Source organism: Dermacentor albipictus, chromosome 1, assembly GCF_038994185.2.
Source record: "Dermacentor albipictus isolate Rhodes 1998 colony chromosome 1, USDA_Dalb.pri_finalv2, whole genome shotgun sequence".
Taxonomy (NCBI): domain Eukaryota; kingdom Metazoa; phylum Arthropoda; class Arachnida; order Ixodida; family Ixodidae; genus Dermacentor; species Dermacentor albipictus.
In genome coordinates, this window is record NC_091821.1 from 100,644,327 (window position 1) to 100,788,505 (window position 144,179).

At 44.2% G+C, this 144,179-nt stretch overlaps 3 protein-coding genes and 1 long non-coding RNA gene across 6 annotated transcripts in view; 1 reads left to right on the forward strand and 3 right to left on the reverse strand.

Annotated features, from left to right (window-relative positions):
* Window positions 1-4,159: 4,159 nt before the first annotated feature.
* On the reverse strand, window positions 4,160-43,843 carry LOC135906169 (transcription factor A, mitochondrial-like). The gene is made up of 6 exons (XM_065437424.2): window positions 43,560-43,843; window positions 33,612-33,682; window positions 33,381-33,530; window positions 29,780-29,869; window positions 29,544-29,600; window positions 4,160-4,543 (listed from the first exon to the last, which is right to left on the reverse strand). The coding sequence occupies exons 1-6, from the start codon at window positions 43,696-43,698 to the stop codon at window positions 4,352-4,354; spliced, it is 699 nt and encodes a 232-aa protein (XP_065293496.1). The 5' UTR covers window positions 43,699-43,843; the 3' UTR covers window positions 4,160-4,351.
* A 283-nt stretch (window positions 43,844-44,126) lies between these two features.
* On the forward strand, window positions 44,127-70,533 carry LOC135906168 (proteasome inhibitor PI31 subunit-like). Its single transcript, XM_065437423.2, has 7 exons — window positions 44,127-44,466; window positions 49,948-50,106; window positions 60,265-60,344; window positions 61,358-61,519; window positions 66,898-67,047; window positions 69,878-69,958; window positions 70,201-70,533. Exons 1-7 carry the CDS (start codon window positions 44,293-44,295, stop codon window positions 70,253-70,255), a joined length of 861 nt encoding a protein of 286 aa, XP_065293495.1. The 5' UTR covers window positions 44,127-44,292; the 3' UTR covers window positions 70,256-70,533.
* On the reverse strand, window positions 60,477-77,246 carry LOC135906170 (uncharacterized). Its single transcript, XR_010565660.1, has 2 exons — window positions 77,195-77,246; window positions 60,477-60,873 (listed from the first exon to the last, which is right to left on the reverse strand). It is a non-coding gene; the product is annotated as an uncharacterized lncRNA (long non-coding RNA).
* A 16,907-nt stretch (window positions 77,247-94,153) lies between these two features.
* LOC135906167 (transcription factor A, mitochondrial-like) overlaps window positions 94,154-144,179 on the reverse strand; it is a 58,296-nt gene continuing 8,270 nt past the window's right edge. For 2 of the 3 annotated variants that reach the window (XM_065437420.1, XM_065437419.1), the window contains exons 5-8: window positions 139,732-139,827; window positions 109,692-109,766; window positions 98,903-98,959; window positions 94,154-95,205 (exon numbers count right to left, since the gene is read on the reverse strand). In XM_065437420.1, the coding sequence (XP_065293492.1) occupies window positions 95,035-95,205; window positions 98,903-98,959; window positions 109,692-109,766; window positions 139,732-139,827 (399 nt within the window). In that variant the 3' untranslated portion in view covers window positions 94,154-95,034. The remainder of the gene's footprint in view (window positions 95,206-98,902; window positions 98,960-109,691; window positions 109,767-139,731; window positions 139,828-144,179) is intronic. The other variant, XM_065437421.1, reaches the window with a different exon arrangement.

Here is a 144,179-nt window from a genome sequence, read left to right on the forward strand (position 1 = left end):
TTAAGGAAAACAGTTTTAACCACCTGTCGGGGCAGCTGCCATGGATCTTAGAAGGTTGACGAGGTTAGACTTGTTGTTGGTGTGTGACGATTTGGGAGTTGAGGCGGACGAACGGATGAAAACGCCAGCTATCATAAAGGCGATTAACGATAGTGGCAATGATGACAAAAGCATAGAGCTTGCTTGGGAGGTGATACAGGAGCCACGGCAGCGTGAGCGTCGTGTACGTGTGCGAGAGCGTCGTGAACTTAAGAGTAAGAGTAAGCGTGAAGAACGCGAGAATGAACGGAAGCAGGAGCTTCAAGAACTTGCTCTTAGGTATGAGCGTCACGAACGTGAGAAGGAACGCGAACGTGAGTATCAGGAACGTAAGCATGAGCGGGAGCAAAAGTATGAGAGAGAGAAGGCAGCACTGATCAAAGAGATACAGTATTGTGATCAGTTATTGGCACAGAGACAACGGCTGTCTGAGAATTCTGTAGGAAGTACAGAGCGAAAGAATGAGGAAGCATCTAGCAGATTTTCGCCAAAAGCCGACGAGGAGAGTAGTGCCTGTGAGATTAGCTGCCGATTCATAAGTGAAGGGAAAAGGCTAGCTGCTAACGATGCCTTAGTGGCAACAGAGGCCGTTAAAGGCCGTAGTGAGAGCGACGAGGTGCTGTGCCAACAGATGACTGTGGAGACAGCTAGGCCAGCTGCGAACAAATTGGCACAGTTACCGAGCGTGTGCGTCGCTGGTAATGTTAGCGAGGTGGCTAGCGAAGAAAAGGGTACTGTTGACGCGACAGACGCGAGCACCCATGTAGAGCCAGATCTGCGTGCAGAAGTGAAGTGCGAGCTGGACGATGCAGTTGAGAATAGCTCTCGGGGTGGCGAGCTCCGTAGCTCACGAGCAGTGTGGATCGGTGACCTATTGCGTTAGAATATATAGTCGCCTTCCAGAAACGGGCTGTCAAGAATGTATGGAATCAGTATGTCGTCTATGACTGCCCTGCAGCGATGAACTTACCTTCGAGACGTATCAGTGGGCTTCGCACAACGCTTAGTAAAGAATACCGGCTCATTTCACGCAGTAAAGATGAGATCGGCGCCCTGCAACTGCCAGCAGAACGCTTCCCGACAATGCGGCCAGCGCGCGCCGCCGTAGCAGACGACGCCGTTCAAGATCCCGCCCCTCGAGCACCTGCGCGAGCTGCTGCCGCCGCGGCATTCGCGTGAATGCCGCGGGGCGGCGCTGTTGCCAGGGGCGCCGTCAGCACGCGCGGCCGTCCGCTGCGTGTTTAGAGGGAATGCTGTAGTGGAAACGCATTTGACTGAGTTTTAGAAATTTTAGCTAATACTGCAGTCCCTTAGACATCGCAAAGATGGTATTGCGCTACGGTTATCATGCGGTTTTCGAATACGGGGTAACACAACCGAGTTTTCTGCTGGCAGAAAGCGAGCACGCATTTTAGAAATCCCATATTAAAGCCACTAAATCAGCGGGGAGCTTATCTATCGTAGAATGCTCTTTGCACGATTTATATGCAATCGTATTCTTTCTTCTCCGAGGTCAACGCGATAACTGCTAGAATCACCCGGAATGTTCATTCTCGCCACCCGTTTTTTTTTTAGTTGTGAGCGTTATTACGTACGAAAGCGTTTAAGTTCGTTTACACCTGCCAAATCAGCATTAAACCATGACATACGTTGTAGTGCAACGTCCTGGAGTCATTTCATTCTCACTGCAATTCAAAAACCAGATAAACAAAAGCAACATGTTTCTGGACGAGCAAACTTTATTGCATACAGCAGAATGCACTTCCAATTCTGCTGCTTGTTTCACATCACACAAGGCTTCGTTCTTTTGCGTTTTTTCTCATCCATTTCCTGGTTGAGGCTCTTCAAATGAAAGTGGATTCTGGTAAGGCAGCAAAACCTGACCACCGATTCTGTAAGTGCCAGGCAATGCTCCCCACAACCAATTTGTGGCACATTTGTACTCGCTTTCTTGAGTATGCTGAAGGCAGCTTTAGAATGCAGACGCGTTCTGCTAAATTCATGTGTTAGCCTGCTTTCAAGAGCTTGAATCAGACGATACAATGACTCCGACGGGTAGAGAAGCCCACCCAAGTCCCACTCTTTGGAGGCATCAGCTGGGAGTTCTTTTGGGACACAGTCCCTCGGCACAAGGCAGGCATCCCTGCATGCTGCACAGCTAGTTGAGAGCACACGCTTCCTGGCCACGTAGCCTGCAATGTAGTATACCAAGCGAGCATCGCTTCGTTTTTCAACATAGTCCACATGGTCCACGGCCACTTCAACAGCCTCCATGGGTAATACATCATCTTGTTTCTCATTTTCCAGGAGTGCCTCTTCCGCAGAAAGAAGGGAGATCCAGATGGCGACACGCTTCCACCTCTAGGGCTCTTTGCAAGACTGTAAAAGCTCAAACACCTGCAAATGTTGAAATTACAGGAAGCAGTTCAGCAAAATTATTTTTACAGCCAAAGATATACAAGTACCTGATGATAAGGATGAACTGAGCCGGGGTGGGGTGATCATTTGCACCGCTTGCCTACGAGCGCTCAAGGCAGTCTTGGCTCAGGTGCGACGTCATCAGGTATCTGAAGCCGACCTTTTCGGTTAAGTACTTCAGGAGGGCCTTTGTGGAATGTACTGAAACACGTAGCGGTTTGTCGGCCCTTGGAATGGCACGCGCCCACTTCAAAAACAGTTCTTGGCAAGTCGGCGCACGGAAAAGGGACACTTTTTCCGAACAAGATTTATAACCGGAATCGCACCCTGGCACGAAGCACCACCTCTGAGTTTTTTTCTTTGAAGTTGAAGGCATCTTCGTCAGCTCACAGCAGTTATAAATAAGCAGCACACGCATCAATCTGCAGCAAAACACACCGTGAACATCCGGCGCTGTATAGCCGGACTCGCTGCCTTCTCTGCGCAGTCTCCGCGGAAATGCACACGGCGACCCGGGCCGCAGCGCTCTGTATTGCCCTAGCGGCAGTCACGCGCAAGGGGATCACCCCTCCCTATGGGAAGGGCGCCGCGGTCATCACACCTCCCCTATCTAGACACCCTACCGAGTTTTCCCCCAAATGTGAAACGGACTGTACATCGCCCTTCGAATGAAATGTCCACGCGCACACACGTAGGCACACACCGCGCGCGGCACGAAACGTACCCAAACGCTACCAAACACGCGCAGTGCAGGAGGCAATCAAGGCGGTGCGAACGAGAAATGGGAGAGGGATACCACCCGCTAATAGAACTTTGCTTCACATGCGGCGCTCTCAACGCCGGCGCAGCAGCGCCGCCCTCGGTGCCGTTCTTGTCCATGTTCCCCATAGCGACGTTCCACTGCGCGCGACCGCGTGACCCTATCAGATACGGGGGCGGAGTGGACGCGAAAGCATGGCTGCCTTCGCTTTGTACCACCGATATGAAGATGTCGACACGGCATGAAACCGTATCTTTCATCACTGACTCTGAAATTCAACAAAATTTCTTTTCCCATTCGAGGTTACTTTTTCCGATTGCCCGATAATTCGGAAAATAATTTAGATAACTTGTGGCCCCTTCCGTGGAAGAAAAATTTACAGGCAACTGCAATTTTTGCATAAAAGATTGAATTTAAATATAACAAAATTTCGATATAACGACGCAAACTGCCGATTTTACCAACTTCATTATATCGAGGTTTAACTATATTTGCACATTGTTTTGAAGACAATAGATGCAAAAGCTAACTGCAGGAGATTAGTCCTGTGCTGTATTTCTCTTTTCAGTGAGCATCCTTTCAGGCTTCCCATAAAAAAAAGTTGATTCATTGAGCTGATACATAGGATCAACATTTACAAAAAATATATCCAGAATACTATGCTCATTTACGGTGACAACAGCAAGCTCTAATAGTGGGCACAGCCGTCTTCTAAAAAAAAAAAAAAACTACTTTTTTGCAATGCACAGTCTGCAACAATGAGCCTGCTGTGGCCCCAGCAATACATGCACATACCACCACTTGAAGCCTGCATGATGAACAAAACCTTGCACATATTGCACAGCACAAAACTTGATAGTTCACTGGTTAGCAAGTCCAGCTCCCAAATGTACATTATTGCATGGAGATGAGTTTGATCCCCAATGACAGTGGTGGGCAAAGTTTTGCTCTTATTTGTTTATTGTAGGACTGATGCTGAGAATGAAGTGGTGGTATGGTCAACATGATGGTGACATAACAGAAAGGTCCAGTTTCAATATTTAAAAAAAAATATCACCACATGCCAATGAAGCAACTATTTTTTGCATTACCAGTTTTTGTAACATTTTCAGCAGGTGTTCCTGGCAGCACTTCTCATCCTCCTAAGCTTTCTTCACACTGTGTTAGCCTCTTAGCCAGGTGCTTTTTTACATTATCAGCACTACTCGTTTCTTGAAAATATTCTTGAAGAATTTGTGAATTTCCAGTCTGCTGCATGCACATTTCCCAGTCAATCATGTCGTCATGGTAGCGCCTCTTGTCCTCTTCCGCTCTCTGCTGGTAGACCTAAAAACAAGCACAGTATTCACATTTGTTTTACAAGGCATTCCAAGCTACATGGGAACTTTTCACATTGGTCATGTCGTAATGTCATTAATTATTTAATGGCTGCTATGACCCAAATCACAGTTGAGCTATGAGTGACAATGTAGTAGGAGTCTCCTGGTTAATTTTGACCACTGAGTTTTTTAGTGCACCTTCCACTCCACCCTGTCGAACCTTCAACTTCAATATCTGCTATTTGCAATGTCCGACCACGGTCAGTGAGCAGTTGGTGTGGAGCGCCATGCTGCAGAATCACGTCGTGTAAAAGAAAATCGGCGACAGCTGTGGCGCAGCTCGTTGGAAGAGCTCTGGTGATTACGTGCATGATCTGGTGAGCTCTGAACACTATACTTGGTAACTTGTCTTCAGGAAAGAATGATGTTGTGCTTCTTGGTGACATTAACATCCATCTTTTGTATGACTGCAGCGCTGCTACTACTGCCTACGCTAACTGCTATCACGGATTTGGCTTCGCATCATTGATTTCCCTTCCGTAAACTGGGATACATAGCGCAAGAATGACACAAGGACAAAGCAACTAGATTTAGTTTAGGGGCTTCCCCCACTTTAATAGGCCACATATTTTCCAACCTTATGTGTCCTCCAGTTTGCAGTGTACTTGAAATTAACATCACTGACCACTTTCCTGTCTTTTTTAAACTTCGTTATCAATTATATAAACCTTGTCAGGAAGTCTAGAAAGCTGCGATTAATAAAGACTTCATCGTTCGCGTTGGTGAGCTAAATTAATGTTCTTTGTATTCAGAGTCAAACGCTGAATCTGCATTTAATGACTTTTAGAAGAGAATAAAAAAATGTATCACTAATTCTACAAGCTTTGTAAAATGCAGAAGACATGTCCCAGCATTACAGAATCCTTGGTTAACCAATGGTCTACTAACTAGCCTACGCAAAAAAAGATAACCTGTACCGAAAAGTTAAACGGCCTTTTAACATTCGACTCAAAACTCACTATAATATCTATTGTAACATGCTAAACAGGCTGCTCAGGGTTAGAAAAGAAATTATTACGAATTCAGAATAGCTGAAGCTGGCACAGATTCAAAACGACAGTAGAAAATAATAAATTCCTTCTTGAATCGACCCCATCGGGCTAAACCAATAAGTAAGTTTCATTCATCATACGCCACGTATAAACAACCAGAAAAAATTGCGAATGCATTTAATGAGTTTTTCTGTGACCATGCCTCTTATCACACCACTGATACTCAACTATCATTTCAGTGATGCTTACAATCATTGTACCTATTTCCAACTGGCCCAGATGAAATCATCAATGTCATACATGATTTAAAGGTTACAAAAGCAGGTCTGGACAAAATCAGTGCCATTAATATGAAACTAGTAGTTCATCTTATCGCTCGGCCGTTGTTTTATATTACCAATTTGATCTTTAAGACTAGAGTATTTCCAAGTCAACTAAAAAAAAGCAAAAATTATTCCAGTATTTAAAAAGGCTGACCCCTCCTACATTTCTAATTATCTCCCTATTGCTATTCTTCCTTCCTGTAGCAAGGTTATCGAAAGATGTATAGAAAAGCACTTAACCAAATACTTCTCAAAATTTAACGTTCTTTTGCCAAATCAATTTGGCTTCAGGGCAGGATCCTCAACTGACTGTGCTATTCTTCCTTTCATGGATAAAAAGCGCTACAGATGCCGGTTTCTATGCAGGAGCAGTTTTTATAGGTCTATCCAAAGCATTTGAATCCATAAACCTCGTCATCTTACTTGCTAAACTACGGGCAGTAGGCGTCGATGGCCCAGCATTAACACTTATAAAATGTTGCCCAACAAATAGACAAGCTATTTTAGTCCCTCACTTTCTAATTTCAGAATAACCAATAAAGGGATCCCACAGGGTTCTATACTTGGTCCACTACTATTCCTGCTGTATATAAATGATTTACCCAGTTGTTTATCAGAGACTGAGGCCTTCCTTTACGCTGATGGCGCCACATTACTTGCAACCGATCATTCACTAACTTGTCTGGCTACTAGCTAAACACTGACCTTAAAAATATTTTAACGTGGTGCCACCTTAACTTGATAAAAATAAATCCTACCAAAACATCTTTTATGCTTTTTGATTCGAATCATCGGATACCAGAATTCATACCCACCGTCAACCTAAACTCTCTTGACATCAGTGCAGTAAATGAATGCTCATTTTTTAGCATAATCATTGACTCAAACTTAAAATTTACGAAGCATATCACCTATATCAAGCGCAAAATTTATCCCAGCATTAGAATTTTACTTAAAGCTAGGTATTATTTTGGAAACCAACATTGCTAACCTTGTATTATTCTTTAATCCACAGCCATCTCAATTATTGCATTACAGCATGGGGTAACACATATCCAACTCATATAGCACCACTAACGCATTTGCAGAATCAAGCCGTCTGGATATTGTCATTCAGCTCATTCTACTGCAGTGCTTCTGATATGCTTCTCGACCATAGAATGCTTTCAATATTTAATCTTGTTAAATATAAATTAGCTGCAATGTTATTTAGGGTAACACGTAATCCTCCCCCAGTAAATATATTTTTTGAGGCTACTTTGGTTAACTTAAACCGCACAAGATTTGCAGCTAACAACAATTTCTTATTGCCACTAATACATACTAATTATGGAAAACAATCTGCATATTTCGCAGCATTATCCACTTGGAAAAGCCTCCTACTATAGTCAGATACAACTGTAGAAAAAAGGGGGCATTTACTCCTCCGAGGCGGATGCACACGAACATCCATCAATGGGCGCGCACTCTGAACTGAGGTCATGAGCCGGACGGTCGGTGACCCCACCGTCGGAGAAGATGGCCGCCCGGGCTTTGAACTGGGCCAAGTCGCGTCAGCTGTGCGCGTAAACGCCTCGTCACAGTGAATTCCCAAACTGTTTGTGATTGTCTATCATGCCGGAAATATTACTGCGAGCTTACGATGTGGCATTTGTGCCGCGTGCATTTATTCTAAGCCGTGATCCGGCGAAGAAACATTGCAGCAAGCATCGCTGACGCTGCGCTACGCTTTGCCTGAAAACAGGATCCCACGGCGGCCGCTGCAAACACCTATCCTGCCGGTTTGGTCCATGTCTTTTTTATTTAGCTCCCGAGTGAAGTTACGACGAGAAAAGTTTGCCAAAGTCTGGTGCCTACTGTCAGCGGTGGGTGTTTGTGCACTGTGTCGCTGCGTTTCTCGTCGAACGGGGTGAAGTGATGGAGCAAAACCATTCTCAGCAGAAATGAGAAAAGCGTGCGTGCATGAAACAAACCTACGAGCGTCTCAACAGAAAATATTCGTAAAAGAAGCCTCCAACGCAAAGATTTGTCGCCATCAACTAAGCGCGAACGATCGTTGTCAGCAATGAGATAGCCGTAACGGCGGTGTTCGAGCATTGTGTAGCACCATTGATTGACTGCTTTCCACCAGTGCTCACCGCACACGTAAGCTTTAGAATGCGTGCTGCGGCACAGTCACGCATAAGTTGTGTTGCCAGCACTTGATATGGTTTCCCACAACATAGCTTTGAGCTGCTTTTCGATTCTCGATCGTGATATGTTGCAATTAAAAATTCCCAAGAGAGTGTTAAGAGAATGATTAAAAAAATAATAATAACACACAAGAAGGTAGACACAGCAGCTTGTGAACCCGGTCCTATAATACCTCTACCCGTGTCTGTTTGTAAATGTGTGTATGTTTTCTTGCGTTTGTCAATTTTTTCTTTATTTCCCACATTTCTTTATATTTTAGTTTTTTTTTAGCTTTTGCGTTTGTATGTGAATACGTGCCTGCTTCCATGCGTGTTTGCGCTTATATTATTGTCCATTCATTTTATATTATCATTTGTTTTTGCTAGTTTTCTTTCAGCAAAGTCTTTACACATTTTCATTAACCAATCTCATTCAAAGCACTAACCCCTGTACACTGCAGGGCTGGCCTCTTCCTTCTCATTAAAACCTTTCTCACTGGTCTAGCTCGCCTTCTCAATCTGCCTACTTGCTGTGTTTTCTGTCCTTGCTTCTTGTGTTGTTGCTGCAATGTGATTAACCAACTTGCTCAAAACAAATTTTGATCGCCTATGAAAACAGAAAGGTTTCATCATCATCATCATCATCAGCCTGGTTACGCCCACTGCAGGGCAAAGGCCTCTCCCATATTTCTCCAACAACCCCGGTCATGTACTAATTGTGGCCATGCCGTCCCTGTAAATTTCTTAATCTCATCCGCCCACCTAACTTTCTGCCGCCCCCTGCTACGCTTCCCTTCCCTTGGGATCCAGTCCGTAACCCTTAATGACCATCGGTTATCTTCCCTCCTCATTACATGTCCTGCCCATGCCCATTCCTTTTTCTTGATTTCAACTAAGATGTCATTAACTCGCGTTTGTTCCCTCACCCAATCTGCTCTTTTCTTATCCCTTAACGTTACACCTATCATTCTTCTTTCCATAGCTCGTTGCGTCGTCCTCAATTTGAGTAGAACCCTTTTCGTAAGCCTCCAGGTTTCTGCCCCGTAGGTGAGTACTGGTAAGACACAGCTATTATACACTTTTCTTTTGAGGGATAATGGCAACCTGCTGTTCATGATCTGAGAATGCCTGCCAAACGCACCCCAGCCCATTCTTATTCTTCTGATTATTTCTGTCTCATGATCCGGATCCGCAGTCACTACCTGCCCTAAGTAGATGTATTCCCTTACGACTTCCAGTGCCTCGCTGCCTATTGTAAACTGCTGTTCTCTTCCGAGACTGTTAAACATTACTTTAGTTTTCTGCAGATTAATTTTTAGACCCACTCTTCTGCTTTGCCTCTCCAGCCCAGTGAGCATGCATTGCAGTTGGTCCCCTGAGTTACTAAGCAAGGCAATATCATCAGCGAATCGCAAGTTACTAAGGTATTCTCCATTAACTTTTATCCCCATTTCATCCCAATCCAGGTCTCTGAATACCTCCTGTAAACATGCTGTGAATAGCACTGGAGAGATCGTATCTCCCTGCCTGACGCCTTTCTTTATTGGGATTTTGTTGCTTTCTTTATAGAGGACTACGGTGGCTGTGGAGCCGCTATAGATATTTTTCAGTATTTTTACATATGGCTCGTCTACACCCTGATTGCGTAATGCCTCCATGACTGCTGAGGTTTCGACAGAATCAAATGCTTTCTCGTAATCAATGAAAGCTATATATAACGGTTGGTTGTATTCCGCACATTTCTCTTTCACCTGATTGATAGTGTGAATATGATCTATTGTTGAGTAGCCTTTACGGAATCCTGCCTGGTCCTTTGCTTGACAGAAGTCTAAGGTGTTCCTGATTCGATTTGTGATTACCTTAGTAAATAGTTTGTAGGCAACGGACAGTAAGCTGATCGGTCTATAATTTTTCAAGTCTTTGGCGTCCCCTTTCTTATGGATTAGGATTATGTTAGCGTTTTTCCAAGATTCCGGTACGCTCGACGTTATGAGGCATTGCGTATACAGGGTGGCCAGTTTCTCTAGAACAATCTGCCCACCATCCTTCAGTAAATCTGCTGTTACCTGATCCTCCACAGCTGCCTTCCCCCTTTGCATATCTCCCAAGGCTTTCTTTACTTCTTCCGGCGTTACCTGTGGGATTTCGAATTCCTCTAGACTATTTTCTCTTTCATTATTGTCGTGGGTGGCACTGGTACTGTATAAATCTCTACAGAACTCCTCAGCCACTTGCACTATCTCATCCATATTAGTAATGATATTGCCGGCTTTGTCTCTTAACGCATACATCAGATTCTTGCCAATTCCTAGTTTCTTCTTCACTGTTTTTAGGCTTCCTCCGTTCCTGAGAGCATGTTCAATTCTATCCATATTATACTTTCTTATGTCAGCTGTCTTACGCTTGTTGATTAACTTCGAAAGTTCTGCCAGTTCTATTCTAGCTGTAGGGTTAGAGGCTTTCATACATTGGCGTTTCTTGATGAGATCTTTCGTCTCCTGCAATAGTTTACTGGTATCCTGCCTAACGGAGTTACCACCGACTTCCATTGCACACTCCTTAATGATGTCCACAAGATTGTCGTTCATTGCTTCAACACTACAGTCCTCTTCCTGAGTTAAAGCCGAATACCTGTTCTGAAGCTTGATCTGGAATTCCTCTATTTTCCCTCTTACCGCTAACTCATTGATCGGCTTCTTATGTACCAGTTTCTTCCGTTCCCTTCTCAGGTCTAGGCTAATTCGAGTTCTTACCATCCTGTGGTCACTGCAGCGCACCTTGCCGAGCACGTCCACATCTTGTATGATGCCAGGGTTAGCGCAGAGTATGAAGTCTATTTCATTTCTAGTCTCGCCGTTCGGGCTCCGCCACGTCCACTTTCAGCTATCCCGCTTGCGGATGAAGGTATTCATTATCCTCATATTATTCTGTTCCGCAAACTCTACTAATAACTCCCCCCTGATATTCCTAGTGCCTATGCCATATTCCCCCACTGCCTTGTCTCCAGCCTGCTTTTTGCCTACCTTCACAGTAAAGTCACCCATTAGTATAGTGTATTTAGTTTTCACTCTACACATCGCCGATTCCAGGTCTTCATAGAAGCTTTCGACTTCCTGGTCATCATGACTGGATGTAGGGGCGTAGACCTGTACAATCTTCATTTTGTACCTCTTATTAAGTTTCACAACAAGACCTGCCACCCTCTCGTTAATGCTATAGAATTCCTGTATGTTGCCAGCTATACTCTTATTAATCAGGAATCCGACGCCTAGTTCCCTTCTCTCTGCTAAGCCCCGGTAGCACAGGACGTGCCCGCTTTTTAGCACTGTATATGCTTCTTTTGGCCTCCTAACTTCACTGAGCCCTATTATATCCCATTTACTGCCCTCTAATTCCTCCAATAGCACTGCTAGACTCGCCTCACTAGATAACGTTCTAGCGTTAAACGTTGCCAGGTTCATATTCCAATGGCGGCCTGTCCGGAGCCAGTGATTCTTAGCACCCTCTGCAGCGTCGCAGGTCTGACCGCCGCCGTGGTCAGTTGCTTCGCAGCTGCTGGGGACTGAGGGCCGGGGTTTGATTGTGTTGTTCATATAGGAGGTTGTGGCCAAGTACTGCACCAGGGTGGCCAATCCTGCTCTGGTGAGGGAGTGCGTTACCGGTTCTGGTCACCGGGATCAGGCCACACTCCAGGCCTGTTTATGCAATTTTATCAACACGCGGATTTTTTTTTTTTTAATCCAGTGGAAAATTGCCGGCACCGGGATTCGAACCACGGACCTCTTGCACGCGAGGCGGGTGTTCTACCTCTAGGCCACCGCTGCATTCTCATCTTCTCAATCTGCCTACTTGCTGTGTTTTCTGTCCTTGCTTCTTGTGTTGTTGCTGCAATGTGATTAACCAACTTGCTCAAAACAAATTTTGATCGCCTATGAAAACAGAAAGGTTTAGAGATACATTTTCTTAAAAGCGTCATGTGGGTTGCACAGTAAATTTGCGTCTTACCTCTGTTCATGTTTATGCATCAGTGCACGTGGCAGCTTGCGATAAGTGCACATGAAAGGCTGCATATTGCCAAACAACACCTTGCTATGCTGTTGCATTTTTCATGCATTCAGTCTTAGTAAACAGACGGTTCCGCTGCCCATCACATACGATGGTAAGCATTTTCAACACGAATAACATTGTGCAATGGGGTGTCATTTCTTGTCTGACGCTTTCGTCATTGCAAAGACATTTTTCAGTGAATGGAGCCCAGCAAAGCAGTGCACCAAGAGCTTTTGCAACTTTCACCATTTATTACTTCACAACTGTCATTGTCTGAACCTGGCCGTCAATTGCTATGCTGATGGCTTGTGAATTAAATAATTGCCTCAATAAAACACATTCAACTTCACTCAGCATTTTTTAGTACAAACAATGCTAGCTGAGCTATTCAGGGTGAATAATTGTGCTTACATTGGTGTTACTTGCCCGGTCAGATAAACAAATACAACAATGGCTGTGGCATGACTGTGATTTGATGTGCAGACTACAAACGGTGCCTTTCAAGCGTGCCCTCGACTACTGCTATTAATAGCTACCCAAATGAGTTTTCTGAGCCTCACTGAGCTAATGATGTTTGATAATTGTTCTCTTATTCGCGTTACTTGTCAGAGCCAGATAACCAAAATAAACAATGCCACCACATGAATGTGGTTTTGCACGCAAGCTGCCAACAGTGGCTGTCATTTTCGTGATGATCGCTGCCGTTTCACCAACAGTGGCGACGGCTTGACTGCGCTTTGACGTGCAGACTGCTAATGGTGCCTTGGAAGCATGCCCTCGACTACTGCTATTAATAGTTACCCAAATGAGTATTTTGGGCCTCACTAAGCTAATGATGTTTCATAATTGTTCTCTTATTCGCATTACTTGCCTGGGCAAGGTAACCAAAATAAACAATGCCACCACATGAATGTGTGTTTGCATGCAAGCTGCAAACAGTGGCTGTCATTTTCACGTTGATCGCTGCCGTTTCACCAACAGTGGTGACGGCTTGACTGCGCTTTGACGTGCAGACTGCTAATGGTGCCTTGGAAGCATGCCCTCGGCTACTGCTATTAATAGTTACCTAAATGAGTATTTTGAGCCTGACTAAGCTAATGATGTTTGATAATTGTTCTCTTATTCACATTACTTGCCTGGGCCAGGTAACCAAAATAAACAATGCCACCATATGAATGTGTTTTTGCATGCAAGCTGCCAACAGTGTCTGTCATTTTCACGCTGATTGCTGCCATTTAACCTGGCAATGGCTTGACTGTGCTTTGACATGCAGACTGCTAATGGTGCCTTTCAAGCGTGCCCTTGACTGCCCGAAAGAGCATTTTGGGCCCCACATAGTTATTCAGGGTAAATAACTGTATTTGCATTCAGATTTTCCAGCATTTAAGCATGTTTCCATGCAAACATATTGAGCATGATCTGTGCAGGATATTGCTTTTTCAGAAGTGGGCTTCCATTAAAAGGAATATGTCACCAAATGAACTGCTTATTTATTTGAGAGGTCACAGGAGAATGCTTGGCTACTGCGAACCCACTGACAAGATTTTGGTAGCCTTAATAAGCGTTGTTCTTTCGTTAATAAGAAGCTGTTATGCTTCATCGAGTGACTCAATGCCGGACAGTTCGCAGTAGGAGTCGCTTTCTTCACTGTCATCTTCTCCCAGTTGGATGATGATGGGTTCGATGCGGTCACTTCCAGACGTATCAAGCCTAAACTTTGCCTCCAGGTCCATCACGTGGTGAACGTTCTTCCTCCAATCTTCCGCCGTTACTTAAGTGTTTGATTTTTTCCTTCAAGACGTCTTTGACCGTGGACAGCTTGAAGTCTCTGTTGTCCGCAGCGATGTCATTTTTCACCCTTGCCCACACGAGCTCGACAGGATTAAATTCACAGTGGTACGGTGGGAGCCTGAGTACAATGCAACCGGCCTTTTCAGCTGCATTGTCTATGATGTAGCTCAGAAAGCGTGGCTTTAAGATGCTACAAACTCAAGCAGCTGCTTTTTAACCATCTTTTCGCTGTAGGTGATGTTTTTGCTTTTGAGCCACTCCTGTATTTTTTCCTTCTTCCAAGAAGTCGTCGGTAATTTCTCTTCTCGCCGGGAATGGTAAGGTGCATTGTCCAAAACAATGACGCTACCAGCAGGCAACTTCTGCAGAACGTCATTAAACCATCTCTCGAAGCAATTGCCGTCCATTTCTTCGTGGTAGTTGCCTGTTTTTTGGCCTCGGAATATATCTAAGAAGCCGTTGACGAAGCCATCCTCGCTGCTGATGTGCAACACAATCAGGCGCTGGCCTTTTTCAGAAGGCTGTTTCAGACCCGTCGACAGGCCATTTGCTTGAGCGTATAGGCGCCCACGCTTCTGCACCACGATGCCTGTCCACACAATCGACCCAGTGTGTCCCGCCGTCACCCATGTCTCGTCTAGGAAAAAGATCTTTCGGCCTTCTGCCCATAGCACTCCACGTCACAAAGGTAGGGATTCTGCCATTCAGCTGTCAACCCGGTCGATAAGCAGCGAATTGCGGCTCCTCTTCTCGTGCTTGGATCAGATCTCGACAAGCAGGCGACGCACAGTACAGCGCTTCAGTGATGGGAGGTCCACTGTTGCGTGTGCTGAGGTATGTGTGGCCGGCAGGAGGTCTGGACCCCACTTCACGCAGAGTCAGAGATGAGGAGAGCTTTCTCAGCAAAGAATTTCTTATAGAATGTTTACATGTCATCGTTATCAGGAGAGAGACCAACAGAGCGGCTGCAAGCTGCTTAAATAACACCCCTCAGTCCTCAGATTCCTCAGGCAGTCCCTAAGGACGAAACAAGGTCGAGAGAGACAGAGAGAGGGTCCGAGCAGCCTCTGTAGTCCTAACGCCACTCTCGGTGGCTGGCACTTCCTCGAACCGCGCTGCGGCGTCGGGCCAATCTGGCGGTCATTCAGAATGGTATGGTATGGTATGAAGAACATTATTTAGGTCCTGAGAGATCAGTCTGGGACTGATGCGGGCCGCTCCCACGTCGGTACAGAGAGGCCGAGCCCCTCTGCCATCACACGGGCCCTCTGGACAGCCCTGAGTTGGTCCGCCAGCACTTCACTGAGCAGCATCCGCTGCCACCACTGTTCACCTCGAGAACCATCACCGGCCAACGCCAAGCAGCGCCACAGCATGTGTTGTAAATAGAGCAAATCCCCACACTTACTACAATAGACTGAAACCCCGCAGTCCGGATTAATTTTATTCATGATGACCGGGTTAGGGTACGTTCGTGTCTGCAGAAGCCTTAATGTAACCGCCTGCGGCCTATTTAATTTAGGATGTGGCAGCGAAATGCCCTGCACCCTAAGTAATAGTGCTTGGTGATTTCGTTGTAGGTAAACAGTTGGTCCCTGTACTCAGGAGCGGGAGATCCAGCCCCTTCAGGGAGTACACGGCACACTAATCCTCGTGCCTCCCTGTGCGCCACCTCATTGAGGTTACGCGGGGCTCCCTCCACTGTCCCCATGCGTGTCGGGAACCAAGTAACTGTATGCGAACTGATATCCCTACCCTGTAGCAGTCTGTTAGCCGGTTTCGCAACAAGTCCTCTCAAGAAGGCTGTAATCGCAGATCGCGAGTCGCTAAACACCAAAACTCTTCTTGAATCAATTAGTGCTTGAGCAATAGCCACCTGTTCAGCAACCCCCGGATCTTTGCTATAAATGGAAGCAGCATTTCTAACTCTCCCTTTGCCATCTACTACCACCACTGAATAAGCATTTTTACCATTAATCCATGCGGCGTCAACAAACGCAGACTCCTCCTCCTGATCCTTTGCCTCTCGCAACAAAGCCATAGCTCTCATGACCCGCCTCCCTACATTGTGCACGGGGTGCACATTCCGCGTAAATGGACGAACCATGATATTTGCCCTAAGGTTCACGTTCAACTCGTGTAGGGGCGCCCTATCGTGCGACACAGCCACCGATTCTTCAATTGGCTCTAATATATATCTACCCGCTGGTGTACCTAGCAATCGCTCCCTCTGTGTGGTACGTTGAGCCTCAGCAATTTCATCTAAAGTATTATGCAAACCCAGTCGTAACAACATATCGTTTGACGTAGTCATAGGCAGACCAAGCACAGCCTTGATGGCTTTTCTGATTAATGCTTCCAATTTATTTTTCTCCCCCGTATTCCAATTTAGCATAGCTGCCACATACGAGAAATGACACATAATAAATGCGTGAACTAAGCGCATCGCACCTTCTTCTCCTAAACCTCTATGCCTATTAGAGATCCTTCTTATAAGTCTTATGGCCTCCTCTGTTTTCTTGGTAATACGCTGAATGGTTCCAATGTTCGATCCGTTTGCTTCAAGGTCAGAATGGTGCGCCAGGGAAGTTTTATGACCCGCATAAGACGAAGGGAACCAACTGCAAGGCACGGGTTCGAAACACAGCCCTCCTTTGGAAACCATCGCAAACACAGTGGGAGTCGTTCGTGGTGCGGGCGCCGCCGGACAAAGGAGGGGGGGTTGCATTGCTGCCGGCACGGGGAGGGGCCGAATAGCCGTCCGTGATCTGGTGGCCGCTTTCGTCGTGGACGCCGTGAGGAAACCCGAGCCGTGCAGGTAGTCACGTGCCGAAGCAGGCACCATGCGAGGATGAATGCTGCCTCCGCTGTCGACACACCATAGCACTGGCCTTCAGTCAGGAAAATTCCAGGGCATAAACATAACACCATATACGCTTCGAGAACTCGTTAGTGATCTTCTCGACTGCCGGTATCTCGTTGCGGCGAAAGAAATTGTGCACACGACCTTGGCGCGCACAACGTGTCATACTTCGTGCTGCGTCTTCTTTTCTCCACATTTCGTGGGCGCGTTCGCGAGGGTGTCAACAGTTTGCCACCCGAAATATGCAAAGCTTTGACCTCTCTCCTCAGCTTGAACACTGTGCTTTCGCTGACACCGAGCATTTTGAGTTTGTAATGGTTGCGACAAATGCATTGTTTTATATAAGTACTTGTTCAATAGCAACTGATTTATTTGAAGCTGGGAACAGGAGTAGTAAATGTGCCATGTACATGTAAACAAGTGCAAAAGCCATGCAGAGCTGCTCTTTCTACTTTTGTTACTTGCAGTGAAGCTAAAGAGCAGACAACGGGCAGCATTGTGGAAGGCACGGGGTTATTTTTCTGTTGCGATCCGGCATGTGCTGTAGCACATGAGGGCTCTACTAAACTAGTCATCAAAATACAAAAGTCTTTATTTATACTGAGAATTGCGCATTTCAAGAGCACGATTTCTTGAGCGGGATTATTTTAGTCACCGAGGCAATCAGACGCTGCGCTTCGGTCATCTGGGGGGGCCTCCCCTTTTTTCTTAAGTTGTATCCGACTACAGATGTCATGCGCTCTTCGTCTTTACGTTTCTTCAAGAAAACATTCATTTTTCTACTAGATAGCCAAAGTATTCCACATATCTAAGCTATTCACTTCACTACTGCCCATTTCTTTTTCGTTTTTTTTTGTTTGTAGCCTTTATAAATATTTTTGTTTTGTTCTGTTGCGAATGCCTTAACTACTATTTTATTTCTACGACTAGTTATTGACTTTATATTACTTTGCAGCTTGTACTACATTTACTTTGCATAATCTTCCACTTAGTGACTACTATATTGCTGTTTTAGGCTGTATATTTGCTCTAACATATAATTTTTCTGACAGGAGGTCCCCTTTCAGCCACATGCTCTGGGACCTCCTTCTGTATACTTATGTAAGCATGTATATCCACTTATTAAAGAAATAAGCTGAAATTGAAACAGATATTCAGATACAGGGAAATCAAATGCTGTGGGCCTGTGTAAATATGGAATGTATTCCAGCAGGTGCATGCAGAAACAAGGTGTGCACCTAGCTCATGCTAGAAGAAACTGGTGGTGCATGTACGGTAATCTCTGCTTCAGCAGCCAAGGAAATAATTTTTGTTGTGTAGAGAAATTTGTCATAGGAGTTTTCCAAACAGTCATTTGACCAATGGGATGCAACAAGCTACAACATTGCCGTTCAAAATGACATGTGGTGAAATGGCCCGCACCAAGAAGTGTGCAAGAGTTTGTTTCATATTTATCTCTTTTGCAGCATTTGTTAGGATATTCTATACAGGTGATTGTGACTGAGCGATCTGTGCACTAGAAAGAGGTTGTTTGTGATACCGAAAACTTGTGAGGGGCTCTAGTGTGCACTGAAATCCAGCACGCAAGCGTTTCGGCCAAGAATCGAACCTGCGACCTTGTACTAGGCAGAAGTATGCAATAACTGCTGAGCTACCATGGTGGGCATGCAATGAATATGCACAGTAACTGTAGCAATTCAGGCATTTGCAGAGCATTTGCCATTCTGGAAATTTCCAACTCTCTCTTGTCTCCAACCTGGGCAAAGAGGCAGTTGGCCTGTCACTCGGTTGCCAGTCTGCCCACAATGGGTCAGCGAGCTGCCCTATTGACCAACCTTTTGTGGGATTTGGGCCCCTGCTTGAGGCACCGGGCTTGGAGCATGGGGCTTGAGGACATCAGGCCAGCAAAAAGTGTACATGATAGCCCATTTTGGCTGGCAGCAGTTCCCTGTTTGCCGTCGGCCAGCAGTGTAACTTTAGGTTGTTGGGACTTTCAGTCTAGACAGGCGCATGCACGCACCCTTCCATTTTCTCTGATATCGGGATGCAGCACCTTGCCACTGTTCTCCATCTGTTTCTATGTCACATCTAAGTTCACTTCCACTGATATGGGATGCAAAGCGGCAAGAGTGCTAGCCAAATGATAAGTGGCCCCTTCAGAATGGATCCCATCCTTAGCCACCACTGACTAATTGACTCTGTTGTAACCGTATTATTTCAATTCTGTTATGAACCATTCTGTTGCTTTCAAACTCTATTATGTTTCTAACAGGTATTTATTTATTTATGTTCCGGTATGTATTTATTTACAGTGGGGTACACAACCACACGCATGGCAGATTCATAACCGGAGGTCCCGGAAAAATGTGCGAAGTCTCCACAATCAGGGTTGCTAGATGATGCACTAGTTCACATTAACACTGACGCTACAAGACAGATACTCATAAAATATCTTTACAGGTGGTAATTATAAAAAACTAACGAACAATAAATATTACACAATGTCAATTATTGAAATGTCCATGTTCTATGCTGTTTGAATTTTGATTGATTGGGCAGCAGCCACCTATGTCAGCAAAAAACGAAACACGATAATATGAGACAGCCACACATGTCCCATGAATAAAACAGAGAAGAAAAAACTGTGCTGTACTGCTGCAGGCTGTACTAGCATGCTTGCATCAGCAGAGAGGGCTCGTAATTGCATGACACCACATGGAAGGCAGTGCCATGTCTTCATCTTTAGTCTCTGGCTACCAGAACCATTCTATTCAGTTGGAGGGTGGGAAAGACTGTTCCAATTTTCAAGAAACATGACCATTCATGTGCTAATAACTATAATCCTATACCCATTACCAGTGTGTACACCAAAATCATTAATATATTATATTCCGAAGTTGCCAGGTTTCTATCATCTGTTAGCTTTTCCCCATAACCAACACAGTTTTAGAAAAGGTTACTCCTGCAAAACTGTATGGTGTATAGTTGCGCTGCAGAGGTGGCACACACAAGGAAACTCACACGAAACACAAGAAATGAGCATGGACCTTGTGCTTGCAAAACACAGCTTGCCCTGTTTGTGCATGATTTTCATTCTCATTAGGATCTAACCATTCCCATTCACTCCATTTTGATTTCAAAAACGCATTTAATGCAGTACTTCACTCCTTCCTGTTCTTAAGATTTCACAACTCAACCTACACTTCTCTACATGCAACTGAATCTCTGCCTTCTTAATCAATCGCGAACAGTGTGTCACTGTTAATTCTTTTTCATCATCCTTGTGCCGTGCGATTCCAGGTATCCCTCAGGGTGCCGTATTAAGACCACTGCTTTTTCTGACATATATTAATGAACTGCTCCTTAACATTTTTTTCTAATATATAAACCTCTTTGCTAACGAATGCGTATTATACCACCCAATAACGAAAGCATCTGCATTCTACAGCATGATCTCTTTTTAGCATAAGCCTGGTGCAATTAATGGCTTATGTCACTTAATGTTCAAAAGATGGCAATTAATTTCTTTCCACTGCCACCATAATAACACAACCCCAACCTATTGCTTTTATGACTGCCACATAACTCTAACAAGGTTCAGAACAACATTGTGCTTGTCCAACACAGGCGCTTGTCCTGTGTCATTCTCTCTCTTGTGATCGTCTTGGTTGGTGCTGTTCCTTCTTAGTTCAACTCTAACAAACTGTCAACTATCTGATAATTCATCTTCTGAATTAACATGGACCTTACATATAAACGAAATTACAAATTCTGTTAACAAAGTAATTACATGTGCCAAAACCTTACCCTAGCACACCATTCTGTTAAACTGCTTGCCTACAGGACTTTGATACGTATCAAACTAGAGTACTCTAGTACTACCTTGATTCACATCAAGCAAACCTAACCAGTACACTTAAATCAGTTCAATATCGTAAAACTATATTCATCCTCTGCAATTGCACCTATAATATCAGCGTAACTGCACTGGAAATTAAATTAGGTTTTTCAACCTTAACTTCTTGCCGTAAGATAGCACATCTTTGCCCCTTATCATACATTCACACCCTCTCAGCAAGTAACCACTTCATCCGGCCAGATCGTCACATCTCCTGCCACAGCCATCCTAATGCTGTTTACCCTCAACATGTGCACACAAGAATGTTTCAGCAATCTTTTTCCTATGCACATCCTAAGACTGCAACAATCTATACCCAGCTACATCGCCTTGATAACTAACCACTCCCACTTTAAAACTTCCATCGAAGCGTAACTGTGTATCACCACATCGTCACCTATCCCTTATGTAATGACCCACTGGGGCCCTTGAGGTGTCATAAATATCTGAAAGGAGGCAAATGTGGTGTCTAAGGGACAAGCTATTACACACCCTTCTTTTGTGGTTATTTCAAAGAGTATCGTAATCTTTCGCAAACATAATACTGTCACAAAGCCTCTGAGACTATATTATTGCTTTCTGACTGTGCTTATGCAATTACAAAGTTTAACAACTCACTCTGTTCTGAAGAAATGTATTGTCTTAGGAAACCTTCCGAGATTAAGTAGGTTTATAAGAGAGTGAATTCTGCTTGCACATAATTTATGAAGTTCTTTTGCTTGCATCTAATGTGTGCTCATGTATATGTATGTGTAGTGCCACTGTTAATGTGATGGTTATGAGGATAAAGATTGCTCGTCACGCGAGAGAGAACACACTCGGTGCCCAGCTCGACAGTTGCCATCGTACCTATTCCTCAGCTGTTGTCAACATGCGTGTCTTCATGGCTAGGCTGACTTCCAAAATAAATGTGGTGCCTCGTCATCACTCAGCCGCCACATAATTGGAGACCCACATGTATTGTCTAACATTTATGTAACCAATTATGTAACAGTTATAGAAATAGAGCTAGTAGATTAGAGAAGCAAACATAACAGAAATGCAGTGATAAGAGAAAGAAGTGCACTCGCTAGCCTCTCATATTGTTGAATACTTCTATAATGCCAGAAACAACACTGTGTCCAATATCCTATTTCTGGCATAAAACTCAACCAATCGATAGGTTCTCACAAGGTCAGCACTGCACAAAGTTTCCAAGCTCACTTATTAAACACATTAGTTTTGGACACAGGTAGTAGTACAGTGGTTGTTAAGAACAGCTTGATGTTGAATCAAGAGAAATTACCCACAAATCAAATGCAGGTTTGGTGGTTGGAAATGCCCATGCTATGCATAGCATAGTCTGTTGCATGCCTGAAACATCTAAGAGGACAAATGGTTCCCTTACAGAAATGGTCCCCTTACTATTTGCTTACCGGGCCTGAAGAAATCAATCAATTTGATAGATGACTTTTTGATACGTTGTTGAACAATGCCGTTGGAATTCTTCCACAAGGCATGCCCCATGCAGTTAATAAAATGACAACTTAACTTTCACTACTGGTCAGATTTGACAATTTTCGGCTCATTCGAGATACTGGAAGAATAAAGCTTCGACGGGAGGTATCGTCGGAACTACCTTCCATTGCTCATAGCACTTCCCAATCAAACAACACAATATTTGTATTTTGGTCAACTCGGTAACATAAATCATCAGTGAAGACACAGAAGCTTCCATGAGGTTGCCTAATTTGCCGATTCAATGTCTATGTAGTTTTAACATCTCAAACATCGGTACATGCTCAGGAGTACTATTGGTTTGATGATCCTGTTGGACTAATATCAAGTACAACTTAATTTTTTCACACCAAGAGTTTTTTTTTTATCCATCAGTGTTTGAACAGTGTATGTATAATTTACTGCAAACAATCCTTCCCCATACGTGGAGCTTTCACTCACACAACAGCACGCAATCGATTTCAGACTGACCTTTGGCAGAAGCTCGACTAGCGATCTAATCACTTGCTTTTTGAACACTGCCTGTGCAAATGCCCTCATTCATTACTGTACAGTACTGTACAAGTGCTGTGCAAAGCATGTGAAGGCTCCAGCACCAGTTCAAGGTGCTAAATAGACTATCTTGCTTGCACAGAAAAGCTGACTGAACACGATAATGAAGTATGATGAGGCTTCCGCATGCTCCCAAACATGACAACTGTTTCTTCAAGCACCTAAGAAATGCAGTGAAAAAAGGAACCAGGGGCTTTCTGCCACGAGTAAAAACAAATGCTCCTTGCACCAAAAGTGCTAACACATTTTTCACATTTCCAAAGCAATGGCTTTCTCCCATACCATGGGCGTCACTATGCCTAATATGCATGCCACCAAATCTGCATATTAATTGTCTTGCAAGGTCTAGCTTACAGAAGTTGAGAAATAGAAGCAAAGCTCATATTTTATTATTTCAGATTTTTTTTTTTACTCTCTGTACTTATACTAAAAATAACAAATTATTACTTTTGAATCAAGCTTCTTGAGGTGCTTCTTTGAAGTATCACATAAGAAATCTCATAAACCCCCTGAGCAATTATTTACGCTTTACTTCCATCCAAAACACCAATGACGGGAATACAATTTAATGTATTATGGTACATGTTGCAACTAATGTGTCTTGAAATGTTAAAGGGGCCCTGAACCACTTATTATCGAAATGGAGAAATGCATTTCAAGTTAAAATAGACTTCAGAATTATTTTGCCGTAAAAGGTACTTCAATGTGTTCAGCGGAAGCGTAGTTAATGGCAATCAAATGTCGCGCAAGATCCTTCTTGTGGTGCTCCTGCTTCTTCTTCAATACCTTGCACTGTGAAGGCTACGGCGGAGTGGAGTGTGCCCACAATGCCCTGCCTACTGAACATCACTGTGGTGCGCAGTTTAAATTTGATCTTGGATGTTCACGTAGAAGCCACTACTACTAATTTTGGTGCCCATGCGGTTGTCTTCAGTTAGCTGCAGTACACTCAGCAAGTGGACTCGCCGCGGCACCCCATCAGCCGTAATATCTACGCTACGTAGCGGACCGCAGCTACATGCAACTATAGTGCGTCTGTTTTGTACATGACAAGGCTTGAGAATGCGCTTGCGTTCATATGCTCCAGTCTGGTCATGCTACGTGGTGTGGACCAGCTTTGTCCTGCACCAGCTTGACTGACAAATAGTAGCCACATCTAACTCGTGCATTTTGAAGCGCTATCAATAGATCAATGGGAAGCAAATTCTGCTTAAGGTGTCTAACCAGAAGCGGCGAGGAGTCAGCGTGCGTGTGGTCTGCTCTTAACTTTCTCGTGGTTCAAGGCTAGATGAGTGTTCAAAACTAGTCATAATTAGCGAGACCAAATGGCTACAACACCGATAAGCACAGGGGACACAGTTGAATTCCTACACAGGCAGGCGCAGCCAAGCATGAGAAGACGATGGTCAGCTTCTTTCGGAAGTACGTAATTTTGATAGTCAAGTGTTCGACGAAAACTCGTTTGGTGAGGAAACATATTGGTGCCAAAAAAGCATGCACTCACCAAGAATAAAAGAAAAATAAAGAACATGATGTTTCGGGCCCCATATGGGTCTTTTAAACAGGACGCAGGGTAATCTTCCCGAGAAATACACCCGGACGCTGCGTCACCTCACCCACAAATAGTTGTGCGCCCATGCTTATATCATAAACAGGACACGGGGTAATCTTTCCGAGACATACACCTGCATGCTGCGCCACCTCACCCACAAATAGTTGCACACCCATGCTTATATCATAAAGATGCAGGGTAATCTTCCCGAGACAAACAGTCACCGACCGTTTATTTGGACCTCACGGGGATTGCGGAAATGTCCGAATAAACAGGTGTCCGAAAAAGCAGATTAAGATAAAAGAAAAGAAATTCTTTATTTCCACGCACTTATTCATGCTTGGCAGTAGGCTTGGAAGAAATTGTGAATGCACCGTTGCACGCTGTTCTGTTTACGCATAGTCACATAAGCCTGAATCTCAAAGACGGTTGTTTGGTCACTATAGGCGGCTGAAAGCACAGTCACTGCTTGTACACGCTCCGCATGCGACGGCAGTGTAGCCCATGGTGCGTCACCTTTCGACTCGGAGTCATTGTTCGGCGGTGCAGCAGAAACCTGACGAATGATCTCGCCTTCACCGAGTTCTGCGTATGTCAGTACAGCAGTGTCAGCACCTGTGAAACTGTCAAATGAGATGGTGCCCGGAATCGCAATGCAACCACAGCGCAGGTCTCGGCAGAACATTTTCGGCGTCAGTAGGGAGCACATTGGAAGGCGACAAATCCTAGGCCTCCCAGCACCCGCTTGCCAGCATTCTACAGCGCAGTCTGCACGGGCACAGTCAGCACCATTAGACACTTGACGTGATGTTTCCGTATGCCGCGTTGGATCACCGCAACCTCGACACAGCACACAAAGCAAACATCACTGCGCTGTCACGCCGACACCAGTCGCACAAACGAAAAACGTCGCCTCTAGCAGTGTCGTGCATGAAGAAAGAAACAAATCAGCTGCGGGATTGTCTAGACATGGCTTACTAAGCTGAGACCGGAATTGCTGTAGGCACGAACCAGGTAGAAACGATAATGATGAGCGGCGATTTGCAGTAGCGCCACTTCGTGGGGCAGCAAGGAGGCTCCGTTCAAAACAAAAATGGCGTTCAACCAAGTGGAACCATGCACCGGTCAGAGTCGGTGCATGGTGCTCTCGATTGAGTAGGCCCAAGGAGTGTCCGAAAAATCTGACGAGAGGTTGCAAGGTGTCCGAACTTTCGGCAGTTGTTATAGACCAGAACACGCTAGCCTCGCACACAGACTAACCGAACGCATACTCTCGCACCTGGATTGCCCAATCGACCAGCGCCATTTTGTACTGGGCTGCCAAAGTGTGTTCGCCGGCGACCAGTAGACATGGCAAGCGCCAGCTCTAGGACTCCAAAGTGCGGAAATGTGCCCGTTCACGCGGATCCAAAGTACAAGAAGTCATCTGGGCATCATTGCGTCGTGTTTGAATGCCAAAACAACCAGCGCAAAAGGAGCAGGTTGCTTAGCGCTGTTTGCGAAGAGCACAACACACGTAGGAAATTGTGCCGGTGCGGTGTTTTCAGCCTGCACCGATTTCCATCCGCAATGAAGAATGACAAACTGCGCCACCGGTGGATAGCTGCAGTGAATAATAAGAACTACCAACCCAGTGAAAATGCAGGAGTGAGTATTCGATCTGTGTATATTTTGGTGCCACGTTCAACTTTGCGCCCTACGAACGTAATATGTGTAACATGCAGGTTTGCTCCGAGCACTTTCTGGACAAGAAGCCTACAGAGCAGAATCCCGCGCTGGTGCTTTGCCTTGGCTATAACAAAAAGGCAAGCCTTTTCGTGTTTTCATTCAGGCAGAGCTCCCGACGGTTAAGCGGAACAGTTCAGTTTGTGGTTAGCGATACTTGCAGCTGGTGCACGGCATGACCATTAAGCGTGAACGACAAGTTGTAGACAATAATATGTTGCCCTGCTGGTGAGCGTTATTGCTGATGAAAGTAAACCGAAGTCAGCTCGTCACGTAGCATGCGTGCACAAAAACGTAAACGACGATTGCTCGTCGCCGAAGGTGTTGTTGCAGCGCGCCTGTCTTTAGGAGCTGGTGTTGCAGGTGTCATTCGTAACGAATTCATTTGAGCCTCCTGAACTCTAAACTGCGTGCGGGCTGTTATGCGGGGCAAAGCGCAAAATTTTTCCGGTAATATGGCGAGGAAGATAAGGTGCTTAATTATTGTTGTATTTTGTAAAAATTTTTGCTCGTTCTCACCAGTTCTTTTTTTAGTTTTCTTTTCCAAGGGAGCGCCAACAATCCGATATGGCCTCGCACACGCGAAACAGGTCTGATACCAGGTAGCTGGAGTTGGTGGGGCTAATTTCTTGGAATGCAGGTGCGGTTGTTGTCTTGTACCAAAGGGGTCCCTGATGATGCAGCTTTAAGTAGGGATATTAATTTTATGTGCCCCGTCATGGTTTGTGCAACTGTACAACACCTGCATCTGTCATGCTCGCCCTGTTATACGGGCTTTGACTGCACATGTAGTTGAACATTATAACTACTGTAGTTCCTCGTTTTCCAATGAGTGCAGGTTTAGCATCATATGCTGCTTGTTCGAGTGCTGTAGGCTTGTGTTCTGAATGTTGTACTCTTAAGTGGTTGCACGATACAATTGGCCTGGTGTATTTTCTATTTCATCTTGAGAGGACTTTATATCTTCGCCACAGTGATGACATGGGGAAGAACTACAGCCCTTCTTACTATAACGTCTATTTTGTTTTCAATGTGCAGGTGGTGAAGGGCAGGCGTCTGCTAATCAGGCAGGCTGTAAGCCCAGTCAAACGACCTCGCCAGTTGGTTGCCAAACGCGGCCAACCCAGTAGTGACCATGACAAACAAGACCAAACTGAAAGTGCAGAGGACAATGTACTGCGTGCTTTAATAATATATGGCACCAACACAGTGCTGTAAATTCCTTCACAGGTTATGTTCTGAAAAATTCACCCGTGTTCTAGAATATAGCGCACAGTTTGTACAAACGTAATAGCGTACTTACCCGATGTATCGCTTCTGCAGTCTGCACAGCGCTCAGTGTGGCCATTGCAGATTTGCGTGAGCTCTTGAAGTTTGATTGAATCGAGACAGTGAAAATGACAGGTTAGAAAAAACGCGAAACACACTTTCCACCCAGCTAAAAAGCCCAAGTTTCGCTTTCGCTCCGGGTCGCATCTCCCAGTGTGGCAGCCCAGGTCTGCTACTTCGTGGCGCTTGGGATAGATGGCGCGACCGGTGCTCATCAATATGGTGGCACGCTTTGAATTCACGGTGTTCTGGTGAATACATTATGGTCTGTGGGGACAATGGTGGTACCGCGAAGCAGACCGAATAATCGAGCATGTCCGAATTTTTGGAGTCCGAAAAATTAGTTGGCAACTGTACATCCGCACGCTGCGCCACCTCACCCACAAATAGTTGCACAACCATGCTTATATCATGAACAGGACGTGGGGTAATCTTCCCGAGACATACACCCACACGCTGCGCCACCTCACCCATAAATAGTTGCGCACCCATGCTTATATCATAAACAAGATGCGGGTAATCTTCCCAAGAAATACACCCGCACGCTGCGCCACCTCACCCACAAATAGTTGTGCACCCATGCTTATATCATAAACAGGATGCGGGGTAATCTTCCCAAGAAATACACCCGCACGCTGCGCCACCTCACCCATAAATAGTTGCACACTCATGCTTATATCATAAACAGGACGTGGGGTAATCTTCCCGAGACATACACCCGCACGCTTCGCCACCTCACCCACAAATATTTGCGCACCCATGCTTATATCATAAACAGGACACGGGGTAATCTTCCCGAGACATACACCCGCACACTGCACCACCTCACCCATAAATAGTTGTGCGCCCATGCTTATATCTTCATCGTGATCAAGGGACCCGTATGGAGGCCGAAACATCATATTCTTTATTTTTCTTTTATTCTTGGTGAGTGCATGTCTTTTTAGCACAAGTACATAATTCTTATAGAATTTGAGAAGAATTAATACAAAAATTGTTTGACAAGAATTCATTCAGAATCAAAGCATATTTTCGCTTGCTTCATCCTGTCAAACTGCATCAATAAATATAGACATTAACAGCAGGAAGAAGCACACTGATCCAAACACCCTTCTTGATTTATGTCGGTTATTGACCAACAGCAGTTGCATATCGAAACCTGCCATATCACGAAATAAAGTGTCCCAAAAGAGAGTGAGGCGAGGCTTGTGTTGAAAAGAGAGCGTTTGAGAAAACGGTGACTTCGCGCTCCGCTTGCGAGCTTCACGTGCCATGCACAACTGCAAAATTTGGTTGACATGCTCATGGCAGCATATGCTATTTACAGACTGTTTTTTACGAAGACTAAGGGCTGGTTCGGGACCCTTTTAAAACACAAAAGCAATGAAAATGAGCCTATTTCTTATGGTAAGGAAAGAGTTACGTGCAGTGCCATAACAGAGTAACAAATTATTTTCATTTATAGACCACGATGAAAAATGACTGACATGTGATGGAAAGCCAAAAAACAGCATTAGCTTTGTGCATTCTCCCGCATGGCTTGGAAGTCTCCTGCACCTTTATTAGAGATTAGGAACCGAACTATTGAAAATCCCCTACTGCACTTGTTGCTCCATATTATAGAAAATGCTGTTCCTTCAGTGCAGAATACAAGCCTTACTGTTACCAAAGCCACATGGAAGCTCAGCCAGACATCTAACTCCAACTGCCAGATGAGCTAGATGACAGGGTTAGCAAACTTGTCAAAACATGTAGCCAGATGCCCCAAAAAACATTAGTTTGCCTGAACACTTTCACCCTTTGGACGAATTTGAAGTACATGACAACATGACAGTTAAATCAGCAATGCAGCAATGCTTGCACTATCACGTCACAGTCGTCATGGTCATGAATGGTGCATGACCACAAAGTTAATGACACAATATACCATGAGCATGACTTCAAATGTGAACAAGGCAAACTCAACCAGAATACAATTTTGTACTTCCAGGTTCACTTGTGTTTATAACAAACATGATTAAGCCTTTCACAAGCATATAGCAGACACCACTACATGGGGAAACTGGCTGCATATTGACAGTTTGACACATTCAAGTAATGTTTTTGAGTCATTTTTTTTAGTTGCCATTTTAATTTATGCTGCAGGTGCAAGTTACCAGTATTGTAAGGTCACCAGCGTGAAGTTTAGTGCCTGTGGCATTCCTTACCTGCTTTTCAGAGTCTGACAGGTTTTTCCATTTTTCAGCCAGAAGTTTTGAACTTTCCTAAAACAGGAGTAGAGAAGGCACAATGAAGTTGTTGGTAACTTAAGTCAGCTGTAATGAATATCTATACTGACTTATTTTATTTATGTATATTTTCAAATGCCCTGGTAAGGGGGTATTACATGAGGTGTCAGCAAAATCACTTGATGAATCACTGATGAATCACTTGATCTACTTACAGTAAATTTTAGGTTAGGATGTCTGGCTTCAATGCAGAACAAAGTATACGCTGACCGAGGAGGCCCTGGCTTCTTTAGTTGTCGTACCTTCTAAGAGGTCAAAGGAGAAAGAAGAAAGAAGAAAGGCACATAAGAGGACTGCATTTAAAGTTATGCAAAAGTGGGCATAATATCTATTTAATGGCACAGCTTATCCCCGCTGTTCTCGTAGTAACCCTTCTATACAGATAGCTCATGGTCTTCTGTTGTCACTCGTAGCAATTAGTGCATTCTCAGCAGCAGCGGCATTGAGTTATAAAATTTGTGTGGACACTTTGCATACATATCTCTGGTTCATGCTTGGTTTGGGCCATTTACTGAAAGCAATCACAGCGAAAGTGCCATTACAGCCTAATTTAGAGCCCAGTGCTGCCAAATATGGGTAAAATTCCCAGCTCTAGGGATTTTTTAGTATGTTTGGTGAAATAGGTAAATTTGTTCAAACCTTGAGAAATTTAGCACTAAAACATTCAAACAGTGAAACTGCTGACGTGACGGTGAGTTTTGATTTCAGTCCCTAAAGACTACCCTTGCATTAGCCTGTGAAGTATGACTTTTGACCATACTGCAGTGCAGTGAACGCACCTCGCCAAGTAAACGACAGGGTGCAGATGCTCAGGGCTCTCTATGGGAATACTGCTAAAGTGATTTTGCCATTTGTACCTCTAGCTGTGCCACTGATGCCTGTGCACTCTGAATAAAATATTCATCTGTAAATAGATATTCATCTGTAAACCACAGTGGTGGTGAAATGGTAGGGCATCGGCCTCGTATGTGGGAGGCACTGGGTTCGAATCGTGGTGCCGCCGAAAACCCACCATTTTGTTTTAACAGGTAGAGGCACATCACGATCTGACAATTGTTTGTTTACGTGGGTTCTCATCTCGAAAGGGGACCGTATAGAGAGTTGCGATGGTCTCTTGGCACCCCTTGTCCCCACCACAGCTTTGGTGAAATAGTCGAGCATCCGTCGCTGCTGTGGGAGGCAGACAAGTGCTGTGGCCAGGTATCTACTGATAAAATGGTACAAACGTGCTCCTGACCTGGTGCTTGGCAACTATGGGAGTTCCAGACACTTGGAAGGACACCCACCTATTGCGAAGTTGGAAGCATGGAACCGCTAGATTCCTTTTTGAAAGTTGTTGGGTGTTTAGTTTGTCTTGGGTCTTGCGCAGCAAGAATAGCAGTCTTACGAACCTCTTCCAATTAAGCAATGTGCCCCTGGAAAGCTGGACATCTGGCCGGGGGCTGCTTGTACCTGTCTTATAAATCAGTGGCTATACGGTGGTACAGATCAAACCGCGCACCTCTCGTTGCCGAGCCAGGCATTCTTTCCACTGGGCCATAACTGTGGTGGCCTGTTTCCAAGCCTGAAAGAACCCTGCCAAAGCCCGCCAAAAGTGCTGCGCAATTACTAGTCACGTGGCACTTTTCATTATCTTTCTTTCAGGCTTGGAAAAAAATATTTTATGAAGCACATATTGAGCAACAGAAAGCTGGATCGGGAATTTTTCAGTATAGTCTACAATTCTCTAATTGACACTTTTGCTCTAAATATAATATTTAATCGAGTTATTAATAATAACTAATTCTGCAATTAAGCAGAATACTAAATATAGTCTGACTTAACCCAAGCGACAACAAACAACATTACCTTGGTTCTGCCCAGCTACGTGGCACTTGCATTGCCCTCTTGCACTTGCAAGAGGGCATTTGCAAGTCAGCGAGGACATACCGCCAGGAGTAGGGGGCCCTCGGACAGTTGGGGCCCAAGCGTCGCCCCCCCCCCCCCCGTTCGCCTTTGAAGAGCGCATTGCAAGCCAGCGAGGCAAGACCAATTCTGCCTGCCTTGGTCCGCCGTCGCCCACCTGGCCTTTGTGACGGCGCGTAAGTCGGCAAGGCAAGACCGCAGGGAGCCGCCGGGTATGACATCACCGCACGGGCGCCTACCATTGGCCGAAAATGGCATCATCTGAGCGGGCTCTCCCATTGGCCGAACATGACGCGTCTTCCAGTCACCGAAGGGCTTAAAAGACGCAGAACGCGGAGCATTCCAGAGATACCAGAGCATTCCCTGATTCACCTCTCTCGAACTTCTTGCCGTGGGCCGCAGCGTCCGAGTTGCTGCCGGCCCGTAATGACTGTACGACTGTTACTTGACTCTCACCTCACTGTAAATAATGTAAAATAAACCTTCCCAAGTTTGTTTTCATCGCAAAGTCCGTCCTCAGCTCCTACACTGTATAGGACACGAGAACGGAAGCTACCGACCCAGACTGCCGGCAGGAAGCTACACCAAGGGAGTTACATAACTCCAGCGGTACGGTTATGAGTGCTACCCTGCTGTTTCAGCTCGCAGCATGTGGCAGGGCACCTCCAATGGGAAAGGAAGTGACGTCCCAGGCACCTAGTTAGAGGAGGTGATGGCTTGATTCACACACAATATCCGCTGTGGTAGCCCAGTGGCTTTGGCGTTGCGTTGCTGAGCTCGAGATTGTGGGCTCCTGGCCTAAAGCGGCCACATTTCGACGGGGGGCAAAATACAAAAACACTTGTGTACTTGGATTTAAGTACACATTAATGAACCTTGGGTGGTCAAAATTAATTTGGAGCCCCCACTACAGCATGTCTTAATCATATTGTGGTTTTGGCGCGTAAAACTCCAGTATTTAATTCACGATCAAAAATAAGTGAATATTTCAAGATGGTCATCGTCCATGTGAAACCCCTCCAAAAAATAATTCCTGGATATGACCCTGGCTCATAATAGTTCTTGAAAGAGGAAGTATTAAATTTATCTCAGATGCACCCGGGGCTGCAAAATATCTCCAGAAACGACAGGACTTGCAAGAGGAATGGGCAAAGACGCGAAAATTTAATAGTGTCATAGATGCAGTGTTAGTGCTAGCTGATTGTCATTGTCAACGAAATTCTCACGGCTTGTTCAAGGTATTATAAAGTCTCAGCTGCTTCGAAGTGCAAGGTAACTTTAAGTTACCATTAGGCCACATAACTCACTCTTTTCAGCAGCTTGGGATGAATTGTAAGAACTTCGGCCTTGGTATTTTGTCAAATGACAATCATGTAAGGCTGATACTGAAGGCAAGAGAGTGCAGGAAAAATGAAGTTACATTTGTCTAATTAAAGTGTCTGGTAATCTTAAGAGGAAGTATATTTCTGTTAATACTATTAGTAATGGGAAAAGAGAAGTGGACGAAAAGACAACTTGCCCAAGCTGGAGTCGAACCCAGAGCATACATGTGACACATGTAATGCTCAACCAACAGATTTCGTAAGTTTCATTAAACCACTGCTGCTGTAATGGATACCATTAGTAGACCTTATTGGATTAAAGGGTTGGTATGATTCAAAGAATATAGTTACTATAATAGACTGACTTGATTTTTGAGGTAAAGGCGCAAGGCAGTAAGGATAAAAAGATTGCAGAGTAGGAGCCCTGTTTAGAAGATAACCCCCCTCCCCCCACCGTGTGCACACACACACACAAACACACACTAACACACAAATTTAACAAACAACAAAAAATGCAAAAGCATCTCACTGCTTCCAAATGATTGCTCTTGCTCCTCAGGTGCAGATCCTTGGCCTTTCGACCAGCAGCCATAATCTCTTCAATTTTCAAAGTGGACAAATATTCATTGTACTGCTTCTCACGCTGCACCGAAATATCCTTTGCTTTGTTGGCATACAGCTGAAATGTGATCAAAACAAGTTCAGTAACACGAGCATAAATCAACAATTAAATCGCGCATGAAGTAGATGCTGTTCTTGCCTGTTTTGTATGCTCATCCACTGCTCTCCACTTTTTGGCAGCTATAGAGACCACTTGCTTGAAATCTTTTCCTGCATGTTGCAAACAGTTTACAGCTACTTAATATCGGTAAAAGATCTCACGGACATGATAAACGTCACGCAAAGTCAAGTAAGTTGGCTAACAATAATAATTATTATTAACCCTTTCAGTATCACCGACATACTGGTACGATTTTACGTTTCTGTCCCGTTACATCACTGACATACTCGTACCTCCTCCACTCTCTCCAGCTGAATCTGTGCAGCAACATGAAGTTGTCACACTCTGAGCTAGTTCCGCCATCTGCTGTGTATTTCTAGAAGCATATTTTCTCATCTCTCCAGGTTTGCTCAGTCTGGATTCTTGTTATGGTGCTGTGGAATGCGCCCCTTCGTGAACAAGGTTGCACCATATGGAGTACACAACCGGAAATGGGAGGGATGATTCCCAGACTTTGTGCACCACTACCGCGGTGATTCTCTGTTCAAATATTTGTGCCGTAGCACAAGGCCACCACTCTTGCATGTTTCTGATATTTGTTGTACATTTATAGCGTTTTTTTTTCCCTTACACAGCAGCGCAATTGTAGAAGCATTCTCGTTGGAATGAAACTAGGTAGGAGATACGAAACGAAGGCACAAGTGCGAATATTATACTAAGAATGCATTTGCCATTATCCGTGTCATTTTTTTTTCCTTTCCGCATAACTTAAGATAAACCATTGTGTTCGTTCTATATTACCCAACAAAATGACCCCACATTGAAGGGTTAAACGGCGTTTATTGTTGTGCATAAATGGTGCTGCAGGCTTCACTGAAACCAGTGTGCAAGATGAAATCCCGCCAGCTGTCGTGGTATGTTGGCAATGCTGTTGAAATGCGTATCCTTCTTTACAATCACTTTTTACAATCACAATCACATTTACAATCACAAGGAAAAAAAGGTGCCAGCATGGTGACTCACTTTACTTTACAATCGCCTTCACATTTGCAATCGCTTTACAATCACAATCACATTTACAATCACAAGGAAAAAAAAGGTGCCAGCATGGTGACTCAAACGCAGGACGCAACAAATGGGCCATAATAGGGTTTCAAACATCAATGTACACTATTTTGCAGCCATGACGACAAAGTTCTGTAGAAGGCGTGACCGACTCAACAAGATAGTTTACAGGGAACTTTGTCAGAGAACACGGTAGAGTCCATGATATTTTGTGACAAGCTTAGTGGAGAGGCATGGCGAGATACCAGGGACCCAGACCGAGAAAAAGGCTGGACAATGTACACTTACCAACACACTGCAACTTCTGCTAGTATTGGTCATCAGTGGAAAAAAAAGTGGCTTTTAAGTCACTCTTTGGCACGTCAAGCAGGCACAGCTAATGGTGTACACTCAGAATTATAGGGTCGTTATTCAAGAATGGTGTTGAATGTAGTGGAAGGTTCACGGCAAGCAAGGCGAGAAGTTAGTAGTTGCTTGTGAGGCAATATTGTAAGCATATGTCACAAACTGGAGCACAAAGTCCCAACTACATTGGTCAAAGACAACGTACACAAACAGCATGTCATTGAGAGTGTGGTTTAAGTGCTCTGCAAGACCAGGGCCATACCCAGGAATTTTTTTAGGGGGGGGGGAGGGGGTCACCAACTTGACCGGGCATGGAAGGTAGGGGGAAGGGGGGAGGGCACATGCCCCGTGTGCCACCCCCTGGCTACGCCTCTGCGCGGGACCAGGTTGAATGCCATCATTATATGGTCAACAGCATTCAGTCAGGAGTGTGGTACAGACTTCCAAAAGGAAAGCACGGCATCTGTCCCTCATGGCAAAGAATTAAATGTAGCAAGATAAAAAAAATGCAATGTTGTATGCTGTAGTGGCTGACAAGAAGCAGTTTCCACATAGTGCATCAGGTGGCTGATGGCCCCAATGATCCAGTGCACGGAAATGGTCTGTACAGGTTGATACCCTCTACTGAAGAGATGAGTAGCACACAAAACTGGCTGCATGACCCAGACTATGGATGCACAGGAGACTTGCGGAAGTGGCACTCGAGGCAGAAGTGACTGTAGCTATACAAGAACCGGTACATGCCGTGCCAGTAAAACCTGAAGCAAAGCCTGGCGTAGGTTTTGAACAAACCAGCATGTGCACACTACAGGTCAGTGTGGAAATCAGCACGTATGTCTTTGCAGACGTGACAAGCAACAAGAAACAACTGGAGATCGTCAGAAAGGTAGTTCTGCCAATACACAAGTGGATCACGAATCACAAAGTGGGAAGCTTGGGGGCACAAAACTTGAGAGCATGGAAGTTGGGAGCTCTGAGAAACATATTTTAGAAGCGCGCCAATACATGGATCTAGCTGTTATTCGGAAGCCATATCACTGGCTGTAGGAGACACAAATACAGAGGCAAGCACTTTCAGCTGCTTGTAGGCAAAAGAGAGAGTCGATGTCTGTGTAATTGCAACTACAGTGATAGATTATACGGATGTCACACTCCTGGAGCTTGAGAACCCAGTGGGCTAGCCTGGCCAGATGGGTCTTTCAGCTTCAATAGCCAACACAGCACATAACGATCTGTGACATAAAAAGGGTGCTCATAGAGATATAGGTGAAATTTTTGAAGTGATAAGGTGATGGCCAGACATTCTTTTTCATTGACTGAATAATTTGACTTGGCTTTCAAGAACATACATCTCATGCATGTGACAACGTATACAGTGAAGCCGGGTTTCCGCTGAGCTGGTACAGTGCCAATGCCAACACCACTCGCATCCATGTGGACTTCCCTAGATGCAGAAGGATCTAAATGGCATAGTATGGGCCATGATGTAAGCAGGCAGTGTAAGCACTTGAATGCAGCTTGCATGCAGCTTGCATGCCGGTGACCACGATGAAAGAGCAGGAGACTAGTCAAACGTGTGATCAAGATGCAATTTTTCTTATAAAGCATCAGAAATATAAGAAAATCAGTTCTGCTGAAGCCTGCAGGATGAAGGAAAATTCATGAAAGGGAGAAATTGGCATCCACTTATCAGGAATGTGAGCAAAGGCCCATGAAGCAACATTGATTTGAGAAATTAGGCAACTGCACAAAGTTGTCAGCATCTGGAATAATGTCTTCTTTAGAAACAATGCAGTCGAAAATTGCAAGTTCTTGCATACCAAAGCATCATTTCTTTAAATTCTGCTGAAAACCTGCAGAAAGGATGCACTGGAGAACTTGCTCAAGATGCAACAGATTAGTCAGGAAGTAAGATGAAAAGAAAATGATGCATTGAGTTAACAGAGGCAAGTATGCCATTTAAAGCTGCACAGTATGCCATCTATCATCCTTTCAAAAGTTTCTGGTCTGTTGAAGAGCTGAAACGGCATAACATTAAATTTATATAAGCCAGCTGCGGTTCCAAATGCCATATTAGGTCGCCATTGCTGCCTGCCAATAGCCATAGCATAAATCAAGTGAAAAGAATTCCACAGCAAAGGATAAACACCTATGTGCATGATCCTGTTAAGACAATGATAGCAAATGCAGAACTGCATGGACCAATTCTTCTTTATAAGAACAACTGGCAATGACTAGGGACTGTTGGCAGGCTGCACAATGCTGCGTTTCAGTATGTCACTCACTTAATTGTCAATAACATGATGCTTCAACCAACACATGGTAGGGGTGTTGGCACAGCGGTGCATGGATGCCCATGACAATGTGGTAGCAAATGGTGGACCCAAAAAGGTGGTCTGACAATCGAAGAATCAGCCAAAGTGTTGTTGGAATGTGACAACTGACTGGTGTGCTGAGCACACTACTCAGGTGTCGCATGCCATCAATGGAGCAGTGCAGAACGTCCAGTAGTTGGGTAGGAGGTGGCAGAGCTCAAGAGTCAGGATCACCATGCTGTTAATGAAGGAGAGACAGTAAACAAGGCGGACGGGGCCAAGGTATTAATTTTGCAGGATAGTTACAGCCAACTGCTGCAAAATGGAAATGAACAGCCCATTGGAAACCCTTGCAAACTGTGAGCAGAGTAAACGGCAGAGGGCAGAATTGGCAACAGTGGAAGATGTTGGAAGGCTCAAAAAGAACAACTGTGTCAAAACAGCAGTCATGCTATACAGGCGCAAGGTGCCAACACTCCACTGGGATGGTGGTGTGTTCTGTGATCGGAACTTTAACAGAAGTTTCAGTGTCGTTAGCCTGAGCATGGCACAATGTTAAAAATTGCACTTCGGCCCATGAACAATAAATAATAGCACTTTGAGAAAGAAAATACCTTCTCAGAACTATATTGTATCAACAGGACAACCAGAAGCTTAACTATGTATCATCATTGTCACCACCAGCCTATATTTTGTGTTCACTGCAGAACGAAGGACGAAAAAAATGGAGCTGGGCAGGCCATGTAATGCATAACTATGTATAATAGTCCTCAAATCACCAAACGTTCAGTACACAAAGCCAAAGGCTTGACGCTCTTCGCAGCCTGAAACGACATATCCGACAAGGGCATCACTACGTTTTTATGTGAGCAGAAGAGTTTTTTCAGAAATGACAAAGACAGTGGCACCAGTATCAACTAGGGCAAGGGCAGTGATGTCATGCACAAACCATCAGGTTTTTAGGAAAGAAACAAGGCCTGGAGTGGTTCAAGAGGTGCCTTACCTTGGGAACTGGGACTATTATTTTTCCTGCTCTTAAATAGCAAAATGTAAACGCATTGGGAAAATCAAGCGGCCTCATAGAGAAGGCAAGCAGTGGTGCTCGACAGGTATGCAATCCAAGATGAAATAGGTCAGTGGTGAGTTTGGTGGTGCAGTGAAGTGCTGCGACATGTAAGGAGGAGCTCTGCTGTCATCGCAATTAGGCAGCATCTGACATCTGACATTAACACAAGCATTCCACATGACCAGGACTACATTGAAACAGTCTGTAGTGGGCCACTGGGCCGGGTCAGCTACTGAACAGAGCAAAAGAGGGCAGTAGGACGTGATGAACAGGCACAGTGGTTTAGGCAGTGAGAATAGCAGCGGTAAAGGTACTTGGACAACTGTGGCATAAGTCAGTGGTGTGGCGACTGTTGGCAGTGCCTGAGCATTCAGAAGGACCTCCAAAATTGCCGCTCATTATGCTGACAAAGGATGGAAGGCAAAGACGTCATTGGCTCCTGTATGCATTACATCAGGGATAGTTAGCGTGCAACCTCCTCGCGCACTTTGAAGAAGAGAGGCTTAGTCAGTGGAAAAAGTCAGGAATGCAAGTGGCTTTTCAGAAGGACGCCAAGTGAGAATTCGCCATAACATAGGTCGATGACCTTGACAAGAGCAAAGGACTTTTTGAGAGCAACATCTGTAATGAATCTTCGGCAATACCTTTTATAATGTGTTTGATCTTATCAGTTTTACTCATCGATGCACTGGCACAAATGCATATGTCAACAACACCCTCAATGCAGCTTGTGAAGGTTTAAGCAAGTTGTTGGGAGTAAGTGTACAAGCATTGTGCAGCATGACGCTTTCTAACTGTTGGGTGGCCAAGGACTCACATAAAGCAATTGCAATAAGATTTCACTTTGGCTAAATTGGTAATAAATTAATAGTACATACTACTGAAGAAATCTCGGCAAAACTGCAGTACTGGTAATCGCCTTATTTTTTTATTAGCAGCCTTTAAATATATGCAGACGACACATACACATGGTGGTTAGCAGATTTGATGCAAGTGCCAGCAGGTCGCCTCTGGGTCATGCTAAGCAGCTGTGTGTTTTGAGTCAAGCGTTACTTCTGGGGAGTAATAACGGTGCTGTTCTTTTTTTTGAGTTTCAGTATCAAAAACACACATTTTATGCAAGCCTTTCCCTATGCATCCATTTGCGTTTCAAATGTAAAATTTTGCTGGAGGCTGGTCAATCTCTACACTATCTGAAATTAGGCCTCTTACACGGCCTAGAATATTATTGCAGTCAGCCTTTAAAGGCCAACTTGAAGTGAAGGTCCGCTTTGTGGTTTTGGTACAATAGGTTAGCTAGTCACGTCTGTGAGGTAGATCATATTAAGTTTCATAGTGTCATCGCATTTACTGTGTGCACTTATCTGTTTGTAGTTGGACGACCGGTTGTTGACAATGTTGTCACCTGTGCTGTGGTAGATGGTCGCATCCTTTGACATAGTGTACCAGCAACAGCTAGGGTGGTTGAAACTGGCAAAGTAAGTCTAGAGCCATTGGGCATGATGGAGGGTAGCTTTAAGACTGCGTCGTCGTAGGGTGGACGAAGGACCAGCACCTCCAATTAAATATGATGCTGTTTACTGCAGTGTGTTTTACTGCCTAACCAGTCTCCAAGATGGAGTCCCACTAGCTGTTTCGAGGTGGTGTTGATGCTGCTGAAATGCATGTCTTCTTTAACATCATTATTATTATTTATTTGCACTCTAAGAGTCAGATGTCCATACCGTGGTGTGCGAGACTAGACAAAAAGGCAAAGAACCTTGCACTGACGCGCCTGCTAGTTGCTTTGTGCCAAAGCTGGGTCATTTAGGAAGCCAGAAAGCACATTGACACAAACTGCAGTGTAACTGCTTTCAATATATTCAGGCATATAAAATGCAGCCCACTCAGCAACTTTACAGAAACACGTATGGCCATATATCTTTTAAATGCGTAAGCATTTTTTTTATGCCAATTCAATGAGGAAACCAGTCAGTCACATAAAAAGAATTGCTATAAAAAAAAAGAAAATGTATGAAAGAACAGGATAAATTCGAGAGGAAAAGTTGGCAGTGGCGAGTTCCAAACCTACAACCCCACGGCCAGGAGCCGAGTGTCTTCCCACTAGGCTAAACATCTATGCTTACAGAAGGTGAATATATCTGAACCATATGAATGTGTTGTACCGGAGATAAAAAACAAATGTCAAAGGAGAACAGTTTCTATGAAGGCTTTCTTGATATATTGGGTGATGGTAGAATAAAAGCCATCTCTAGGACCACATGTAGACCCAAGTAGGAGCAGTGTAGACATTAGGAAAATGCTGATTGTGGGAAAATATAATGCCAGACACGCCACATCCCAGATGCGTTTTGATGGTTGCATGATGTGCCTTCCGTTGGGGCATTCCTTCACTGTCTGAAACGCCACCGATCTCTGAGGGCTTATGCTCTTCACGTTGTGCAACACAGACACATAACCAGTCAATGAGTTCATAAAGATGATAAGAGTGATGAGGGGTTGTATAGGTTTCATCACAGTTGAGCATGGTCCGAGATGTGGATAGATAAGGCACGAATAAACGATAAGGGCTTATAATCATCCCATTATGTCCAATAAGGATGGTTCAGGGTTAAGGGCCAGATCGATTGCGATAAGGATGATAATGACCAATAAGGGTTGATAAGGGCCAGATGTAGCCCGATAAGGTTGATAACTGATAAGGGTCGATAAGTGTTTATACTGGTTGCATCTCGTTTGACAAGAGTGATAACGACACCGGCTGTGTGGAGATGAACAAGCGGAACAATGCTTACGCAGACTTGAACAACTCCAGTGGAGTTTATACATGAATTTTTTTGGTTATTTGTGTGCAGCAGAGCAATATCTGCACACATTTAAGCACCCCAACATGCACATTAAACACCAGAAGACACATCACCCCAACTGGAGGTGTTCAGAGCCTGTCTAGCATGAGAAGCAGATTAGCACCAGCCTTGCAATAACCCCGAATTTCCTGTGAAAAGAAACTCTGTGACTTTGGCCAGACCATGGTGGCACTAGGCTGCAAAGTTCTTGCATGCAGCACTTCTGGTTGACCAGTCCATTTATTGGCGTCCACCGAGTCTGAAAGACGGGTATCTATCTGCCACTGAATGCTGCAACACTTGACAGAGTAGACCAGTGCAAGCAATTTTATCGTTGCTCAAAGGACTACTAGCCAGCAGTTTTCAAACATACACCACAGCCTATCTTGCTGAAGCCAGTCATATGTGTGCAGACAGACAGACAGAAAAACTAATGCTTTCAGTTGGATGCTTTAGAGATGAACCGCAAGTTAATTTTGGCTGAGTGAGTCAAACTTTATTACACAGGATGGCTCTCTGGCCTAGGAAGAGGGAAGGGGAATAAGGGTAGGATAGGTAAATAATTATATTATATACATATATATATATACATATATAGTAGTGGCCTTGCAGTCTGACTTCGCTTGCCAGCCACAATGACAATAATGTGCGCCTTCCATCAACCTGGGCGGCCTGCCTAATCCAGTGATCCTGGCTATTAATAGCGGGCCCTCAGTGCATTTTTCTGGTCTCTTCGAGGCTGGGGCATTCCCACAGGAAGTGGTGTAGACTGGAGCGCACTCTCATGTTGCATGTCTTACAAGTGACAGCAAGCGCGCTGGAGGAAGTTGCTTTATCCCATTGAAGTGCGTTCTCCTTAGTAGCATTTCTGGCATTCCAAGTTCCCCTCAACATGGTCCTTCACCATGCCACCACATCCTCCGTGAGGCCCATTTCCATCCTGGCTTTGTGGATCAGCACCTGAGCGCCGCGAGGAAGACACCTGGGGAAAGTGTTGCCGTTGTGTGGACCTCAGTGTCGCGAAGAAGTCGCTAGGCTGGGTGTTGCTTTTCTGCCTCTAATTTGCCCCGCTCTCTTGGACCTTCCTGTCCCAAGCGCTTCACTGCAATAGGGACTTTGCCCATTGGAGCAGACGAGCAGGAGTTCCATAGCAGCTCACTCACTGCGTCATGGGCCATGCCGTTACCGACACGGCCCGCGTGCCCCGGGACCCAGTCCACACTCACCTCAGCCCCGTGAGACTGAAGATGCGATGCAGCTTCTTTCATAAAGTACTCTCAAGTACCAACTCGTGGGGGTCTTGAAGGTGATTTCAAGGCCTCCAGCAAGTTTGTAAAGGTGTTTATTCTGGCTGTTATGCATGCCGTCATTGTCATCTCCATAAGTGTGTGCAAGGTGAACAGAATGACGTGGAGCTCTATTACCTTAATTGGTAGCTCTTCTTGGTGTAAAAAAACCGTAGCCTCACTGAGTTGCCACTCGGGAACGCCACTGTCTAAAGTCTGGACACTGTGCCCCACGCGGCGCCGATGAATATAGTGTCATTTGTGTAGTCCGCTCTTCTGGCAATGACCGCACTGTATGATGAGTGGTTGCCCTTGCACTGGCGGCGTGTCAACTGTCTGGCGACTCGCAACAGCATTCTTCCCATGGTGCAAATCTTAGTGGTAATTCATGCGTGTCATCTGTTTTGACCGTCTGTTCCCCTCCGAGTTAGAGAAGGAGCCACAGGTGAAACAACAACGCCGCTCGAGTACGGGTGGGAGGTCCGGATAGCGGTGGAGCTCCTTGATTGTGGTGTGGCGAGGAAGACCTGTCACTGACCATAATTTGCAGCAGTACATCAGCGTTGGTCATACAAGAGCGGTATAGAGTCCTAAATGCTGCAGGCCCGCACGGTTTCGAAACCAGGCAAACAAAAACACAAAGTACGACAAGCTCTGGCGATGGCATCAGCGATATGAACTGTGTAGCTGCGAGGGTGGACGAGACACCAAGAATGCACGACAGTCAAACGCAGGTAAGTCTACGCCAGCCAGATGGCACGCGGAAACCGACATCGAGAGTGTTGAATGCGTTGCTCAAGTCGCAGTGGAGATCAGTTACCGAGCGATTGTCAAGGCGGCCAAGGACGTGAGTTAGCGTGGCTAACTGGGATTGCGGCGAAAGTGGCAGTTCGCAACACATCCAAACGTTAACGTTATTATTGACGTTATAGAGAGATGTCAATAGTTCCTCACGTCGCCTGTACCTTTTCCATTCCCTCTCACGAACAGCGTGCTTAACGAAAAACAAAGTCGCGCACACAAGACCTCATAAAGCGGAATATGGAATCATTTGAAAATGTTACCTGGGTTTAGTTGTCTCAACGAAGGCCAGATCGTCTTCAAAAACAAGTTATAACCTGACAGACGCTTTGGACGGCTGCGGAAACTAAGATAACTAGCTTTTGTCGAAAGGTAACGAAAAGATAACCACGTTCTGAACATCTGTAGTTACTATACTTAGTTCAAAATTATGATGTTTAAACCACGTTATAACGGTTACGTTTTTGTAGTTACGTTGGTTACGTTACACCAGTGGGCACAGTGGACATCGTGACACCACGACCACCACAGATGGATGTGGCTCACGCTTTGGCTTGGATGCAACCGAAACTCGACGCAGCCCGACGTCTATCACGTCTTTTCGGCTCCCGCAAGCGCTTCCACCGCATTCAACGTGCAAAAGCATAGACTTTCAGATTCACACACATATAGAGTAATATGAAACTTTATATATCAACATTTTGAATTTGGAGGGCGTTACTTTATGGTGCACGAATTGGGACAGTACATGGGACACCACTAGACACATAGCCATAGAGTTACTATACTGACTCTACTAACTCTATGCACATAGCAATGCACACAGACACCACCTATTGACATAGCCATAACCACGGGCCATAACCGATCGCCGGCTTCTCAGAGCAAGCTTGCTTTCGATTCCAGTGGAGGCGCGGTACTTCGTCAGCTATCTTTTCGAACGTTTTAATGTCAGCACAGGTTGTAGTTGTTCTGTAATGTGAGCCTGTTGGCATAATGAGCTCTGCAGGAGAAGTTTCCGGCCTTTCGGCATTCGAAAATTACTTTGCTTTGGAACTGCTTTTTAAATCATGTAATGAGAGTTTGCAGTCGAAAGAGGATGCGCTTGTAGTTCTCGCTCACTACCTCCTGGTGAGAAATGGCAAACGCTGCGCAGGAATCGGCGAAACAGTAAGTGTCTTCCTACATTTGTGATCGGGAAGCATAACCGGCCCATTATATTTTCTCCCTACGCGGTTGCTTAGTGGCTATGGTGTTCGACTGCTAAGCATGATGTCGCGCGATCGAATCCCGGCCACGGTGGCCGCACTTCTATGGGGGCGAAAACACCCGTGCACTTAGATATCGGTGCACGTTAAAGAACCCCAGGTAGTCCAATTTGCGGCGCCCCCATTACGGCGTGCCTCATAATCAGGAAGTGGTTTTGGCACGTAGAACCCGTTCTTTTTTTTTTTTTGATGACCACAGTGTTGGGACTCTGTTTTGGGTGTCTTTTGTCAGCAAAAAGGACCTCAATAGGCTGCAGGCAATGTTAGTAGTATTGACAGTAAACACACTCAGTTTCTACTTTCTTAACAAAAAGTCGTTTTATGCATTCAAGCACAAAAGTAACTGGAACGCCAATGCATTTCTCCGCAAAATTGGGGAATTCATATCTCGAAACTGGGGTCATCCTGAAAATTCGTTCCAAGTGGATCCGCCTTGCGAACTCCACGGCTAGAATTTGTAAATTGGAATATTGGCCACAAGGTAATTAGTTAACAAGTTAATTAGCGATTTTTTTAATTAATCGATTATGCATTTCATTTTTTTTTTTCAAGTAGCGTCAGCCGCATCAAGTAGACCACCTCATGAACAAAAATTGTGCTATCTGCCACAGGCAAATTTTAAGAACTTTTGTAAGTGTTCGCTGAAACACCCTGTATAATATGGCAACTGTTATACTTCAGTTGTTTGGTTATTAGGTATTTAAAGTGTACGTTTTCAGATACGATACTGCAGGATAACAGCTTTGTGGCAAGCCGAAGCCCCAATTTATAACTGTTGAATCCTGTAGCTGTGGCATTCATATTCAGTTGCTTAATGATTACAGCACACTGAAGGTGTGAGCACAAAGAAGCAGCATATATTTTTTTTTGCACTGTAGCCACGAATACAAACAACTTGTATAGCTATATACCAGGTGTGCGAAGTAGTTGAGGACATAATGGCGACTTCATTAATAGAAACAATATTTAAAACAAGAACCAATATAATAATTCAAAAATATTTTGCATTGTTTCTTTTACCTCTGCTTTTTAAGGACGTTTCATAAACTTTTTTGAGGCTCAATTATTCCCTGAATTCTGCTTTCATAACAGCTGCATTTTCAAATCGGATTGTATGCGTTGATGTTGGGTAGTACTTCCATAATAGCAGGCTTTAGCAAGTTATTTAGGATAATGTGGCTAGTTTGTTATTCTCCCTCTCAATAGTGCCCTGCGTATATATTGGCCTAGCAGGTTTATATTCAGAGTAAGAATGGCACGTTTAGGGCGACATGGCCACGGAAGTTCACTGCCACCCACTCTTGAATGGTGTAGGTCATGTGGGAGCTATCAAATCAGTCACTTAGGAGTGGCACCTGGTGACATCGTGCACAGGAAGCTTTGCTGTTGACTGTACCACTTTAAGCTGCTCCACAATGACCTTATTTGACTTTTCAGAGTTCTTACTCATCATGGCTTCCACCTACTGAAGAAACAGCCGCCTGAATGGCGTCTGACCACTGGCAGCACTTATTTCTTTTTGTCTTAGATGATAATTGGCCATAAGCTGTTTTTACCCCAAAAAGAAAGGGTTTGGAGGCATTCACAGAGGTCGCAATCTCGGAAGTCATTGTGGTTGGCATGCAAGGCGACTGGGACGCGTACAGATTCATCTCGTGTGTCCAACTGGAAGCTAATACCCAGTAATAAATGTGCTAGATTGGTGATAGAGGGATTGTGGAATACAAAGTCAAGCATCTAGGCAGGTAAAATTAGAATGCTAATAGTCTATGGCAATTCAAAGCCGTGTGCTCAAATACCTCACGCACCCAGTATACAGCTACACTTTATACTTCCCATTTGCTTTGGAACATTTACTCATATGTGTAAATGTTTAGTAGAGCATATTATGAAAGGAATGTTTTGCATTGTTCCTTAAATTTTGTGCTGCTGACCTCGAGGTTGCAGGTTGATCACGGCTGCAACTGCTGCTTTTCGATTGGAGGAAAATTCAGAAATGCTTGTGTACTTTGATTTGGGTGCACATTAAAGAGCCCGAGGTGGTCAAAATTAATCTGGAGTCCTCCAGTGCGGTGTGACTAATAATAATATTATGGTTCCGGAATGTAAAACCCCAAAATTTAATTGTTTTTTTCCTTATGCCTACATCTGCATCAGGCCACAACTGAGCCATTTTGGAATCCAAAAAAGAAAGTGATGTGTATTGTGGTGAGGCCACTCTTACTGAATCCAAACACATCGGAGGCACCTCACAGAATGTATTCATGGATGCATGTAGGGACATTTATGGTATTCAGTTTTGTGCAGTAGAGCAACAACATATGTATTTGTTGTACTGGCTACTTCACAGGCACTGCTGCATGCATGGAGCAAGTTCACACTCTCCTGTACATAAATTATTTTCATAACACCTGCGTCTTGTGTCACATACCATGTCAGATCATGTCATTTCCAGTTAGGCTACATTATTTGTTTCATTGTTCTTGCTTTGCTTCTTCTCACTTCACCTCCCTCAAGTGTACGCCAAAAATTACCTCGCATGGGAATGATGGATTTGTTTAATATTTGTTCTTAGCCTTGAGACATTCTTGTGACTTTATGTGCTTTACGACCTTTATTGGCCTAAATTTTCAAGCAACTTTATTTAAATGTGTGAAGGTAAAAAGACTGTATATGCGCAATAATTGTGAATTATTGCACTTATAAAGGAATCTTTTGTGGAATAATATCAATTTGCAAAGTAACAGTCATTTGAAGCCAGAAAACGAAGTTTAGGCAAATCCATACATTAATCACTACCATGCTGGCTAAAACCACGATCCTTGCAGCTCCCGTGGACACCAGTGGCAGACCTCCCACTAGTAATTTTTGTAGGAAATTGTATGTGCTTATTAACCTGGCCATTTGTGGCTGCACCATCGGACTCTGACAAGAGGTGCTTAGGTGCCTTTTGTCATTCATTGGCAGGTTCATGGAAGAGCGCCTATTGGCTATAGTAAAAAATTCTTGGCAGGAATTTTCATGGCTGCCCTGAGAATAGACACTTTCCAAAAAAAAGAAAACAAAAAAAGGAAGACATGGCATGAGGTAGACATTGTCATAGTTAAATACATATGCACACACATTTGCTCGATTTATCAGAGCAGAAGGGCGTGTATAGGCCTTGTGCACTGATGCCGCAAGCCATCTGCCAGGTGAGTTGTGCACATTGCGTATGTTTGCCCATACTGTTATGGCAGTGTGAGAGCATGTTTAGTAGAATAGAAATCATCAGTAGGATTCTTTAGCATAGTATAATATTACTATCACCATCTCAACTTTGTGCATGCTTGTTTATGCGCACAACACATATTGAAGTGTGCTGCACGGATTAGCTAGCAGCTGCAGGCTGGCAATGGCCAGTTTGGTGATGTTAGTATTGTTTTGCTTTATGTAAACAGCCTAGTGAATGCTTGACACAGAATACGCTTGCCTGGGGTAGTCAACTGTATGCTGATGATGAAGTTTCCAACTCCAGAAAATAGGTAAACAGTCCACTGTGTCTTTCCCACATGTAGTTAGAAAATGCACAGCAAAGATCACTACTAAGGCTGGGCGGTAAGTATTTGGTGTTGTCTGTTCAAGATGGCTATATATTTGAAAATGTTAGCTGAAGTCACCTAAGGCAAATAAGACAAGCACATCTTTGTATAATCATGTCTGCTGCTCTTGTCTGCATTTCATCACGCAAGTGCTTCACATGCAATAAACATTTTTGTTTTCTAACAGCATAATCACATTTATGCGTATGAAAACAGCGTGCAGGAAGTGCTGGCAACACACAGGCACAAGCAGGTGGCATCTTTTTATTTTTGTAAGAACCACATTCTCTGCAGTGCCTATTTTCTGCAGTGCAGTCCAGTATAAGCGACAAGCCCCATTCATAAATATTCAAGTATGTAGGTGCTGTCCATGCTGACTGAAAGGTTAGAAAAAGAAGCACCCAGAATGTTTTGATGGAATATTGATTTGGCTATTGTAAAAGGGGAAGAAAGTTCTGCAGATGTATATTTCATGTGCTTTATGTGTGTATGTATTTCTGTTCTCGTCTTAACTTGCACTTATTATTAAAAATGTGCGTTCCAGACATCTTAGATCCAGCGCTACAGACCGTGTTATATTGCCACGATAACCGAGCACCTTTGTTAGTTTTATGTACTTGTGACATCTGTAGCCGCAATAGCACTGAGAAGTGCCCTTTCTTTGCTGCGTTCTTTGCATCTCACCAGCAGGTGCTATGATAAAACCTGTGTGCCTGTGTTATTGCACATCTGGAACATGTATATGTTTTTTTTTTTTTTTTTCACTGCCACTTGCTGTAGGTGGTGCCTCAGTGGCATAGCCAGAGGGGCAGGGGGTAGACCGGGCATGTGCCCCCCTCGAAATTTTTGTGTTGGTGTGTGATCTGCCTAGCCACTCCCCTCGCCCTCCCAATTCCCAGTCACGGGGGACCCCCCTCCTGAACTAATTTCTGGCCACACCACTGGAGCCTCGTATCTAACTAAAAACAGCAGCACACAGGTGTAGTGCATGCGGGAATGTTGGAAGTCACCGAATGTTGAGGAGTGTGCACAAAAAGGTGTGTAGAGTGTTAGAGTAAGGGGCTCCATCCTTCTCGTTCTTTGCCTGTGTCCTCGTTCCCTTTGTGCATTGTTTGTAATGAATCCATTCTGACTTGCCTAATGCGCAGTCGTCCTACAGGACTGTTGGAGTGATATTTGGGACCACATTATGTGGCATTATGAGAAAAACTGAAGTTCACTTTAACGTGTGCATGTATTACTGTCTTGGTTATATAAGACTGCGCTAAGTAAATAACTTAAAATATATGCAAGTTGAACAAACCTAGCCAAGCCAATTGGTCATTCATGACTAGGTACCAAGAAAGAGTAAATGGTTGTTATCGACACATCTATGTTATAATCTACCTGAGTTGCTCGGCAAAAGTAGATGGGACAGTTCTTGTCTGGAGTGAAACAGCAGGCTTGATGAGAAGTGTGGGAATGTTGGTGTGATGGTGTTGAGGCTTTTAGTATAGTGCAACACCTAAGTCACTGCCTTATGGTACAGATGACATAGGCATCGTGCACTTCATGTCTTGCATCTTTTGTAGGCGTTTTACATCTGTTTTTCAAACTGTCATCTGATTTGCTTTATAGACTATGATTTGTCAAATTGATAAAGGATGCTGCTTCACAAAAACACTTTAATAAATGCTATTCCACTTTATTAATGTTAAATCTGACAGATATGAAAATGTGGACATGCGCCCACTGTGCTAGTTTATTACTCATCCCATTGTCATTGTGGGTAATGTTTCTTACAAGTAAAATGTCTATTCCAGTGGGATGGTAATGCCGAGCACTGTACCACAGAACTGCTGCCTCCTGGTTGGAATGAAAACCAAGGCTCGTACACCATCCGTTACATATCTGCTCAAAATAATGAGCGATATTTGCTGAAGGCAGTCCGAGCAGACAACTCTCTTCTGATTTGTGTCTTGGTAAGTACTTGGTGATACTTAAGCATTTTTTAAATGTGCACTTGAGCTTTGCTTGTTCTCCAATTTCAATGAAGCACTGATTAGGTTTCCTGTCTGTTCTTCTTTCCTTTCTGTGCCACACCTTTCTGCCAAGCTACCATGGATAACACTAATGCGGCAATGCGCAATTTTGTTATCTTGACTAAACACTCAGCAAGCATGAACTTGAACAGCTGTTGTATTGGTTTGGACTAAAGTTGTTGCATGTAAAGTGTGTTTGAGACTATAGTGGAAAGTATAAAGACTTTTGTTTAAGCCCCAAAAATTTATAGAGACGTAGTAAAAACTTGAAAAAATTCAAGGGGCACTTAGTTGTCCCTGCGTGGATGAATGCAAAAGAATTGCGACCACTGCGCTATGCCTATGCTCTTTGTCATTGAGTAACTAGTTCTTGGCACACCTAGTTCTTGGTTCGACTCCAACAAAGGTTGTGGCTCCTAGTGGGTTAATTAACTGCATCTTAATTACCTATGTTGTAATTAACTTCACCCTAATTAACCCCAAATGTCAAGGTCTCATACCCTTTTTGGACTATCAGGTGGTTACACCAATGCCAACAACTACACTGGATTTCCCCTTCGTGAGCCACATAATGCTTTTGCCTTAAAAATTTGAGAAGTCCTCTACCAGGCTTTGTTGTATGATGTTGAATCCCAATGGTAGATCCAGATCAAGTTTTTCGGCTCTGTGCAGAGCAATCCTATTCCAATGGCAGAATGCGAGCGTGAGTTTTGTGTTCCAATGACAGATCGGGATCAGCCACAGATTCCGGATCGCTCTGCGGAGCAATAATATTTGCTCCGCCAAAATCGGCAGATTTGACCGGAAGTCCATGTGGCGTATTTCCTTCACCCACCTCTGCTTCCTGTCATGGCTGCTTGTTTCTGGTTGCGGGTAGCTATGGACAACATGGATGCTACGTCACGCCGTGTGTTTTTGTTCCTGCTCCTGGATAGTGACAACGTCAACTCGGACACTAAAGTTCCCAGGTCCAGTGATGATTCTTCCGATACGGAAGAAAAAAGAAATGCACGGAATGCGGGGTGATCCAAAGGATGTGATAAGGCCTACCACATCCACCTCTTGTCTAGCACCCTCTCACTTGATTTCCCGGTGTTAAGTGCTAAATCAGGTCTAGGCATGCTGCAGGCTCCAACAAATGTGTCTGGTTGGCTGGAGAGTGGGTGAAGATGGTACATTATGTTAAGTACTGTAACAATCATATATTGTTTTGATAATGTTTCTTAGCTTTGCGGTCAGCCGTCTTTTTCTGCACTGAAATGCTGCCCTATGAGCTGCGAACTTCAGCAGCGTGCCTGTCTATTGCACATGAAATAAAGATGGTTCAGCAAACATATAGCCAGGACCTTATCTTTTTAAATGTTTATGACCTGAAGGCAGTCGTGAATGAGTATAGGTGGCGCATGATAAATGAGGGCTCTAGGAGAGACAAATATTTTTGTAGCAATGACCTTCAGCCATGGTGTTGAGCCAAACCAAAAACTGTATCCGAACTAAAATTTTGTTTGGTGCTGAACCTGAACAGTAATTATTGGAACATACTAAAACTGAACTGAACCTGAACTGAAAAAATGCTAACAGCTACCGGTTTCCGACAAACTGATTCAAGCACATAGGATGGCACGGGCAGTCAAGAAAACCGTTATGCCCCAAAATAACTATTTCTTTAGTCACAAATTTTAATGATTTGCTTAATATATTTCAGGCAAGAATGGGGATAGATGCTGAGTACATGGCCGTAACTATGGCCACTTTGGCAGAGGTGGTTGCATGGAATTAGGTGTGTGCTGTGAGGAGTATGTTGGGGCAAAAACTGGGAATTTATAGGTGCGTTGGTGGTGCTACAGTGAAACCTCGTTATAACGAACAGTTAAAAAGTCGGAAATTAGTTCGCTATATCCATAATTCGTAATATAAAATTTCGTAAAAAATACATGCAAGAGGAGCAAAATTCAATCAGAGAAGGCACATCAACTCGAACGATGCTTACTTGGGTCACGTTCATTTATTTTCGCACAAAGAACTGCGTTATTGCGGCCTGCTTCTTGGTGTTGATCGCATTCCGTATCACGCCCTATTCCACAGTTTGCAAACACTCAACTAGGGCAAACCCACTGCCCTCAATAGCACTGCTGTGGCGGCGCAGTAAATCCAACGCAGCAAGTGCTTCTTGTGAAGTCGGAATGTTCTCTCATCAGCTTGGTTTTTAACGTCAGTGCCACTCTTTTTTTCACATTCATCGCCATCACAGCACTACGCACACCCGCGCACCGCACTCGCCACGACCACCGAAAGAGCCTCCACACAACGCTACTACGGCCACGCCACTGCTAACACTAAAACGCAAAAGCAACATTCGATCACGCCGCTGCCGCCGCTGCTGAAGCGGCGCTGTCAGCGGTTGTGAGATGTGGACGATTTCTTTGGCTGTCAACTCTCGATGACGACGTGGCATCTGTGGCGCTGTCAGCGCCTGCGAGGTAGTCCTGAACGTTTGCTGCGCCGCACAACACACTTGCAGTGCAACGAAGCCTGCCGCCTGCTATTAATGTGAGGTAGGGCTTGGCGTCGCGAAGTTCGTTATATCCGTTTTATGCCAAACCGCGTTCGCTATAGGAAGTTAAAAATACATATGTTTCACAAAAATATTTCGGAAGAGTTCGATATATTCAATAATTCGTTATATGCGTGTTCGTTATATCGAGGTTTGACTGTATATAAAATTTACAAATTGCTGTTGAAGCCTTTTAAATGCTTCTTAAATTTAATTTTTGGATTATTACTCTAATAAAACATGTAATGTTTCTGCTCCACACTTCGCACTTGTATGCAGTAGATATTCTATATTCAGAGCAAGTCATTGAAAGTATTGTAGTTCTGAAGTTTGTGAGGGTTAATTATTAAGTGCTTGCACCGTCAGTGGTGCTGGCACAAGAACTATGGCTTGGTGCAGCTGGTGCAGGCAGTAGAAAAGGTGCACAGGTACAAATGAATTGCTTCATAGTAAGCAGAAACATCTGTACCTGCAGGTTTACTAAAGCTGTAACAATGTGATGAATGAGAAGGGGAACCGAGGGATCCGATTTCTGTTAGTCACAACCATATGAAGCCAACAGTTACTGAAGCCAAGGAACGCATAGGGGAAATAATTTAATTTAATTGAAATATATAAATGATAAAGGGAAATGAAAGTGGATGAAAAAACTACTTGCTGTCGGTGGGAGCTGAACCCACATCCTCCACACTATGCATGCAAGGCCCTTACCAGTTGAGCCGTGGTGATTAGCTGGTCCCAGATCTGCATTCTTGGGTATTCATGTTGGTGCCGCCGTACATGATAGCCACATTCAGGATGCTAAACATCTTTAAATATTTATAAAACATTTTCTATAATGTGACTTCAAAAACTATCTTCTAAATTTAAAGGGCCCCTAAGGAACCTCAAAAATGTTTTACACATTTCAAACAAATGCGTGCATTGTGTAGAGAATGTTGTGACCATACCATAAAATTGTTTTTCATACTAAATGTTTTTCATACCATAAAATTTTCTTGCATACTAACCTGCATGAGGACCTTAAACGATTTCTCAAATACACATATAAGCTGTAGGACTTGTTTATGCAGAAATTTTCAGTAAAGGATAGTGTTGTCTCAATGGGCATAGGGAGGTATGTAATGAGATCAAAATTTTAAGGAGCCAGTAGAAAGATCAATGAATGGTACTGTTATTGTCAAGAATAATGTTGGATCATAGAATGGATGTCTCCTTACAAAGAGATGTCTTATTGCGAGAGTTCTGCATCTTCTATTAATCTGATAAAATCTGAAAACTTGCTGGTAAAAAAAATTACGATTAGTATCTGCTCAAAAGAACTTATAGTTACAAGGACCTCACTTGTGATCACATATTGTGCTGTGATTAAATTTGCAAAAAAAAATGTGTGAGAAGTAGAAACGCATTTGTTGGGGCAACAAACCCCTCATACAACCTGCTCGTCAAACTGAGGTTCCTAAAAAAAATTCAAATGAACTGCTCTTAATAATTCAGGAACTAGAAGCTGAGTCTTCTCCTTTGCATGATATGTACTGCCTCCTTGTGCTCTTGCAGAAGGGAGTAAATCTGTGGAATGACACATCTGTGACAACCTTTGCATGGATGTCGACTGCATGCTTGACATTGTAGACAAGAAGTGCTGTGAAGTCATTAACAGCTCCCAAGAGTTCTGCACTGCTGTTGCAGAAAAGTGGAACCATGTCGGCAGCGAAACATTCCTCACGAATTGCACTACACCGGCGGCTCACTCTGGTACTGCACTCGAATCGTCAACACAAACACGAAAGTGGAACTGCCAGTAGCATTGTATATCTATAAGCAGTTGTCTGCCATTTTTCCACCGAAGCATGACACTCTCTTGCTGGCAAGGTAGTGTCATCAGGCATATGCTGTTGATGAAATAATTCAGTCCCTAGTTCTCTGGAGGATGCATACCCGAGACTGGCCCGTCCCTTCACTTACTGGTGGTCTCGGTGCCGAAGGTCGTAGCGTCGCTTTTGAGAAGCTTGCGAGACCGTAAGGCGATGATGGGCGACCTCTCGGCATTGTGAGCGACCTCGGACTCTCGGCAATAGCATTGTGAGCGTAACCAGTGCTGAGTGATTGTACTGTGGAAAGTATCAATGTGTCGAAGGGCAAGGTGGGGTTGCGGCCATATAGAAGGTAAAATGGTGAAAATCCGGCAGTGTCGTGACATGACGAGTTATATGCGAAAGTGATGTATGGTAAAGCGACGTCCCATTAGCGATGATCGTCAGAAACGTACATGGCCAGCATTTCAATGAGTGTGCGGTTGAGTCGCTTGGTGAGGTCATTCATTTGAGGGTGGTACGTGGTAGCAAGCTGGTGTTCTGTAGAACAGGAGTGGAGCAGATCATCGACGACCTTCGATAGAAAGTAGCGGCCGCGATCCGTGACTAACTGGCGAGGGGTGCCGCGCTGCGGGATGACGTCGTATAGTAAGAAGTCCAACATCTGTAGCACAGCTGGTTGGCATACCTTGTGGTGTAATCTGTTGCTACAGCAATCCATTTGTTTCCTTTAATGGAAATTGGAAAGGGGTCAAGGAGGTCAAGGCCCACATGGAAGAAGGGCTCGGTAGGGATATCAATTGGTTGAAGCAAACCAGCAGGAGGCATAGCAGGCGTCTTCCGGCGCTGACACAGGTCGCAAGAAGCGACATAACGGCGTACAGAGCGATAAATGCCGGGCCAGAAGAAGCTGCGCCGCAGGCAGTCATAAGTATGAGTGATGCCCAGATGTCCAGCAGTAGGAGCATCATGAAGTTGCTGGAGCATGGCCTGTCGAAGGTGCTTGGGAACAACTAGGAGGAGTTTGGACCATCGGGACGAACGCTACGACGGTATAAAGTTCCATCGCACAAGGTGAACATCCAGAGGGACGGGTCATTAGGTGAGCAGCTTAAACGTTCCATAAGTGTTCGAAGAACAGGATCTTGGCGTTGCTCATCGCCAATATGGAGGAAGCCGGAGAGGGACAGAATACTGATGTCCGAGTTTGCATCGGTGTTGTCCGGTTGATCCACGGGATTGCGGGACAGGCAGTCAGCGTCTTTATGCAGGTGCCCTGACTTATAGGTAATAGAAAATATATATTCTTGTAGACACAATGCCCAACGTGCAAGTCGTCCAGTTGTGTCCTTCAAAGAGGAGAGCCAGCAGTGGGCGTGATGATCAGTTACGACGCAGAAGCTCCGACTGAAACGGTACGGCCGAAATTTCGCAACCGCCCATACGAGCGTGAGACATTCCCTCTCAGTAATGGAGTAATTTCGCTCGGGTATGGAAAGAAGGTGGCTGGCGTAAGCGATGACACGGTCTTGGCCCTGTTGACGCTGAGCGAGGACAGCACCGATGCCATGTCCACTCGCGTCAGTTCGTACTTCAGTGGGCGCAGAAGGGTCAAAGTGTGACAGAATCGGGGGAGTTGTAAGCTGCTCAATCAGGGTAGAGAAGGCTTTCTCTTGCAGTGGTCGCCAAGAGAAAGAGACATCTTTCTTAAGAAGGTCAGTGAGAGGGTGAGCGATGTTGGCAATTTTTTTTTATTATTATTTACAAATCGCCGGAAATAAGAGCATAAGCCCAGAAAACTATGGACATTGTTTGTTGAGCAAGGTACAGGAAAATTTTGCACGGCATGAATTTTCTGTGGATCAGGTAGGATTCCGGCAGCGTTTACGAGATGGCCAAGCATGTGAATTTCACGGCGACTGAAATGGCACGTGGATGAGTTTAGCTGAAGGCCAGCCCTGCAAAACACGGAGAGTAGGGTCGTGAGACGTCTCAGGTGGCTCTCAAAGTTCGGTGAAAACACAATCACATTGTCGAGGTAACAGAGGCGTGTAGACCACTTCAAGCTGCACAAGAGAGAGTCCATCATGCGCTCGAATGTAGCTGGCACATTGCATAATCCAAAGGACATGACTTTAAATTGGTACAGACCGTCTGGTGTGACGAAGGCAGTTTTATCGCGGTCCATCTCATCGACACTAATCTGCCAATAGCCGGAGCGGAGGTCAAATGATGAAAAGTATTGGGATCCGTGAAGGCAGTCAAGAGCGTCATCAATGCGAGGCAGGGGATAAACATCCTTCTTTGTTATCTTGTTGAGGTGACCGTAGTCAATGCAGAAGCGCCACGAGTTGTCTTTTTTCTTTATTAAGACAACCGGTGATGCCCACGGGCTGCTGGAAGGTTCAATGATGTTCTTGTCCATCATCCTGTCTACCTCTTTCTGTATGACGGCCCTTTCTGTTGCAGAGACACGATATGGCCTGCTATGAAGGGGACTGGCATCACCGGTGTTGATGCGATGCGTGACAACAGGTGTCTGGCCCAGTGGACGGTCCTCCAAATCAAAGATATCCCGATAAGATGACAGGAGATGACGAAGAGCTGTTGTTTGCTTGGAAGGAAGGTCAGGGGCAATAATCTTACAAACATCGTCCGTAGGCGTCGAGCATGAAGGAGTGGGTGACAGAGGTCCGTTGGTACTGAGGAAGGATTCAGAGGTCAAAGAAAAAATCTCAAATTCTTCCAGAGGAGCGATATGTGCTATGGCGATACCGTGTGGCAGCACATGTGACAAAAATCCAAAGTTGATGATGAGCACGCGAGCACAGTTTTCGCGGATTCGGATTAAGGTGCTTGGTGGGGCAATATTGCACGACAAAACCATGTCAGTAAGCGGCGACACGACGTACGCACCATCAGGTACGGGAGGACAGGGCGTCGGGAGGACATTTGTAGCCACCTGTGGATACAGCCTTGCAAACTCAGCAGAACATAAGCGGTGTGAAGCAGAAGTTGTTGCGTCGGCAGGAAGCTGCAGATCCAACTGTACAACACCTGTGGAGCAGTCAATTTGGGCAGTGTGTTTTGAAAGGAAATCGAGGCCGAGAATTAGGTCGTGCGGACAGTGCTCAAGGACAATAAATAAAACAACAAGATAATGGCCCCCAATGGTCACATGTGCTGTGCACAGTGCATGGTACAGTGGGCGTCAGAACCTTCTTGAGCCTTCGGCAGAGAGCAGCGCTCATAGCTGAAAGCTGCGCTCCTGTGTCAACGAGTGATGTAACAGGCACGCCATCAACTTCAGTGTCCAGTAGGTTTCCACGTGTAGACAGGGTCAACAGAGGATTTGTGGATCGGGTCGGAATTGCAGCTTCACCTCCGGGAGCTGCACCGCCTAGTTTCCCGAAGTGAAGCGACCAGTTGCAGACGGGGACGAAGAGTGGTGAACGAGAGGCGAATGGGACCTACGACCATGCAAAGATGGGGAGTGGCTGGATCTTGGTGGAGTACTGTCGGCGCTGTTGTTCCTAGTCGGCGTATAGGGCGAGAAAGTACGATTGTCTGGCACTTGGCGGTAGTGACTCGGAGACGACCACCGAGGAGGCGACGACCAGTGGTTGCGGCAATGACGGGTGATGCGTCCAATACCGGAACAATTAAAACAGATGGTTCTATCGTCCGCTGTGCGCCAGTCAGCTGGGTTGCGACAGAGTGGCGAAAAGCTTAGCGTCTGGGAGCGAGCTGCCGGAGAAATTTGGTAGGTGTTTGTATGGCGAACCAAGCAGAGAGATTGAATGTTCAAACTTGCTATTTCCTCCCGAACGACCGCTTGAATAAGGGAGATAGTGGGCACGCTTACCCGACAGTCGGAATGAACTAAAGCCGGAGTCATGGCATCAAGCTCACGGTGAACAATGCGCATTATATTTTCCGGTCCTGTTGGCTGATCGAACCCCGGTGGGCCTTCGCAAGAAGATGTCGCGGCGTTATTGGGCAATCTGTCGAAAGTTTGAGCGACGCGGTGGCCCTTCGCTTGTCGAAGCGCCGGCACTCCTTTATAATTGCATCCACAGTGCCACAATCCTCACACATCAGGAGATTGAAGGCATCATCTGCAATACCTTTTAGTATGTAACCAATCTTGTCTGCCTCAGTCATGTTGTTATCAGCTTTGCGACAGAGGGCCAGTACATACTATATGTACACGACATAGGATTCTGTGGGCGTCTGAACGCGGCTTGCAAGTTCTTTTTTTGCTGCCAGCTGCCAAACAGGTCTCGCATTTTGTTTTTGCACACATCCCAGCTCATTAGGTCAGCTTCATGTGTATCATACCATTGTTTCGCAGTTCCTCTCAGATAAAATATCAGGTTTGCTAGCATCATTGTTGGATCCCACCTTTTGTCGTCGCACACTCGCTCGTACGTCGTAAGCCAGTCCTTGACGTCAGGGTTGCCCATGCCACAAAATGTCCTTGGATCCCGCAGATGAGTGAGCATAACTGTTTGCACGGGCTGCTGAGGCATTGTTGCTTGTGTCGGTTGATTTGCCAGGGTGGCGACAGGTAGATGACGTCCGCTGCGAAGTTCCGTGATTGTACCGCGCACCTTCCAACAAAATGTTGCAGGAAGAAAGCAGGCCCACGAGTGTAAAATAATGTATATTTACAACTGGTGTATGTGGCATTCAGGCAATGGTAAGTCTTCGTCTTCCTCTAGTTCATGTCACCTTCTTCTTTGCCTTCACCGTAACAATATATATACTTTGAAGGCTAATAATACAATGCAGTTATATGTGTGCATTCCTTAGCGCATTATATCCTCTTCTGCTAACTGTTTCATCCATGACTGTCTCTAAGGGCTAAAGGAGTGCTGACACGAAAATTTTGGATCGTGCTTTTCTTTTCTTTTTTAGGTAGCTGTCAACTAGATAATTACTCCTACAACAAGAAGATTAAATTCCTCAAGACTGTCAGAAATAATTATCTACACTATCTTTTATGTGACCAGTTCAAAATGTGTGCCAAGTGCAGCAAGACTTTGGACATGATGCAAGAGGCTGTTCAAGTGACCAAAATTGAAGGTTATGGTTACATGGCATCAAAAAAAAAAAAAACCTGAAGCACAAGCTCGGTGCAATAATTGAAGGCCATATTATCTCTTCTAGTTGTGTGCTTCTCTGGAAACGCAGGGGGATCCTCTCTTCTTTTATCTCATTGAGTATTGAATGGGCTCCGCTTGTAGCAGCATTTTCATTGTGTGTTTGCGTCAGGAGTGTCTAGTACCTAGAGACTTGTGCATCAGGTTCCAGTGATGTGAATACCCTCCTGTTCACATTTGAAGCCATATTGCACTTCACTTATGTTAATTAAACGATCATATAATTCACTGTTTATTGTGCTCTCAAGGAATTGTTTCATTGCATAGTTAGTGGGTTGACAGCTATCCAGAAGATACAAATTAAGGCAAGCTTTCTGTTAATACTCCTTTAAGAACAGTCGATTCGAGATAAAATGATTACTTTTTTTTTGCTAGCCTAAATTCAGTCAGCACAAGGCTTGAGTTGAATGGCTTCTTTACAGTGCATAAAATGAAGTTTACACACACTGATGTCATTACAAGTATGTGGCATAGTAATGTTCGCTTTTGCTGCTGCTGTAGAATATCTTAAGTGGACAACCCATATGAAAATTGTCACATTTTCTTTTTTTTCTTTTTCGTTCAGAACATTAAAGAGGATAAAACAGCGTCAACTAGTCTGAATGTTGGCAAGTATGTGTCTGAGGAATACAAGGACTGCTCTCGGTAAGCATTCAGTTGTTGAAAGATGTGCAGTATGTATATTTGTTTTCATTTGTCAGTGTTGCAACATATTCATTATAAGTGATGCACGAAAAGTACGAGGATCTAAGCAAGGGAATGACAAGGATGCAGTGCTCTCATTACTGAAGAAAATTTATTTTGGTGCAGGCACCAGTGTTTAAATAGAAAATAATACAGCACATGACAAAATTTTAAAAATTACCAAGCCTTCCCCTACTGGAAAATGGGAATTAGCAAAGCTTGTCCTGCATGCACCTGACCTTCGTCACGGTTGAGTAACCCACGGGTAGCTGTTCTGGATTGCTCGGCCTCCCGGTACTTCAGCTCGGGATCTTCTCGTTGCTGTCAGATTGCCTGTGCTGACAGGCAATCGGGCGGCTCTAATGGGTGGAACGGTGCGCTGACGGCAGGCCCTTTCACAGGTAAGTTGTCGCCGCTGCTCGTTGAAGGCTGCCGCTTCCTTTGGGGAATGCACAACGCATGGCCGTCCCATCCATTTTCCGAGAATGAACTGAATGAAAATGAAGCCGGCGGCAGCATGCGTGAAACCCTTTCCTGCCTTTTCCCTCACCGGCAGAAGCAAAATGGCTCTGATTGGTTGCACATGTGGCGTGAGCGCGTGCCTATGCAGCTGGAATCCTTGCTAATGACTTGCGCTCCAGCGCCGGCACAGCTGGCAACTCATCAAACCGCCCTTTCCCACAGCTGCTCTGCTCTGCTCCGGGAGCAAGTGCGTCTTTTTGCGTCACCACATCACCACCACTTGTCAGCCGATACAAGCTTCACTTGAAAAGCAGCAAAATAAAATATACTTCCATGGCTGTAGACATGTATAGTCATCAGCACAACACAGAGCTGTAAAGAAACAACTGAATACCCATACAGTTGTTCTCTCATACCTTTATGCATCAGCTATACTGAACCCGTTCTGACTTACCCAACTTGCAGTTGTTCCAACATATGCAGTGTGTAGATTGTTTGCACTTATCATGCAGGGCATTCAAGGACTTGAATGCTGTGGTCGAAAAGGTGAACCGAGAGGTGATTAATGTCCTTGAGCACAATGAAAGTGAGATTTCTGGTGTTCGTGGTGCTTCATCAGCCACTTCCCATGAAAGAGTTCTGCGCATGCTCACAGGGCAGCCTAGCATGGAGTGGTGAGTACATTGCTTTTGCTTGTAAGACTGTTAGGGACTTGGACAAAGTGTTTCTCATTGGGTGCAGGAACTATTGTTTGTTTGGGGCTTTTTGTGCCTTGAACTGAAAGAACTGAACATCAGCTTGTGCCTTGCTCTGAAACCTAAGTTGTATTATTTAATCTCTTTATTGGAATAAGAATGTTTGACGGCCCACTTATTCAAGATAAGGGAGGGAGAGAGAATCACGTGTGGCAGTCGATGCTAGTGCTTTGTGCGGAAGTCCATAGTGAGCAGTGTCTCAAGGTAAAATCGGGCATTTAATATCGGGAGTGAGGAAAGGTTATGAAATTGCTGCAAAACAATGCACTCCTACTGTAAATAGTGATATTTTGAGCTTGCATCAGCATTACAGGTCAAAGCTGTCGGTGGAAACGTCTGACTCTGAATAATGAGCGCTGTTTTTGATGGGCAGGTCTTGGCAGCATGCAGTGGGACAAGCTATACCAACCGTCACCAATTACCCATTTGCTCAGAACTAATAATGCATTGTAGTGGGCCAGTTGATTCTGTGACATGATGGAACACTGCACTGTGGAACAATACTTTCATCACAGACGAAAAAACTAAGACATTAGACTGTCCACTGTTGTTGTCCACTGTGTCCACTGTTGTAGTTCTTTACGTCCGTGTCGAAAGTATTGCTTCACAGTGCAGTGTTCCATCATGTTCAGGACTCCAGGGCAACTGGATGTGCTCTTTTCTGGCTAATTCTCATGGGAAAGCAATATTGCATGTAAAACAGCACACATGAGTGGGACAAGGAAGGAAAATAGAGACAGCATCATGTCTGTGTCCCTTTCCTCATTTGTTTGCAGTGTTCATTCTAGTTGATCATGATTGTCATGGATTAATTAATTTATTTATTCCGAATACCTTACAGGCCTGAACGATGAGTATTGGGTGAGGGGAGCTTCAAAAATTTGCTGTATTTGCACGATTCTAGTGCACACCTTTTTAAAATAAAAGGTGCATTTAAATTTGCATGCACGTTACAATTGTAATAATTCTACTAAGTATTAAAAACGAAACTGATTCTTACTAAAAAAAAAATAGAGGACGCTTAAGGTTTGCTTTTAAGAGTGGAACGCAATAGCATTTAAAGATCCCTGACTGCTTCTCGCGTTTCCCAGCTACTGCAGAGTATGCAATCCTAATATTTACCAGGAAACGCTGGCGGCAAACGTTATGCACGAAGCAGGCTTCTGCTTTCTGTGGGCTTTCTGGTAGAAATGCAGCCTCTTGTGTGGGCCACAATGCAGTGGAGGCAAGTGCCATCTGGAGGTGTTGCAAGGAACCGGGTGCGCCACACCGTGGCCTCCAAGATATTCACGTTCCGGCGCGCACAAATGGTGGACGCCATGGCTGGTCTATATATAAATGGTAGAAACGCTGGAAAGGGGGTTTGAGTTTTCGTGTAACAGAATTGTTTTCTCGTATATTCAAATTACAATCCAGCGCTATCATGTCTGTAGGTTGTGTGCAAGTCGTACTTTACGAATTTTCTACATATTTTAGCTTGAGAAATTCAATTAGTTAAGTAACTTCCTTGTGTCGCATGGCCTGGGTATGCGTGGTTCGAAATTCCTTTTGCCGAAATGACATCCGACACTGGACGCTGATGTGGGATGCCAGACGCTGGATTTTCTGCGACACAGGGCCCTTAACACTGTCGCGTTAAGAAGCTCAATGCAAGGTAGCTAGGCACACTGCCATCGAACAGGTCGTCTGAAGAAAGCGATGCTCAAAGACATCCCTAGGTGGTCCATGGTGCATGGAATGCACCTCTGCAAACGATGGTTGCATGAGCCTCTGGAAGTGTGACATTTCTAATGCTTTAAATAGAACTGAAGACTATTTTCTGTGGTCGGTAGGCAGCGAAAAGGACATGTCTTCGAACTCCAATAGCGACTAGCTGCTAAGATTCAGCCGAGTACTCTCTGTGCCTTTCTGTTTCATAATATAAATTCAACATGGTAGGTGTCGAGTCAGGTTTGGTTACTTGATGTGCACACCAAGTTATTATTTTTTTTATATTTGGGCAGTAATATAATTGCGCATTACAATCGGTGGCGCAGTAGAATCGTACAAATACGGTACACAGTATGAACAACATACAGCTATACAACTCATAAGAGCACTTTGTTAATTATTATACAATTATAGGATTGTACCCAATTATGACGCCCATCATGGTAGCTTTGTGATTATGGTTTTGTGCTGCTGAGCTTGGGGAGGCCGCGGCTTCATTCGTGGGTTCGGTCGTGGATGCAGCGGCCACATTCTAATGGGGGCACATTGCAGAAACACTGTGCCATTGGGTGCATGGTAAAGAACCCAAGGTGGTGGTCAAAATAATCTGGAGTTTCGCACTACAGCATGCCTCATAATCATGGCATGCCTCGTAATAAGATCGTGGTTTTGGCATGTAAAAACTCAGAATTAAGTTTTTTTTAACCCAGTGATAAGTGATGGCAAGAATGTTGGTAGAGACTGGCTAGCAAGAGACATTGCAGATTATTTAAGGCTGTACTGACTCATTTGTAGAAAGTTGTCGTACTGTGATAAGTAAGTATTCTCAGGATAAACTTTTATTTTCCCATAGACCATGCCTCTGTCTCTGCCGAGCCACTTTGGCAGTGAAGTCCACCAATGTATTAGCACACTACTAGCTCGGGCACCACACCGTTTCCAGGCATGCACCGGCAGTTTTGCAACAGTTTAAAGGGTCCTTCATGAGGACCCATTGGAAATTTTGGTTATACATGATGATGATGATTTATTGATATCCCCTTTGAAATAGGGCGGTCACAAATAGTCACCTAGCCTGCTTGAGTTAATCAATTATGCTATGCATGCTTTTCATTCTAGCATTTTTGTGTACCCTTCCTTTATATTTTTCTCTTCCTCAAAACTTCTCTATCTGCCTTTTACTGCTATGTATGCTTTAACAGATCCTGTCATATCGATTCCCTCCCTTTTTTCCACCAATACTGTAAACGACACTTGCCTATCTCGACTACTGACCAGTCGATGCTTCCGTCCACTTTAAATCCAACTGCTTCTGGAAGGTGTGCGTTAGTTACTAGTCTCACTGGGTGAATCCATTCGCATTCCATTCGGATACGCTGTGGACGTTGTGAGGCACCATCTAGGAAGCGTTTTACTGCACAAATTTTTCAAATTGATTCATTATTAGAGGAGATAGGTCAGATTGAAATGTTGCATTACCACGCTGCCAGAAGGCAAGCTTCGCTGCCAACATATACATTCTTGACTAGCATCTGCGACATTCCTTCCCTGCCTTCTCCGATACCATGTCACATTTGCCTCTTGAGCCCTGCGTCTTTTTCTTCCTCTTTTTCTTCACTTTCTTTGGTGTCCCATGCACTTCCAATGGCGATATTGCATGTTCTGTATTGGATCATTTGCCAAAGTCGCATGTCATAATTGGTGATGTTGCAGGCAGTGTGTCTTATGTAGAGGCATTTATGTGTGTAGCCTTGACTCTCTGGCTGGAAGCGGGGCTCCCTTGATAGGAAGGGTGCACAGGCTTTTGATTGAAATATCGGCTGTTTTCGCTTCGTGCGGCCATTGGATACTTGGCAGACACTATTGCCACTGTGTAATCTGTGCATCATGCTTGCTTGTTTGCAGTGCCCAAAACTGGTGAGGGTCCCTTTATGAAGTGAAGCACTGACATGAACTCATACATTATAACTTTGACTGCTAAATTTTTCTTTTCTTCTTTTTTTGTGACTTTCTTTTTGTGAGCTCTAAATGAAGGTCCCAGACCTCTAAACCTCAGAAAATTTACTGGCAAGACTCAGAGCTCCCTAAATAATTTATTTAGTATGTTTTCAACAGCAAGTTTTGGTTCAGTTTCCCAGGAGGCTAGAGAGTTGCAAGAGAGTAAGAAAAATATTTATTGGATTCTGGCCCCCTGTTTGGGGCTACTGGGTGGTGGGGTGAGAGATGACTGGAGACGAAGGTCGGGATACGACGCTGATGGCTTTGCCTCTTGATTGGGGTTGGTTCACTTTCTTCGATATGGTGAGCCCGAAAGTCCATGGCAAGCCTCGTTAACATGGCCTCAGCAGCAGTGGGGGGTCAGTCTGCCACTCCTCAAGTGTGTGGGGTTTTATCTTATTAAGGATAAATTGAAGTGCATGTTGATTGCCTGGGCAATCCTAGAGTGTGTGGGGTGCATTGGGGTATCCCTTGTGTCATCACATGCCGCGGTGGCTTAGCAGCTGTGGTGTTGTGCTGCTAAGCACGAGGTTGCGGGATCAGATCCCAGCCGCAGCGGCCACATTTTGCTGGGGGCAAAATGAAAAAAATGCCCGTGTCCCATGCATTGGGGGCACGTTAGAGGTCCCTTGGTGGTCAAAATTAACCCGGAGTCCCCCACTACAGCCTGCCTAATAATCAAATCGTGGTTTTTGGCACATAAAACCCCAGAATTTGTTCGTTCATTCTCGTGTCATGTGCATTTGGGGGAACCATCTTTTCTGGCTTTGTAATGAAAAATGTTATGTGTGGGTAGACAGTGTGTTTGGGCTTGATGCATATGGCAGCAACCTGTAGAGCTGGGACTGTGATTTCTTGTTCATGCCTGTCCTGTAGTTTCAGGCATCGCATGTTTAGGCTATTTTTGTTCTGTGTGATTGAGTGGGCCTTTTCACTGGGAAAAAGGTCTCTGAATGTATGTGTGGCATACATTTTCATTTCCTTTGATGTGTAATGGTTAGGTGCCCATTGCAAATTTATATCTTGTGGATTATTTGTTGTATATTCATTTAGTGTATCCTGAACAGAGTTGGGCAGGTGTCCCAGGAAGAAAGCTCACAAAGTTGGAGGCGTCAGGCTGAGTAACTGCTGTCACTATAAGCAAGTTTGAAGCTGAGGAATGGCTGAAGTGTGCTTATACTCTTTTAAGACAATGTCTCTGTTAGTGACCTACCCCCAATTTTTCATATCGGATATGTGTGTTTTTAGCCTCTTTCGTGTGGGCCGATCCCGAAGATAGGGCAGTCTAAAGCCGTTCCTTTGGGTATCTGCAGTCTAAATTTTATTGCATTATCTTTGAGATCAGCCATCATTTTTTAAACAGCTTCTAAAACAAAAGCTTCTAAAAATAAGAGCTTCTCCTACTCCCCTCCTGTGAGGGTTGACATGATAGTGCCATGCACAGCGACTACCGTACATCCCATTTTCAGCCCCAACTCACTCAGAAAAACATTGTCTTTGATTGACAAAGTTGCCTTCCAACTTTTTTTTCTTGTTCGCTTGGAGGATCATTTAGTTTGTTTTGGACTGTTAATTTGTGCTATTTGCAGTCCTCGGGCTCGAGAGCCAGCTCAACTGGGCCAGCGAGATCTGGATCCATTCTTTGGGGGCCGCTCTGGTGGGGGGATGATCATGGATCCAAGGGAGCTAACACGGCCTCTACACCCCAACCCTGGAGCAACCATTCCCGGCCTTCCAAGGTGTCTGCCCTTGTTTAATTCTGAGCAGTGGCAAACCAGTTTGTACATCTGTTTGCGCACTGTGTCATGGTGCGCAAGGGTGAACTTACTTGGTAAAACAGTACTTGGTAAAAAAATTAGCAATGCACAGTATCGGCTGCATCGTCTGTAGTGCCCTTGCAAAGTACACTTAGGAAAGCATGGCATGCTCACCATGGTAATTCTGTTGGGTAAAGCAGTAACGGCCATGTTCTTCATGCTCCTGTTGCGTGATCTGCTAAATGGCTGGGCAGTGAAAGCCTAGCAGGCGTGTTTGCTTGCTAGTTGTCAGCAGCATTAATTCTAGCATATTGTGAGGAAATAAAAATGAAACTAAGCAGTCACTGTGTATTCCCATACTGCCTACAGGACCTTTACTCCTTAGTGAAGTGAGGGTGGTGCAACAAACTTTGTCCTTGTTTGTCGCACTACACTCATTTCGCCATGGATCTGTACAGACTCGCCCAAGTGTAAGCTTTGCTTTACTGCTTGGTTATGAGCTGTATGCGCAACTGAAAAGCAGCTTATTGTTTAGTCCACCCAAGAAGTTTTAAGCTCCCAAACTACATTTATATGCCCTCGTACTCTTGTCAAGTTTGCCGTTACACTTCATGCCGTTTACAACCATTTGATGCAGTAAAATGAGTTAGCAAGTACATGAAATAAAGTATATATGAATACTAAAGAAGGGTGGTATCCTAATCAAGTGTCTATAAATTAAGAATTGAAGTAAATGTTTTTATTTAAGTGCAGGTATGTATGAGTACTGGATCTCACTTCGTTGTACGGGTGAACTGAGGCAAATGATTGCTTATATCCTTATAAACGTTTGCCAAGGCACCATAAGCCTTTGTGTTGAACCATTGGCAGTGAGTTTTGGTATGCAAGTCCATTCCAGCTGCATGGGTTCCACAGCGAAAAATTGTGTTTGATTAAGTTAGTCTAATTTCTTACCATCCATGCTCAATATGTTCACCCTGCTTTACATGTAGGTCCTGAAAAATGAAATCAACTGGTGGGAAAGAAAATCATTGCTGTCATTTTCACATGCACTGGCATACCCATACTGTACTCCTCTAGAGTCGAATTTCATTATAATGGAACAAGTTACGGTATGACAAACTAAGGAGTCTAATGAAGCAGTCATAATTCCCCTTCAAATTTTCGTAAAAACTGATGCATATGTTATGTCAACTTAGCACAAAAAATTTTCTATAGACAGCTATAACAAAGCTTTTGTTTTGGTTCATAATTAAGATTTACTTATCCTTTCACACTGATTAGGCCAGAATCTGGTGTTGCATGATGTTGCTAGTAGCTCATCTGATGCAGCAGTTCAGAACCCTTGCACTCTCCTGCAAAACTCCCATTCAGTGCCCACACTCTACCAACAGTGTTGCCTCCCGCCTTCTCCTTATTACTGAGTACACTCTGACATTCGGTTCTGGCTCTTGTGCTCTGTAAACTGAATACCCTGTGCAATGGCTGAAATGTGAACAATGGAGCATGTGGCTCACGGTATGTGGAGAAAAAAACACTTCTATGCATGCTGTTCTATCTAACCATGGTTGAAATAAATTGTTGCATATGTGCTATCAAGGAGTTTTTCATGTCCCACTACTGTATACTATAACAATCCGTTTTGTTTTCCATTCTTCTGGCCTTTCATCATTGGGTCACACGAAGCCGCATTTCCATTATCACCGGAATTGGCCACTCTGCGTGACAAAAAATAATTGTGATTACAGTAGTTATAATGAACAAATTTTTTACTCCTACTTTAACTTCATTATAACATGGCTTTGCTGTAACTTCCACTCCAACCACGTACCCCATCAGACAGTATAGAAGGGCACACTTAATTGCTTGTAAGAGCACACAGCAGGTAGACATACCATGTCCCCCATAAAAGTGTTCAGCGAGACTAAATGTTCAATGGGAAAGCTACTTCTTGCATATTAATATGTGAGATTTGAATGCACAGATCTCGAGTAACCATGCCTTAAAAATGAATTCGGTGTACCCACTCCTATTCAGCCCTTTACATGCAGTCTCTGTCATTAAAACGTTATCCCTCCTACATGCTGCACTAGTTCCAGTTAAGTGCACATTTTGGTGTACCACATTTTTGTACTTCTAAAGTACATATGGTACTTACATGTAAGGGTTGACAACATTCCTTTAAATAAATGCCTAATACCCTCATCCAGTTCAGAAAGACATCAATAAAAAATAGTGACACCACTTGGCCAGACGGCTGTTTTCTTTGCCCCAATAAATTCACTACTCTTTTTTTGTAGTAGTGGTATATAAAGTTAGTGAAAATTTGCAATAACTTGCAAAAAACTGTTCATGTTCTGTCATAACACGGAATATCGGGGAAAACGGGCAATCAATATTTTGGTGCACGTGAGCAAAATATTCTCAGCTTTAATTATTGCATTTATTTATCAAACAGTTAACATGTTGGGAGTACACAGAGGGCCATGTTTTGTAGCCAAGTCTTTTTGAGTCAGAGCAATGATGTTCTAAATGTAAATCAGGTTCGCCATAGCTGTCAAAGGGTATGGTTTTCTTGCATGTGCAATTTATATGAGCTGTTCTGCAGTGAGAGATGGACCACTGTTCCAGTATCCAGTATTTCCAAGCGTGCTTCCGAAAGCAGACACGAAGCAGCCTACAGTGGCATCTCTACGGGCAGTACACAGTCTGCTCTTTGTATTAGAATATTCTATTGCTTATCTGCTGTTTGCTCTCATCAGCTGCCAGAAATTTCAGAGCCTTTGTTTTAAAAAATGCTGTTCTATTGCAGAGCAACAGTTCCTCCTGGGGCCCGGTTTGACCCATTTGGACCTTCATCTACTAATGATCCTGCAGGATTGAGATTTGCTGGGTAATATAGTAAACTCTCCTTTTTTAATTATTGTGCTGCTTAATTGGTTGCTTTGTTTAATGTAGAGCTATGCATTGTGAGAGCCACTTAAAACTTGAGTTTTCTTGATTTTTTTTGCTATATTTACCTGTTTGTTAACAAAGATAATCTGTTTGTGTAGATAATTATAGTAAAAGATGTTCTTTGACAATACTAGTGTTCCGTGCTTAATTTTTTTCCTATAATATGTGAATTCCTTACAGGCCTAACCCGGACCATGCTATGAGGCCCCCAGACTATGATGACATGTTTAGCTGAACTGGACAAGTCTCCGTTTTGCCATGGTCTTTGGCAGTGTGTGTGTGTGTGCAAATACAGAGTGAAAAAAAAAAAAAGGAAGATCAAGTGTGCTTCCTTTGTTACAAGTGCATGTGCAGCATTGCAGATAGCCAGAAAAAACTACAAGCTTGTCTTGTGTATGCCTCTCAGATGTTGTAAAGTTTTTCTGAGCAAGAAAAAAGAACATATTTTGATACATTTTATCTTGGAGTGTTTTGTTTCATTATTTGCGTTGAATAAAAGTTTTGTCCCAGAAATGATATGCTGTGGTGCATTCTTTAGGCTAATAAGCTTGTATTTTGCTTGACACTGAATAAGTGCAAAACAATAAAAATAAAGTTATGCAGACCCAACGCACATTTTGGAATCTATGTGAAGAGAAGCTTTCGTGAAGCTGGTAATGAAATGCTATAAACTTTCCCATTTCAGTTCAGCATCTTTGGCGTAAAGGGAACTGGCACTTGCACATGTGCTATGCAATGTGACAATTCTTATATTGCCTTGTACTTCTTCATCTCTTCTTATTTAGTTTAAATGTGCTGCCCATTTCTTGGCCAATCACCCATTGTGGGTATGTGCCATAATATGGAAATCATCATCATTAACATCTCCACAGTCATCTTGTTTCTCAGGAAGAGTTTACCATACTCTGCTGTAGCTTTTAATCGTGACAGTGAGGGGTGATTTATACAATGTGATTTTGCGTTGCATAATTTACTGTGGTGCCTAGTCAATGTATGTCGAGCGAGCCAAGGAAGCTGCCAAGGGCCAAGAACCCTTGGCCGAAACCTAGGCAGAGTCCCAGGCACACCCCACCAAATCGAGTAAAGTTATTTAAATGAATGAATAGCTAGCTTACTAGATTGTGACTGTAATGTTGTATTCATGGGCAATTTTAATAATTATGTATGCAATCCTATTGACCGTACTAGGCCGAACCATAGTGATAGGAGTGCTGTATCTTGTAGTTGAGAGTTGAGAAGGTTGGGCTTATTGACACAGGGCCATCGAGTAGCCTCCCCTCTTATACACATGCCCAAGGTAGTACCCACACACAACTTTGTCCATTTATGTTTCATCGGTTCTTATTTCCCCTGGAATGTCTTGTAAAGCAGAACCTCTACCTGCCGTGGTGGCTTAGCAGCTGTGGTGTTGTGCTGCTAAGCACAAGGTTGTGGGATCAAATCCTGGCCATGGCAGCCCCATTTCAATGGGGGTGTAATGCAAAAATGCCCGTGTCCTGTGCATTAGGGGCACATCAAAAATCTCCTGGTGGTCAAAATTAATCTGGAGCCCCTCACTACAGCTTACCTCATAATCAAATTGTGGTTTTGGCACTTAAAACCCAGATTTCATTCATAGCAGATTCTGGTTATTCTTCAGACCATTGCATTGTTATCACACAGACTGGCAAAAGCATTCCTTCAAATTTCAGACCAAACTGGGCACTCTGGAGACTTAACTCCTCACTTGTGAATGATGGGAACATTATTACTCGTGTGTGCTTAGCACTGAAAAATTGTTTGGCTGCTGATATGCCTTTATTTGCCTCTCAAGTTCAGACAATTGCCATTTAATTTAGATCTGTGAGGTTGTTCTAGAGTAAATTCAGAACGTGAGGCACCAGCTCTTATGTGGACAAAATTGCAGGTGTTAAGTGTGCACTTTAGGAATACGACGCAATATGTTCGCCTAATAATCGTACTTTGCCTTCTGAGGAACCAAACTTTACTGAGGAGTCAAAGTTTACTTGACTACTAGAGTGCAGAAAGCAGGCTTGTACCAGATATTTGTTACAGAAGCTCATTGTCTCTAACACAAAAGAAATCATGTCTGAATTTGAGGCTGACTACACAGAATTGTTTAGCGCCCCTTCAGTTAAAACGATAATCTGGCAGCATGTTTCGTACCCTTTGTGACCCCTTTAACTGACCATTCACTAATGTCAAAGATGCCGGGTCATGATGGAATTTCAGGCAAGTTTTATAAAGCCTTAAAATCCCTACTTTGTCCAATATTACTCAAGATTTTCAGAGCTAGTTTTGATCTGGATACTCTTCCTCAATCATTCACTAGAAGCCACACACTGTTGATTCCAAAATACACAGACAGAGAGAAACTGCCCTCTGTTGAAGCATACAAACCTACTACACTATGTAATGTTGACTAAAAAATTTTTGCAATGGTGTTATCAGACAGACCGCTATTTGCAATGTCAATTCTTATTGGTTCTCGCCAGCCTTGCAATCTGAAAGGCTGCTCAATACAAACAAACATACACATCGCCCCCTGCACTATTGGAACATTGTCCCAGTTCTCACGAACTAGCAATGCTCAATGTAAACTTAGCTAAGGCATTCGATAGGGTCTGTCATTCTTTTCCGTTTTTTTCTTCTCGAACATGCTAACATTCGCTCTATTATATTCAAAGGCGTGCAACTGTGCTATAATGATTGTCCAACTCGTTTGATCCTTGTACCAATCCTTGTACCGTATGATGTCTCATGCCACATGAATGTGAAGACGTGCCTTTTGACATGCTGCTTCTTATGGGGTTGCACTGTTTATGAAAAACTTGCATGTTAGATTGGAATACAGATTTCACGTACAGATTGGAATGCAGATTTCACAGAATACAGAATACACATGATTTCACAGTTAGACTTTTATGATCAAAGAGACTTTCCAACCGGACTGGTACCCAATGTGGAATGGTACCCAATGTTGGTGTATCTTTTTGCATTCCTTTTAGAGAGCTGTTTACTGTAATAATTGTACTGTGTAGTGTTTGTTTTGTGCTTGTAGATGCCGCTATCGCTGTTTTGACAGCTATGTAAATAACTTGCACACATTTTATAGTTGTACTGAATAACATGAAAAAAATATTGTGGCCTAATGGTTAGAGCATAGGGCTGCTGTGCTGGAGGAAAGAGGTTTGATGCCTGCATTGGGCACATAATTAATTTTTTTTATTTTACAGCACAGATCTTAGGCACCCGCTCCTGCGGCAAGTGTCAGTGTCGTTCCTAGGTGTCCTCGTAACTGAGCAAACGAGCACAGCAAAGGATGAAAGAGCCAACGCAGAGCATAGCAAGGGATGAAAGACAGTGATAGCAAAGAGGAAAGCGGAGGAGGAGGGTATGGCGAAAGTGTGAGAAGAAAAGCGTAGCGCTGCACAAGACGGGCTCTACAGCAGCAACCACTACGAGATGGCGTCATAGTAGCGCACTGTCGTCTGTTCACCGATGGCATGCGGTGAGCGCATCCATCGATACCATATATGTAAACAAAGTGCTGCATGAGCGGAGGAGGTCTGTTTGCAGCAGCTGCTGTGAATCACGCCCATGCATCACCCACACGCTACCTCTCACAATTGTCTGCACCAGCCAATATATCATGAAATAAAAACACGTGCACAGCTGTGCTCAAATTTTGCATTAGGGACTATCATAACTGTCAGTGATTTTTTTTACTTACCCAGTGACCAAATTTCGTACGATGGTTGTTTCAAACCAGATTTTCTCGGCCCTGCAGCCTGATTCTCTACCCATTCGACCATAAACCACCTATAGGGAGCTATTCGGAAAGAGAAGCAGCACCCAACCACAGTTGGGAAAGTCAGGAAGGGTTTGCAAAGAAAGCTTTGCTCTAAAACCCTGCATTTTAGAGGAAAATCGTATGATGGCCATGCAACCCTGCTGAGCATGTAAGATAAATGCCTTACTGTTGGCAACTCTATATAAACAGCTTTGGTGAACACAAAAATTTACAATTTCATACATCAGTTTTCAGTGCCCACATTGGCTTGTAGAGGGATTTCAGTTTGACGAAATAGTTCTGCGGAAACCCGCAAGGTGGACAGGTAATTAATAAAGGGAAAATTAGACACACCCGTTCGTAGCAATTGCTACAAAGGAAACCCATACGGGTTCCTCGAAAGAAAAGCCTCGCAGTTGAAGAAAAATTCATCCTGGTCCGGGACCCGAACCCGGGACCACCGCCTTTATGGGGCAGCCACTCTACCATCTGAGCTAACCAGGCGACGAGCAGATGGCAGGGTGAAGTCAAATTTGTCAACAACTCAAAGCAAAGGCAAGAGTTGGACGAAATAGTTCTGTGGAATCACCCGCAAGGTGGAGAGAGGTAATAATAAAGGGAAAATTAGACATCCACCCGTTCGTAGCAACTGCTACGCGGGAAACCCATACGGGTTCTTTGAAAGAATTTCAGTTTTAGCTCATTTCACTTGTACCTGTCAAATGTTTCTGCTTTAAATTTTTATTACCTGGCTTATAATGATAGTGTTTAAATTCATTTGATCCATTTGTAAGGCATTTACACAAGCCCTGCAGTACTTTGTTAATTTCTTGTTCCTCCCCTAATTAACTTGCACAGTTGAAATCCTCGCAGATAATGGCTGGTGTCTCCTGTACTATATGCAAATTTTTGTTTTCGTTCCAATCTGATGACAAGTTATCATGCAACAGTCATTTTAATCTCCCCAGTGAAACAGCACTGTCCTTAACGACTTATTGTGGTGATCCCAATGGACCTTTCCAGAAGTGCGTGAGCACCGGCTGCTGCGGATGCTGGAAAGTCACTTGTTCGCCATGCCTGCAGCGTGCGAGCTGCTCGCGGTCCTGCACTTCCTTCAACTCACCAAGCCTTGTGTCTAACCTGCAGGGATTGCCGTTGACGGTGCGCATGCATTCCTGGAAAGGTCCATTACCCTACATCTTTGTGAATTTTTTAACTTGTACTTGCTACCCTTTAACTTCCTAACTGCCATGAAAAATAAAAAATATATATATTTATATATATATATTTAATAGTGGAATTATTTGAGGCCTGCATATTTTGTGGCAATTTTTCGATAAAATATGATGCCAGTAATGCCTATTACATTTTTTTACTGGTCTCATTGAAAAAAAAGGTACCAAAAGTAATTGCGTATCATTTAGTATTTGTAAAAATTACAAGTAACTGGACATACCTATATACACATATGCAAATATTGCAGAAAGTTCACAATTAGTTAACTCATCATCTGCACTAGAGGACACTTGTTGTGATGGCGAGTCACCTTGTCATTGGCAGCTAAGCAGCTATACTTGGTATTGGGTTATACTTGATTATACTTGGAGAAACAAGAAATGAAATAGATTTCATACTCTGCCGATCCAAGCATAGTGCAGGATATAGAAGTGCTAGGTAGGGTAAAGTGATGGGTCAGTGACCGTAGGTTAGTGAGGTGTAGGATTTCAGTCAGTGTGAAGAGAGAAAGAATAAAATTAGCCAACCTAAATGCATCCGCCATCAAGGTTTGTGACGGTAGGGTAAAGTGATGGGTCAGTGACCGTAGGTTAGTGAGGTGTAGGATTTCAGTCAGTGTGAAGACAGAAAGAATAAAATTAGCCAACCTAAACGCATCCACCATCAAGGTTTATGATGGTAGGGTAAAGTGATGGGTCAGTGACAATAGGTAAGTGAGGTGTAGGATTTCACTCAATGTGAAGAGAGGAAGAGTAAAATTAGCCAACCTAGACACATCCGCCACCAAGGTTTGTGGGTGGCGGGGCTGGCTAACACTCCCAAGGTTATTTCTAGTAGTAACACATAAATACCTAAGAAAGTGGATGGGGAAACCTCGCCGGGGTAGCTCAATTGGTTAGAGCATTGCGCGTGTAATGCGAAGAAGTGGGCTCGTTCTCCACCTGCGGCAAGTTGTTTTTTCATTCACTTTCATTGCCATCAACTTATCATTTCTTTAATTCAATTAGTAAGTACAAGTAATTTCCTCTATGTTTTCCTTGGTGTCTCTGTTAGTTGGCTTCTCATAATATGATTAATAAAAACTGGGCCCCTCTGTTAACCCTCTTTCTTCACAGTAACAAACTGTGTTACTAAAATAACTTGTTCATTTACTGTGGCAAATGAACAGCACATAATCGGCACAGAAAGAATAGAAAGGTGTTTGATATTTATCAGCCTCCTGTAATGTGCTGAATGAGAAAGACAATCGGGTTGTTCAGTGGGGCAAGCATCAATTGCTGTATCATGTATGATAGAGCATACAGTAATGGGTTATGTTATGGAGGAGAGCAGGTATTTCTTTCTTTGTGAGAAAAAAAATTTTTTAGCAATATATACTGTTTATTGTCACCCCTGTCATAAATATTTAGGGAAATAAAAACGCTAACAGTGTTATGATAAACACAGAATGGGACATGCCATGTTCCAAGACCTAATGACAATTGTAGAAATGAACAAAATAAATATGAGGAAATGTGAAGCATTAAATTTAGGTCGTGCTGAGATAACACTACCAGGGGACATTAAACAGACCGAGCATATGCAAATACTAGGCATCAAATTTTGTACAAGTGGTGTTTCACCTCACACGTGGCGAGACATTCTCAGAACTTACGAAGGAAGAGGAAGAAGACATTTTTCTGTCTTATGTCAGTCTCTTACAGACTACACAAAATGAAAATTCACATGAAAGGAAGCACTCTAAAGGTTCCGGGTATACATTGGGGCTACCAATTAGTCAATCAAGGATGGCAACATAAAATTTTAAAGAACCTTGCACTAGATGGAACTGCAAGAAATACACTCCATTTCTGACAACAAAATTTCAGGTATTTTCAATGGCTCAGATATTTTTGCAGGTTTTTTGCAATTCCAATACCTTTCTGTGTGGTCACAAATATATCCATAACTGCATGAAATATCATCTATAATTCATGACAGCATCATCTATAATGCACGACAGCCTTCGGTTATAAAATCAGAACTATACGCTTTCAGAGAAAATTGAGGTTTGTTTGGGCATATCTGTCGTCAACACAATGGCCTGTATAATTCTTCCATTAAAAAAGTTAAGAATCATGCAGTAAGAGGCTACATTTTACTTACTTTGAATCAACAATGTTCTCCAGCATCATATCCCTGGTTTAGTCCCTGCGCAATAATTTGAGCCTACTGAGAAAGATCCTTTCACACATATACATGAACACAAAGGTCTAAGTGAAACATCTTCTCTCAACTTTATACTAAGTGGGCTCGGAACCTTGTGCAACCACTGCAACACTCGGAAGAGCATTGTATATTTATTTATTTATTTACAATACCCTCAAGGCCCATTGGGCATTATAGAGGGGATGGGTAGAATGTACATAAAGAAAAACATCAGCAACAACAAAGCATTAACGAAAACAAAAAATTCCTAAAAAATTTTACAGGCTTAGCATGCAACAAGTACACTCAAGTAAAGCAAATGGAGAACAAGAAATGCCAAACAAAGTATTAGTGCATTGTCTCATTGAATTGAAATCATTGTCTTCTATGTAGGTGATTGACGAGGGAACGTGGTTCCACTTGGTAATTGTCTTGGGCAAAAAAGAGTCAAACAATGCATTTGTTCAACTAAAGGGAACAAAGATATTTTGCGGGTGATCGATTCTGGACAACACATAAGCTGGTTCTTCCAGAAGTTCTTCTGAAAGAAAATTTTTTGGAATAAACAGAGGCAGAATATTTTTTGTCTAATCTGTAAATTGTCAAGGTCTAGGCTTGACTTTATTAAAGAAATACTAGCTCCGCGTGAATAATTAGAAACAATTAAACGAGCTGATCAGTTTTGTACTGATTCGATGCTATCTGTTCGTGTTTGTTGTCCAGGATCCCATACAGATAAGGCATACTCTATATATAAGGCATACTCCATCTATAAGGCATACTCTATATAAGGGCTATTTGGTTCATGCTTGAATGAAAAGAGCAAGGCGCAATAGACCAGGACAGAAGAACACAAACGCCAGTCCAAGGCGCCGGTCCTGACGTTTGTGTTCTTCTTCTGTCCAGGTCTATTGCACCTTGCTCTTTTCATTCAAGCATACTCTAGCTTCAGTCTAATGAGTGTTTTGTACAGAAGCAGTTTTAAGTGTTGTGGGGCTTGTGAAAAATTCCTGCGTATGTAGCCTAACATTTTATTCGCATTACTGGTGATTTTGGAGATATGTGCATGCCAGGAGAGGTTAATAGCCACATGGACACCAAGATACTTATACGAGGGAACTGCTTCAAGACGAACTTCGTTAATTTTGTATTGGAAAGTGTTGGATGGGTTAGACTGCCGAGAAACTGCCATTGCTTTGCATTTGGTTGGATTAAGGACTATTTGCCACTTGGAACAACAGATGCAGATCATGTCCAGGTCAGTCTGCAGAATGAAAGAGCCCTGTGAATTTCTCATCTCATGGTAAAGGACACAGTCGTCTGCGACATGTTTAATTGAAGAGTTAATTGTGCTGGGGGAGCTCATTAATATATATTAGAAACAGAAATGGTCCTAAGACGGAGCCCTGTGGTACAACTGATTGAACTGTGCAATGCTGCGACACCGAATCATTTGCAGTAACAAATTGCATACGGTTAGTAAGAAAGCATTCAATCCACTTGATATGTTAGGATCTATATTTAGGGCTCTGATATTAAGGAGCAGCAGTTGGTGTGGAACCTTGTTGGACGCCTTGGCAAAGTCTAGGAAGATGCAATCAACTAGTAGTCCTTTGTCTAAAAAGGAAGCTAAGAAGGATATTAGTTGTTTTGCTGGAGTAACTTTTACGGAAACCATGCTGAGAAGGAGTGAAGAATGAGTTTGATTCTAGAAAGGAGACAAGGTTCGAGTAGATTACGTGCTCAAGAAGTTTGCAGGGAATGCCTGTTAGCGAAATAGGTCTATGATTAAGAGGTGAATGTGGATTACCAGGCTTAAAAAGAGTGACCACTTTCCCCACCTTCCAATCTGCAGGTAATGATGCACTTTCAAGAGACTGGGTGAAGAGGTACATAAAAAAGACAGATGAATATACTGCAGTGTTTTTCAAAAGTTTTGAATTAAGTTTGTCAATGCCGCGGCTAGACAACTATTTCAAGTCATGGATTAACTCCAAATTCCTGTAAATTCAATAATAACTGGGTCCATAGGAAAAAAATTCGTAGCTGGGTTATGAAGTGTCCGCAGGCACTCTGTATATGCAATGCTTTCTCTTGCAGATCCATCATCAGCAGTGGCAGCTTTGCAAACAAGCACTCCTTAAATTAAGGACACCAAAGAAAAACATTAAGTCGAGCTAGATTGAAACATTAAGCTTTTTTAATAAGGAATTCGTTACTCATAGTGAGAACAGAGCTTTTGTAAGCGAGAAAATTATGAAAATGAAGAATCAGAGTGGGGCCACCTGATTACATCATGGCCTCAGTTTTGGCATGGGTGATTCAAATTGAGGGGTGGCGCAGTACATTCGGTGCCAGTTTTCTACACAACTAAGTCATATCACCCAGAAAAGGACGATAGACTTCTAGACAGATACGCTATCAAATGAACTCAATATTTTCCTTTAGTGCCCCAAAAAAGCAGTCGATTATTAGTAGTATGAGGGTGTGAAGTGGGGTACAGATGGTCATATAATATGACCATGCATGTGAAGTCATCAAAGGTTGAATGACGCCATTCAGGCAATTGCAAATGTAATGAATATGGCACCTCAGAAGGTTCTACAATCAGGCCTTTGTTTGAAATATATGTATGGGTACTCATGGACATGTGGAGGCCACAAGAAGAGAGAGAGAGAGAAAGGGTGAAGTAATATTGAAGCTATTTTGGCTAAATCTGAGCTAATTCAAATGGTCAAACGAGGTCTCGTGTTTACTGCACTTAAAACCTGAACAAAAATCAGTTTTTACATTCTAATTTTTGAGAAACAATAATTCATAAGATTGCAGTGTCATTGTGTCATCCCATAGTTAAGGCAAAAATTAAGTTTTTCATGTCACACAAAACTTACTAAAAAGAAGACTTTCTGAAGCACACTAATATACAACCTATTTTTACAAGCATTTCATGTCTTAATGTTCTGGCACTGTTTTGCAATGTACCCGCCGCGGTTGCTCAGTGGCTATGGTGTTGGGCTGTTGAGCACGAGGTCGCGGGATCGAATCCCGGCCACGGTGGCCGCATTCCGATGGGGGCGAAATGCAAAAACACCCGTGTGCTTCGATTTAGGTGCACATTAAATAACCCCAGGTGGTCGAAATTTCCGGAGTCCTCCACTATGGCGTCCCTCATAATCAGAAAGTGGTTTTGGCACGTAAAACCTCATAATTTAATTTTTAATTTTGTTTTGCAATGTATGTCATTCTAATGTCTGTTAAAAAATACATTGAAAGGATGAATGACAGGCACTGTACAATGTGTGCACAAGCTGAAGAAAAAAAAAGAAGAGAGAGAAAGATTTCTTTGTGTCTACAATTATTTGTCAGGAGAGATTGTTTTAATGCATCGACAGCACATTTCACCCTAATTAATGCATTGACATGAAAGAAATGAAGAGCTGAGACCACATTTTACATGTCAAGTCCCTAGAACGTCTTGCTTGATACATACTGCCTGGACATGTAGCTTGTAGTTGAGATGTGTGCTGTGTGTATTGCAAATACAAGTACACAGTGCACACAAGACACCTTGATGCATGCTTAGGCTGGGGAGGAAACAATGCTTTAGTGGCTTCCCTGCTGAGAAAAATTTGAGCAACCGATGAGTGCAACTTTTACACTTAACTGCAAACTTCTTCCAGGCATCAAAAACACTATGCTGGTAATTCCATAAGGGTCTACTTAAGTCTGAGCACATATTCACAGCAAGAAAGCAGTTAGCAACAAATCGAATATGTATCCAAATATTGGTGATGCAGCAGTGCAATAAAAGTCTTCCTAACAGCTCATTTGACAAGTGCATTCTTTGAAGTCAATTTGACTTGGAACCTATTCGGCTTCACAATAACTAGTATTACAGCAAAGCTTTCTTTGCCTACCATCCCATGGTTTTACCTGGGTCAGTCAGTCACTGATGGTTCTTGCCAAGTAGATTCCTCCTCAATCTTAGAAAAAAAAGAAGCATGTATGGCAACTAGATTTGAACCTCGGCCCCCCAGTGCACCCGACCAACTCTCTAACCATTGGGCCATAATCACACTTTTTTTTTATTGCATGAAAAATCACACATATACCTCTTTCTTGCCAACACCAACTAGCTCTTCGACATGATTGCAGCCTGTTGTTGATTATGATTTCCATGCTATGGCACATATCCACAACAGGGAATCAACCAAGAAGCGTGTCTGTGCATTGATTATGATCACGATTTCCATACTACGGCACCCTAGCAAAAAATTTGATAGGGTAAATTGATAAAAATTCTATCAGTTCTTTCTATTGCATTATGAAACGATACAACTGATACACTGATAAAATTCCTTTTAGTTCTATTCTGGACGTATCTGTGCTATTCTGCTTGTACTACAAGTCTACTAGTGTATTCTTTTTATTAGTGTAATAGTGTATTCGTATTAGTGTGCCAGATCTATGGTCTATCAGTATCTATGTGTGTTGTATAGGTGTAATGTGCTTTGAGGAGAAGCAAACTTCCTCGATTACCCAAAAAATGAGTCAGAAATAATGTATTTATATTATCACAAAAGACAGTACATATAAATCAAATATGAAGCCCAGGATTTGCAATGCAAAGATTATTGGAACAAGCCTAAATAACAAATATACACCATACAACAGCTTAAAAAGAATAAAAATGTGATCACATATTTAAAAGAGAAAAGGCGTTTACATTGGCTCACGACAAAGTTTAGCCTCTTTAAACATAAGGCTATTGGCAATCAAGCTGCCGAATTGGTTCACGCGTACACCATGAAGATTATCAGACTTCACAATCTGGAAAGCTAGTGAATGGAAGTGGTGGGTTCATTATTCATTACCATGCCTTCATGGCTGTTTGCCAGATAAGTATGTCAGACATTTCAGTTTGCTTGTGGAGGGTATATATATGCCTCTACTGGGCACTGTCACTTCATATGACATAATTAGATCATCCGATCTTCTCTCAGAGTTTGTTGTGAGAACACAGTCTTTGTACAAATTGGGTGCAATGACATACAATGTACACCAAATTCTGCATCTTCCTAAAAGTGTGGCTAAACTAGGACCTCTTTGGTCGCATTCTTCATGGTGGTCCTCTGAATGGTGTTCCTTTACAAAAATTGGAACGTTATGTACTTGCTCGAAAGTTACAGTCAGCTAAAGCTAGTTTAAATCTTTCACCAGAGGCAGTCAGTTTTCTTGGTGTACAGGAGAGGAGAGCTGGTCAGCAGACAGTATGTTTAGGCACTGGAAAGCTGTGCCTGAACTTGGATGAAAGTTAAAAACAGGCTATAGTCCACAACCGTGGCTGTGACTCAACAAGTGTCACTGAATTTTACCGAATGGTCATCAACTGACAAACATTCCACTCTCTCCAGTACACTCGGACTACAAGGACTAACAACAGTGTATTTGTCAGCTTCTCCGATGCGTTTTTTCTCATTTGTAGAAATCTTACTGGAGCGAATTGTATAATTCTGCAATGCCAGAAACTATTTCCTGTTGAAATTCTCCGTGCAAAGCACCTTTCAGTCTGCATCAGAAGAGAAGGGCCACTAGTTTATGTAACACCGAGCGAAGTTATGCACCTTTGTGTGTTTATGGAAATAGACCGCAATATTTTTGTATCGACAATAGCAAACCTTTATGAAACCAGCTAGCCCAGTTTGCCACTCTTCATTATTGTGCTCTTGTTGAGCAAGTGCTTGAGGAATTGCATGGCCTGCATTTTGGCAGTAGTGATGCAGTTGCTGATGAACATTGTGGTAGCCATAACATGACCACATTTTACAAGACTTATGCATGGTTTCGGGTCGGTGTCTTACATGTAGCAAAGGACCCTACTTAACGAAGTGACTGCCTTGAGTGGGTGATCACAGTGAACAAACAGTGCTTCACTAGCAGATGGTGAACAGGTAAAGCTTCTCAGTCCGTATGCAAAGGCATGTAAAGCAGGTGAATGATGCTTTAAATGAGCAGTTGTGTTACTTGATACAACATCATCACTTTCACACCATGTATCTGTCTTCCTCACTTTGTTATTTTCTCTTTTGACCCAATGTAGCTGGTCCAAGTTTATCCGTTAACTGTGGTGGCATGACCAAGACACTGTCTTTTTTCTGAATGAAACAAGCAAACTCTAAAATTTAATTTGAACAGCGTATTGCGGTTTGAATCAGTCAGGCTCCAAACACTATATATGAAGCCTGTTGCTGATAGTCTTCTTCGCTGTCGCGTGCTGAAGGCTACACAGGTTAAACTGCTCTTACACAATTCGATGTGCGGTGGTTGAACTAGCACCCAGTGAAGAATTGTGTCTTCTGATTTTGCAACATGTGCGCTTGATGTTTGTCTGTTATTCTTCATGAATATGTGGTTTTAAAAATGGTAAGTGCGTGTTCTTATTTGAACAAGTTCTCAAGTCTGTACTCACTTTTGCTTAAATAATATTGCTGTATTGTCATGTTCTGATGTATTGCTGTGGATCTTGTACCAATAGCGATGCTTGTCCTGTTTCCTTGCTTCCTGTCAGTGTGCCATGCCAGTTTGTTAATTTTGCACACTTTTGGGATGAATGCAAAAGCGCATAGTCTGGAGGAAATAGCTTCATATGGAGTTGGAATATGACAAAAACATCTTCCAATTAGACATGGCATTCTATGCAGCATCTGTGAGCACAAATGGGCATGGTGATGTTGGTACTTCAGTCTGTGTCTTTCCTTTTATGTGTTTGTTTAAATGTGGCTAAAGTTGCTTGCTTATTGTTTAGATAATGGAGTGTAAAATAATCTCTAGTCATGTTGGTAGTCATGTCGCTTGTGTCTCATCCTTTTTCCTTTGTGGATGCATGTGTTAACGCTGTTATAATTTTCAAATCAAGTATGCACCAACTAGCCCAGAAAGAAGTTTTATTGAAATCACGTTGGTAATGTCTAATTTATGGCATTCACAAACTGAGACTGCAGTACATGTTAGAGCTGCAGTTAGTATCCACCAACTTGAAAGTGCTTTGTTTTGTCTTAATAAATAAATTTTACTGCAAGAGTAATACTGTTTTGGATATGCATTACATGTTGCATATCCGTCTCGCAAAATTTGTAAATGAAATTTTGTATTAAAAGAACTGGAGCACACCTAGCTGCTACAAGAATGGACTGATACTTTTGTCATGCGACTTCCCCAATGTAGTTTCACAGACTAAGTAACGCTGCAGTGCTTTGAAAACGTGCTTTCATTTATGCTGAAACATGTTTAGGATAACATATGTGCACACAAGCGGTAAAAAGTTTTGATAATTGCACAGTTTACACAGTTCATTTTCATTTGATACTCTGATATCCCAACTGTGTTTGTTAATCGGTTCACGTGGCAGGCAATGCGTTCCGGGTCGTATATACAATTAATTTTAAAAACATATCTTCAGGCGTGTGCACCGGCGTGTGTGGGCTATTTCTAAAATACTTTATCAGTACCTCAATTAGATTTCTGTATGCTGTATGATGATCTCTATATCTGGGTTTATTTGGTCTTGTAGGCAGCACAGTGAGGTATACTGCTGCCTACCAGTCTGGTAAAGAGTTCTATGGGTCAGGTAGGAATATATATCAGACTCATAGAAGGACCCCTATAACATATGTTCGTATACAGGTTGATCATTTTTATGTTTTGCGGAATTTGTAGGAATTGCCTGTGGCAGATATCGTAATTCTTGTCGGTGAGCTGAATTATTCGAAGAGGTGGACATTATTAGCACGCGAACTCGAATGGCATTTCCAAGTAATTAGCAAAAATTGACAAATTAACTTATTACCTTGCTGCACATATTGAAATTAACGAATTGTAGCCTGTGAGTTTGCAAGTAGCATCCACTTTAAATGAATTTCCAGAATTACACCAGTTTCAATATATGATATTCTAAAGTGTGAGGCGAAATAAGTGGGCGTTCCAGTTACTTTTGTGCTCCAAAACATAAAAAGCGTTTTGTTAAAAAAGTAAGTAGACCAACAGTGCACTTTTACGGAGAGTTTCACGACACATATTTTCTTCTGGTGTCATTCTGGAAAGTAAGTCCAAGTGGATACGCCTGGCAATCTCAATGGCTACAATTCGTAGATTGCGACATGTGCCGTAATGTAATAAATTAAGAAGTTAATTATTGAATTTTTAAAAAATAGTTCGATATGTGTTCCGATTTTTCGTGCAGGTAATCTCCTCCTCTGAAGGATCCAGCTCAACGACTAGAATTACGGTATCTTCAACAGGCGATTTGTTAAAAATTGCATAAAACTTAAAAATTATCACGCAGCATATGTGAAGTGCTTGCCAGTTTGCATAAGCCCCTTTTGTCTCCAATAGCCACTTGAATATAGCGCCGTGCAGTGTTTGTGCCCAATGTTGCATTTACGTCTATTAAATACTAGTGCGTAGATGTCAATCTGTCTAACGCAATAGAAGCACATTTATGGCGTGCTTTCACTGCAAGTGCGTGCTCGCAAACACGGAGCCTCGAATGGCAGGCTTTTGAATTGATACAAAACAGCAAAAACATAAGAAGACTGGCCCTCAAGCTCCTGTGTTATTCAGCAGAAAAATGCTTCTTGGGAGCCTGAGTTACACTACACGCCTAGTTCAAAATACAAATGAGCTCATTTGAATTCTATTTACACTAAAGCCACAGTCAATGGCGCTAAACAATTTAACAATCATTGCATAGCTTCTGCAGCTCAGGTTGAGCCTCGTGAGAGCTCAGGTTGAGGCTCGCGCCACATCAACTGTAAAAGGGGCTGTGATGAAGGTACACTGTAACTGTGTTTGTTAATCGGTTAATTCACGTGGCAGGCAATGCGTTCCGGGTCGTATATACAATTAATTTTAAAAACATATCTTCAGGCGTGTGCACCGGCGTACGTGTGTGGGCTATTTCTAAAATACTTTATCAGTACCTCAATTAGATTTCTGTATGCTGATCTCTATCTGGGTTTATTTGGTCTTGTAGGCAGCACAGTGAGGTATACTGCTGCCTACCAGTCTGGTAAAGAGTTCTATGGGTCAGGTAGGAATATATATCAGACTCATAGAAGGACCCCTATAACATGCATATACATATTCCTAAGACTTGTAGATCGAAATTTCTATAAGTTTTTTTGCTAGGGCGCCACAGGCACGTGCGAAAAAGCTCTGAAGGCATGCCAGTACAATTATTAGGGATATCGGTGCTCGTACTTTTACAGGAGACGGCAGGCGCGCGCGTGTATAATTAGAGAATGCGTACCGGCCGTGTCCCGTGACAATTGCCCCTTCCCACGCTTGTTAAGCTTCACCGCACTACTTTACGTATGCTTCATTGCGTAACAATTCTGTGCTGAGGCGAAGCTGCCTTTCGGGAACCTGCATTATGCTACGCGCCGTGCTTTCTAAGCTTCGAAGCCAATCGCGAGGATTACAGAGGCAGAGCCGGTGTCATTGCTGACAACGGCGAATACTTTCAATGAAAAACGCGGCATCGAACGGCAAAAACCTTAATAGCGAACGTCTAAGCAGCTAAGCCCCGCGCGCTGGTTCGAAACGGCGAGATTATCAAAACGGTATTGGCTTTGATTAATGCCGTTTCGGATCTGCGGTCGCGGCAAAAAGTCCGGAATATCGGTCAGCGAAGGGTTCTTGCGTCTGAAATTACAAACGTTCTTATACATTGACTCTATGGGGCACGTGGTGGTGCCGCGGAGCCGTCCGCATTATTGCGCATTTCCCAAAAATAGGGCGTCCGGAAAATCGGTCGCCGACTGTAAACGGGTAACTTCTCCAGCCGACGGCACGGCGTCAAAGACGACTCCTCTCTTTTACTCGAGCCAGCAGTAGGGCAACTTTCGTTCCCTTTCAATAGAATGACAGCTAATTTTCCCTATAATTGAAGCACAAATTCCCTGAGTTTTCCCTGATAATTCCCGGTTGATAGACACCCTGATACACCAATGACTTGCCCGCTAACCTTTCATCCTCAGTTAGGTTATTCGCGACGACTTCGTCATCTGCCGCAATCTTAAATGTTTTTATGATCATTCTACTCTCTAAAATGACCTTGAACTAACCTATATGTGGTGCAAAACCAGGCAGATGTCCCTTAATTCCTCCAAATGCAAGTTAATTTCGTTTAGTCGAAAACGCACTAGCTCACTGTTTCAATCAATAATACCGTAGTTTCGACTGCCCCATTGTACAAATATCTCGGCATTTATCATTCATTGGACTTATCCTGGACAACGCATGCAGCAGCTGTCTCATCCAAAGCTTTTCTATCTATTGGCTACCTCTGTAGAAACTTGTGCAATGTGCCTTCTAATGTATGAAAATTAGCATATCTTACGTATGTTCGCCCACAACTAGAATACGCTTCATCCACATGGTCACCATATCAAGATTAGCTAATCCGTATGTTGGAAGCCATTCAGAATAGGGCAGCCAGATTCATCTCTGGCAACTATGACTTATCTTTTGAGCATTACCGGAATAAACCAAGACCTTGCATTTCAGTCATTGGAAGATTGCCGCATTATTGCTCGTTTATGTCTGTTTCACAGGTACATTTATAGTAATAACTTTCACTGTTTGCCGCTTCATGCTACTGTGCGTACATCTCGACACATTCACAACGCACTTAGTTTCATGTGCATTCATGGTCAAATGCAGACATTTAACTCATTACCGCTACCTATAGTTATTGCACATTGGAACAGTCTCCCGGATCACATTGCATCCATCTCTAATCATGAATCATTCCATGATAACCTGAATTCATTGCGTATTAATATTGTATACCGATGTTGCAGTTTGCTATTTTTCTGTTATGTAATTATTGTTGCCCCCCTTACTCGATGCCCTTCAATGAGCCTGCAAGGTGTTGTGAATAAATAAATAAATAAATAAATAAATAAATAAATAAATAAATAAATAAATATCAAATTTGTCATTGTCACTCAACAGCATAGAAAAAAATTGACAGTTACTTTAGCATATGCCAAAGAGGGTGAGGGTGAAAGCCAGCGCACTCAAGAGACATTAATTAAATAAGTTTACATTCTCATTCGAATGTGTTGTTACTTCTTAATGCATTCTCCCACCAAAGGTCGTGGGTTCGAGTGCCTTAATTGATGCTACCTTAACTATGCCTTAACTTTGCCCTAATGAACACCAAAGGTCATGGGTTCGACTCCGACCAAAGTTTGTGGGTTCAAGTGCCTTAATTCATTCTATATTAATTAAATGGGTCCCTTTTTTGGCATGATGAGCGGCATCGGAGCCAGCTGTGGAAGAAGACGAACATGAGAGCAGTGGCATAAGCGCAAGGGGCAATACGGGAATGCTGACATTATGAGCGACATTAAAGCCAGCTGTGGAAGATGAAGACAAATGTGCGAGCAGTGGCACGAGCACGTGTCTGCGTGAGACTGCTTCGCCCGTGGCGCATGTGGGAAGTTTGAATAGAATTTCCTTGTTGTGGGGCATTTCTCGGTTAATTTCTAGGAACGCCTAGCTGATTTACACAACCATTAGTAAGCACATATCAGACTGTGAACACTGTTGGTACAACCCTTGAGAGTTTGCTAAAGGTCAGTAGATATTGCTCGGGGTTAGAGGAGAAAGCGACGAGCTGAGGGGAGTGCTGCTTGACAGTTGAGACCGTCTTTGTATATGCTTGGTAAGGGTTGCACAAACATGCTAGGGATACCTATGGTATGGTATGAATAACTTTATTGGGTCCTGAAGGTCAACCCTAAGTTGACGCGGGCTGCTCCCATGTTGGGACTGTCAGGCCGAGCCCTTCAGCCACATCACGGGCCTTCTGGACTGCCCGTACTTGGTCAGAGAGTGATTCATTGTGTAGCATTTGCCGCCACCATTATTGTTCCTTGTCACAGTCTGTGAAGACTGCGGGGCACTGCCAAAGCATGTGGTCAAGAGTAATGATGCCATTGCACTTATTACAGTTGGTTTGAGTTTCCCTCTCCAGATAGATCCTGTTAATAAAATCTGGGCTTGGGTGTGTTCTTGTCTGTAGCAAACGTAATGTGACCGCTTGGGCTCTGCAAAGCTTACCGTGTGGCAATGGGTATTCCCTTCTGCTTAAATAATAGTGCTTCGTGATTTCGTTATATGCTAATAATCGATCCCTGTGATCCCCGTGTGAAGTGCAAGTTGCTCGGTCTTGAAGAGCACGGCTAGAAAGTCCTAGTGCTGCTTCATTTGCCACCTCATTGAGGTTTCTCCGAGCTCCGTCCACCACCCCCAGATGTGCAGGAAGCCAGCGGATTTCAATCCTCTCACTGTTGACCTTCTCTAGTAATCTTGTTGCTATCCGTGTCGCATATCCGTTAGTAAAGTTGCGTATTGCTGTTCTAGAGTCGCTGTAAATATGTGTCCACCGATTAGCCCAGATGGCTAAGGCGATAGCTACTTGTTCTGCTAGTGTTGGGTCCTTGGTATAGACGGTGATGGCATCCCGTATGTTACCTTGAATGTCTACAACAACGGAGGTATACGCATCCTTATTTTTAACTCAGGCAGCGTCAACGAACACTGCCTGCTGCTTATGTTGATCTATGTCTTGAAGGAGTGCCTTCGCCCTTGCCTTCCGTCTCTCGAGGTTATGTGTCGGATGCATGTTCCTAGGGAACGGGGTCGTCTTTATCGTTTCTTGTAGTCCCGCTTGCAATTCTGCTAGTAATTCTTCTTCGTTGGTGTGGTTGTTAATTTCTACGTCAATTTCTTCAAGTAGCACCCTCGCAGCTCGTGTCCCCATTAGTCTCTCCTGGTGGGCCACCTGTTGAGCCTCAGCTATCTCTTATAGTGTGTTATGCAACCCTAGGCGTGATAGCTATCATTGGCCGTGCTGATGGGAAGTCCTAGTGCAGTTTTTATAAGTCGTCTGATTAAAGCGTTTAGCTTGTTCTTATCAGCCTCTGTCCATTGTAGCATGCCTGCTACATACCAGAAGTGGCAAAAGGCGAATGCATGTACCAATCTTATGGCACTGTCTTCTCCTAGCCCCTCACGCTTGTTGGTAATTCTACGCAGAAGCCTAATGACTTCCGACTTGTTAGAGATATGTTGTACCATCCTGCAATTAGATCCATTCGCTTGCAGGAGAAGTCCTAGCACTCCAATAGTTTCCACCTACCTGATTGGTTCTCCATTCTTGGCGTATTGTCAATGTGGGGTTCTTCCTCTGGGATATATCCGTTCGGCTTGCGCCCACGCTTACTGCTCCGTAGTACCAATAGTTCTGATTTTTTAGCAAAGCAGTTCAGTCCCCATACCCTCAAGTATTGTTTCCACCACATAAATGCTTTCTTGTAGTTTGGCCTGTTTGTCCCATATTACCTTCAACACTCCAGATTGTTACATCATCTGCATATATTGCAAAGTGGATACCCCCAATCTGCGCGAGACCTCGAGCCACTTTTGACATTGCTAAATTAAATAACATGGGAGATAGGACAGACCCTTGTAATGTCCCACGATTCCCAAGTTCCAGGGTTGTCGACTGGAGTTCGCCTAACCTGAGACAAGCAGAACAGCCCCCTAGAAAGGCTTTGACTATATTGTGCAATTGCTTACCCAATCCCATCTCCGAGAGGATATCCAATATGGCCCTGTGCTTTATGCGATCAAAGGCCTTTTCTACATCTAGGCCTAGGAGAGCTCTCGTATGTAGCGGGCTAGCAAGAATAAGGTGATGTTTGATTAAAAGCATTGCATCTTGAGTCGAAAGTCCAGGACGGAAACCGATCAGGTTGTGCTGAAGAACATTTTTTTTTCTACATACTTAGTCAGTCTATTGAGTATGACATGCTCCATGGTTTTGCCCAGACATGATGTTAACGATATGGGTCTTAGGTTATCTAGATTGAGTTGCTTGCCTGGTTTGGGAATAAGAATTGTGTTAGCAATTCTCCATTCTTTCGGATAATCACCGTTTTTCCAGAGTTCGTTGAAATACTCTGTTAAATATTTTATAGAATCATCGTCCAGATTTTTCAACAGCCTTTTGGAAATGCCATCTGGACCTGCAGCGGATCTGCTGTTGAGGTCGTACAGGGCTGCGCGAACTTCGCTTTCTGTGAAGTCTTGATCCATAGGCTCACAGTCTTCCCCTGTATATTCAGGCTGGTCTGTACTCTCATTGCTATCCTTAAGTGGTAACTACTTAGCTGCGAGCCAATCCAGAATGTCATCCTCCGTTGTGTCCCGACTCTCACGATGGACGAGTCATGCTACTGCTGTTCTCCTATTAGATTTCGTGTCGTTCTCATGAAGCAAATGTCTAAGTAAGTTCCAATTTCCACCACGTTTTAGTCGACCATCTATGCAATTATAAAGCTCATCCCATTGTTGTTTCTGTGAATTTCTGGAGTGTTCTTCAATCTCCCTATTCAACTATGCGCTTCCCGAGTCTCCTGTTCAGCCGTTGCGTTTTCCATCTCTTTAACATAGATTGTTTGGCTTCAATCAAGTGCGCCAGCCTACTGTCCATGATTTCGATATCCTCCTCTGTGGTAATATCCTTCGTAGCCGCCTTTACATCTTCCCTGAGCTGAGTGGTCCATGTTTGGAGTGTTTTCTTTTGTCCTGTCTCTGTCTCAGCTCTCTGCTTTTCCTTGCTTTCCGAAAAAGATCCCAGTCAATTTAGTTAGTGCTTTATCTCATTACTGGGTGTTTTCAATAGTATTTGTAATATGTAATGATCACTACCCAGGTCAATATTGGAGTTATTCCAGCCAGCGTTCGCTAAATTTGATACAAAAGTAAGGTCTGGAGTGGAGTCCCTGCATGTAGATGTGCCACACCTAGTGGGATAAGCTGGGTTTATAATGAGGGAGAGATTAAGATCTGTAGCTAGGTGCCAGAGTCCATCCCCTTTCTTAGTATTCCAGCGATATCCCCAGGTTTGACGTGGCGCATTGAAATCCCCTCCAATAATGAGTGGAGCATGCTTAGTAACAGCCATAGTCTTATTAAGAAGTGCCCTGAAACTCTGTTTCATGTCGCTGGGCTGCTATAAACATGCTATATATACCTAGGAATTTCAGTTTTTTTTCTTTCTTTCAAATCTTAATGTGCTTTTTGTCGCTACTGCGACCCAAACACAAGTCTTGCTTGCTTTTGTGGACACAATTTTTTTTAGTCTCCTTTTAACCCCTTAACTGCCTATGGTGAGATAACTCGCCATCACAACAACCATTCTCTGGTGCCGATGGCGAGTTAACACAACGTGAATTTTTGGCTATTTTCACACATGTGTATGTGGTCAGTTTCTTGTAATTTTGACAAGAAAATAATACACATTGACTTTCAACTATTTTTTCCTGCACTTCAAAAAAAAAAAAATCTGAATTTGTCGCAGCAGTTAAGGGGTTAAAGGAAATACAAAAGAACTTTAGAAATCTCACCTTATAGGAAGATTAGCTACACAGAAATGCACTCTTACTGGAACTAAAGGAAGGTCCCTGAATAGACTAGCTTATAAAATTCAGCTTATCAGAGTTCTTTTCAGAGGAGGACTACGGTGCACATATATTTAAAGACAAGTATGGCGTGCATGTAACGTATATATACAGGGTGTCCCAGCTAACTCTAGCCAGAGTTAAAAAATATGCGAATGCCATGTAGCTGTACAGAACCAAGGTAATGGTGTTTGCCGTCACTTGAAGATACTCAAATTATGTTTTTTCATTCTGCCTAATTAGATAATTGGTGTTAATTAATCAACTTCTCAAGTATTATAATTAGATGAAAAGCATCAATGAGAAAATTGTGGAGCGACATGATAAACTCCCAATACAGCTTTCTGTTGCTCAACACGATACATAAAAGTGCTTTTCCAAGCATGAAAGAAGCCCGCAAATGCACACAAAATTGCCACGCGACTGGTCGCTCGAGGCACTTTGCGTGTATTTGCGGGCTTTTTTTCACGCCCGGGAAAACTTTTATGTAGCGTGTATTGAGCAACAGAAAGCTGTATCAGGAGTTCTTCATATCAGCCTACAATTTTCTCATTGACACTTTTCATCTAATTATAATATTAGAGAAGTTTGTTAATTATGGCTAATTATGTAATTAGGTAGAATGAAAAAAAATTACCGAGTATCTCCAAGTGATGGCAAACACCATTACCTTGGTTCTGTCCAGCTATGCGGCATTCAGGTATTTTTAACCTCAGGCTAGAGTTAGCTGGGACAGCCTGTATATGTTGTCCAGTCATGAGCAATAAGAGAGGGAATACAAAATATGGTTTTAAGCAAGAATTACTCATGGTGTGTGAATCTAAATTTGACCTGTTGAAGTATTCTGTAGGAGCCCACCTAGTAGACTGTCCATTTTGGCCGCTGCTGATTGGCCGGGGCCGCTCGTCTCCTCCTCGCTCGTACAGCTGTACCCAATCAGCAGCGGCCGTAATGGACAGTCCACTAGGTGGACTCTTACAGAATACCCTCCCTGTTAGTATATAACAAGTAATTTGGCTGTTGCCTTTCATGTTGATCAAGAGGCTACACATGGCTCTCACAAATTCTTAGAATGCACAAAATAAATAAATAAAATAAATAAGTACTGCACAGTCTCAGTGCATAGTCAGGAATTAAGAGAGCAACTACAGAGGTTGCACACCAAGCTGCTTAATGAATGCCTTGATTGTTGCGTGCTCAGACAGAGAAGAAAAAGTCCTTTTTTTTTTTGGTGACCACAAATTTGTACAGGCTGATTCAGGAGAAAAAGAAAAGTGTGACTCCTTGAGTAAGGCATGAGAGCATAGCCTCTCATGTTCTCAAACAAGCCATGAACAAGCATGGTGAGACAACACAATCAGTTCAAGAACAATGGCGGCTGTCAATGTTTAATGCAACTAGTCCTTTATTTTTTTTTGTACAGTCGCTCAGAATAATTAATTTTTAAGCAATTCCAAACATGATAACAAACAAAATGCAGTCAAAAACAGCTATTATGAAATTTAACAGCCCTTATGTACTTCCAGCACAATACAGGAGACATGCAAAGGGATATCCTAAACTGCACGAACACAACATGCCCATCGTCTAGCACTAAAAGTTATGCACAAGGCTAAAAGTGAATCATATGATAGATACCACTATCAGACCATCACTTACTCAATAAAAACTAAATTTATCCAGCCACAACAATGAAACTTGGTAGTATGAAAAACTTTGCAATATTTTGACTTCTCCCACAAAATGCACTGCTTTCTGAAGATACAACTTTTACACTTTTTCTTTAACAGCAATATATACCTACATTGCAAAACAAAAGCATATATACACAGCAGCCCTCTCACGTTTATATAGTGCTGAAATATGCTCTGCTGGAAAAGAAAGATCCAATGGTAATGGTCTCTGAAATTACCATGAAAAATGAAATTTCTGGCTCCTGTATGCAAGCTGAGCAGACACCACAAAACAGCATGAAAGCTTGCATGAATGCTCACAGATACTGAAAAAAAAAAAAATCATATTAGATTATTCAGCACCTTGCTGCTGTCTTGCCATTGGTATCAAAGTTGTTGTTAGGTGCTAACCAGGAAGGCCCTTATGAAGCAAAAAGTTAGCGCAAAGTGGTGGTAATGACACTGGCAAAGTGGCAGCAGTGCACTGAAGTGTCCAATAGTTACTCAAGAACAAATGTGCATCAGTAAACACAAGCAGAGGAGAAATAATGAGTGAAAAATATTTTGCCATGCTTTTTTCACTACACTCCTATGTGACATTCTTGCGGACAGAGCCCTGCTTGCTCTTTCGAATTTCGCGAATGTCCTCTTTGAGGTCATTTAACACATCACTTTGTCCTTCCTTCGCCAGCCGCTGTGACCAGGCCTTCATCTCCCGTTCATATCGGAGTTTGTCCTCATCAGCTTTGTGCAGATATGGCTGCAACGAAAAACTGGGCTTGTCAACACTGCGTACCAAGGTGCCTGTGACTAATCAAACTCTGATTACATTTGGCATCTCTCACAAGCACATAGCATTCAAGGTTTACAGAAATTTTGATGAACATCATAAAGCTTTGTACACTGCTTTCAAAGATGCACATAAAGATTAGAAGTGCCACAATATTATTATAATACTGCCATTCATGGAATGTGACAATGAAAATAAAGTAGGCTCCTTTTGTGTGCTAACGTAACCAAGACAGTAGCATCAGAGAGAGTATCAAGTGTGTCGTGTGCATGTGTGCGTATATGTGTGTGTGTGTGATGCTAATTAATGACTGAATTAGTGCAAAACTGCAAAAAGAAAGCACTGAAATGCCAAAGTGGTTAAAGTGAAAGTGAATTATATGGATGTTAGATAGCAAGCTTCACTGTGTTCAAAGCACGAAAAACTACATTAATTGCTTTATGCACTCATTATAAACTTTTGCTAAACTTAGATGAAGGGTTTTCATCAGCTAATCCACCCATGCCATAGTGCAGCTGCAATGAAGGTTTTATTTACAAGATGTGAACAAGGAAAGCATAGTTAGCCAATGTTTGCACCATGAGATTGGAGCCAGCCTTGAGTGCAAGGAGCCAGCAATGGCATTCCAGCTGATTGATAGCTGAATCTTTCTTAATTAGAAATGCTCCATTGGAAAGAACTTCAGGTGACTCAAGCCGATGGGATGACGAGAGAGTCATGGTATTGCCTCAACTGGCTGACATAAACAGCTTGTGACAGGCTGTGACAGTGGTGGTCAGAAGAAGGGATGGCTGGCACTATGAGATATCCCCACCAGGTGCCAATCGATTCTATCCATTACTAAAGATTTAGTTTCACCACATTTTTTGTGTTTTCAGAATCATTGAGAGCATACTGCTGCAGAACTGATCAAAAATTTTCATTTCACCAGTGAATTTTGCCAACTTCACGAAATGTGTACTCCATTCATGCACTCTACAGGATATGAGAACATAAACAATTTCATGTCGAGCATACTTGGAAAGCACCCATTCAGTCACCTAAAAAAGATCTATGCCTGATGTAAAACACTGTTGGGAACAAAGAAGTGAACCCACTTTATGACAATATACTAGCACTGAGAGCCAACACCCAGGTGTCGACCTTCCAACTCTTTTCATCAAAACATTTTGCACATACTACTATATTCAAATTTGCAGCAAAGGTCTACTCAGAAGTGTCTCAAGATGTATACAGCGAAATCTCGATATAACAAACTTCAGAGCACCGCAGCAAACATTTGTTATTCTGAAAGGTTGTTATAGCGGAAGCCCCAAAATTAACCATTTCGCCCATCAACCCGCCAGTTTATCAGTTCTCATGATGTGAGCTATCCACGAAAACACTGCTGTTGGCTCTTGGCCCGTGCTTTTCTTCTTTACCATGGCTTTCGCTGCCATGCACCATCGTATATAGAGTGGCACACCCAAAAGAGACGCTGACGCTGAGAAAACTACCGACAAAAAGAAACTCCATGTCGCCTATAAACCACAATGTTTCTTTTTGTTTGTTTGTTTTTCACATTGTTACATGGAAATTCCATGCTGTGGACACTGCAACTGTCTTGCTTGAGGCAGACACCTGAACTATTTCGAAGTGCAAGCACGTGTAAATGACACCATCCGGAAAGTGCGACTGTGTGGGATCCTCGCGAGCATGGAGGTTACATTTCTCTGCGCACGTAGTTGGTATGGCTGCAGAAAGAAGTGTGAAAGAAAGAGGCATTTGCAGAAAGAAGGGCAAAAGGAGGAAGAGACGTGCCTCTATTGCAAGGCCACACTTGTCTGAGCGAAGAATGTGCTCACAAAACCTGATGTGGCGTCGCCTCCACAATAGAAAAAAAAAAGTCCCCTCCCAGTGTTTTCCTCCGGTGCTGTCTCGGGTTTTCCAAACCCATGTGTCGCAGCGTCCACTTTCTGCGCCTTGTCGTCTGCTAGCCTATTGTTCCGTAAAGGACATAGGGAAATCTAAGAATCTCCAGATTTCTGAATATTACCATAGTTTATAGTACTGAGGCGTTGTTAACATGATAGGAAGTTGAATATAGTTCGTTATTCTGAAATGTTCGATATTCTTAAGCCCGTCATACTGAAATATTTTGACATTAAAACTATAATCAGTCAGCAGGGGATTTCTGAATACAGTAGTTTGTTAATGTGATGTACGTAGTAACAAGGTTTCACTGTACAACATGCCTTAAATATCACTATTTTCACAAGTACTATTGCTTTAGGTATCCCTTTTTTGCATGTACAATACAAAGCGCCTGCAGGGGACATAACTCATAACAAAAAGGTTGACAAAAATGTGGTACAGGCCACAGTACTCGGCAGTGATCTTTGAGACTTAGGAACACAGATCCAGACAAATTCTTCATACTTTGCCTTGTTTACTGCTGTGTGCTCACACTTGCACTTGCATGCTTCAGATTCAGTATTGCTGCGTGTGCAGTTTCTGGTTATGGCTGCCAAAAAACTAATTTCTATCTCACTTCTAATCTCTCAAAGTATTACTATAACTTGTCCACATAGCCGAGCAATTACTGTTTACAGGCAAGCTCCTGCATACAGACGATACTGCCGCAGCTGCATTTAGTTTCTCGAGACGTATGAAAACTGGTTATATCGCACTTGGTGACTTGAAAAATGATTAATGTGGGCACTATCGACTCTAAAACTTATTCCACATTTTACATGAAAACTCTGGTGGTCTTTTCATCATGTAGTAAAACGTAGAAGGCATCTGAAGATGTCCAAAGACGGCTTCTCCTTTGAAGAGCCCAATTTTGGCAAACCAGAATTCAGCTGCTCCAGCTTCTGCAGTTAGTTCAAAGGAGATTCAAAGGAGATACACATTTACTCACATTTTACCTGTGTATAGGTCACGCCTGTGAAATTTAGACCCAAATTTAAGTAAGAAAGTGTGGCCTTTAAATGAGAGTACTATACTATGTGTTAAAAGAATGTGAGTTTATGATTTTAAGGTGAAGGTAGTTGAAAAGAAAATCTTAGCTGGTCACCAGAACTATGTGCCTGCCTCAGACTAGTCTGTGTGTCTTGGGGAAGCTTAATTGAAAGTTTACTGTCACAATTTCACCAACTGTCTGATTGTCGCAAATTTTTTACAGGTGAGTATAGAAGGCTGGCTCTAAACGACTAATTATTTGCTGTGTATTGCGTGTCCACTACACTTGGCAATTACTTATGGGAAAAATGTTTCTCCTGAAAAAAACACTGCTCAAGAAATAAGTGGCTGCAAAAGTTAAGAAAAATATTTACATTACACATTAGGCAGCAAGTATTCCTTCAGCAGAGAGACGATAGACGACACTACAAAACTAACGAAAATCTTAGGAAGTCAGATACATGTGAGCTGATATTCCTAGGGGGAGCACAACATGGATACTAATCCAACTAACATCATTTTACAGAGAACAGCACTTTCATAACAATAACGTAACATTCCCATTTAGGCCCATGAAACAGGTGATTGGCGGACAAATGCTATATCACCTACATCCTGACCATGACCTCAGATTAGCAGCATTTGGCAATGATTGTAGCTCTTGTAAAAGTTTCGGCTTGATCATTTGTGCATAAATTATAAAATGGCCTTCCAAATGGCTGACCTGTTTTTTCTCTTCAGACAGCTGCTTCCACATGGCACCAAGTTGAGTCATGATATCCTGAAGTTCAGAGACAGAATGCAGAACCGTCAGTGTAAGCATGTCAGAGGGAACACAGATTTTGCTCTTTTGATCAACAATACAACTACAGTAGCAAAACAGTGTTCTGTTCATTCATATGTCATCTCTTTCTTGACTGTTCCAAGCACCACAGGCACATCTTGGCAGTTCAATTTTGACAGCAACCAGGGGCTCATATTTCTTAATTTACAACTTGAATAAGTTTGCAAATAATAGGACTTTTTTATTCCTTTATTTATTTGCTGATATCAAATTGCCATAGTGAAAATGTAAAAGTGACACAAGAGGAACTTTTCTTAATGAAGAGCTTCAAAATTATTTACTTCATTATTTATATAATAGCATATCAGCTCATAAATAACAATGTGTGAGAATTGAATTACATGCAACAGTGACTTACAGCCAACAGTACATTACAGCTGTGTCATGCTTTTAATGTAAAAAATGGTTAGTCTGCTACACAACCAGTGTTGCAATCTTAATGGATTTTTATTAGACCTAGCAGGTCTTATAGCCTTGTGTAATGACAAAAAGTCACTGAAAAGTCTGCTTTGTGCATTTAGCACACAGATTTTTCAGTGATTTTTCAGTGACCTTTCTGTGAACTTCAACTTATTTGTTAAGCAGAGAACAGTGCTTACGGCAGAATATGAAGGATCCTAGCAGAATTTTAGTAGATTTACAAGTACTCTTAGCAGATAAAGAAACTGTCATCAGAACATAAATTCTCTTAGTGGACCTTTAGCAGACTAGAAGTACAAGTTGCGGTCACCGTAATGTGACTGCACAAAGTCAGCAAGATTTTATCAGAAGACTCACAGAGATAGTTGCAGTAGTTTAGACCAGTGACAACTAGATAGCTTTATGCTTTGAGAATTGTAGTGATGAGATATTAGTAAGACGATTTTTATATTGCAAAGCCTGTATAGTTAAAAAAAATAATACATGAGTGTGATAACTGTAACATTCCCTGGCTTGAATAAATGATGAGATGCATTGGTTTTCAATAAACTTTATTGATGGCTTGGCTCTGAGCTTGAATGCACAAAGTGAACCTAGCTTGTTTCCAGGATGCTTGGTCAACAGGTGAAAGGGTTCCTATTTCCAATTTCGCAGCATCACTATCAAAATAACTGGTACTTGCCCTACTTAAAATTGTCTGTTTACTATATTTGGACTTGTTGCCCACAAATGTATTTTTTCGTAGTGGTTCACAAAATGTTCTGCAAATCATAGCAAATTTTGAATGTGCTTTGAACGGGATATGTGAATGAAGACAAAAAACAAAACAAAAAGACAACACTGATGACAACAGGACAAAATAGAAAAGGTAGCAACTGCAGTGGCTTCAACTTATACTGTGCACATAGTGCATGGCTCTAATTTGATGTACTGTATGAAGTGTACAGAATGAATGAACAATTTACAACTCTGAGGCAGCATACTACCCTAGCTTCTAAAGGTGTTACTGTTGCCATTTGTCCAGCACTACTTTTCTTGACCAGGTATGAGGTCTGCATTGGTGCAACTTCATTCCATGAGAATGTACCAAAGAAGTGTTGATAATATTACACAGGTATGCAGCACTTTTAGAAAAATTTTCCTCTGGCCTTGTCGATTATATGTCATTACAGCATATGATTCATCCCTTTGATATGCATTACAAAGTAGCCACTCATAACCAACAATTTCATCATCTACTTTGATCCATGGCAAGCACTGAGGTCATAAGTGTAGTTGTGCCAGATAGCAAAGATCCTGTAATTTAAGTGACATACATGCAAACATAACTGATCAAGAAAAAAGCAGAGTAATTGCAATGTGATCTAAAATTGCCTGGAACCTGAATGACACATCATCACATGATAACACTGTGCAGGAAAAATCTAGAGCACTAACCACATGATACTCAGTACTTAAAATTTTTGTCATGGTAACGAACTACTGCTGCACAAGACAGTGAAGTGCCACTGGGCAATAGGACTATTCATGTGATGTCACAGGCAGCATGTTTTCCTACCATGGTGTTGCTGGAGGTACATAAACACATCAGGATGAAGATGCAGTTTTTCACCAAGTTAGTTGAGTGCCATGGTGGCGGCTACTTTGGTGCACGACCTCTACAGTTTGCTAAGTGATCGAATTGCATGCTGGCCTTGGCTATTAAGAAAGAAGCAACAGTCAGTACCAAGTGACAGCAGATGTCACGTCTCCATTTGCTACCATGCTTAACGTACACTAATCATTGCTTACTGTGCAGCATAAAAGTTTCGACCATGAATTTTTCTAAATACCCTGTGATTTATGTCATACTAGTGGGATTCAACTGCACCTGCATTTCTAGTAGGACAGGGTCAGCATTGGTGCAGGAATATATCAACACCACCTCATGCCTGTTGTTTTTCTCAACTTGCACAAGCACTGGCTAACATATAGACAAAACTGGTATTGGTTTGTAACCTCATAATAGCTGCAAGCTCAATTACACATGGTTAGAATGGGTAATGTTGTATTGCTGTCACTTAGAGATGAAATTAACTGCTACAGTCAATCCACTGAGCTGTAATGCACTGTTGTTTTCAAAAGCTCTGCAGAAACTTAATCAGTGTGAGCAATAAAATGTGCTAATGTTTTGATAAGTACAGCTTCATCTTAAGTCGAACTGAGATTCACACAGCGGTGAACACACTGGTAAAACTTGGCATAAAACATGTGTTGCCTAAATGATGGCTGTTTTCCGAAGGCATTAAGAAACTACAGTAAAATTGTTCTATACAAGGCTTGCGTAGCTAGCCAATCACACCATGATATACCAAGACAGTAACAGATGATAGCAGCAATAAGTGGCCTTGAAGAACTACTAAGACGATACATAATACCACCGCTCAATAAGAGCCAAAATGTTTGAATAACATTGCACCTTTCCAAGAATTCATGATCGGCAGTGAGCCCACGGACTCTATGCAGAGGTACGCCTATGTGACACTTAGCTAGGTCAATTACTCACAGGGGACCTTGACTATGAGAAGGAAATTTACAGAAGAATAAAAATGGGCGGAGTGCATACAGCAGCCATTACCAAATCCTGACTGGAAGCTTACCACTGTTATTGAAAAGAAAAGCATACAATCACTGCATTCTACCAGGTGCTAACATATGGCGCAGAAACTTGGAGGTTAACAAAGAAGCTCGAGAAGAAGTTGGACCGTGCAAAGAGAGATGGAACAAAAAATGCTAGGCATAACGTTAAGAGATAGGAAGAGAGTGGTGTGGATCAGAGAGCAAACGAAAACAGCTGATATTCTAGTCAACAATAGGAAAACGAAAATGAAGCTGGACAGGCTATGTAATGCTTAGGGCAACCGGTAGACCATTAGAGTTACATAATAGGTGCCAAGGGAAGGGAAGTGCAGCCGAGGATGGCAGAAAATTTGGTGAGGTGGTGAAATTAGGAAATAATCAGGTGCAAGTTGGAATCAGATCACTGGGAGAGCCCTTCGTCCTGCAGTGAACATAATAGGCTGCTGCTGCTGCTGCTGATGATGACACCTTGGCAATAATTTTTAAATGCAAGAAATTATGAAAGGCTCGCCCTATTAATTTAGGCAAACCAGGTACCTATCTGATCAGCAGCACACAGCTCCATGCTTTCGTCAATAATTATTGATACCGTGAAACAGTTTTACCAGCCCAGACTTTAATAGATGTGGCTGCAATACCCTTCAACCTTAAATGTAGCAGAGGCTCTTGGTGTATTATAGGCAAACTACCAAGACATTTTGCTTTGGTAATGATGAATGAGCACACATTACTGCCAGCTGCTAAGATGGATGTTCTTTCAACTTGTGGATAGTATTTTATAACACGGTAAAAATGTTTTGCCTGATCTATTCTACTGGCTGCGACATCACAATTGCATTGATAGTGATGACGGTATGGAGATCTAAACAAAATGCCACCCATGTACTTTTTTGCAGAGCCGTTCAACTACAATCCTGCATTTTCTTTGAAGGCTTTATTTTCTTCAGTTCTGCTTTGCAGAAGCCTGCATACTAATTTAGCGTTAGAAAAAATAAAGGCACTTGGTGAGAACGAAGCCTGTAGATCCACGAAATTTTTGTGGATCCTTACATTGTGTGATGCAAAAAAAATTAAACTATAGTAGAAATTTACAGACAGGCAAAGCAGTGTAGCAAGAAAGGGATCATCATGATATATATATATATAGGACCAGGGCCATGATGTTGTAATGATGCATTCCACTCGATTCAATGCCACTCTTATCATCCCCCATCCATGGCCGGCAGATTCCTTTGGTAATAATGCAGGTGGAGTGTCGCTCTGACCATTGATGAAGTGCGGCAAGGAATAGCATTGGAAAAGGCATCGCTACAAAATGGTGGTGTGCGGTTCACTCAATAAACTCAGAAATTACATGAGTTTAAGCTACATAAAAAATGTTTTATCATTAGCAGTTCTGTGACTGGGCTAGTAGATGGAACATCCTGGCTAAATGGTGCGACTTCAGAGCAAAAGGGGGATGATGCTAGTGACAAGGTGACATACATTGTCCTGTCTATGTCACCTTTTAACACGTCCCCATTTATGCTATGAAACACTGCATCTAGCCATAAAATTTTACAGTGTACCCTACACTATAACATGCTCCATTCCCACATTTCTCCCACTACCTCACCCCACCCCAACTCACCCTCTAGATTACAAGCCCGAGAGGGCAACTTGTGCTGCTATATCCAGAACCATGCTTTTAAACAGGGTGTTTTAGTTTTCTTCTCTTTCAATTAGCCTGTCAACATGCAACAAAATCAACCACCAGCCAACTAGGCTTTCCAGGAAAGTCAACCTCTCAACTGCAAGAGGTGTTAGTCTGCAAAAGCAAGAGAGTTCCACTCAGCGCAATAAAGGAAAATTAGGGGGTGACGTAGACAGAACCACAACTAATTCCCTTAAGCTTGCCCACACTGCTTGGCCCCTTGGACCAGGTGGATGTCTGCCGGCTTGACAACCTTGTCACACTGCAAGTTCTACGTTTCATAGGCAGGAATATGTGCAGCCAACCTAGAGGCCTATACTGTGTTTCATACTTAAAAGGTGACGCTGCTGAAGCTATGCAAGCAGTAGTTCTGCCACAGAAGTCCCACTCCGCATGTTTTACAGTGCAGTTTTTTATCTGTAATGCTCTCTATCATATAACTAATTAATATATTACAACTATAACCTGTAGACAAAAGGTTACATCAAATTATGTATTATTCGTGCAACTTTGTGTCTCAATACAAGAACTATGGGTCACAAGCGCAAGGAGCCCTGCAGCTGCCATGCACAGAAATGTGTCCCTCCAATCGTTCGGTGGTAAATCCGGTAGCTTCAGATTTGTGACACTTTCAATGTAATGAATATGTCGTATTTTACAACATAAAAGTTAATGTTACTTAATGTTACCTCAAATTATATAATGTATACCTAGATCTTTCTTTCATATGTGACACACTACTTTCTGGTCGCAAATGCAAGCAATTAAAGATGCCTCTCTAGCCTTCGTAGCGTTGCCTGCTATGTATGAAAGAGTAGTATAGCAGACCTGGACAAGCTTCAATGTCTGCCCCCAGGGCCTTCTGGAGCTTGTACATGCCACTGGCTTATCCAACCTATTACAGTCCTTCCTTCCCATAGTTCTGCAAACCATTCTTTTTCAAAATAATCTAAAACAATTAAGTAGTCTAACTGCTGGAAGAGAACTTGCCTAGGCGCTTTCAAGTCAATGTTACTAGAACTAACTCAGTTTCACAGCTCCACTGAAAACATGGGCCCCGTGGCAGTCACAAAAACGAACAGCACTGCAATTGAGTTACCCTACCGGCAGCGCTTCCAGTTGCGCGTCTTCTTCACTGTGGCTACGTCCCGGGTGGTTGTTTTGTTGCTGCACATTTGTTGCGTCCTGCAGAAGTTCGTTTTGGAGCTTGTGCGAGTCTGCGGACGTTTGAAGCCTGATTTGTGTCGAGCACGCAATACCATCATCATCATCAGCCTATTTTATGTCCACTGCAGGATAAAAGCCTCTCCCTGCGATCTCCAATTACCCCTGTCCTGCACCAACTGATTCCAGCTAGCACCTGCAAATTTCTTATTTTCATCACCCCACCTATTCTTCTGGTGTCCTTGACTGCGCTTACCTTCTCATGGCACCCATTCTGTAACATTAATGGTCCGCCGGTTATCTAACCTACGCATTACATGACCTGCCCAGCTCCATTTTATTCTTTTAATGTCAATCAGATTGGCTACCCCCGTTTGCTGTCTGATCCACACCGCTCGCTTCCTGTCTCTTAACGTTACGCCTAACATTCTTCGTTCTATCGCTCTTTGTGCGGTCCTTAGCTTGTTCTGAAGCTTTTGTCAACCAACAAGTTTCTACCCCATATGTTAGCACTGGTAGAATGCATTGATTGTACACCTTTCTTTTTAGTGTAATAGTAAGCTTTCAGTAAGGATGACTATGTCTGCTGTATGCACTCCAACCCAATTTTATACTTCTGCAAATTTCCTTCTCATGATCAGGGTCCCCTGTGAGTAATTGACCTAGGTAAATGTATCCCTTCCCAGACTCTAGAGGCTGACTGGCGATCATGAACTCTTGTTCACTTGGCAGGCTATTGATCATTATACTTATTTTCTGCTTATTAATCTTCAAACCCACTCTTACACTCTCTCTGTTAAGGTCCTTAATCATTTGTTATAACTCGTCCCCAGTGTTGCTGAACAGGACAATGTCATCTGCAAACCTAAAGTTGCTCAGATATTTGCCGTTAATCCTTACTCCTAAGCCTTCCCAGTTTATTAGCTAAATAGCTTGAATACTTATTCTGAGCGTGCAATGAATAGCATTGGAGAGATAGTGTCTCCTTGTCTGCCCCCTTTCTTTATAGGTATCTTTCTACTTTTCTTATGTAGAATTAAAGCAGCTGTGGAATCTGTAGATATTTTCCAAGATATTTATGTAAGCCTTCTGTACTCCTTGATTATGTAATGCCTCTATGACTGCTGGTATCTATACTGAACCAAATGCCCTTTCATAATCAATGAAAGACATATAGAGAGGCTGATTGTACTTTGCAGATTTCTCAATTACCTGATTGATGACATGAATGTGATCCACTGTACAGTATCCCTTCCTGAAGCCAGCCTGTTTGCTTGGTTGACTGAAGTGTTGCCCTTATTCTATTGGAAATTATATTGGTGAATATTTTATACAATACTGGAAGTAAGCTAATGGGCTTATAATTTTTCAATTCTTTAATGTCTCCCTTTTTCTGGATTAGTATAATGTTGCCATTCTTCCAGTTCTCTGGGACCCTTGAAGTCAATAGACAGTTCGTATAAAGGGCCGTTAGTTTTTCAAGCATTATGTCTTCTCCATCTTTGATTAAGTCGACTTTTGTTCCATCTTCTCCAGCTGCTGTTCGCCGGGTCATGTCTTGCAAGACCCTTCTAACTCCATGGATTGCTAGTTATAGAAAGAGCTTCTGTATCTTGTTCATTACTACTTCGAATGAATGTAGCGTGGCTGCTCTGGGTACTGTACAGGTCAGTATAGAATTATTCCGCTGCTTTTACTATGTCTGTTGTTACTAACTGCTGCTGATATTACCCCGCTTATCTTTCAGTGCATACACCTTGGCTTGTCCTATGCCAAGTTTTCGTCTTACTGATTTCATGCTGTGTCCATTTTTATTGCTTCCTCAGTCTTTCTTACACTGTAATTTCAAATATTCCTTATTTTCTCCTTGTTGATCAGTTTCGACAATTCTGCGAATTCTATCTGATCTCTTGAGTTGGACACTTTCATTCTTTGTCTTTTCTTTATTAGGTCCTTTCCTATTGGTTGCCTTGGTGCATTACCTCCCACTTTAATTGCTGCTTCTGAAGCCAGCCTAGTTACGGTTTCATTCATTACCTCTATAACATCTTCATCTCGCTGTTCTAAGACTGCATATATGTTTGTAAGTGCCAGCCTTAATTGCTCTGCTTTTACCCTTACAGCATCTAGGTTGATTTGTTTCTTCTTGATCTCACTAACATATGATCACTGCACGTTACCCTACCTAACACTTCTACAGCCTGCACTATGTTGGGATCGGCATAAAGTATAAAGCATAAATTTCGTTTCTTGTTTCACCATTAAGGCTTTTCCAGGTCTACTTTTTGTTGCTAATGCTTCCTGATGAACATGTTCATTATTCGCAACTTATTCCTTTCCACAAATTCTACCAACATCTCTCCTCTGGTGTTTCTAGAATCGATGCTGTACTTGCCAATTGCTTGTTTGCCAGCCTGCTTTTTCCCCACTTTTGCAATGAAGTCGCCCATTACCACAGTATACTGAGTTTGCTCATCACGCTTTTCTCATCACTAATTCCACATCTTCATAAAACTGATCTACTTCATCATCATTATGATTGGAGGTAGGAGCGTAGGCTTGTACTACCTTTAATCTATATCTCTTAAGTTTTATTATGGCTACTGCTACCCTCTCATTAATGCTGCAGAATTTATCAATGTTGCCCACTATGCCCATTTGGATTAGGAATTCTACTCCCTACTGCTTCTTATCTGGAAGTCCCCTATAGCAGAGGACGTGGCCATTAGTCAGCACTGTATACGCCTCACAAGTTCTCCTAACCTCACTAAGGCCAATGATATCCGAAACAATGCCTGATAGTTCCTCAAAGAGGCCTGCTAAGCTAGCTTCACTATCAATGTGTTTTGCTCCGAGTTGAAAAAGCAGCTACAAGTCATCCACTTTAAATGCATAAGCATTTTTCGGTGAGTACCACAGCTCCACCGCGCGAAAAGTGTAATGCCTTGCACCTGCACAAAGAATGCATAATTTGCAAAGTTAACATGTTTAATCATTATAATAATACAAATGTTGATGACTGGTAGCTTTATAAGCAATAAGGAACAATTCAAACAACCAAAGAATAAAACTGATCAGAGAATACCCATAGGAGCACATAGAGCTCCAGGGAAAATGCACAGGGAAGCTTATAGTAGAGGTGGGCCAACTCGAAAGTTGGGTTGGACTACCATGAAGTTTGGACATGGACCAACTTAAATTTGGGGGTGGGCCAGCGTGCAATATGACCAACTTACTCGAAAGAAATGCATAGCTTATATAGGATGTAAAAGAGCTCTCCATTTGCAGATGTCGCAATAAAGAGTAATTTTTAAAGCTTGTTCATGTTATTCAGTAGTATTTTTTTTTTTGCTTCTTCCCTCATTAGCTATCCTGCTTTTATCCCTCTTTCGCATAATCAATTATGAACGGCCTTATCTGGAAGACACATCCAGTCACGATTGATGTTGGAGTAGCTCCGTAGTATGGCAAAGCGGTTGAAATCGAAGCGTTCACATGTAAGCCTTAGGATTCATACTGCGCTTGCGAAGCTGTCACTCATAGTGAAAATCATGAACTCTAATTGCGAGAGCAGTACAGCTTTTCGGTGGAGTAATAAATTGACACGTACGAGCGAACGTGTGTGCAATACCAAGCTGCAGCGCCACTGAAGCAGCAGCTGACGTGGCCGACCGGTAACTGGACTCAACTGCAGCACCGTTAGTTCTTGCGACTACTGCGTGGGCCACATGCTTGCGTTGGCCAATATGTGGAGCTGCAAAACTGAGTTGATTCTAGTAATGTTGCTTCAGCTAGTGATGTGAGCCCCTGCAACCTTGCTGCACAAATGCAGCTGCCATGGTGCATGCTCACCAAACCTCTTGTGCAGCAGAACATGCTTCTGTTAGATTTCTGTTTTGGAACAGCGCTATGGCAGCGTGCACAGGCAGTCCTGCACAGGCACGTACAGTGGTATGGATCACCTATTATGCTATGCTAAGTTGCCCTGTTCTATACCCATAGATGTCACTGCATTATGGATATTACATTACGCTATAACCACATTATTATTCTATTGACTTGTAAAGGTCCTCCTTACATTATATTCATGCAAATGCAGTAATTAGGGAGCACTACTTTTGTAGATTGCTCAAAGTTATATCTTTATAATATGGTTCTTCGTCTTGGTACTTGTGCAAAATAAAACCAAGACAATGGCCAATGTGATCACATAACCAATACTCATTTCATAAAATGTTTGCTCACATACAACTTGACCTCACCATATGATCACGTAATTTTTAACCCCTGCACTTCTAATTAACAGTGCTGCACATTTTTGCTTTCGTTTATTGCTACTTAATGCTCTTAAACAATGCTTCTGTGAATTACGAGCCTAAAAAAAAAAAAAAGACAAGAGAAGGAAAGCTGTAACTTGCAATGATACTAGTCAGAACGTATTGTTTGGCTAGTTGATCTGTCATGGCAAAACATAATGGTAGATACCTGGGCTTGCTGACGTGGTGTAAGTAGCTCTGCAGCATAACAGTCAACAGAAGATGAGGGGACAACGCACAGCACTACGTCATCCCCCCTTTGCCTGTGTGTGTCCAAACAGCTAGTACATTCATTTTTGTGGTCGAAATAAAACAGTCCGTATATACTTAAATAACACCTATTCAAAACAGAGGGCACTACAGTTTTTCACATAAGTCACAAGATGCTAAATATCTGTTACTAGGGAGACTTTACTAGCTCTTTTTGCTGCTGCCCTAATGTGGAATGAACGCCTACCTGTGGGGATGGAACCTCACTTTTACTAGGCAGCTTCCCTAGGAACCATGAAGAAATACTGCTGACAACTGCACTCTGGAGAAAAGATGGAGCAATTGCAGATGATTCATAAATTTAGTTGCACACAAAAATAGTACTGTTCTTGTCTTCTATATCTATTTATGTCACAGCAAATACTGAACAATAGCATAACTTTAGTGTAATGCAGTGTTTCTAACAAAATACAGCCAATAATCTCTTTGAATGCAGATGAAAGGGAGGGTGTTGAATGTGTGCTTCATAATTTGCTGCCTCACCACCACTGCCAAGAAGCTATGATAGGCAGCAGTAAGTTTGCAGCAGATTCTTTTGGGACTGACAGCAAGAACCACACCAGTAAGCTTAATAGCCTTTATGATGCACAAACATGTACACGTATACTGGCAGTGAATATGTCAAACCACAAATGGAATGAGTCTATAAAGACACATCTGAAGAATACAGCCCCGCTGGTACCAACCATTACTACTCTTACATGCTTACTCTGACAAGAATAAAGCCACCCCATTCCTCCTTTGGCATTTGAATATTAGTCTCAGTGCACATTGACCTTTTTCGTGGAGCAGTTTGTTCTAGAGAACCGAGATAGCGCTTCCGGTGGTGCGCTGCACATCACCTCAGCGACAGCACATGAATACAAAACCATTACAGCTTCCACTTTGCTACTGTGCTCCAATCATGCCAGATTGAAACATTCGGTTTGAAGACATATGCACTAGTTGGCTGCAAAAATAGTGGCTGGCATATTAAGGAATGGAATGAATCTGTGTAGCCAAGTTCACGGACTGTTGCTGCAACTGTCCGCACATGTTACCGGCACTTAGAGATGTACAGCTCTCTTTGAGGATACAGAAATTTGCTCATCTGCCAGCGTTGTATTGCTAACCTTCAAAGAAAGTGCTTCAGCCCCAGAACATTGGCAAGAATGAGTACTGTTCGTTAAACAATGACAAAGGGAGTAGTGCTGCTTCCTGTCATAGTATGTTTCGTGCACAGTATAGTATCTACACACATCTACCCCAACTGGCTCGGAATCTTATGCCCACTATCAGCTAACGTGTCAAGAATAAGTTAATGGGCACACACTTGAATATATGCGCACCATATACGCACAATAAATGACGGACTACACCGATAGCGTATGAATAGTCGAAGCTGAATGTATTGTGATGGTCCACAAGAGTAAGCAAGTTACTAGCGATAATACATCTTTGCTACAAGGTATTACAATGTACAGTATAAAATGGCTGTTTCAAGCCTTGCATGCACACCCACAAGCGATCAGGTAGGAATAATCAGATAGTGACTGCACCAAGGAAGTTTACTGAGTCAGAAATGTAACAGGCCGCTGCTTCAAAATATTTGCCAAATAAAGAATGAAGAGCAAAACCAGAGCCCTACCATGTTTTGGAAGGACGCTAGCAAAACACACTAATCCTGACTCCACTCAAGAGCGGTAAGTTTGGATGGCTTGGAATGCATATTTAGCCTCGCTTTTAAAACAAGCACCACATACGTTGCTCGCACTGTTTGGACATAGCTTAATCAGCTTCCAAAGCATTTTTGCATGTTCTCTAAAGCTGTGGCCAAAGCTTTGTGTTGTCCACCCAGTCACTGTCTACGATATCTCCCAAAACACAGGTTTGCTAAGCCGTACTGGCCTCATACATACCCATTGTAAACACGGAGGCAATGGAGGCAGTTGAGGCAAGCAATGGACGCATCAACATGTGATCAAACATGGCAGCGCCCATGGGATCGCCACGAAAAGGGTCAATATTGATACAATGCTAACCATTAACTAATAGCAGTGACAGCGTGCCAAGAGTGCATAAGGAAAATGATAAAGGGCATATGAGGCTATGCAGAAGATATTGGCCAGGAAGTAATAAAACTTTCAAAGTACAGTCAAACCATGATATAGAAAAACCTAGATATAACAAATCATTGAATATATTGAAATAAATAAAAAATTCAGTTGCAGATGCTTTACTTCATTGAGTACTGCCTGCTATAACGAAATTGAAAATGTGGGATCTGACACAGCAGCAAATTCTTGTTTGGATGTGCCTTAGAATAAGGATTCCGATACAAAAATGTCAAATATGGCCACTGGCAGATTTTCTAGACCTGCGCAACAATTCTCTATGAGAACCATACTCGCAGACAACTTTTCTTGACTATGAAGTGAAGGCTACAAAACCGAATTATGCCTGTGGTACCGTTGCTGGAAGTAGACCTGTAATTTCATTCACATTTCCTTACGTGGAAAATAGAGAACATAGCTCTTTTGTTTTGCAGAGCATACAATTTGAAATTAAATGTAACATTCATCATGTCAGCTACTGGTATTTATTGTATTTTTAGCTTGCCCTCTCAAGTTTCCATACATGCAAGACCGTTACACATGTTACGCATTCCTCAATGGTAAAATGGCCCCTGTGTAGCCTGGTAAGTCACTCTATAGTCACTCATTGCCTGCTGTCGCACCTGTTAGCTCTCCTGAAAGACTGAGGACCAACTTCAGCAACAAATGGCTGCCTTAGCACACAAAACAAGTGTGTTCAATGACTACGCGGATATCAGGCAAATCTATCTGGAAATCATAAGAGTCGGCACTACAAACAACCAAGTGTGCAGACTTATGTGGTGCTGGCTCTACCGATGCCGATTTCCCATTCTCATCGACATCAAGGTCACACGGCTGCTCCGGGGCTCAGAAGGAGGCTGCGCTGCTTGCTGTTCTGACCTCTAAACATAAGGGATGTCTTTGATTAGCTTCAGAAAGTCACGTGAAGCTGATTGTGTTTGTCTTCACTAATGTAAAGAAGCTAGGCACGGTCGGTGAAGCTGAAATTGAAACTGGGGCCAAACTCGCGCGGAATAATTTGGATACGTGTGTTCAGCTCTACCCGCATAGCTTTCACTTCATGGCCAAGAAAAGTTTTCCCCAAGCATAAGTGCCTTTCAGAAAACACTGTATTTGTCAGGTGCACTTTCAAGAAAACAAAGCAAATTGGAGCGCACCAACCAGTGAAAAATAAAGCCATGCTAGGTGCTGCTTTTGTGAACTCAGTGTGTAAAAGGCTTTGTCACCGACAACTTTGAATTCTTGAATTTAGAACAGTGCGACAATGGACAGCGACAGTAGTGAACGCAGGCAGCAGTGCAGTCTCTTGTGCTGCTCTAAACACAATACGTTCAACCAACACACTCAAATTCTGATATTGTCAACTTGGAACTGCGGATGCTGTACAGGGCTGGATTTGTTCATTAGGGCATTGTGTGAGTGTATTGCGAGACTAGTTGCTTCCGAGAAGACATGACTTTCTGTGTCTGCTGTGCCAAAGGTGACAGCATGCTTGGGGGTAGGCAATATAAATGTGGAAGGCCGGGCGCCACTTTCTTCTGCCGTGTCAGAAGGTTGCTGCGACCTGCCCTGGCCCAAGCTGAGGCCCTAGTCGCCTTGAGAATGGGAGAGAGTGTTGGTGGGCAGAAGTAACACAAATTAAATGAGGTTTGAGAACGGCACTTTACAGTGCTTGCATTGGTGAAGACAGGAATGTGTTGTGGACAGTCATGGAAACAGTAGAAGGTGAGGAGAGACAATGATTAGACTAGGAGACGAGATGATGATGGGAGGAGAAAATGCAGTATGTTACAGATGTTACCCGCTGCTGTAGCGAGTATAGTTTAGGGAATATCTTAAGTGTGCAGTGCATCGGTAAAGAAAATCTGAAAATAAGTTTCAGACTCCCCTGTGGCACTGTGACCATTCCAAAAGCAATGTACAGGGTAATCCACTCTTAATGCAAACATGGCACAGTGTGGCTGCACATTGAAGCTAAGCAGTGCAGGTGCACAGGGGCTTGGAAGTGGGGCTTCATGTTGTCTGCTAAAGCACAATGCATTCCCGCGCTTTAGCAGACGACACAAAGGCCCACCTCCAAGCCGCTCTCACTTACACTGCTTAGCTTCTACGCGCGGCCACGCCACGTGTGTAAGTACTCCTGCAGCTCGGCCATGCTGCATTGTGTTCATACTAAGAGTGTATGACCCTTATTACGGTTGGCGTCCGGCACCACGTGCAGAAAGGAATTTCACCCGACCTTCTCTCGCCATGCCTTGTCGAAATGAGGCGTGACTGCTCCTGTTACGGTTGGTGTCCAGCACCATGTGCAGAAAGGAATTTCTCTCACCCGACCTTCACACACCTTGGCTCGTCGAAATGAAGCGCGACTTCCTAATTCGCCATGACCATTTCGATTGTCTGCCGGTCTGGCGGAAGCCCCGTAGTGTTTACAGGCCTCTTTTGTGTGTGTGTGTGTGCGACTTTAGAGGGACCCTTTCCTCGAATGGCCAAAGTCTACAGGAGAACTTCCACGAACCAGCAACGCGCAAAAGAGACAGGCAAGCGTCTACAACTCCAGAAGGCGGGATGGCCTCCTCCTTGCAGCCGGCTCGGTATAACCAGAGGAGCAGGAGCCTTCTGTCTGTGCCGGTCATGTGACGTCGATGGAAGCAAGATCCCTCTCACAATTGTAGAGAGCCTATTTAACGGGCTCCGAAATGTACTTTTGATCACTTCATTCTCTTCTCATTATTTTTCATCAACTTTGAATAAACCGTGCAAGTTTCGCACTAGAAATCGCCTCGCCCTTGCTTGGTCACCATGGTCTACCGGATGCCTGCAACCCGCCGACAACGCCACGCTACCCAATAAGTAAAGTTGGTCAAGCTTCAATAGGCAGGCGCCGCTACAACTCGGCAGCAGTACGATACGCTACTTTGGAATACGCAACACCCTGTACAATAAGTGAAATTTTCGATGCCATACAATGCACTGCTCAATTTTTTGGATGAGATTTATGAATGTGATGCTGTAAACATGGCAGCCGTGTACAAAGTTGCCACGAAGTCATCTTGGTACCAAGCTGCAATCATGGTTGCAGACTACTGACAACTGACAACTAGCGCTGGTTAGGCCTGGCAGCCTTAGCAATATGGCTGTGATAAAGAATTGTTGATGGCTGGCAGAGTGGCTGCTTGGTGGAGTGCCTGGCAGTAACTGTTATGGGAAGCTTGACATAAACATGTTTGTACCAGGCGCTTGACCTAGACTGATGGCAGTAGTAGTGGAGTTCACATTGACATTCAGCCCCCTCTACGGCTGAAAAATCGGTCGCCGGCTGTACTCAGCAAGAGCAACTTGAAATGACCCATTCTGGATGCATGTGCATTGTTTGGTCAATAGCTTGGCTTAATTGGACATTAGCAGGCAAACCAACGTGTCAGTCCCCTGTGATCACATTGATGATAACATTGTGATCGCATTGTGGGCAAGTCTTTCCTATACTCTGTTTCATACATAGCAGGCAACGCCATGAAGGCTAGAGAGACTTCTCTCACTGTTCGCGTTTGCGACCATAAAGTAATGCGTTACATATGAAAGAACAATACAGTTAAACTTCGATATAATGAACTTCAATATTGACGTGTATATTCTACTTAGAAGACAACGACGATGGGAGCAATAACGGACTCCGTCTAGTGGGTGGCTGAAATTTGGGAGAAGACGAAGAAGACGTGTCTCGGTTCCGTTTGTTTTTTGAACAGGTTGTCCTATTGTTCTTGAACGTCTCCCTGTCTTCTGTCCGCGCTGTACCACGACACTGGTGGAGGCGCTGGGTACTGTGTTCGCCTGATGCTCCGGAGTCCTTCTGGGAGTCGTTCATCTAGCCCAGAGGCATTGTCACCAGTTACGACACCTGTACATCGCTTTAGTCGCCGACTGCTAGGCCTTGCCCCGGAGTATTCCCCTCTTCAACCACCTCTCTCCGGCAGCACCACACATCTCGTAATGACCGAAACCAGCTCACCGCAAGCACCCCAAAGCAGCTGGATTCCCAGTCCACAACAGGTAACCGTTCTGCATCCACTGGTTCCCGATCGCTATCGCGGTGCAGTCTTCGAAGACATTGAAGACTGGCTTGACAAGTATGAACGCGTCGCACAGATTAACCAGTGGACTGAGCAGCAAAAGCTTTCCCACGTCTATTTCGCCCTTGACGACAGTGGCCGTACTTGGTACGAGAACCGTGAAGCTAGCCTGACGACGTGGAATGACTTTCGGCAGAAGATCATGGATACTTTTGCAAGTGCCAACCGACGCGACCGCGCCCAACAGATGATGGAGCTACGGGTGCAACAACCTAATGAGTCGATCACAATGTTCGCCGAGGACATGGCCCACCTCTTCCGTAGAGCTGACCCGAATATGACCGAAGATAGGAAGTTGCGCTACCTCATGTGAGGTTAAAAGAGAAGTTGTTCGCGGGGCTTGTGCGGAATCCACCAGTCACCGTCGCTGACTTTATCAAAGAGGCTACGGCTATTGAGCGGGCCCTTCATCAATGGTGCAGGCAGTACGTTCGACTGTCCACCAGCAATGCAATCAATGCCGCCGCAGGGACTGCCGAGTATCAGAATTCCTTGCGTGATCAGAGAGCTTGTCAGAGAGGAAGTGCAAAAGATTCTGACACTGACGTTGGATAGACCTGTAGCATCAATCGCTGAAGTGGTGCGCAACGAAATCAGGCAGGCGTTCCTGGCAGTCGATTTTTAAGATCACCAGCGTCCCATGACTTACGCCGCTGCTGTACGATGTCCACCACCCGTCAGAACCACATCGCCGTACCACCAGCCTCCAACAGCCGCTCCTTGGTCGCCGCCGCAAAAGGATGCTTCGAGGCGCGCACCCGTTATGCCACTACAGTCCCACTAGCAGCCGTCGTTCGCCGCCCCTTGGTCAACGCCGCAAAACGACGCTACGGGACGGCCGCAATTTCGGAAAACCGATGTATGGCGCACCGTTGATAGGCGATCACTTTGCTTTCACTGCGGAGGCGCTGGCCATATTTCGTGTAATTGCTGTCATTGCGACACGTCATTTTAACCTCATCGTCCGTGGTCCTATGGTCGACGTGCAAGTGACGATTTCATGCTACGCTGCAACAACGCTACTTTTCGGGAACCTCCAATAGTGCACCCGAATGATGAATCCGTGCCCAACGATAGGTCCAATTTCGGCCGTCGGTCGCATTCTCCAACCCCTCCACGTCAGATGGCTTCACCTACTGGACGTACTTTTGCTGACCTCCGAGGACGAAGGTCGCCCAACCCACGCCGGGGAGAAACTGAAGGTGGCGACCTTGAGGGGTGAGGTTGCAGGCCCGCTGCAATACAATAAAAAGCCCCCAACACTCCCGCTGCAGAACGCTGTGAAGCCGATAAACGCCAAAGAAATTGTGAGCGCCGACATTTATGTTTTGGTGGACGGACAGCCAGTGACAGCGCTAGTCGACACTGGTGCCGACTTCTTGATAATGAGTCAGGAACTCGTCCTCCACCTGAAGAAAGTAAAGACGCCATGGACGGGACCTCACATAAGGACGGCAGGCGGTCAATTACTGATGCCTACTGGAAGATGTACTTCTAGAATTGATATCGGGGATTCTTCTTTCGTGGCCGCTTTCATCGTTCTGCCTGTGTGCTGTAAAGATTTGATTATTGGAGTGGATTTTCTTAAAGAAAATGGCGGCGTAATTAACATCTCGGATCGCATGGTGACGTTTTATAAGAGTCCTGGTTTAGTCTATTGCTTATCGCCGCAACACCACTCCTTTCGTCTAACAGAAGATGACGTCGTCATCCCACCTCGATCATGTACCCTTGTTTCGGTAGCATGTGACGTACCGTTTCATTGCGAAGGCGTTGCCGACCAAATAACCATGTTGTTGTTCACTCATGGTATCTCGGTCGCATGAGGAATCGTAAATGTCACCGATGGGCGCATGAACCTGTTGCTAACAAATTTTAGCACAGAGCGAAGGCGCCTTCCAAAGGGCACGGCTGTGGCTCATTTTAATGGTGTTGCGGATGTCCGCGGCTGCTGTTCACTACTCCAAGAAGCACCTACGCAAGACCCAGCTCCTGTACTTGATGTCAGCACTGCTTTGTCGCCACACGAACGAGAACGGCATCTTACGCTACTGGCCAAATTCAGCGACTGCTTTGCGTTGACGTCCAGCGTCGGTCTGACACCTCTAACAAAGCACCGAATAATTACAGAGGATACGGCAAGACCAATTCACCAAAATCCTTATTGTGTTGCTCCCAGAGAACGTGAAGCCACACAACATCAAGTGACAAAAATGCTCAAAGACGACGTGATCCAACCATCAATGAGTCCCTGGGCATCTCCTGTAGTTCTAGTCAAGAAAAACGACGGCAGCTTGCGTTTCTGTGTGGACTACCGAAAACTAAATCAAGTGACAAAGAAAGATGTGTACCCGCTTCCCCGTATAGACGATTCACTCGACAGGCTTCAACACGCGCGTTACTTCTCTTCAATGGATTTAAAAAGCGGATATTGGCAAGTCGAGGTAGACCCGAGAGACTGTGAAAAAACTGCTTTTGTGACACCAGATGGCCTATACGAATTTAAGGTTTTGCCTTTCGACTTGTGCTCTGCCCCTGCTACTTTCCAACGCCTCATGGACACTGTGCTTTCAGGCCTGAAGTGGAAAACCTGCTTAGTATACCTCGACGACGTCATCATATTCTCCGCAACATTTGAAGAACATCTCGAATGGCTTGAAGCGGTTCTGCAGTTCATCCGGTCCGCCGGCCTTACCCTGAAACCGGAGAAGTGCCACTTTGGCTTTGCGGAACTACAGTTTTTTGGTCACGTCGTCAGCCACGCAGGTGTCCGCCCGGATTCTGAAAAAATTGCCACCGTCGCACAGTTTCCCGTACCATCCAATACAAAGGCTGTCAGGCGCTTCCTTGGCCTCTGCCTATTACCGGCAGTTTATTGCAGACTTCACTCATATTGCGTCGCCGTTAACTCGCCTGACCAGAGACGACGTTGCTTTTGTATGGGGCGACGAAGAGCAAGGTGCATTCAACGACTTGCGGGAACGTCTCCAGACACTTCCAGTGCTTGCTTACTTTGATGAGATTGCTCCTACATTGCTCCACACTGATGCAAGCATTGTTGGCTTGGGAGCTGTTCTTGTGCGACAGCAGGAGGGCACAGAAAGAGTACTTGCCTATGCAAGTAGAACACTCTCACGCACAGAGGCTAATTACTCCACGACTGAGAAAGAATGCCTCGCCGTAGTATGGGCGGTTATGAAATTTCGCCCATATTTGTATGGCCCCCACTTCACAGTTATAAGCGACCACCATTCACTGTGTTGGTTGACAAACCTTAAAGATCCTTCAGGACGACTGGCGCGTTGGAGCCTACGGTTGCAAGAGTTTGACGATGACTGTCAAGTACAAGTCGAGGAAACGACATACGGATGCTGACTGCCTGTCTCGATTGCCGATAGAGTCGTCTGCTCCACCCAAAGAAGACTCGGCATTTCTTTGTGTTCTGGACACACCCACCATCGCGCAACAACAACAGGACGACCCTGAGTTGCTTGAACTCATCAATTACTTAGAGGGCAGATCTGAAAAACTGCCTAGAGTTTTCGCGAGAGGACTGCTGTCATTTTGTTTGCGGGCGAAAGTACCTTACAAACGAAACTTTTCTTCGACCGGGCCCCCCTATCTGCTCGTCAATCCTGCAGCTCTTCGTACGGAAGTACTTGAAGCCTGTCACAACGAGGTGACTTCTGGCCACTTAGGCTACACGAGAACGCTGGCCAGAGTGAAGCAGAGGTACTACTGGCCAAGACTTACCACCACCGTGAAACATCACGTTCGCACTTGCCTCGACTGCCAGAGGCGCAAGTCGCCTCCGTCAAAACCAGCTGGCCTCCTATAACCTGACCAGGTTCCTCGAAGACCATTTGACCAAATCGGAATGGATATATTGGGCCCACTTCCTACTTCTACTGCAGGGAATCGCTTTGTTATCGCCGCAACCGACTATCTCACAAGTTACGCTGAAACAAAGGCAATCCAGAGAAGTACAACAGCCGAGGTGGCGCGCTTTTTCATTGAGCATATTGTGTTGCGACGCGGTGCACCAACTGTCGTAATAACAGACCGAGGAACCGCATTCACGGCTGCACTGTTAGATCACATCTTGCTGCTAAGTGTAACGTCTCATCGGAAGTCAACCGCCTACCATCCACAAACCAACGGATTAACAGAACGCCTAAGCAAAACAATTGAAGACATGCTCTCCATGTACGTGGATGTTGAACAGAAAAATTGGGACGACATCCTTATATCACCTTTGCATTATACCTTATACCACCTTATATCGACCTTATATCACCTTTGCATACAACACAGCGAAACAAGAGACAACGCGCATGACTCCGTTCACCCTTGTTCACGGACGGGATGTATGAACGATGGATGCGATGCTTCCACACGACTTTGACGACACTGATACGGACGCTGATGTGTTTACGCAACGCGCAGAAGAGGCTCGGCAGCTCGCACGCTTGCGGATCTGCCAGCAGCAAGACTACGACGCAGGGCGCTATGATCTTAACCATCGAATGGTCATCTATGACGTCGGCGACAGAGTGTGGGTTTGGACACCCATGCGGAAACGAGGCCTCTCCAAATAGCAGTTAAGATGATACTTCAGACCATATCGAGTATTGCACCGACTCAGTGATGTCACATACGACGTCGTCCCCGATAGTGCCAGTTGTACGCGGCACTGAACGCATTATCCTGAACTTGTGCACGTTGTCCGCATGAAGCTGTATGTGAGCGAATAACTATGCGAGAGACTCTTACTTCCGCGAGTGACATTTCTGGTTTAGCATCGGGGCGATGCTCTTTTAGGGAGGGACAAATGACGTGTATATTCTACTTTGAAGACAACGACGATGGGGGCAATAACGGACTCCGTCTAGTGGGTGGCTGAGATTTGGGAGAAGACAAAGAAGATGTGCCTCGGTTCCGTTTGTTTTTTGTACAGGTTGTCCTGTTGTTCTTGAATGTCTCCCTGTCTTCTGTCTGCGTTGTATCGCGACAATATAGTGAAATTGTCGATATAATGAAGAATTTAACTTTTCATAACCTCTTGTCCATAGAACCCCATATATTTAAAACCTCAATTTAACAAGTGTTTGTATGCTATTTCAACAAAGTACAATGAAATTTCGCTTCCGCCACAAAGGGACGTGGAGACAATAAACAGAAACTTCTGCTGACGCAGATGGTCAAATGATTGAATTACAAGCGGTGGCTTGCAAACGCACCTCTCAAATCGTGTGTGGCATGACAAGAGTGACAACTGAACTGGAGCTACATCGTGTTCCGTATAAAGTTCAAGTGCAATAAGATCCACTTGCGCCCCGCGTACTTTGTGCTTTAGGTGCAAGTGAAAGTGTGCAAGGATTAGACAAGATGGTGGCTTCACAAGCGCCACCTTCTTGCATGAGCAAAAGGACAGAAGGGGAGGGTAGCGAGCTCATGGTGATGCAATAAAGCTTGTGTGAGGGGTGGGAGGAGGACGGGTAAGTTCGCACGCGTCGCGATTTATGGCGCGGATCTTGGCCATGGTTGCGTATGGCTGTAAGCGCAGCTCAGCACATCCTATTAGACCTTGCCCTTGAGCGCGGGAGTTGGCCGACGTTGAGGTAGACTTTGAGAACGAAATGAGAATACAGGAGTTAGAACACAGGACTTAGAAAGGACTGAGACAGGAATTACAAACAAGTAAAATAACAGTAAACAGTTATCATTGGCCGGCAGCGAATCGTATGCTGCGGCCCGCAGCAAGAAGCATGTCTGTGAATGTCTCTCCCTTTCCAATGGCTCGCTGGCTTATAACCCCTTCAGTACATCGGATCACGTCACTTTCAGCCAATCATTGAGCCCATACAGGTGTCATCATTTTCGTCCAATCGGCGAGCCCATACAGGTGTCATGTTCGGCCAATGGGGACACTCACTGAGCTCTCTCCTCCGATGGCTGCGCCTGTCCCATGCTGCCTCCTTGCCTGTTCATCCCCAATAACCTTTCTGTGCTGTAAAGCAACTTTTCTCGGGACTAAGGTCAATCACCTCGAAATGTGCCGAACTACATGTATACTTTTGAGGAATCGCTACACAGGGGGGGAGAAGACAAAAGCTTCCCGTACGGCACGAGGGCAGGTTGTTGTGATCGGCCATTCGCCCCACAACACCCTTCGGTCACGGCTCACACGATTTTGGGGAACGGGCCGACGGCCTCGTCAAAATGGTTCTCGACACAGATGAATTATAACCAACGCGGGAGTACCTCGTTCAGGGGAGGTTTGAGCAATTAGCGTGATACAGCTATCACTTGTGAGCTGCACAAATTGGCATGTCCAAACTAAAGCCCCTCCATCCACGCGCCACCGCCGCTTTCTTAAGTAGTAGCGACAACCATTGTTGTGCACCGCCTTTTCCCCTCACACCAAATCCGGTTCCGGTATTTCTGGTTCCGGCATTTCCGGTACCGGCGTTTCTGCTTCCTGGAGTTGCGCTGCGGGAATTTCCACTTTCACTGCTGTTAGACGATGGTGAGAGGCCCGCGCGTGCTTAGCAGAGCTGTGGCAGTCACCATAAGAAGAATGCAAAGGTGACAAGCTGTTGTATTCCGCTGAAGTAGTAGTTTGCGGTCGCTGTTTTCCAAATGCACGAAAAACGGCAGTGGTCTCCAAGCGCCCAGGCACTACATTCCACTGTACGTTGTCGCTCGTGCCACAACCCGTCGCAGGTTGACGCGAAGCAGCGAACACGAGCAGATCGCTGGTTACAGTAGGTAGTGGTTCTTGGAATCGCATTCACAGTATCAAAAAAAAAAAATAAATAAATTATGGGGTTTAACGAGCCAAAACCACCTTCTGATTATGAGGCACGATGTAGTGGAGGACTCCGGAAATTTCGACTACCTGGGGTTCTTTAACGTGCACCTAAATCTAAGTACATGGGTGCTTTCACATTTCGCCCACATCAAAATGCAGCTGCCGTGGCCAGGATTCGATCCCGCGACCTTGTGCTCAGCAGCCCAGCACTATAGCCATTGAGCAACCACGGCGGGTGCAGTTTCAACCGCAGCTCGTGCAATTAAAGCCTCTCCAGCGACGCGAAAGTAAACAACGCTAAAAAACAAAGCATCACTTCCACTCGGAACACGAAGTGCAGCTACGTAAGTTCTGCTTGACGCCGGAAGCTAAGGGGTGAGTGGGAAAGGAGCGTGGAGGAGGAGGGCAGGTTGGCGGTACTTAACCTGGTCGGCGGAAACTTGTATGGAGGGGCTTCAGTCCAAACCAGAGACGCGGTCAGTGCAATGACACGGCCATCACCTGTCAGAATACGATCGGAGTCAGCGTACGTTCTCCTACTTTCCCTGTTTGTGCCCAGGATGTGCGTGCACTTTCGACCAAGTTCCCCTTTTCGGGAAAGGGCAACCTACCTCCAGATTAGTGGAACCTGATGTCATCGGTCTCCTGACACCAGATTGGGGGAAGTGACTGAACAATGATCACATAAGGCATAAAAGGAGCAACGGACAGCAGGAGTGAGCGGCGACTACCACTTCATCATCATCTTTTCTGTATTACTTTGCATTTTCTTGTACATATGTAAATATATATGTGTTTGTCAAACATCTTGAATATCGGACCCAGCCTCACGTTCACTTACCCTCCACGAGGAAAGAGGATCCCATGTCTTCGAACCCCCAGTCACAACAAGGCTAACCAGCCTGTCTGGCGGGTCTGGTAACACGGTCGACGCGCGCTAGCGCACAACTGGAAAACGTCGATGAGGGGAGGGGCTGCGCTTGGAGAACTTGACTAATGCTGAGAAATGGTCTGTATCTAACATTCCGCAGCAGTGCACCCTACTTGAGAGGTAAACTACCGCATGTGCTAAGAGTGGGCATGCTGAGACAACGTCTGTAAGCCATCCTCTCATGTGTTTAGTATTGGAAGTTGCATAATACTGAGTTTCGGTGACCCATTGGAGTGAGACGCTTATAGATAAAGCATTCGCTCCCCGCTGCCGGCGCTTTTCATGGTAGCGTCGTCCCAGTGCGGATGACGGCTCTTAGCCGCGGGGCCAGAGTGCATGCAAAAGTGTGGCTGGCTTCGCTTAGTTCATACCGCCAACGTGAAGACATCGTCGACGTGGCATGAAACTGCATCATTCGTTGACAACTACCAAATTCATCAAAATGAATTGTTTTCTCAAATTTGCTTTTCCCGATTGCGCAATAATTCAGAAAATTCTTTGGCCACTTTCTGTGCCAGAAAAATCGATTGGCAACCGCACTCATTTGCATAAAAGGTCAAATTTCAATACAACGAAATTTCGATATAACAAAGCAAATTGCCAATTTTACCTACTTCGTTAAATCAAGGTTTAACTGCATTAGGTACGCACCATGTAATTCGCAGTAAAATCAGGTCTCATACTTTTAAGTTGCAAAACATTAGGTATTTATTACATGAAATGCACTGAAGATCTCAATCTATTTACCACCACACAAGCGAAGTAGCATGTTTCTGCCACCAGCAGCCACAGCGCATCATTTGCGCCACAACAAAAACATAGTGTGTCACCTACTTGCAGCACAGATACACATAACTAATATGTGATTTGATATCAACTTGTGTCCACAAGTAGCAGTTGTGGTATATGAAGCAGTTATTTCAAAAAAAAATTTTGCAGATCAAAAACAACTGCATCACAAAACGTGCAGAGTGAGACTTCTATGGGTGCACTATTGCGTGGTTCCCAGAGCATTTCCTCCTATGTATGAAATTGAGTATAGTTGTCTCTTCACTAATGCATCATGCTTTGTACTCCAGGTGCCATTAGGCATTGCTTCAATCACAGCCTTCATGTCCTACCTGCAAAACCAGTTGTAAGGAGAAGATACTCAAGAGTAGCGTCAAATGTTCTCTCCCTATTTCTCTTGTACACAGCGGATGATGCTTCTAGTTCAGCACCACGCTTGTGTGTGGGTGTCCCCTCATTCTCATTGAGCTATGTTGTGCATTGTACTTGAGATGGCATTCGTGTTCTACTACACATATTGTTGGTGAGGTTCACATCACAATAGTACTGTATAAAACCTGGTGCTTACAAGATTGTGTCAGCATTTTTCTATGGCCTCTTAGCAAGTTCCAACAAGTGCACAAATCGAAATGTTAAAAGCATGCATTATGTGACTAATGCTTCACATTAACATAGGTCCCCACAATGTGTGGAATCTGTGAAAAATTTTTTCCGACGATATCAGCACAACGAATAATGGATACAACAATGGGATTTTCACTAAATACAGTACAACTTCACTGTGCCAAGGTTTGACTGTAGTATTCATAGCTGTATTTTTATTATAATGCATCATACTGTCCAAAGCTCACGGTGATCACTATGTCAGAGAACGGTGAAGCAGAAGTTGTGTCCAGTTTTACTGAGCTTTAGCTATGCCAACCGATGAAGAGCAGTGTTGCCAGAAAAGTAGGCAGTATGAGCACAAGTGCACATCCTTTTCGGTCTTATGAAAGAATACAGTGGAATGGAATATAAGGAACCAATGGTATTGTGATGATGCTGGGAGATTTCCAGGGGCCTTCAACATTCAAAGGAATAAGATATTATATTCATTCAATTCCTTGCTTCAACATCGTATTGGTCTGAAGCTGTGCAATATACAAGATGGCTCCTAAGAAAATGAATATGTTATCAGCCAGTAAGTGCAAAGTCAGTCGAAGTCTAGTGCTTTTTGTCTGCTGATGCAGAAGACATGTGCAGTCTGCTCTGACTGGCTACAGCTCAGCGAGCCAAGTGCAGCACGTGATGTCATAGCCTCTGCCTGGCACTACACTCATCCACACGAGTGAGCCTGCACGAAAAGATAAAAAAATAGCCCTAATATTTGCTGCAGATGTGCTGCTGCTACTTTCATAGATTAAAGTGTCATACACTGTTGAAACCTTTTGCATAAGAAAGGACACCGATTGGGAAACTGTGCTTGAATAAACAGCAGCAAATATTGTAAGCACTGCCATTAACATACGGCTGCAGCATTGCAGTGAGAAGCAAGGCATTCTGTGTGAGTCATCAACAGGCATGAGAGCAGGCACTTGGCTGCACAATCACTGAAGAAATGTGATGCGCAATGAAAGCACGAGCCATGGCTCATACCGCTGTCACTCAGTGAAACAGCAGCACAGATGTGCTGCACAGGCGCCGCGAGCCTTCGCTACACAGCCGAGCCATGTGAGAAGTGTTGCCGCGTGATGGAGCACTGTGCGAAAGCTGAGTGGCATCAGTTGCGGCCGCTTTTGAGCATGGGCCGTGGCTGCCTGTTGAATGTTTAGTCAACAAGCAGCGTAGCCCATTAAGAGAAGCAACATGACATGCTAGCAGATATGATGGGCTGCGCATGTACACCACTGCATGAGGGCTAGTCTCGACAGCAGGCCCCACACTGGAAGATTGTGCATCAATGCAGTTAGGCATACACTCCCCTGGCCTGTATACTTTTGCTCACAGGCGCACATTGCTCAGCTTATACAAGTCTACGCTTGTTACAATGGACCCACGTACAACAGACTTTCAGATATAACGGCCCATATATCAGCCTTAGTTTGTTCTACCTATTTTATTAATGCAACGAAGTTCACTTTTAACGGACCACGCTACAATGGACGAAATTAAGAGCAACTTTTGTCAAAATTGGGCGTATAAAACTGACTTTTGCCTTGTCAACACGAGCTGGCAACTGACTTGCGAGGGTCAGCCGACGATCGTGGCTCAATACTTTGCGCACGAGGGAGGGAGGAAAGTGGCGCGGAAGTGCGCTGTTTTTCATGTGTGAGGCACGGGCAAGGGAAAGAGGGGGAGGGTTCTTCCGGTGGCTGCTATTAACCCTTTGAAGGTTTTAGCCGTACATGTACAGCGGCGGTTTTCTGTCCCGCAAGGTCTTTGCCGTACGGGTACGGTTTTGGCGCTCTGTTTAAAATTTCGCGCCATAATGACGATGAGCGCTCATCAGGAGGTGCTGCCACCTCTTAGCACTTACAAGATGTGTTTGAAATTGGTGCTACCTTCTTGGGGAGATAAACAGAGCGGATTGCTAGCTTCAGCGCGTCACCCAGACAGCGGCAACGCCCCTTTGGCAATTTCGTTTTTGCCTCGTGGTCGCAACGGAGGCACGCGAAACGTCATTTTTTTCTTTGTCGGCACTCTCTTGCAGGGTGGTGGAAGTTGATTTCTATCTTGATTGGCACTGCTCTTAGCTTGCTTAGTGCCGTTCGCGAGGAATTCTCGCTCGCAGTGGCAACGCGCTTTCGCGGTTTCGGTTCCGCCGCGTGATCGCAACGGAGGCGTGCGAAATGTGGTTTTTGTCTTTGTCTTTGTCGACACGCTCTCACAGGGGCGGCGGAAGTTGATTTCTATCTTGATTGGTACTGCTCTTAGCTTGTTTATCACCACTTGCTTATCAGCGCCGTTCGCGAGGTATTCTCGCTTTCCGCGGCAACGCGCTTACGTGAGAGTGTGCCTCAGACCTCTGCCCAAGGCAGCCGCACGCAGAGATGTCATGTGTGCGCCAACACAACTCCTCGCTTCAAGAGAACAGACACGCATTTTAGGCGTGCAGACTGCGATAAGGCGCTGTGCGTAGACCCGTGTTTCAAGGAGTACCACGCTCGGAAATACTATTGAGCATTTTGCAGTTCTGAATGATGCTGACACCAAAATACTGTTCCTAATTATTTTTTACTATTTATTCCCGACTTAATACATTTTGTAGATTCAAGATTCGCAATAAAGTAATTTGACCACCTGGGAAAGCTTTTTTCAAATTAATTCGACTCTCAAAGGGTTCATGGCGTGGCCACGGGGTCTCTGTATCTTGAAAGCGATCTGTGATGTGGACAAAGTGTGCGCCCATGCGGGCACATGTCTTGAAAGTGATCTGCAATGTTAACAAAGTGCACGCCCATGCCGGCCTCATCTTCAAAGCGATCTGCAATGTGGACAAAATGTGCCCAGTGCTGGTAGCTTCGTATGTGCTGTGCTTTGAACGTATAGTTCGCATTAAAGTGAGAGAGAGCACGAAGGTCAATTCGCTTGCTGCAGCTGCCGAACTCATCCTGCTTAATTTGCTATCGCAATCGATGCCTCACCTTTCTGGCAAAACTGCGACTTTTTTGTTTATCTTTTTCTTTGGATGTTAAACTCACTCTTCGTAATAAAGTTAGACATCGCGACGAAAGTTTTGGAAGTGAGGTGTCTTGGATATTACGAACTTCGGATAAAATAGATGTTTTTTTTTTTTTTCAGATTATCAGGGTCCGTTGTAACGAGAGTCGATTGTATTACTTTCTAGCCCTGACAGTCTGTATTCTACACTCTCCCTCACAACACAATCTGCCCAATATGTTAGTTCCAAAAAGTGACATGAGGAGATGGATCACTTAAAAAACATTTAAGGATGCTGCCACATAATGGTCACCATAGCGTTCACTCGTCTTTTTTGTTTTTTTTTTTCCCTGTACCATACAAGCTCCCCTAATGCAGTTCACAGCACTTTTAAAGACTTGTGGAGAGAGAGAGGGATATAAGGAAGGCAGGGATGTTAACCAATCAAGAGTCCAGCTGGCTACCCTATGCTGGGGGAAGACAGAAGGGGAAGAGAGAGAAGGGAGAGAGAGAGGGGTATAGAGACGTGTACAGATAGTAGTTGAGTCAAAGCCACTCGTACAAACCAGATGTTCTCAGAAAGCACAAAAGTGCCTTCACTGCCTTCTGAGCCGATGGTCGGTGGGGACGGCGTTCTAGTACTGTCTGTTTGCTCACTCAGAGGATGATCATGTAGTTTCCTCAATGTGTTGAACAAAGATTGTCTTTGTGCTTGAAATTGAGGACAGTAGCACTATAAGTGGTCAATGTTCTTCCCGCATCCGCAAACATCACATGCAGGACTATCAGCCATTCCAATTAGTGCTGAATAAGCTCTCGGGAAGGCAACTCCCAGCCACAACCGACACAGAAGAGCCGCTTTGCGTCGGTACAGCCCAGCCAGAGTCCGAGTTTCCACAGGGCAACTTGTGGAAAGACCAACAAATCTGTACTATCTAACCATTTAGGTTAACTATACAGTGTAGACCAGCCTGCACGAGGCAGCTTCATCTCATTGTGCTTGCAGAAATAGTTTTTTAGTGACTACATTAAAACACAAAATAAATCAATTGATAGATATTACAGAAGAAGCTTCTGTTAAACATGTCCACATGGAGTGGGCATTAAGATCTGGCAACATTTTAAATGTAGCCCCGAGAAGTAGGACTCCTAACAAGCATGCACAAGCACTATAATATGCTGAATATGGCAAATGTTCATTGTGCCTGTAAGCACAATGAATGTTTATGTAAAATAAACTTTCTTTTTAGCTCAAAAGAGAAAACATACATGTACAAGTGCATGCATGCACACTAGTACAGCTGAATCCCGCTACAACGAAATTGGGGCACACGAAAAATTTCATTGCGGAAATTTGTTGTCGTGATATTATCAAATACATAGGCGACATGTGACATGCTGAGGTAAAAAGAAAGCTTTAATTTCAAAAATCGGTCAACTTAGCTTGTTTGCGCTTCTTGCTAAGCGATGGCACATGCCGCCAGCAGAGCCATTACCTCATCGTCATCCTGGGACCCTATGCAATGCCTGATTGTGTCGAATGCATCCATGACCTGTGATCTAGTCAGTGGTCCGATGTACGGCTGTTTCATTTTTGTCCGATGAAACAGTCTTCCTGGACGCTCTTCAGTATTTCTTGGACTGTCAATTTTTCATGTACAACCACGCACAAGTTGGCTTGGATGTACTTGTTGGGATGTACATTGGCAGGCACATCTCCACTTTTCTGCAGGGCTGCCCCCGTGGCTGCGATTTCATCAGACAACGATCCGTCTCCATCAATACCTTCGTTCTCAGAGTCCAAAGTATCGGCAGCCTGAGCAGTGGACCCAGCGTGGTGAAGCAGTTGCAGATAATGCACTTCTCAGTGCACACCACGAAGCGGCAATCATTTGGAGCACCACAATGAGGTCAACTTTTGTTTCGCAGCCCAACTGTGTGTTCAGAAGCAGCCTTTGAATAAGGCGCTCACGGTAGGCACGTTTGACGCTCTGGAGACCCCTGGGTGGAGGGGTTGAATGATAGAGGTGCAGTTCGGTGGGAAAATCTTTAACTGCCCGTTTTCCAGCTTGGTGTCCTCTATAATGTGGGTGGAACAATCGTCCAAAAGTAGACACATATTTTGGCCTTGTCTGCCTATGTCCCGGTTGAAGGCTTCGACCCACTCTTTGAAAATAGCCCGGGTCATCCATGCCCGAGTGTTGGCCACTTACTTCAGGGTAAGGCTTTGATTCCCTTTGAAGCCGCATGGTGTGGCACTTTTTCCAAGGACCTAAAGCGGCTGCTTGTTTGAACTGTCCATATTACCGCACAGGAGCACGGTTATCCTCTTCTTACTGTGCTTGCCTCCGTGGCAGCGCAGCCCCTTAAAATCCAGGGTCCTGGAGGGTAGCGTCTCGTAGCAGAGCCCGACCTCATCAGCATTATAAATATCCGATGGTGTGTAGTTTTTCAGGACGCCTGCGAGGCTGGCTGACATCCAGGCAGTGGCGCCGTTCACTATCCGCTGAAGCGGCTTCACAGCACAAAACTTTGCTGATGATGCTGTGGTGTGACTCGAATCTGTTCAGCCAACCTATGCTGGCCTTAAGGGGGGACGCGGCCTTTGAAACCCGAAAAATGCGATAAAGTAGATTTTCCGAAAACTACATATTCGGGCAGTATGTCTTATAAACTGCCATTTCTGTAAATATTGTCACGCGTTAAGGCAAGAATAAGCAGCAGGATCAGCAGCCAGCCACGAAAATGTCAGACACAAGGAGGACGGTTCACCAGCCGGCGCAAGATCCTTGACTTCGTCGTCTTCAATCACCGCTTTTGCTGGGCACGCAGCGCTGGCTCAAAACACCAGGTGGCATTATTCCCCCTCCCATCGGAGCATCGACTCGATGCTCAAAGACAAAACGTACATGGAAACTACACAAATTAGGTAAGACAAAAAAAAAAATATGCGGGGGGGGGGGGGAACGCGCTAGCACACATACGGAAATGCACACGGAAAAATGTGTTCTGTGGTCGGAAACAAAAAAAAACGCTTCACAGTTCTTTGGAGGAAGACGCGACGACAGCGAAAAAAAAAAAGGTTGTTTCACTAGTACACATCACCGTGTAAAATACGGCTTGAGGCGGACCACATGTACAGTCTCAGCGCGTGGTAAACAGCGCTTGGACGATGGCATATCTCCATCTGGGATCACTTCATAGTTCACGGCGCTTACACGCCTTAGTACTGTGTATGGTCCGAAGTACTTGCTGAGGAGTTTCTCGCTGAGGCCTCGCCGTCTAATGGGTGTCCAAACCCAAACTTGGTCACCAGGCTCATAGGTCACTTGTCTATGGTGGAGATTGTACCTTATTGCATCGGTACACTGCTGCTGTCTTATGTGCACGCGGGCCAGTTGACGCGCTTCCTCGGCGCGCTGAATGTACTCCTCGACGTCAGGAGCTAACTGGTCGAGCTGGTCGGTATCTTCACATGGCATCATGACGTCTAGCATAGTTTGGACATCTCGACCATAAACGAGGCGGAATGGCGAGAAGCGTGTAGTTTCCTGCGTGGCAGTGTTGTACGCAAACGTTACGTACGGTAGGATTTCGTCCCACGTCTTATGCTGCACATCCACGTACATAGCGAGCATGTCTGCCAGTGTTTTGTTTAGTCTTTCTGTCAAGCCGTTAGTCTGAGGGTGGTATGCAGTGGCCTTTCGATGACTCGTGTAGCTCAGCTTGAAGATGTCATCCAGAAGCTTAGCCGTAAATGCCGTCCCTCGGTCAGTGATGATGAATGACGGTGCGCCGTGCCGAAGCACAATGTGATGCATAAAAAACTGGGCAACTTCAGATGCTGTCCCGCGTGGCAGTGCCTTCGTCTCAGCGTAACGCGTCAAGTAGTCAGTTGCGACAATGATCCACTTATTGCCGGAGGAAGACAAGGGAAATGGTCCAAGAAGGTCCATTCCAACTTGATCAAACGGCGTACGCGGAGGGTCGATGGGTTGTAGAAGGCCTGCAGGCTTGCAGGGTGGGGACTTGCGGCGCTGGCATTCACGGCATCCTTTCACGTAGCGTTTGACGCAAGCAGTCAGTCTAGGCCAGTAGTACAGTTGCCGTACCCTGTCCAGAGTCCTTGAGTAGCCCAAGTGGCCAGATGTCGGCTCGTCGTGGCAGGCTAATAGGATGTCGTCGCGAAGGGCTTGAGGTACTACTAGCAGATGTGGTTTGTCGCCGGCACCTGTGTTTCTTTTGTATAAGATGCCCCCTCGTAGGCAAAATGACGACAACGGTCGCGAAAGTGGGCGAGGAATGGACGCGATGCCGCCTTCTAAGTGATCGATGACGGGTCTTAACTCAGCGTCCGATCGCTGTTTAGCGAGCAGATCCGGCCAGCTGAGGGCTCCCAGAAAGGCGCTGTCGTCTTCCTCGTCAGGATTCGGAGATTTAATAGGTGCCCGTGATAACGTGTCAGCATCTTCATGTTTCCTGCCTGACTTGTACACGATGGTGATGTTGAATTCCTGGAGTCGCCGACTCCAACGTGCCAATCGTCCAGAAGGGTCTCGGAGGTTGGTCAACCAGCACAAAGCGTGATGGTCGGTCACAACTTTAAAAGGCCGCCCGTAGAGATACGGCCTAAACTTAGTGGTAGCCCAAATAACCGCGAGGCACTCCTTCTCTGTGGTGGAATAATTGGACTCTGCGCGTGACAGAGTGCGGCTCGCGTAGGCTATGACTCGTTCAGCGCCGTCTTGTCATTGCACCAGGATAGCTCCGAGACCGATATTGCTGGCGTCAGTGCGTACTTCTGTGTCGGCATCCTCATCAAAATGACCGAGCACGGGAGGAGAAGACAAGCGACGTTGTAGCTCCGCAAAGGCGGTCTGTTGTGCATCAGTCCAGAGGAATGGCGTGTCGTCACGCGTAAGGCGAAATAGCGGATCTGCAATCTTCGAAAAATTTTCAATGAAGCGGCGATAATATGCACACAAGCCCAAAAATCGTCTCACACTTTTCTTATCGGTTGGAGCGGGAAAAGCTGCTACGGCAGCAGTCTTCTCAGGATCAGGCCGAACACCTGCCGCGCTTACGACGTGACCAAGGAACTTCAGTTCCTCGTAACCGAAATGGCATTTCTCTGGCTTGAGTGTAAGGTCAGCCGATCGAATGGCTTCGAGTACATTCCGAAGGCGTCGAAGGTGCTCGTCAAAAGTTTCCGAAAAGACAACGACATCATTGAGATAGACGAGGCAGCTTTTCCATTTGAGGTCAGCGAGAATGGTATCCATCATTCGCTGAAATGTGGCTGGAGCGGAACAGAGCCCGAAAGGGAGTACTCTAAATTCGTAAAGGCCGTCCGGAGTTACGAAAGCAGTTTTCTCGCGGTCACGCTCATCTACTTCAATTTGCCAGTAGCCGCTTTTCAGATCGATAGAGGAGAAATACTTCGCGTGCCTCAGCCTGTCCAGAGAATCGTCGACACGAGGCAACGGGTACACGTCTTTCTTTGTGACGTTGTTTAGCTTCCGGTAGTCTACACAAAATCGAAGCGTGCCATCTTTCTTTTTAACAAGAACGACTGGCGATGACCAGGGACTGCATGAAGGCTGGATTACGCCATCTTGAAGCATTTCCTTCACCTGCGTTTGAATAGCATGTCGTTCCGTCGGGGAAACACGATAAGGCTGTTGCCGTATGGGGGGCACGTCGTCATAGGTGATGATACGGTGTTTCGTAATCGATGTTTGACGTACCTTCGACGACCGTGCAAAGCAAGAGTGGAACTCAAGCAACAGCTCGCGCAGGGGTTGTCTGTTCTCTTCAGGAAGCGTTGGACTAATGTCGACGTTGCGTAGAGGTGCGTCAGCAGTGCCGATTACCTCGGAAACAAAACACTCAGTGACATCGGCGATCGGGTCGGCGTAGGCGATGACAGTACCGGGGAAAAGGTGCCGGTGTTCGTAGCTGAAGTTGGTGACAAGAACCTCACAGTGGCCATCATGGAGATCGACAAGGCTTCTTGCTACGCAAACACCATGAGAAAGCAGGAGAGACCGATTGCTTTCTACGACTGCTTCACCGTGTATGAGCTTGTCACATGCCACTTGAACCACGACACTTGCACGCGGTGGTAACGTGACAGCGTCATCGATGACACGAAGAGATGCTCGAGGGTGGATGGTGTTGGTCGTCGCTGTGGCGCTTTTTGTCGAGAAAGTGACGAGGCGTTGTCGAATGTTGATTATAGCGCCGTGCTCCCTGAGAAAGTCCATGCCGATGATTAGGTCTCGAGAACACTGAGGGAGAACGCTCAAACTGGCAACAAACGTAGAGCCGCGAATCTGTATTCGTGCCGTGCACATGCCAAGTGGTGTGACGATGTGCCCGCCAGCTGTACGAACTGGCGTTTTATTCCAAGGCGTGGTCACTTTCTTCAGAAGGGTGGCCAGTTTTTCGCTGATTATAGAATAATCCGCTCCAGTGTCCACTAAAGCACTCAATTCACGACCGTCAAGCAGTACAGGAATGTCCAAGGAAATTCTTTTTCTGTAATCAGCAGGTACTGTCATCGTCGATGTATCGTCGGTCCGCGTACGCGTCAGTGGGGGTCCTTGAGCACGTCCAGACTGAGCGGCCTCGCCCCCAAAGGTCGCTGTGGTTAGTTTTCCCGTCGTGGGCTGGGCGACCGACCCTGCACCACGCTTGCATACGTACGGCGAGTCGGAGAAAACCGCCGCGGCGAAGGGGAGCGTGACTGGTGTCGAGCTGATGGAGATCCGCGCTGCTGGGCAACGTATTCTTCGATTTCAGGAGGACGCTGGCCGAACCTAGGTCGCGGCGAGTTCGCTGAGAATCCACGTAGTCCTAGCTCTCGATAGGAGCACTGTCGGTAGACATGCCCAGCTTCGCCACAGTGAAAGCAAAGGGGACGGCGATCAGGTGCCCGCCACACGTCTGATTTCCTCGGGGCCTGTCGGTGGTCCTGGTAATACGAGGCAGCTTGGACGGCCTCGAGCATGGCCGGGCGCGCGGCGCGAAGCGGGGAGGGAGGTGGGGCAGGTTGCCTCAAAGCTTGCGAATATGACATATGTGGGCTGTCATGTCTTAGCGGTTGAGCTTCTGTATTGAAGGGTGGTTCCTTTAGCGCATGCTGAACTTCGTCACGGAGAACGCTGGACAAGGAGCTGAGCGTCGGCTGTGAAGGTACCGACAGTTTCTGGAGTTCTTCGCGGATCACGGAACGAATGAGCTCTCGAAAGAAATCGACGTGACCCCCGAGAGCTCCGAAGAAGTCCGTAGGTGAGGCAGTGTTCACTTGACGGTCGTATGATGGTGTCCGCTGGCGAAGAGTCTGCTCCATGGTGATGGCCTCGGAAAGAAACTCTGACACAGTCTTAGGAGGACTGCGCACGAGACCGCCGAACAGCTGCTCCTTCACTCCGCGCATCAGGTACCGCACCTTCTTTTCTTCCGACATGCTGGGGTCGGCTCGTCGAAAGAGACGCGTCATGTCCTCGACGTACATTGCGACACTCTCGTTCGGCATTTGGATACGGGACTGGAGATCACGCTCAGCTCGCTCTCGGCGATCAGGGCTCGCATATGTCTCAAGAATCCGCCTTTTGAATTCTGACCATGAAGTTAAGGCATCTGCACGGTTCTCGTACCATACACGTGCGCCATCGTTAAGGCTGAAATAGACATTTTTCAGCTTGTCTGCGTCATCCCACTTGTTGAACGCGGCAACACGTTCATAGTGCAACAGCCAATCTTCAACGTCCTCATGTATGGCGCCGTGAAAGGGATTCGGCGTTCGCGGATTGAGTAGCATACAATGAATCGGCGCTGTGCCTTCCATACCGGTTGGGGTGGTCGGAGCTGCCATTTTCTCTGGGAGGAGTCCAAACTCAGGGGCTTGTCCACGGATCCTTCTGCTGGCGCGGTGTACAGGCGTAACCACCGGTACGGGGCTGGAGCTCCTGCTGCCCGGAGGGGTTTGGTGCATAGATTAGATTACCCCGCACCTCCACCAGTTTGTCACGCGTTAAGGCAAGAATAAGCAGCAGGATCAGCAGCCAGCCACGAAAATGTCAGACACAAGGAGGACGGTTCACCAGCCGGCGCAAGATCCTTGACTTCGTCGTCTTCAATCACCGCTTTTGCTGGGCACGCAGCGCTGGCTCAAAACACCAGGTGGCAATATCAAGGTCTAATTCATCGCGAAACTATTTCAAATAAAGTTTATAACGAGCCGCAGCAGCCCTTGAGGGGCGAATGAGTGCTCAAAATACCCTTACTTGGCGTGAACGCTATTTCTCCACCACTCCCCTGAGCGCCACCATTTTGGTGTTGTTTTGTTCGTGCATTCTTGTGCCTTTTCCTTCCTCGTCACCGCAGGTGGCGGTGGCAGTGCGGGAGAGGCTTATACCCCTGTCAAGCGGGCAAGTTAAGTGCACTTACGGCGAGTGCACTCGGTTTTTAAGTGCACTTTCCCAAATCTTAACGTCGCAGCGGAGTGTACTCTCAGATGAGTGCACTCAAGTCAGAGTACGTTCACGGAACGCACTTTGCTGGCCGAGTACGTAGCCTCGCCGCCAACGCTTTCAACGACGCAAAATGTAATGCATAGAAAAAGGACACAGAAGTTCATTTCAGTTAGTGAACAGCTTTTAACAATGTAATTTGTGTTTAGCGAGAAGCGAAACAGCACAATAAAGAAACGAATTTATCATGTACGCAACTAACGGGGCGAGAATGATGCGGCACTGCGGCGCTGCCATGTTCATTCAGTTCCTGTTTATTTTGGTGCGAAAGCGTGCTGACCACGCCGGTCGTGCTTTGAGCCGTGTGCGTGGCATTTTGCAGTGTAGCTAAATATCGAACTCGTCGTCTTTGCTCACATATACTCGCTCATATTCTGTTCTAGCAGGATCAACTGCCGCCTCGCCGCACGCCGCCATGTTGTTTTGGATTTGCTAGGCATTCGTCTTGGCCAGCATTGACTTGCAACAGATTTATAATAAAAACGTCTTCGTTTTTTGTTGAGACAAATAGATGAAGTTTGTTTGATGGTACGGGGATCGATACCCCGCACCTCCACCAATGATGTTACGGGAAGGAAGAAGCGTTCGTATATTTACAAGTGGCTTTTAATGGCTGAGCCAACAAGCGTAGAGCATCGATACTGCTAAACACTTCTTCGTCGTCGCTAAGACCACCGTCAGCGTCGTCTTCTTTCCACATTACCGACTGTGACAATATAATTCTACTTAAAACAATCGCTTTTTAGCAGCTTTCTCTTGTTAATTTACATCTTTAAAAACGCGCTCTTAGTCTGTCGCCATTTTTTTTACTGGGAGTACACTCTGTTTTGCCGTTAAGAAGCACGTTGCTTAAAGTGTGACTCAAGATCCAGAAGTGCACTCCCAGTAAGTGCACTTAACTTGCCCGCTTGACAGGGGTATTAAATCGCTCATGATTGGAGGGCTCGCGAGAGCTTCCAAGTTTCTCGTGGCTGAGATGCGAAGCTGAGATTGGGCGAAGCGCGCGCTCCTCAGGGACGCAGAGGAGCCTGCGACTCCCATTGGCTGCTGTGTGCGATGACGTCTTGGTCTCCTGCATAATGCGCCCGGCCATCGTCTGCTTCGGCTCCTCCATCGCCGGCACCCTTTGTGTGTTCCGCTTGCCATCGTCTATCTTTGCAGCTGTTCGCATATTCTCCAAGTTTCTACTGTCTTTACGAGACCGTTGTTACATTTAGCCTGCCAAATGTTGCGCAGTTGGCCACGATGTGCCCAAAGAAACTCAAGACGCTAGACGCGTTCGGTGCAAGGAAACGGTTTATGAAGCTCGCCCGCGTGGCGAAGGTCACCGCTCGCTCGAGCGCCGACGATGATCGCACCGATGGTTCCTGTGGGGCAGCTTCTGCTTTGTCTACGCAAGAGCGTGGTTGCGTCGACGCTTCTAGCAACGTGACTCCTGCTCCACCGGTGCAAGAATTTGTCTTGACGAGCGCGCCTGGTGTCTCGTGCTCATCCATAGCGGCTTCCACATTCTCCCTTTCATCTGCCTCGGAAAAAGGCCAAGAAGCGATCGCAAGAGAAGGTGGAAAGGCGACAGAAGAAATCAGTGCCTAAGGACATCTCCAGTTATGCTGCAGGGTAATTTTAGACCAATATACGTGCTCAAAACTTTCAAAGCTCATTTTCTTAAAATGACTTTTTTGGCTGGTGAGGCTGCTTGTTTCAGCCATATCTCTGTAACCGCTCATCAGATTTCCAGAAGTATTTTTTTATTGTGTATCTGAATAAATTTTTGAGGGCAAGACAAGCCCATTTTTTTATATATTGTGTCTGTGATTTGTCATATTTAATGAAAATTTGATTGATAATATCTTAATCACCAACACTAAATTCGATGGTCTGCTAAATTCTTTCCACGAAAAAATTTTAAAAAATGGCTCTGTTTTGCCCTGAGGCATCCATCTGGGATCATCATAGTGAATTCTCCAGGCCTGGAATGAGAAAATCATACGCACCATTCTGACATATAGCTGTAACTTGAAAACCAGTGAGCATAACTGCATGAAATTTTGGAGTTCTACTAATGCTTTTGCAATGAGTCTATCCTGAAAATTTCATGAAGATATCTCAATAAACAAAACAAATTGGTATCCGAGGGTAGCTTCCCCCCTCTTAAAGTTATCTGTTCCTAGCATGCAGGCATAATCCAGCGCTTTCTGCCGCACAATATCACTGCTAAGGGCGATTTTCTTGGCCCGCATCTCGGCAAACCAGGTGCAAACTTCCTTGTCCAAGGCCTTGTGCACCGGCTCAGCCACTTTCTTCGCTTTCCTGTGCTTCACTGATGTCCCTGAAACTAGCGCTTTGGCTATAGCATCCTTGCTCTTCAATATCGTCAAAGAGAGCTCACCGGAACTCCACATTCTTCCCCGATGACTGATTTTTCCTTTGCAGTTTCAGCCTGGGCGATAACTCGAGCCTTCTCTTCTACCGACAAGAACTTGTGTTTCTTTGTCAGCTGCAACATGCTTCAGCTGACGATCCAACAGCTTCGAGAGACGATGACTTAATGACGTGCAATCATTTGTTGTCAAGTGAGCGTCGCCCGAACGCCTTGTCACACCCTATCGGGATTTAACCTCGCAGCCGCTACTTCATATAGTAACTAATGTTGCACACCGGAGCCATCTACATGAAACTTTGAAGAAAATGAATAATTAGAAATGCTATAAAAATAAAATTACTGCATGTATGTTATTTGTACGCGCACACTTTTCCTAGCCAATATGGTCCAAGACGTTTCCTTGGAGTATGGATTCTCCTCCATAAGAGCGTGTTGCATCCCCATCACCAACACGGCATGGTTGCTTTCTGTTTCGTTTACATTGTGTCATGGTTCGAGCGGCGCCAGTTTATGCTTTTTTTTTTTATGCTATCAAGATTGATGGTTTCTCAAGGCACGAAAAAAAAAAAACAGTTTTAAGGGTTTCAATTAGCTACAGTTTAAATAATTTTGCTCACGTCTGCTCAGTAAAAATTTTGTTGAAGTGTAAATGTGTCTGCGAAGTAGTTCGTTTTGGAGGGAATTTCAATGGATTATGTTCTATGGGACATTGATGGGGAATGAAAAAAGTGTTCGTTGTGGCAAAAATTTCGTTGAAGTGGACTTCGTTGTGCCAGGATTCCACTGTAGTGGTCTGAGTCATCACATGTGTAATGCACCTACATGTGTAATGCACCTACATGTGTATTGCACAAAAACCAACCTAAATACAAGTGTAACCCCAAAGTGCAAAATGCCCAGAAACATACCTTTGCAGGTTTCTCCTGCATCTTTTTTCTCATTTCTGTAGAGAACAGCACATAAGCTGACCGAACTCCTTTGGGTCTATCCAATTCTTTCAGCTTCTAAAAAACATAAATGAGATGATGCTACAGATTATACAACAAACGAAGTCCTTTAGCACCAAAGACAACAGCAATATGTGGAATATATACATAAATAAAACCAGAAATACATTTCCAACAGGTTAATCCCTCCTCAAAGGTAGTCACCATAACACAAATATAAAATATGCATTCTGTGAAGCACCAGCTCCGTTGTTGCTCATTCACGTCATTGTGACTGACTTTTGGTAGCTCTTAATGGAGCCTCTTTCTTCAGAGGTTACACTGTAAACAAGAGTCGATGGCATATTTCTGAAGAGCTAACATACAACTCCCTGCCTAGACAATCGTAACTGATGCTGTCAATTCCTTCAACTAATCCAATTAATTTGCTTACTTTTTGGCAATGCTTAATGCAGCCACCTTCTCACTGCCATAAACCACTAAGGCCACCATCAGTGGGCATGAATAGCTATCTAGTAAGTAATGTTCAATTACCGCTGAAGAGATTGAATGCAGCAGCCTGCTTCCTACACTCGATCTTTGCACAATATCTGGTGTTGGTCAAGCTCTATCTGCCCTTTTAACTGTTTAGTTTTTGTCCAAGTATTTCTTAGAAGTGAAGATTGTGAAAATCAGTAGTGCTAAAAGAATGGAGGCAGATACACAGTGCAACAACACACAGCATTGTGGATATATCATCCTTCTTTCACTTTTTAGCATAACAGCCCAACTAGTCCAATACTGCAGTCTTGAAAAAGTGCAGAGGATCTGCAGCACTCAAACGGCAATTTCTTGTCTGCCTTACTTGTAATCTTTTAAGTTACCTCTAATATGCAAAGAACCAAAAAGTAGAATACTACAGAAAATTATTATCTGCAAAATACGCTTTCATTTTTGATATGCTAAAGTGTTCTCATGATGAATGTACATCAAACCATTTTTGCTGAAGGCAGGCACATAAATATTCATGTTAAAACAATACCCAACACACACTGTATATTAGGGACATCCGCACTGTTGCTAATGCCTAGCTTGCCTAAGTATGAATGAATGAAAACAATAGGGTATTGAACATACCTTTGCACTTAAGTAGTCAACAGTGCGCATGACACTGGTAATTTTAGTACTAGAGTGTAAACAGTTGTTTCAGAGACAGAATCGAATGCAAATGGAATAGTGCCAGAAGCAAACCAAATGTAAAATATTTTTCTAATAGTGTGCAAATAATGTTTAGCCTTCTCACCACCAATATCAAGCAGTTTTAACATGAAAGCGTGAAGGGCCCCGTGTCGCAGAATATCCGGTGTCGGTGTCGGCAGAGTTTTCCGTGAGCAAATATTTTTATATATAATTAGGTATATGTATATGCCACACCTTGCTATATGACATGTGGTACATGCGGGTTATATTGCCACACGATTCTATCACCAAAGTTGCTCATACCTTGTCTTACATTCGACAAAGTTATTTCTCAGAATTTTGAGAATGATAGCCCACAAACATCATGAAACAAAACACTGACAGCACATGCCTTTTATGTTAAATATTCTCAGACTTAAATAGTAAAAGCGCGAAACAATAACAGAAACCTGAAAATGATGAAATTTTTTTGGCACGGCTGTTCACTACCTCCGGGATTGGCCCAGGCAAGAGGCCGCATTTCTACCAGAGAGCTTACCTGCGTGCATAGCATTTGCCGCCAGCGTTTCCCAGTACACATTAAGGTTACATAAGCTGCAGTTGCCAGGAAGCATGAGAACCAGTTGGGGATCTTTCAATGCTACCACGTTCTACTTTAAGAGACTCCGGTGAACCTGTCGTCCTTTCTTATAATCATGAAAACTCCCTGAATCCCTCTCTCTGTCTCTCTCTCTAGACACACACACACACACACACACACACACACACACACACGCACACGCGCACGCGCACACACACACACACACACACATATAAAAAAAAGTGAAGCAGACACACGAATTCACGAGAGCACGTTGTTGGGCGAGTCGGTCGTACATACTTAAAGAAGGGAATTGCGCTAAAAAAGACATGGATGAGTAAGGACACGGACGGGCGCAATTGCGCCCGTCCATGTCCTTACTCGTCCGTGTCTTTTTTAGCGCAATTCCCTTCTTTAAGCAGACACATGAAACGTTAGTTAGCCGCTTCGCACTGGTGGAACTCGGACTTGCTCCCGCTAAATTCCTTACCTTGCTAACGTTTGATCAGTTTCCTCAATAAATGTTTATATTTTCAAGTAGGTAACGTTACTTTTGCTTCGTACCCCAATCAACTAATAGTTTTCTTTCTTTCTTTTCACTGCAATGTAAGAGGCGATGCTTAAGCTTCGTTCAATTTTTCACATCCTGGTATTCACAACATTAAAATGTTTCTGTCATTAGAATGTACATTATAAAACATGCTTTACTGACCCCTTCAGGTGCCAATAGTTTCTGTCTAGTCAATATTTAGTTTCAGTACATTTGCATTTTCAGAAACATGAAAAACAATGCGCTATAAGATGACTTTAGTATTTTCAATTCCTCAGTGAGTTTTGTCATGTTTATAAAATGTGCAAGCCACACAAAAACTCTCTACAGAAAAACAAAACATGTTGCTGGGCTAGCTGGTGCATGATTAATTACCAGAAGTGTGGTGCAACAAAAGACGAGGAACGGGATGATACCTAGAGTGCCTACCCACTGTGCAAATCGATGCAGGTAAAGCTTTCTGAACTGTTTTCTATCACTGATGATAATTGACAGTGATGTTTACGGCAAAAGTTTACTGTTCATCAGCGTTTAGTGCAATACTTGAGCTGCGAGTTGATGTTAAACGTTCCTTGTGTGCATCAGTTGTGTTTGTCTGCACAGTACATGGAACGCACAGAGAGACGTGCTTGCTTGAGGCATTGTTGTTCTCCATTGTTTATAGCCTGTAAGAAGGTTAGCACTGTTATTGCCTCACACATTGTAACACACTGTGGCAGAACTGTTAAACTAATTCAATCCGCCTTTTGCGACGCCGAACTGCTCATGTGCAGCGCCCTAGCGGCTGAGGACTGAAGCAATTTGGCAGGCGCACGACTGGACTCAAACTCCTCTGAGTGAGTGGAGTATGGCCGTGGCAGGTGGTGCACTTGTCAGTGGAATAGGGCACCAGCTGTTTCTCTTAGACTCTTACGGATCGGCACATATCCGTGTCTTGCCATTCTACACGGTTTAATTCGACGTATATCACGATGATGCCTGCCCGTCCAGCGGGCAGACCTTCACTCTAGCACACGTGCTCCGGGAGTGCGGGTTGAGTTACCCCAAGTTCAGCAAGAAGGAGTGGGATTCGTGTCTGCGTAGCCCCGCTCTAGACAAGCAAATCCTGGCTGTCCGGCATGCCCGTGACTGGGCCGGTGGGCAAGACCTGCCAGTCCTGACATGGGCCTAGCCAAATGCGCGAGGAGTTTGCGTCCTTGCCAGACCTCCAATAAAGTTATTTCACTCGTCAACCTTGCCATTCTCGCTGCTGCGCATGGAATGCCTTTTGAACATTATTGCCTTCGAAATTTGGCGAGATGCCAATGTCGTGTCTCGTTTACGGCTGCACCTCCCGTGATCATCCCAGCAGGGCAATGCGGATTTTCCAATTGCCGTCAGTAAAATGCGATCGACAGCGCCGTGAAGCCTGGATTAGGGCTGCATTTTGTGACAGGTATGTATTGGCATATGCAGTTTACCTCTGTTTTTGTCATTACTGACTCATACGAGTAATCTCGACGAAGACGCAAATGTATGTTTGAGCTAGCGAAACAAACGATCTCCGAGCTCACACATTCTGGTTGAGTGAAATGCGAAGTGGCTTTTTTTTTCTATCATCTCTGTGCGTCCGTCGCTAGAATGCCGTCATTTTCAACTTCGCACCGTGCACACTTGCAGCGTTATAAATACTTAGCGAATGCTTGTGATGTCGGCTTAGTTATCTGTCGGAGCCAAGCTCACCTGCACTGCCAGGCTGACGTGGGAAATAGCACGCACTGTGGAAGTAGCTGGTAGTGCTAGTTAGCAATCGTTGCTAGTTGTCGTTTCATCATTCTTGTCGGCACTAAGTAATATTTACTTGCAGAAGGCTTTTATGTTCATTTACCGAATCGGGATGTAGTACGATATGTACTAAGGCTTATTTTCCTGTGCGGCATCTTCTGGAGTTGAGTGGCGCGTCTTATTGTGTAACTGACACATTTCAGGGGCGCCTTTGGTGTTGCCCAGACATCTGGACTTCATACAAATACGTGTACTTGTTTACCTTTCTCGGCTGACCGCTTTTCACCGTCAAACAAATGTTACTGCTCAGCGCGGGACGCGCCCGCATGTATCGTA

Coding starts and splice junctions, on each gene's coding strand:
- LOC135906169 (XM_065437424.2), bottom strand. CDS start 43,698: ATGTTCAGAACGTGGTTATCTTTTCGTTACCTTTCGACAAAAGCTAGT. Junction 29,870..33,380: donor AGAGCAATCATTTGGAAGCA/GTGAGATGCTTT, acceptor TTGACCTCTTAG/AAGGTACGACAACTAAAGAA. Junction 29,601..29,779: donor ATCCTAACCTAAAATTTACT/GTAAGTAGATCA, acceptor CTCCTGTTTTAG/GAAAGTTCAAAACTTCTGGC.
- LOC135906168 (XM_065437423.2), top strand. CDS start 44,293: ATGAGCTCTGCAGGAGAAGTTTCCGGCCTTTCGGCATTCGAAAATTAC. Junction 50,107..60,264: donor CTCTTCTGATTTGTGTCTTG/GTAAGTACTTGG, acceptor TTTTTCGTTCAG/AACATTAAAGAGGATAAAAC. Junction 69,959..70,200: donor GCAGGATTGAGATTTGCTGG/GTAATATAGTAA, acceptor AATTCCTTACAG/GCCTAACCCGGACCATGCTA.